This window comes from Carassius auratus, linkage group LG30F (genome assembly GCF_003368295.1).
Source record: "Carassius auratus strain Wakin linkage group LG30F, ASM336829v1, whole genome shotgun sequence".
Taxonomy (NCBI): domain Eukaryota; kingdom Metazoa; phylum Chordata; class Actinopteri; order Cypriniformes; family Cyprinidae; genus Carassius; species Carassius auratus.
The window spans coordinates 4915055-5059233 of record NC_039294.1 but is presented as its reverse complement, the minus strand read 5'-3'; the positions used below and the strand labels follow the sequence as shown (position 1 = coordinate 5059233).

The following is a 144179-nucleotide window of genomic DNA, read 5'->3' as shown; positions in this document are numbered from 1 at the left end:
ATTGTTTAACACCCACTACATAATTAAAGGAGCTCTCGGTAATGTTTATCTCATTATATGTTTCACACAAGCAATGAATAGTGCTTTAAATAGTAAAAAGTGTGTTTAAAATGATGCCAGCTCACATGAGACATGACTCCAGTCATATCAATGGCCTAGAAAAAAGAACTTATTCTACATGGTGTAGGTGGCCTCATGGGGGCCGACTGAGGAGGTCTATGATACTTGGAGAAAGCATTAGCATTCACATTCATCTCACTGGCAGTTGCTTGGCAGGCGCAGGACCTTTGTTAATGGGAGCAGAATGTTTGAGCCAATCATGTGAGCTATAAATGCCATTCTGAGAAAAAGTTAACCTTAAAATGGGATTAATGTGGGAAAACCTGTACTATGACACAGCAAAATGATTTTATTATTTAATTATATTTTATGGTATTTTATGCATTTTTTTTTTTGTAAAAGCAAAGATATGTTAGTTAAATGCACAACATAAGTGGACACTAAAAAGTCTCTCCATTTACTCAACAATACAGATTTGAGTATTTTGTTAGCAACGCAAATAAGGTTTTGAGTTCATGTCCAAGGGAACACACATACTGGTAAAAAATCTAAATAAAATGCTAGTATGTAGCTAAATGCATATGCATAAATGTAAATAAATGTATGTGTATATGAGTGATATAACTAAAAATACCAAGTTACACTAAAAATCTATTTCTAAAATTAAGATCAATTCATTTAGCGTAACTACTTTCCTGAAACAATACAGTAAAAATAAATAGCTAAACTAATAAACAAAAAAACTATTTCAGTGTATTATGAAATTATATATACTGTTCAAACATTTGGAGTAAGTTTCTTTTCGATTTTGTTCTTCAAGGACACATTAAATTAATAAAATTATGTGACCATAAACACATTTGTAATGTTTAAAAAAAGATTTATATTTCCAATAAATGCTGTTCTTTTGGACTTTGCATCAAAGAATCCTGAAGAAAATATATCAGAGTTGCCATGAAAATGCAACACAACAGTTTTCAAAACTGAGAACTATAAGAGAAGTTACTTGAGCAGCAAATCAGCATAACAAAATGATTTCTGAAAGATCATGTGGCACTGAAGACTGGAGCAATCAAGCTTTGCATCATTGGAATAAGTTAATATTTTAATATATATTAAATTGTATTATTTATTATTTTAGCTATTTTAAATAATATATGTAAAAAAAAAAAAAATAAAAAAAAAAAAAAATAAATCTGTTATTATTCCTGTTTCACTGCATTTTGAACAAAAGGGGGAATATTTTTTATACTGAACCAGTCCAATTGCTAATTAAAACTAGCCCCAAAAAATGCCCAGTCGCATTTTTTCCAACAATGTTTTCCACTTCATTGAAGTTCCCTGAAGCAAAATCACATTACAGAAAAGGGGAGATTGGTTAGACTCCAGAAAGGTGAAAACCCGTAAAAAAAAAAGAAAAAAGAAAGAAACAAACCAACATTCCAAAAGTAGCCATTCCATGGGAAAACTGAGGATTTGGCAACACTGCTGACCCCAAACATGTAAATGCTTGTATAAATGTATATTAATTTTTAACTATACTATCTTGTAATACTAGCTTTTTGTGATAAAGATAAAGTGTTTTCTACTTTAGGTCAACTACTGTCACCACTAATAATGAAGGATTACAAAACTTTACCTCCTAATGATGTGATTATATCATTCAAACCGTTAACACAATCCGTTGTTGACAGCAAATAAAGGCCAATTTCAGTTCTAAATAATAACTTTTACGGCTCTGTAAAGTGCTTCTAAAACTTGCAGCAAATAATCAGGGCGAATATGATGCTTTGCAGAGTTTTCATTAGCAACAACTGGCTATGAATCCGAGTTTTATCCTCATCATAAATCTGTATACAGTCCATCAAGCCATAAACCCGTCATCGAGCCAATGACCAATAATTGAGAGCGAACTCAAGGCTTTGCAGCTCTAATGGGATTCTGATACTAGAGATCAATCTCTCTCTCTTCCCACAGCTCATTAATGCTCATCTTCCCACATTTGGAATGCAGTAAGTGTCAGCTCTCTGCTCTCCTTTCACCTGCAGGCCATTTCCAGCCCTGCCTCTGCATCTATCAGCCCACCGTCAAGATGATATGTGCCGCACGTTTGCCGCGCTCTCACTGCGTAATGATGTAGACAAGCTGTGCGCTTTTAAAAATATATTAACCATCTGCCCTGGGGATCTCACCCCTCCGGCAGGCAACGGCAGAATGACCGTTATGCACGGCAGCTGGCTCACAGGGCTCAGATGGAGAGTCAGGCATTAATAGAATGTGCTTCCATTTAGATACAACAGGGGTAAAGAAAGATCAAGAGCGCGATCTGTGTGTTGGTAAATATAACCTGTGTATCTGCACTCCTGGGCATCGGCAGCATAAAGCTGCACTTTCCAGAATATTAATCGTGCCTCTTTCAAATCAAAGTGGGAGAAAAAAGGACAAGACAGGATGGCTGTGTCATTCACTCATACACCATCACTCTCTCTCCATCTCACTGCATCTCGCTTTCATCCATCCACCCGCTTGGATGTTTTTAGTGCAAGCTTATGACACATCAAATTGGGGAAATTTTGTTTCTTATCCAGGAAAAGTAAAGGCAAGTGGTACACTGAAATAAAAACATAAAAATAAAATAAAAAGTCTTCCAGGCCAAACTTCTCGCTGCCACTGAGTCTGGCCCGGATGTCGCCACACTCAGTGACTCGCGGCCTCTTTCAAAATAGATGCTTCTCGCCCCTTAAAAACATTCCAGAAGTTGCTGGGTCTTATGGCAGCAGCATTGCCGGTGCTGGAGCTCAGGCTGCTACATATGCACCCCTCCAATGTTGGCTGAAACCGTGTGTTCCACCTCATGCGTGGTGTCACGGACGCTTGAATATCAAGGTGAGTCAGGACTGCATTTTGGCCCTGACCCCTTGGAGGAACATGCAATGGATGGTGCCCCGCTTGGTATGGTTTGCAGAAGGAAAGTGATCTCCACAGACGCGTCCAACAAAGGTTGGGGTGCGCTGTGCAAAGGAAAACCCGCTTTTGGCCGATGGTCGAAAGAGGAGAGCAGGCTTCACATCAACTGCCTTGAGATGATTGCAGTTCAACGAGCCTGCCAGAGCTTCTGTCAGACCTAAAGAGCCACCACGTGCTGGTCAGATCAGACAGCATGACAGTTGTCTCTTACATAAATCACCAAGGTGGGCTTGTCATCGACGCATCTCTTCAGACTAACGTCGCGACTGCTGGAATGGACCCAGAGCAACTTGGGGTCTCTGAGAGCAGTGCATCTACCAGGCAAACTGAACAAGGGCACGGATATGCTGTCAAGAAGCAGAGTCTCCTCATAAGAGTGGAGGCTCCACCCGCAGACAGTTCAGAAGATATGGGACGTCTTTGGCAAAGCGGAAATAGACCTCTTCGCCTCAAAAGACAACTCTCATTGCCCAACATATTTTTCCAAGATCGAGGACGCGTTGTCCCAGGACTGGCCCAACCGTCTTCTTTACGCTTTTCCTCCGGTTCCTCTGATTCCCCAAGTAATCAGGCGGGTCATGGACCAGAGATGCAGGGTTCTTCTTGTAGCCCCACTAATTGCCTAGAATTCAGGCCTAATGACTTGAAGGTCGTCCTGAAACCAAGGCATGGCTATTTACCAAAGGTGTTCTCCACACCTTTCAGAGCACAAATGGTCACTCCCTCTGCATTACAAAACACAGAGGACGATCGAGAGCTGAATCTGCTTTGCCCAGTGAGGGCTCTAAAAGTCTACATAGAGTGTTCTGCGCCGATAAGGCGATCAGAACAGCTCTTCATATGCTTGGGAAACCATGCCAGAGGGTTTCCGGTCTCAAAGCAAAGGCTTTCAAAGTGGATTGTGGATGCAATCCAGCTAGCCTACTCTTTTTTGGGCCTGCAAAGCCCAGTTGGAGTAAAAGCCCATTCGATGAGAGGAGTGTCTTCATCGTGGGCATGGTCTAGTGGTGTGACTATCGCAGAAATTTGTGCGGCGGCTGATTGGAACTCGCCGTCCACATTTGCTAGATTTTATAATCTAGACATCCCGGCACTTCATGCTAGAGTACTTTCTGTGTTAAGGTCACCTTTTTGTTCTTCATTTGCATGCTCTTGGCCATTCTTTGCCCAAGACTCAAACTCTGCTCGTATGCACTCGATCCCTTTGGTACTGAGGCGATACGAACACGGGATGGTCAGGCCAGGCCAGACGTAACCTCATTGAGCTTATTCTGCTCCTAGTTGCTATTGTCATATCTTGGTATCACAGATCAAGTATGATTTCGTTGGTTGTCTCCCCTTCTTAGCATGGCATCATTGAACTGGGTTCCCATAAGCGTCTTCGACACAGTATGAGTGAAGTATTGAAAGGGAACATACTCGGTTACTAACATAACCTTGGTTCCCTGAAATACGGGAACGAGTACTGCGTTCCTTGCCATGCTAAAAGCCTGCACGACTCGGTCGTCGCTTCAGTCAAAGTAACCTGAATTCCTGTGGTGAAGCGGCCAATATATAGCAATATTCCCAGCCCATTTTGGCAGGCTTCGCTGCCATAGGTTCATGCAGTACCACTGCTGGCCATGCAGTTTCACTGCGTGATTGAATAAGGCTTCAGTTCAGAAGAGAAAAAATGAGTTTTTCCCATAAGCGTCTTCCACACAGTACTCATTGCTGTATTTCAGGGAACCGAGGTTAAGTTAGTAACCGAGTACATTTTCTAAGATACAATCAATGGCCAAGTGCTCAGAACTGGTTTTCTTGGGAAGGAATGATGGCTCCCATGAAAATATGAATACAATGCAGCTTTGATTTTGAGGACAAAACTCTACAAAACTATTTTCTCATTTTTATCACTTGAGCCTTGCAAAGCAACTTGCATTGATTCAAATCTATTTTCTCCATGTGTTCAGAGGATGAATAGACTTTCTTTCAATCAACACAGTGAGGTTAAAGTCAGTGTGTTCCAGACAAACATCTCTAAAAAGACCAACTCTGTTGCATCACACAAAAGTGCGCTATGATTTTAAAAGGAAATATGTTGTAATGTGAAGTATTGTCAGTGGAGGACAGAAAACTATTGGAAATTCACATCTTTCATTCACTACACCGCATGTTTGGGCTTTCTTTTTCGGGTGGATGGTACAGATTTATTAGAAAGTTATTGAATTATCAAAGACACCAAAAATTATGATTTTTTTTAGCAAAACAGCATATTATACAGGGACAGGTTGTTAGTGCCACACCATTCAGCCAGCAGTACAGCCATACAGCCGTGTGCATGACCCATGCTCTGCATTTAACCCATCCAAAGTGCACAGACACAGCAGTGAACACACACAAACCATGAACACACACCTGGAGCAGTGGGCATCCATTTATGCTGCAGCACCCGGGGAGCAGTTGGCAGTTCAGTGCCTTGCTCAGGGGCACCTAAGTTGTGGTATTGCCGGCCCGAAATTTGAACCCACAACCTTGGGGTTGGGAGTCAAACTCTCTAACCACTAGGCCACGAATTCCCCATATAGAAATGCAGTGACCCACGATAGTGCATTCGTGGGTCTGCATCGTGGAGAGCAGCGGGCTGAGCACACAGCCTTGTGGGGCACCTGTGCTCAGTGTGGTAGTGCTTGAGGTGTTGTGGCCGACACGGACTGACTGAGGTCTACCAGTTAGAAAGTCCAGGATTCAATTAAAGAGGGAATTGTTGAGGCCCAGCAGGTTTAGTTTCTTAATGAGCTGTTGTGGGATTATTGTGTTGAATGCTGAGCTGAAGTCAATGAACAGCATTCTGACATAGGAGTCTGAATATTCTAGGTGGGTAAGAGTCAGGTGGAGTGGGGAGGCTGGTTTTTATGTTGTGCATGACTAACCTCTCAAAGAACCTCATCATGATTGGGGTCAGTGCTATGGGAATGTAGTTGTTTAAACAGGACACAGGTGATTTTTTTTGGTACTGGTATGGTGGTTGTGGATTTGAGATATGTGGGGACGCCTGCCTGGTTAAGCGAATATATCTGTTAGGACATCTGTCAGCTGTGCAGCACAGTCTTTCAGTACACAGCCATGTATGTTGTCAAGACCTGCAGCCTTGCGTGGGTTAGTCCTAGATAGGGTCTTCCTTACAACGGCTGGGGACAGACAGAGCACCTGGTCATTGGGAAGTATGGGCAGTTTTTGTGCAGGTGTGTCATTCTTCAATTCAAAATGTGAATAAAAATGAATGAGTGCATCCGGGAGTGATGTGTCATTAAGTGATGTGCTTTAATGCTAAATTTCTCCAATTCAGTTCTTATATATAAACAAACTCACCTATATCTTAGATGAGACAAGGGTGATTACATTTCCAGTAAATTTTGGGGGGGAAGTAATCCTTTAATCTAGCATTTGCAACCTCGAATAAGTGATAAATAAGAGAATAGTGCATATTTTGAGGACGAAAGAAACAGAACAAAAGTTAATAAAAAATATTGCACATGAAACCAATAATAATTTTTCTTCCTTTTATCTTCTTTCATTAAGTGTAGCTTATGATCAAATTAATTAACATTTCTTCCATTGGCCGCTTAAGAAGGTATCTAGCTATTTTTGATTCAAAACCAGGTGGAACTCTAAAAGATTCTAATTTACTTTGTTCACTTCTTTGTTCAAGTCATAAATTGGTAACTTCTCATTAAAATCTGTACTGACTTGTTCATGGCTCATTTCATGCTTGTTGATTTTGCTTTATTTATATTCCACCATACAAAGAATAGAAATGACTTTACTTTTATTAACCAAATTCCCACCTGGATTTCATTTATAAATAAATTCACCATTAGGCCTTTCTCAGAAAAAGTTTCTCTATGATTGCAACCAGGAATGTCAAGCTGTGTGACAGACAAACAAGCTCAGGTGTCTCATTAAAGCAAGAGGAAGATACTTTGGCCTGTTTTGTTGTTGTTGTTTTTTTCAGCCACAGTAACAATATTTTTTTAGTCTAAAAGTGAACCATTGCAATAACAGCTGCTCTAATAATATTAATGATGTTATTAAATGAGTCAACATTGGGGGAAAACATAGACATTAGTGTTGATGAACCATACAGCTCATGCAAAAATTTTAATTTGCTGAAAATTTACTCACCCTAAGGCCAAGATTTAGATGAGTTTAGTCATCAGGACAGATTTGGACAAATTAAACTTTACAGTAAATGGGTGCTGTCAGAATGAGAGTCCAAACAGCTGATGATCACAATAATCTACAAGTAATCCAGAAGTCAGATCAAAAATTCACATCGTAAGCCACCAGCATTTTTGTTTAGAACTGTTTTCAGTGCTTGTAATCAATGCTTGATCAGTGCATATTTCTCTCTTGATTCAGATTAGAATACATTTTTACCTGGAGAAAGCAATACTATAGAAAGAGGTATTTTAGGGAAGAAACAATGTTTTGGAATTATAAAATATTTATTATTTGTTTATTACAAACACACAGCTTTTCACTTTACTAGAGCATTTACATTACTTGTGGATTATTGTGATGTTTTTATCAGCTGTTTGGACTCTCATTCCAACGGCACCCATTCACAGCAGGGGATCCGTTAGTAAGCAAGTGATGTAATGCTACATTTGCTCAAATCTGTTTCCATGAAACAAACACATCTACATCATGGATGGTGTGAGGGTGAATACATTTTCAGCAAGTTTTAATTATGGGGTGAACTATTACTCTAAAGCAGCTTATAAATGGCATCCATCATTACATTCTATAGCACAGCACTGGTCAGACGGTTTCAGGTTTAGTAGCCACAAGGGTTTTTAGGATATAGCCAGACCATTCAATCACCAGGACACAATGCAATCTAATATCACATCACTCTGCCAATGACTGAGTGTGATGGACTTCTCTTGTGCCACATCCAGACACTCACATCGAAAGAATGTCTGTTCTGACAGAAATGTGTGCTGGTGCTCTTGATGGTGAGTAATAAGTATGAGGTGTACAACAAGTAACTAGCATGGGAAAATACTATCACTATAATACTATCTTCAGGTCAAGATCCATATGGTTTTTGACCTATTTGTCACTACAGGGAGCAAGCGTGAGCTCAAAGTAAGAATTATTGGGGAAAGAAATGCTCTGCGATTGGACATCTGGAATTGCTTTCTATAGTTCTGCGACAAGAATGATTTGGTTTAATTGGATTTGGTTTGAATGGAGCTCATCAGCAGCATCAACAAACAATTTTTTTTTATTTTTTTTATTTCATTTAAAATATTATTTTCAATTTAATTAACTGCCATGAAGTTCTTCTAACGTGGTCTTCTAAAACAGTCAATTTAACCATTAATGTTAAGTTAGCTAGCTCCAAAAAAATTAAATAAGAATAAATAAATACCATATTTAAATGATAGTGCATGATGTAAGGGGAAATATAACTGGAATCAGGTCAGGCACTTAATATTATTCTCCACAAAATAAAAATTAAAAACTCTGCGGCAACTTAATGGGTTAGTTCACCAAAAAAATGAAAAATTAGCCCATGCTCTACTCAGCCCCAAGGCATCCTAGGTGTATTTGATGTTCTTCTTTTAGACAAATCTAAGGCATTAGAATGGCACTGGGCAGGTGGTTGTTTTTTACAGTCCAGAAGTAGTCAGATGAAGCGCATCCATCCAAAAAAAAATGTATTAGAAAAATATTTATATATTTGATAAATATCTGCCCGGAAAGGCTTCCTCATACAACATTTAGTGGAAGTGAGAGAAAGGTTTTTATAACATTTTAAATATGAATGTTTTTCTTACACAAATATATCGATTTGCTACAGGAGGCTACATGGATGTGCTTTATTTGACTACTTTTGGACTGTTTAGAAAAAAAAAAAATCACCTGCCAACTCCCATTTTAAAGCTTGGAAGAGCAAGGATAATTTTTCATATATAAGTCCCATTGGATTCGTCTGAAAGAAGAGAATCATATAGACATAGGATGCTTTAACCCTTGTGGATTGTTCAAATTCACTACCCTTTCGGTATGTTCGGGATGAAAACATCCACTCCATGAAACTACTGTAAAAATGTATAAGATTCATATTTTTGTTTTTTTGTGGCCCAGATTTTTATTTTGCATTAACTGTTAATCAGCTTCAGTCCTGATCAAAACTACCAATGTTTTTTAAAAAAAAATCCAAGATTTTAACTCTTTAATTGCCAAGTTCATAAATGATGTCACTGATTTTGTGTGTGTGTGGGGGGGGGGGGGGGGGGCACAAAATGACTTATTTTCAATATAAATGTAATTGTGGCTGGATTTTTTTGTTTTTTACTTTTTATAACAGTCTTGGGCATGTCAAAGATTAGTAGCAACATTGGCTTTGATGCATTGTTAGTTTTTGTGCAGCATTAGATTTTAATTTTTTTCTCCCTAATTTGTTGTTGGTGGCTGTTTTGCCCCATTGACTTCCATTATAACGGCATTTTTTGATTGCAAAGATGGTGAGTCCCCCTCCTAAACTAATCATCTGTTTAATGATGTCTAGCAACAGGTCACTGGAGGGGGCTTGTTTGGCCAAGCTCAGCGGGAAGACGATAGACTGAAACACTGCTGGACACAAGTGTGCACGCTAGAGGGCAGGGATGTGTGGACAAAACCCCATCCTCTCCCACACTTCATTGTGGAGAACGGCCTGCTCTTTTGGGTTGCCCAGTGGAGGAGGGATGAAAAACGGTTACTGGTGATCCCCCAGTCAAAAACGGAAGTTGTCCTGCAGTTGGCACACACACACCCCCTGGCTGGACACCTGGGGGCAGCAAACACAGCACAGCGCATTCGTGATCGATTTCATTGGACAGGGTTGTATACAGAAGTGAAGCAGTTTTGTCAAGTCTGTCCCGTCTGCCAGAAAACTTCGCCCCCAAACCGCCTCCCTCAACTATGTTAATTCCGCTGCCAATTATAGGGGAGCCCTTCGAGCACATCGGGATGGATCTGGTGGGGCCATTGCCGAAGTCAGCCCGGGGACACAAACACATCCTGGTTATCGTCGACTACGCCACCAGGTACTCGGAAGTCATTCCCCATAGGAAGGCCACCACCAAGAACACCACACATGAGCTATTCCTGTTCTTCAGCCAAGTCAGTATCCCCAGGGAACCCCGTTCATGTCCTGTCTAATGGCCGACCTCAGCCGGGTGCTCTGGGTGATTCAACTTAGGACGTCGGTGTATCATCTCCAGACTGATGGGTTGACACTCAAGCAAATGCTGAGACGTGTGGCCGCAGAAGATAAACAGGACTGGGACGTGATGCTGCCATACATCTTGTTCGGAGTCCAAGAGGTCCCCCAAGCATCCACAGGCTTCACGCCGTTTGAGCTTCTGTTCGGCCAGCAGCCAAGGGGGCTACTGGATGTCGCCAAAGAGGCTTGGGAGCAACAGCAGCCTTCTCCCCAACGTTCATTAATCAAACATGTTACCGAAATGCGGCAGAGGATGGAATGGGTAATGCCATTAGTCTGAGACCATCTGGCCAAAGCGCAATGAGCCCAACAACGTCATTATGACCGCCCAGCCGAGAGAGTTCCAAATGGGAGATCAGGTGATGGTGCTGGTACCCACAGCGGCGTGCAAGTATCTGGCCACCTGGCAGGGGCCCTACACGGTTATAGAAAGAGTGGCTCCGGTGACATATCAGGTGCGCCAACCAGGAAAACGGAACACCATGCAGACATATTATATTAACTTGCTCAAGGGATGGGTAGGAACCTGGGACCAAACCGCCGCCCTCGCCATTGTGGAACCAGTGACCGTGGACACGAACTCCAACCTATCAGCCGGTTAGAAAGTGGAGTTGCAACACCTGATCAATCAGTTTTCGGATGTGTGCCTGCTTTATATCAACCTTGGACCTCTCAAAAGGATATTGGCAGGTGTCACTGATGGAGGATGCCAAGCCCAAGACCGAATTCTCTACGAACAGTCACTGGCAATATTGGACCCTTTTCTTTGGCCTTCACGGGGCTTCAGCGACCTTCCAGAGATGGAGATGTTCTGCTGCAAGCTGCATCAGCAATATGCGGCAGTGTACATCGACGACGTGGTCATCCATTCAGAGCAGTGGGAGGATCATTTGGGCCATCTGCGGAGGGTGCTAAGGGAACTCCGGAGGGCCGGACTAACCGCCAACCCCTCTAATATTGGCTCTATTCAAGGAAGAGTATCTGGGGTTTCATGTGGGCCGGGGCCTGATCAAACCACAAGAAAAGAAAGTTGAAGTTGTGCAGGCGGCCCCCCAGCCCAGCACCAAGACTCAGGTACAAGCTTTTTTGGGGTTGGCGGGGTACTATCGTTGTTTTATCCCCAACTTCTCTTCCATAGCTGCCCCTCCGACAGACCTGACCAGGAAGGGGCAGCCCGAGCGAGTGGTCTGGAGCCGGGAGGCTGATGAGACGTTTAAAGAGATAAAGCAGGCGCTGACATCCAAAACGGATTTCAGCTGCCCCTTCCTGTTACAAACGGATGCATCGGAGACAGGATTGGGAGCCGTCTTATTCCAGCTCCAGGATGGTGAGGAACATTGTGTTTTATTCATTGGCAGAAAGCTGACAGCGGCCAAGAAGAACTATGCTGCGGTGGAGAAGGAAGCGCTCGCCATGAAAATGGGCTATCCTGGGCTATCCTATCTGCTAAGATGAAAGTTCACCCTGTTCACCGATCATGCAGCCATACAATGGATGTCCAGAGCAACCAATGCCACGGTGACCCGGTGGTTCCTCGTGCTCCAGGATTTCCATATCAATGTTCACCACCGCGCTGGCCCCGCCAACGGCAATGCAGATGGACTTTCCCGGATCTGGTCAGCTCTCTCAGGTCTGTCAGGGGTCACTCCCCGACCACCCCCAGTTTCCCCCTTGTTACTGTCACATCTTTCCACCAGGGCCAGGACAACATGGGGGGTGGGGGTGGGGGGGGGCGATGAGCGTCCCGGGAACAGATTAGCATTGCCCTAGAGACGGATGCGATACACCTGCAGAAAGTCATCAGAGGCTAATCGGCCACACCTGAGATTCGTTAGCCTGCGGCCAGATAAGCCGTGCAAGGTCCGGCAACAGGGAGTCTAATGTCTCCAAAGCGGCTGAGAACTAAACTGTGTTTGCTCCTTTTTCTCCTTTTCTTGTTAAACAGTGCAGAATGGAGCTTGTGTATAATTCACCGTCTTAACTTGTGTTCAGTAAGTTTTATAACACTTGCTGGTGTTTGTTTAATCGATGTTCTGTTTATGTTTGCATATGAAGTCCTTTGGGCCCTGACCTCAGCCAGTGATCTATGATGCAGCCAGCTGGAGAGAAGCTGCTGTTCACTGCACAGTCATTCCTGTATGCATCAATCCAGTTTGACATTGCAAAACATATATTGATTAAAGTATATTCGAAACGTTTACCATGCTGTTTTCATCAGATAAATTACAAAACATAAGTTCCAAAGAAATATCAAAAGTCCCCTGTCATACATCCTACTACATTACATATCATTTGTACATCAGCATATTCAAAATGACTTCGGCTTAGGGCTAGATTTATTAACAGCTTGCGTCAGCACAAACCATCTTTTGGTGATAAAAAGCTATTGTCAGGACAGTGAAAAATGAAGTGATAAAAAGGCGTGGACAGTTATTTTTGTGGATTATCTTGATGCATAATCATTTGTAGGCGTTTTCTTTCCTGAAGCAAAATTTATGAGAGGAGAGTATTTGAATAAACTGTGAAACATAATTTATAGTAGTGCATTTACTGGTATTTGTCAAATGCTGTGAACCACTCAAACAATGGCATATTTTAGATGGACTGATGCAACATTTAAAAAACTATGAACGAAACATAAGTACTAATACAGCACCAAGACAATGTTAAAAATGGGTCAACAATGTGCAATAAAGATAAACATGGTTTGTGCCAACAATGATTTTTCTGCTGTGATTTATTGACAGCTGAAATCAATATGATTTTATCAATATTATTTTAACTGTTTTTAGTATGAAAATAATCCAAATTACAGTATTGGTAATCTAAACATTGTATATAATCATTTCAATATGAGTAAATTTTATATATATATATGTATATATATATATACATATATATATATATATATATATATATATATATACATATATATATATATATATATATATATATATATATATATATATATATATATATATATATATATATACATATATATATATATATATATATACATATATATATATATATATATATATATATATATATATATATATATATATATATATATATATATATATTAAAAGCTGTAAATATTTTTTTCATATTTTTTTGGTCAGAATATCAGTGCTGTATTTTGTTCTTGCACTGCATCTCTCCTCTACACCTTTCCAGCAGTGCGGCGGGATGTTTTCAGAAAATGATGCATGTATGTACACCACTTGGTTTGCTCTTCAATCAGTTGCCCATCACACTGGAACACCCTTGAATGGTTGTGGCTGTGCTTTTGGGTGCAGTTTGGCTTGAATTAAGCTCAGTAAAGCATGAAAAGAGAGAGGAAAGACTTGCATTGCTGAAAAAGAGAGAGAGAGGGAAAGAGAGACCCAGAGATGTTATGCGTCAGCCTGTGGCTGCATAGAAATATATCTAAACACACCCTGTTCTCTGCTGGTTGTGGGTATAACAACAATTGTGATGTATAACAATACATTTGTCTGTACACACACACGCGCACACACACACGATCACATTTTGAAAAGCGTGTACATGTTTACACGCACACGCACTTTTGAATTACTTTGAGATGAAGTCTTCCATTTTAAATTTGCCTGAAGTGAAGCACTTAAGTGGAAAACTAATCATAAAATCATTGTGTGTGCAGATTGACATCATTATAAAGAGTTCTCAAACTCAAGTGTGAATTAAAACGTTTCATTTTCTTGTAAGAAAGAGCAAGATGAAGAATTGTAAACATCTGATTTATGCCGGCCCAGACTACTGTATATGCACAAATGAGAATTACTTGTCAGTATAAATATTAAATATAACTGCAATTGCAAGGAATCATATTCTATACCTCAGCAGTTTATTTTCTCCTGAAATCCACCAAAAACAGGATATTTTACATGCTCTCTGTTTTTCCAGCTATACCTTTCTACGGTTCTACATGAAAATGACCATGATTCATAAAATTAATATATATGTATTGAAATATCAAGAAATAAGAGCCATGGAAGTACCATAAAGCAGCCTGTTGAAGCTCCTTCTACATTTCATCAGTACATATTGAATTCAAACTATCAAATACTGTGATCAAATCAAACACTGTAAGATTTTAGATGGACTGATGCAACACACTTGTCCTGAAAAACCATGAACAAAACAAAAAGTACATGAAAACTGCACTAAGACTTAACATTAATTAATTATCTAGTCTATTTCAAGTCGAATCTATATATATACATTATATTAAATTGATTTAATGATAGATAGATAGATAGATAGATAGATAGATATTATTATTATTATTATCATTATTATTAATTGTCACAATCTAATTAAATAATATTGATGCATTAGAGTGTTCAATATAAAGGTTTTAATTAATATTTTTATGATAAATTGACAAATTTTTACATTTTAAAATATATTAGGCATTAAAAAGTAGATGGCTTTAAAAAACTACTTATTAAAACTTTTTTAATTCTGTGGATTACTGAGATTTATATTAAATTATTTATTTAATTATAATTCATTGAATTATATTTTATTTAAAAATGTATATTAAAGATAATAATCTAATAAGATAACTATCAAAATTATTAATAATTAAATAATATTAATACATTTTGTACACAATTTAAGTAAATTATGTGGTTGACATTTTTATGATCTAAGTCGATATGACAAAAATAAAAAGACTGACACATAACTGACACATAAAAGGGAAAAAATAGCATTGTTTTTGTCCTAAGGCTGCTAATTATTTAGATTTTCTTTTCTTTTTTTTTTTTTTATCTTTCTATTTCTATTTATAATTAAATGATATCACTACATTTTAGCATATTAATTCAGGAAATTTTGAATGAGAACTGCTGCACTACTCAAAACATCATCTTCCCGCATACACATCTCTAAAATCACTCCATAACTACATTGCACAGGTGTCTTTCAGTACAGCCAGCTGATGGAGGGAAGAGCCTCATCTGCAGCAAGAGAGTGCTGTGAATGGTGCTAATCTATCAGGAGCTGAGATACGGCAGCGGGGTAGAGATGTACATTAAATGAAGGTAAAACGCAGTCGAGCAGTTGTAAATATGATTTATAGTTATTCCCCAGCAGACGGGAGGAAGACGATGTGGGAGATGATGATCTATGAATGAAAGATTTATGGTAAGTAGAAAGTAACACATCCAAGATTACTTTCCCCTCCTCAAACTACACAAACACATCAGAATGATGACATTTAGGAGATGAATGCACAACAATGTCAAAATTACCAGTGGAAAGCCAGGCGGTTTTATTGAGCCCAGACTTTCTGAATCGAGGGACTGTCAATTAAAGAAAAATAATGCCAGAATCTAAATGTTATTAGTCGTAATTGAGTTGTAATTGTGAATGTTGACTGCACAATGTATGTAGCTGCATTCTGACTACTGTTCATGAAAGCATAAAGCTTGGCAAAATATGAGACGGCAAGCTTATGTGAAAACAAAAATCTATGTGATAGTAAGCTAAAATAAAATAAAATAAAAAACATTAATAAAGCGTCTACTGTGCTTAATTTGTTTTTTATTTTATTGCATTGAAAAAGGTGAAAAGACTAATACAAATATATTCCAATACATCTTATTCACAACAAAAATGACTTAATTATGACTTAGACAGAACCTTCCCAGGAGGAACTGAATTAAGAAACAAGCTGTCACTCACGTCAAGAAGGATAATGATGCATTCCATCCAAAGATGTATGAGGAATATTACTGCTGGATGGTGTTTTATACACAATAACAATCAAAAGTTTGGAGTCAGTAAGGTTTTTTTTTTTTTTTTAAAGAAATGAATCCTTTTATTCAACGATGCATTAAAATGATTACAACTGAGATGTTTTTAATGTTACAAAAGATTTCAATTTGAAATAAACACTGTTCTTCCGAACTTCTGATTTATCAAAAAATCATTAGAAACAAAATGCATCTCAGTTTCCACAAAAATATAGGCAGCATAGCTGCTTTCAACATTGATAATAATAAGAAATGTATCTTGAGCAGCAAATCAGCATATTAGACTGATTTCTGAAGGATCGTGTGACACTGAAGACTGGAGAAATTATGCTGAAAATCAGCTTTGCATCACGAGAATAAATTACATTTTAAAATATATTCAAATATTAAGCTACTCATTATATAAAGTAGTTCAACTTTATTTAGCTGCACTCAAAGACTATGCATTTTAGGAATGCAATTAATCTTTTATTTTATTTTTTTTTGCATAAACGTGTAACTAATTTTAAGATACTAAATCAAGTGCTAAGTATTGAAGCAACGACATTTATGAGAATAAAAAAAAAAAGATAAATGACAGGAAGGGTGTCCAGGATGCACTGCAGCATGAACTTTAATGCACTGCAGGAGAAATTTACAATCTGAAAGTCATAAAAGGAGACAAAACTCAGACTAACTTTTGATGGAAATGTATCTGTGTGTGTGTGTGTGTGTGTTGAAATAGTGAAGTAACTGTGTGTGAAGGGTACCCAGGTATCACAGGACTGCAGCAATCTGCAGATCCTGCCATCAGCACCGCCATCCTCCCCTCCCTTCTCCTTTCTCCAGCTTGGTGCTATCTCATAAATTCATTGATTAATAAGAGCTGTGATCTTGCTGGTTCTCACTATAATCTATTGAACAGAAATGTCTGCCTTTTTTTGACCCCGCAAAGTTTTTAGACTCGGATCCATTCTGAGCCTTCAGGGAGGACAGAGCCAGAAAAAAAACACAATGTTCCATCTCCAGGATCTTGGGTTTGATTTGATGCGATACCAGGCTCAGGTCAGGCGTCCTCAGAAGTACAGCTGGCCATGTTTCAGGCTGGATGAGCAAATTGCAGGAAGCCTTCTCTTGAGCCGCTGGAGGTCCTAGGGGGGTGCAGATAGTTTACAGGGGGAAATGCTTTCAGGAGAATTACCAAACATTGCTTATGTCTGTATGGAATACATGGATAGAGGAATACGGCTGATTTCAAAAGCTTTGGAGGTTGCGTGAGCATCTTTGACTTTGATTTAACCTTCATATTACTGCAATGTTTGGAAATACAACTTTTAAAGCTCAGTCAAAAAACAACAGTTAAACTCAGATAAATTTATATCATCCTGATATGGGATCCGAGCTGGAATACCATGGCAGATTAGTTGTTAGATGAATGTACAGTAAATGCAATACACATACGTCACAAAAACAACACATACCTGGGTTGTGCAGTATTGAATGATGCATATAAAATTACATTTGTACTGAGTTAGCAAACAGGATGCAGAGTCACAATTAAAATTTAAATGGATAAAAGTTAAAATGGAATTGAAATACTATGGATTTGAAATATACCGTAATTCCTCAAATAAAAGCCGGGGACTTTATTTACCTGAACTGCAGAAGGTAACAGGCTTTTATTTGAAGCAGGATTTTATTAGAGGCAGGCCTTTATTTCTAATTCCATCTGTTTGATAAGTAATTATTTTAAATAACCCGGTGGCAGTATCGTGCCTTAACTCTGACACCTGTCACACAAGAAGAAGACGCAGCACTCGCAGCTACTCTGCAGGGGGCAAGGAACTCAACCGGAAGTTGAAGTCGGGTGGGGGCTGCCATCTTTTAGCAGAACTTCACTTGCGTTAGCATTCCCGTTGACTCCCATTCATTTTGGCGTTACTTTGACAGCGAATAACTTTACATCTGAGGCGTTTAAAGACTCCGTTTGTCCATTATTTATTTCTAAAGATACACGACAATGTATAAAGGGCTCCATTACCTTCTATGTTACATTATGGCCCCGTATAAACAGTTTTTGTAAAAAATAGGCTAACGATTGCGTCATAACCACTCGGCTCTCTGTCGCATTACCGTACAGACAGGAGGAGAAGCTCGCAGGCAATTAACTTAATATGGCGTACTGGCGTTACATTTTAAAATACTATACAAAATAATTAATCAGAATACTTACTCCTGCTCACTCACGACAAAGAACTCCCCGCTCAAGCTCGCCGTCTCTGCAAGATTAACGATGGCAGTTTGCACGCACAGCCACGTAGAAGATTTACATCTGTCAGACAGGTTGCTGACGTCGTCAAGCTTCGTTTGAGTCTGCGCGTCAGAAACGGAAGTGCTAAAAAACGCTAAAAATGGGCTTCACTTGTCTCAACTGAGTTCCAATGGGGTCGCTGTGTCCATTTCTTTTACTGTCTATGCTACTCTGAGGAGAGCTGTGTTCATCAGAGTAAGTTGTTATTATTTTGATAGTCATAGACTGGGAAATATTATATAACCTATTAACAGCAGTTTTCTGTGTTCATATACTTAAGTAAAGGGTGATTATTTTAATAAGTACCGCGTTTTCTTTACTCATCTTATTTTTGTATTTGCAAACAATACGGCCTGTGCGTAGTAACACTTTATTTCTTTCTTTGTTCAAATCTATGAACAGTTACACGATTAAAACGGATCTTGAAAAACTGAGCGACCACATTGCTACATTAAACTCTGTAAAATGTTAAGTTGTATTTGTAAACATTAATGTACTATGAACATTGAATAACTTGATTTTTATTAACATTAACAAAGATTAATAAATTGTGTAATAAATATATTGTTCATTGTTCATTCATGTTCGTTAATACATTAATGTTAACAAATGGCATCTTATTGTAAACTGTTACCATTAATATTTATTCATCATACTGTTGAACTTGACAGTATTTTCTCTCTTGTTATTTCATAAGAGCTTCAAAGAAGACGGAGAAAGCAAGAGTCTTGTGCCCTGCGTTTATCAGTATCAATATTATGCTCGTTGGGTGAAAAAGAAAAGCTCAATAAACAAAGTAAAAAATAATTTGACTGATATCTTCCCCACCCCAAGGTTTCTATAGATATCACGATATATCGACATCGTGAATTCTTATGGCCACGATAACCGTGATATGAAAAATCTAATATCGTGACAACCCTAATATATATATATATAATTTTTATTTTATTTTTTACATTTAAATAAATCGCAAATAAAATACAATTGTCCAAGCTTTCTTTAAATCCCCATCTTTGGCTGATTTCAATGCTCTCTGGTGTTTATCTGCTCTGTTGATCTCTGTGATGGATGGAAGAGACAGACACTCCGAGTTGCTCAGTCTCTGATGGAGGAGCGGGGTTAAGTTATCCTTGTAGTCCGAGCCTTATCTTGTCTTCTTTGCTTCAGCCAAGCAGATAAGAGGAAGACAGTTGAGCCGATAGGATCAAGGTACAGTAACTACATGATGGACACTTTCAGGCCCCATCTGATGAAGGTGTTAATGTGTTTAGGTCTGCTAATCTGGGAAATAATTGCTGCATTTTATAATGCCATCACTCTATTCCAGAGGGGTTTCTGCAATAACAACCGATTCCCACTACCTCTTTGATATAATGAACAATTAAACAGCCATCAGTAATATGAATGATATTGTGAAAATGGCAATCAACGGACTAAATGTAGTTTAATTTTAATGTGTTTTGGTACTCCCCCTGTAAGAATATTTGTTCTTCTTGCTATATACTGAATATTTCACTCAGATTCTGTCATTGTTATCATGTTATTCCTGTTCAATTTCCAGTCGCTCAATTAAATTATGAGTGAATTTCTTGTGTGTGTGTGTGTGTGTGTGTGTGTGTTAATTTACAGAAAGTAATCAAATAATGTTTACAGTAATTTACACCTTAGAAAAAAATCATGTACTATTTAAAAAAAATAATACTAAAATGACAGAAGCATATAAACTTTTGAAATATAAAAAGCACAGACATGTTAAATACTTTAAGAAAATATGAACACTTGAAAAATAAAAGCTTATTCAATATATAAGAAATACTTTCATAGTGTACAAATAAAACTAAAATAATAGTGCTGCAGAGTATCATATTTTTTTACAAAAAAAATCAACAAGATGGCATAGGTTTGTATACTAAAAGTTTTTCTAGTGATTAGGAATAAATCTAAAAAAAATAATAATAATTCAAAATAATTAGCAACATGGCCACAGGCTGTCAATCTGTAAAAAGGCCCAAACAAGGCATAAACAGCACCAAAATAAAGAACAATCCATATGATTTGTGAGCTAGTCTTCTGAAGTCATTCAATAGCTCTGGGTGATAATTTTTTTGTTTTCCGCATGAAAAACAACAGCACAGGGATTTGGAATGAGATGAGGGTAAATAATGGCAGTCTTTTTTGTTTTGGGTGAACTCTCCCTTTACTCTGTGTGTATCAGCAACACAAACAGCAATACAATAACCCATACAAATAAATGTGTTGAAGTGTGATAAATGCGTATTTAAGCCTGAGGAACTTTTTGAAAGCTGACAATGTGTTGTGGATTAGTGTCATGTTGGGTGTTATATTCTGTTTTTGTATTATGTTACATCTCCTTTTTGGCTTCTAAATAAATAACCCAAGGGATGGATAATGCAGTAAAATCCTGACAACTGACAGGCATCTCCTGTCTGACAAAAGTCACTGCCTCTGGCTGAGAGCCACAGATTCAAGAGCCGTCTTATTCTCAGTAGTGCCCTTGGTAGTGAGCCAAACGGAGCTGCATTCCATCTCACTAACTTATTTACTGCTCAGAATTCCAGCTGACCTCATAAACGATCCGTTAATAAACCTCCGAAGTTCAAGGCAGGCACGGTATTTTGTTTAATGATAGTAATGATGCAGTAATGGTCTTATGAGCTTTCAATATTTAATGATCCGTACAGGCAGGAATCACAATTCCACTTTCCTGCTGGATTTTTAATATTATTAGTCATTTACTGTTGATTTCAAAGCATGTAAAAACATCATCATGCTTCTAGAAGGCTCAGTTAAGTATATTATGGCTATTTTTTTTTTTTTTTTCGATACAGACATTATTGTTACACAAGTATGTCTGCACATTTTCAGTCTAAAATGTCTGCAACAGTCAATTTTTGTAGGTCAGTAAATATATGAATGAAAACAAGGGGTTTGAAAACAAGTAAACATTTGTTTTAATCCAAACCTTAATATGTAAATTAATAATCACATCTAAAACTGATACATAGATAAATTTTATTACATTTTAAAATGTTGAATGTAAAGCAAATTTACATTTACATATGTATTTTATCATTATTATTATTATTATTATTATTATTATTATTATTGGTATTTGACCAATTTCAGAATTTGACAAATACTTTTCTTTATTAATCAATCCAATGCGTAAATTGTTCAACTCAATTAGCAAATACAGAAAAGTATTTTTATTTTAAAGACTTTTTAGCATTAAATAAAACAACAAACAATAAAAAAATAATAAAACAAAATAAGATATAGATAAATGTTTTTTTTTTACTATTTTTATTATATATGCATTATCTTATTGTTACATTAAACTACATGTAGCAAGTCTACTTTGTAGAATTAAATTAATTTATTTAAATAAAATTAACTTTTTATTTATTTATTTATAAATTATTTATTTGTCAACATCAAAAGCAATTTGCTTATTTATTTACAATATTACTTATGAATTGATAAATTGAAAATTAATACTAATGAATTAATAGGAAAACAAAATCATAATAAATAAGCGACAGATCACTTCTCAATATAATACAAGTGAAAAGGGGAAGTAACAGGTGAAGGTTGTCTTGGCATCAAAAATCACATGGCAACAGGGAAATTTCATGAAAGCATACATGAAAAGCTAAAGTAACAATTATAGTTTAGTAACTTCACTCTTTTGGCCTGTCTAAGACATATAACAGAGTATCCTGACATTACACAACCTCTCAATGGCAACAAAATACCACGACCTCTTCAACCACATGAAACTAAAAGCTTTTCAGCGGCTGACAACACTCTGCCCAGTTTCGCTAGGTACAGAAGTCACTGGTTATGGATTTCAGCACTTATATCATCAGATCAGACATCGGCAGAGGCTAGCAGTGGGTCAGAATGGTTGACTGTATATCCATCAAGTCAATTAGCAAGATTTTCTGAGGCTGAAATTAAGAGTGACCCAAAAGATCTGCTTCTTGTAGAGAGTATTCTTATAGTAAATCCACAAAACAACCAAAAAGTAGGTATTGTTCATTTATAAATCTGCTGTAAAACAGAGCAAAAGTAACTATGTGCATGCAAGACACTGCAAACACACTGTGAGACCTCTGGGCACATTGTTATTATCTGGGGTCTGAAGAAGACTGAGTGAAGATACAGTACAATAGTATCTGTGTGGCTTCATCGAGAAAATCAGCACTTATTTACTCCATTGCACTGGATTGCATTCAAATAACGGCATGTATTAAACAGGTAAGTTAATAAATGAGCTATCTGGACTGTTATTAAATCCACATTTATCAGAATTCGAAATCTTTTTAAATTGGTGAAACAGGCTTTGTTTGCGTTCACATTGATCACTGTGTTCTGTCGCTAATGTCAATTGATTGCTTCCATGACACACATTCTAAATCGACTCAAGGTAACCTTTTCGTGTCAGTCTCTAATGGATTTTTTTACTGCTATTGACAAGAGAAATTCAGTTTTGGGGTTTTGTTTGATTTAAGAGTCGTATCACAGTTCCCCTCGGTTTCAGAGCTTGTAGTCTGTTCCAAATCCTAGTGAGCTGCCTACATAGTCTGCATATATGGGCACCATAAACAAATTCCCACTTTGAAGGCTGTTGAAAAAAGGCATATTTTCTACCTCGTTTAAGCGAGATTTTAAAGCAGGATATATTTCACAAATTGACTGTCAATAGGTACATTACATTTATTACAGAAAAATATCAATATCAATGCCGTCTGACCTAATTCAATATTAAGTATTAATCTATAATGATTTGATATAAGGAAATTAATTATTTAATAATTTATTCAGCAAGGTTGCATTAAATAGATCAAATGTGACAGTAAATACTCTTCTGAGGAAGTCGTGGCCTAGTGGTCAGAGAGTTTAACTCCTAACCCTAGGGTTGTGAGTTCGAGTCCCAGGCCGGCAATACCACGACTGAGGTGCCATTGAGCAAGGCATCATCCCCCAACTGCTCCCCGGGCGCCGCAGCATAAATGGCTGCCCACTGCTCCGGGTGTGTGTTTGTGTGTGTGTGTGCACTTCGGATGGGTTAAATGCAGAGCAGAAATTCTGAGTATGGGTCACCATACTTGGCTGAATGAATGTCACTCTATAATGTTACACATTTTTTCTATTTAAAATAAATATATTTCAATATGTTTCCACAAAAAAAAACTTGAAGCAGCACAACAACAATGATAATAATAAGAAATGTATCTTAAGAAGCAAAATCAGAATATTAGAAAGATTTCTGAATGGTGGGGTAATGATGCTGAAAATTCAGCTTTGCATCACAGGAATAAATTACATTTTAAAATATATTTAAAGATGAAAGAGTTATTTTAAATTATAATTATATTTCACAATACTATTCCTTTCTCTCAATTTTTTTTATTTATTTTATCAAATAAATGCTGATGAGCATATGAGACTTTTCAAAAGCATTTTACCAACCCCAAACTTCTGAACGATAGTACACCAAAACTTGTTGAATTATGAAAGCAAAGCCTCATTTTAGACAAAAGTGTCTCTAGATTAATCCTCCCAGCATAATCATAAAGTTACTATAAATGACTCTAAATGTTTAGGTTTATTGCTGCACACATTTGCTAATGGAACAATGAACATTTAAAGGAAAAACTCTCATCTCGTTTTTGCTGATGTCTTAGCAGTTTAACGCCCACTGTGTGATCCTGTCAAAGGTAAAAAGCTCTGGAGAGTTTGTCATTACACCCACAAAGAAATTTACTGGTACTCAAATCCTCATATACTGAGTGACTGTAGATTTGTAGATATCATTTGCAATGGTGTCATTTCTCCAGAACAAATTGCCAACGAATAATCTGAACAACCTCAATCTGTGTTACACAACACTCTAAGAAAGAGAAAAGCGCTAAACCTCCTGCTGGAACTGACAGTTCAGGCAAAAATTTGACATGGTTATTTGCTATGCTCCACTCTCTTTACTCTCACTAACTCAGACCAGATTAAAAGCACATTCCCAAGCAAATGCCATTTCAGTCTTTTTACTTAAAGTACCACTATTATGGGTCATAAAATGTTCATATTTTGGTTTTGGTCCCCAACAACAGGTTGACATGCATGCAAGGTCAAAAAACCAAAAGCGAAGCAAATATGACCATTGCGTCCCTTGCCCAAGATTACTCGCAGGATGTTTTTTGTGAAAACATGGTTTTATAACCATGGTGAGGATAAATACGATCGCTGCTTTGTACCTCTTGTGGAAGTCCCAATAATACCGGAAAGCCAAACACAGATGTGTATGGGTTCACAGCACCATACAGAGGCACACAACTCTATGAAATGGCATTTTAGATGTCGCGGTGCCCGCAAACAGCTACAATAATATGCTCCTCCAGTTTCTGATTCAACCTGATGTGGCAATAAGCTCTTCACTGATTGGCTTGCGCAAGAATGAGTCAGGTGAATTTTCCGCTCGAGTTGAAATTTTTTAACTTGTGTGGAATACCTGATTGAGGCGAATATCTCACGTTCACGACAAACGCCACACATTTTGCGCTATTTGCGTTGTCTGCCACGAATGTGTCTCTATTTGCATCTTTGCATAAAATTAGCCTGAATGGCTAAATCTGGCACATTTTCATACTTGTTTACTCATGTTAAATAATTTGTATTGTCCCTTGAAAAATATTATAATGAAAAAAAAAAATGACCTGTATAAATGAATGCAAATCAAATAATGTTGAGCTAGTGTCAGTTATTATTCCTGAAGCAAATGTTACAGATTCATAAGGAAACGATGGTGACGTAATTCAGTACTACTAGCTATGAGAACAATAACTACAGAGCCTGTTTCGTTTCTTTAATTACACTCAAGTCAGGGAGGTCAGAACATTCTGTGTTTTGTATTCCATCATTGTCCAAAGAGACATTAGTATGACAAACACTTCAACAGTTTCCCTATCTTGAAGTCTCTAGGAAGTCTTGAAACTTTCAGGGATACTTTTTTCCCCTCATTCTTGATTTCCGGGGGGAAAGAATGGCAAGAATGCAAAATCATCCATCTAAAAAAGCTAAAGAAGATAGAAGAGAGAGCCAGAGACAGAACAAAAGTGTAGTGTTAATTTGTAAAGGTGTCAGAGAGAATTGTAAAGGGAGAAAAGCGCAGAAAAATAAACCATCAACGAAGAACCTTTGACTTGCCATTCTCTCTCGCAGACACACAAAAACTTGAGTATTTTTTCAGTGTCCTAGTCCAGATAACTGAAAGCTGAATCTGCTGTCTGCAACAAAACATACTCTTAGAAATCTAAAAATGACATGTGGCTTGTCATAACGGTGCTTATTTTCTTTAGCAATATATTGTATGCTAGTTTCAGATGCCTAGATCAAGACTGTAGTAATTAAGATCATTTTGATAAGAACACAATAGCCTAGAATGTCAAGCACAGAAAGAAACACATTGAAATATTAAATAAAGTAAGAAATATTGGAGTAAGAAGTATAACAACATAAACACTGCTATTAGTGCTCACCAAGGCTGCATTTATTTGATCAAAAAGTCTACCCCGGTCTTCAGTGTCATGTAATCCAGTGTCACATAATTAGCTGTTCAAGTAATATTTCTTATTATTGTCAATGTTTAAAACAGTTGAATAAATAGAAAAGACAGTTCAAAAGAACAGCATATTTTGTAACGTATACGTTTTTACTGCATTTTTATTAATGCATTCTTGTTAAAGAGCATTTATTTTTCAAAAAAAGAAAGAAAAAAAAAATCACACTTTTGAACAGTATGTGTATATAAATGGCTTTTTAAACCAGACTTTCTCATAAAATTGTCAAAGGCTGATTGTTCCACTAAGGATTTCTGCACATTCTCTTGAAATCTCATCTGTTTGAATGCTCCAGTATCCAAATATCCTCAAGTATGTTTAACCAGCAGCAGGAGAAGGAGTCCAATTGGATTTGAATTAAAAAAAAAAAAAAAAAAAAAAAAACGATTTCTCTTCATAAAACGGCAATGAATTACCATTTAATTACGACTACATGAAGAGCGGATCTGTCTCACTCTTTTCAAAGGAGCATCCCTGATTCCCTGAGAAAGAAAATGTAAAAGAGAGACAATATATGTGGCAGCCAGTGTGTGTGTGAGAGAGATGTGAGAGGCTCTTTTTCTTTAAAACATGGTGCTTACTGTGATTAATCAGTGATCTAAATGAGTGCGTCTCTGTGTGGATGCATTGACACGTGCAGTTCCTCATCTTTAAGGTGCACGTGTGAAAACCTGAGAATGTGCTGAAGACTCCAGAGACTCGTTGAAGCTGTTCAGATCAGGACACTGATGTTCACAGAACAGTGTGACTTGTCTAGAGGAAACAAAGGTGTTTGTTAGATAAAGTAGCATTCAGTTTTGGCTATTTCAACAATTAAGCACAACTGAAATGTATCAATGTCACCTCATTAGATAACAAAATATCAAGGGGAAGGTTTTTTTTTTTTTTTTTTGGAAAATAATATTTCCATTCAGTAAGGATGGATTAAACTGAGCAGACGTGATAGTAAATATGTTTGAAATAATAATAAAAAAGTTTCAAAAGAATGTCATTCTTCTGAATATTCTAAAACAGTGCCTCACTGTTTCCACAAAAATATTAAGCAGCACAGATGCTTTTGAAATATGAAATGTTAAATCAAATTATCAGAATGATTTCTGAAGGATCATGTGACACTGAAGACTGCAACAATGATGCTGAACTAAAGCTTCAAAAAGTGCACAAAGCACCTTAAAATATATTAAAAGCAGTCCGATATTTAAAGTCTGTTTAAGCCACAAAGCTTTGTGTGCTACTCTGTATGGCAGAGCAGTGCTTTGGAGACTTTATGATGATTTTAATTTATTGCAGTTGCTTGGAAAAGAGGTTGGAAAGGAGAAACATTCTTCATAATTTCCGCTTTGGTTCCAGGTATGAAATAAAGTAACAGTTTTGGAACAGCATGCGAGTGAATAAATGACAGATTTTGTATTATTCGGTGAACTATCCTTTTAAGTGTGTCTTAAGCATCCAGATATATCTGGGGCCACTATGGTTCATGCTACAGGACAAAAGACACAAGCATCTTATTTTCTCTGAAGTGAATGTCACAACTTGTTTTCACCACAGTGCAAACGGCCTTCATAACCTTCACTTTCCATCTAAAATCAATAGCTTATAGACACACAGAACAGCTCGACTGTATTTAATCTGGGAACTGTACCTGTGGATCCTGCATTTGATCGTCTATCTATAGACCAAAGCTCAAAACTGCCATGCTATTTCATAATCCTATAGTGCTGTAATGAGGAGATATGAAATATAAATGGTGCGATTCGCATTCTGGCATGACCAGTAATCAGCTCCGCCTTTTTTCTTCTTTAAGCAACAGAGAATACTAATGCATCAACCTGGATTCCTCATTAGGAGAGTGTCTTTATCCTATCCGGAGCACAGCTGGAATATAAAGAGACTTCATTCAGTCTCAAACCACCTGCTTAACCCTTCACTAGATAGACTCATCAAACAGGATGCTGTAAAGGCGGTATGGGGGTGTCACAAAATCCCACCTGTCCAGGTGTAGTCAGATCTGTTATCTTTAAAATGCCTGATACAAAGCTGCAATACTAAGCCAATAAAAACTGCATCTGTATTAATAACCCGATGGCAACAGATGCTGCAAAGGAGGAGGCACAGTGCCAACGCGGGCATTGGATTGGGCATCGCCAGGTGAGACGGGTTAAATGACAGACGCCGCTAATGAGACTTCGCAGTGTCACTCCTGATGAGAGCCGTGTAGGGGTGATGTGGTGACGCCCCCAGCAGGTGCTGCACATGCTCATTAACAGCTGCTCACATTCACTATGTGGCGCTTATGCCCAGGACAGAGAGGCATAATTAAAATACTGTACAGACACTTAGGCCAGGCTGCTTTAAAAAGGTCATAAAAGAGAAAAAAGAAATGATTGCACTTGCCATTTCAGAAAATAAGGGACATAAACAGTCCATTCAGACTAATTATGGAAATTAAACTGGGAAAATGGGTAATAAAAATTTTATTTTTCTAAAAGCTTTTTAATTTTGTCATTTATTTGAAGTGATGGTGTCGAAACACTAATTTGGGTGCTCAAAAGATCGTTTTAGTGGACAGTTCTTGAAAAACATAAACAAAAGAAGAAAAAAAAACATCTAAAGAATCTTGATGGTTCTTCATGGACTCATCTGTGGCACAAAAAATAAATAAATAAACATGTATGAATTTTCTTTTTTTTACTTAACTTTTATTTTAACTTGATAAAGTTTATTTTGAAAAGTGTGAGGTCAAAGAAATGTAACTATTCTAATGATGGTCCTTTTATGGTTTCATAAATAAACAGTGTAGTTATTTTATTTATTTATTTATTTTTATTTATTTATTTATTTATTTTTATTTTTTATTTATTTTTTGAGGAAAAAAATGTAATCCCAGTGCCGAATAATGATATATATATATATATATATATATGTTCTTCACATTCAATTTGAAAATTGGCCTTAAAGGGACAGTTCATAGAAAAATTAAAGTTCGGTCATCATTTGGTCACCCTCGTGTCATTCCAAAACTTGAAGTACACAATTTTTTGTCTTTTGTGTTCCATGAAAATCATACACATTTTTAGTGACATTAAGGAGTGAGTAAATGATGAACAAGTTAGATTTTTGGGGAACTGGGGAACTCAGAAAGAACTGACTCAAAAGACTCATTTGTTCAAGACTACACTAGTAACAATATTGTTTTGATTCACTCAAAAGAACCAGCTCTATTTGGCGCTGTTAGCCTTGTGGGCAGCGTGCTTACACACAGCACCACTGCCCTATGAGTGTCCCGAATTCCTGATCCAGCCCCTATATCTCTCCCACTTTTCTTACTGTGTGCTCTGATCTGTCCTATCATAATAATAATAATAAAAAAAGAACCATCCCTTGAGACCAACTTGTTCAGGAATCAGCTAAATTGTACTGGTCATGCTGTTTGGGTCTGATTCACTAAACTAAACTGACTCACTACCTGACTTGTTATAAAGAATTAACTCATTTTTAGTTCTTACAATTAAACAGCTGGTTTTCTTAGAAATGAAATGATCATGCAATTTTAAAATAACAAGAAACTATGACTAATATTGTAAGTTTACTTCAGTTTTGGAAAGGATTCAAAAATACTAAAATATGACCCATTAAAAAGGACGTCATTAAATGAAGGTTCAAAGAGACCTGGAGTACACAATAAAAATAAAAGGGCAAAAATCATGATTCATCAGTGTGTCAGAGAGAATCAACGTGTAAATCTATTTTAGATAGAGAGAGAGGACAATGAGAGCTGCAATTTAAAAATTGTCACTGAAGAAATTGTGCCTGTCATTGGCTTCAAATCAGAGTGTTTCACTAAAGCAATTTACTGCCGAGATCACGCCACACACCACCGATGCATGCTCAGCTTGTTTTGAAGACCACAACCATGTATTCAGTCTCATATTCAGTCTTATTCTAAAAGCTTCGAATCACAGCAGTCCTGCCACAAGGATTCATTCTATAAAAGTTCTGAAATTCAATTTAAAGCAAAGTCAAAGCCATATTCCGCCATGGAGACTCCAGGGAATGTGATTTGAATAGTAATATTTTTGAAGTCAACCCTGCAAAATCCACCCACCGAATCGCTTTGACAGTCTGCACTGCTGTAGCACCGAGACAATTTAGCCACCGTCACGTTTAATGTGGTCCAGGGCTTCCGAGCACATCGTTTGGGACAGTCAGAACCATGCGCTTCAGGAGAGCAGAGAAGAATCACTAGAGATCTCACTGAAGAGTCATATGACATACTGAAGAACTGCACCCATGGCGTCTCCCAAGGGCGAATGGACCGTTTGGGAAGAAATGTGCAAAACATGAGAGAGACCTCCATTAACCTTCAGAATGTCTTGTAAAATATTAAATCAGTCCTTATTATATTTCTGACTTCTATCATTTCTTCCCAGACGCTTGAGGGAAAATCCACCTGTCGTAATTTATTCAATCAATCACGTTTCTTATTTTTTTCTTTTTTTAATTGAGAATATTACTAAACGTGAAACAGACAAAAGAGTGGAGATCTTTATATTGATGCCATCTGATACCTATTATCTTAGAATGTTTGGCTGCATTTATTTGATCACAAATACAGTAAAATTGTGAAATATTATTGAAATTCAATTTCAATGTTTTCTATTGCAGTATATTTTAAAATGTAAATTATTCCTTTGATGCAAAGCTGAATTTTCTGTAGCATTACTACAGAATATTATTGTCAATGTGAGAAAGAAGTTGTGCTGCTTGATATTTTTTGTGGAAAAAAATAAGGTTTTAGCATTCAGGAAGTTCAACAGAATATAATATACATACACTCACACACAGGTTATAGATATGCATCATCATATTACCCATTCATAGAGGGAAACAAATAGTTTTTAAGCGTCCTATTAAGCAGACATTTACAAAAGACAAAGATTTTACAATTTTATTATTATTGGGGTTTTTTTAAAGGTCCTTCCTTGTTGACTGAAGAAAAATAAAACTTTCACTAAAATAGATTTGAGACTTGACTTGGATTCGTAGGAGAAGGTTTAAACTGCTGTCACATAAGGCTTTGAGCATGCAAAATCACTTCAGACCACACAACACTGCAAAGCATGCAGCCTTCTGGTTCCCCGTGTCAGCACGATGAGTGAGAACCAGTGTGAAGTGTGGCCATGGCTCAAGACTTGGGCTCTTAGTCTCCACACCAGAAACCTGTCATGCATTAATCACTTCAATCACATCTATGCCCAAAGTCTTTATCTGGTTGCCCTTAGGCTTCAAAAAACCCTTCCATTTAACATCTATATTAATAACGTGATTTCCCAAACTAACAGTGTTCATTTGCATATAACATTTATGAACGAGTAGTTCAGCAAACCCGTACCAGCGAAGCCCACCGATTACGTGATACGCCAGCAGATCTTGCGCGGTTCCTAATTAAGATTCAGTGAGTGTCCCTTTAGCGGTGCTGCTGCAGATCTCATCTTTAACCTGGTGTTTAATTGCCAGAAACAGCCAGGGCCTAATGTTTATTTAGTTGTCCAGTGTCTGTCACGTCTCAGGTTTATCGTATTTATTTTCATCTACCAGTTTCAAATATTTTGACATGACAGAAATGCTTGTCAAATTCATTTCTAACTTTTCACTCCTCTGTTAGAAATCTTGATAGGAGCACCTACTCGTGGCTGGTTTATGGTGAAATTATGTTCTTTCCAATTCTGGATTATGATCCCAATCAGTATAGACATATAGGAGTGACATGCTTCTGTAACCAATGTCATCAGTATATTTTGCAACAATAATGTTTCAAAGGTCTTGAGAAAGCTCTTTGCTTTTACCCATCATGAAATATTTCTTGTGTGACACATTGGTCATGAGACCATCAATTAATAGACCATCAGTTGGGACTGAACCAACTAACATTAATTTCCACTGACAAGGGGCAGGATTGCTTTCTAATTACTGATTGGCTTACCATGCCTTTTTGTACCTCCATTTCTTCATTTGTTCAATATTTTTCCCTGTTTTATTCCACTTTATTACACAGAACTCAATTTCTGCACTTATTTGCATCGTTTTCTTTGGCTTTCTTTATGGCATAAATTTTGACTTTGACTTTTGACTTTGACTTTTTGAGATGTTTGCCATTGAGTTGTATTTTATGAATCACCAAGGTCCACAGCTCCATCTAAAAAAAACTTTTTTTTTTTACTGTTTTGCTAAAGAAAAAGTAATCTACATCTTGGATGGCCTGAGGGTATGTAAATTAGCAAATTTTCATTTTTTGGTGAACTATCCCTTTAACTAGCAATCCATTTGCAAACATAAATACAGTGACATACTGTACAATTAATATTTCAACACTTACAATGGCTGCCATTTCATGGCGTGAAAGGCCTTTGAATGACCAATGTAATTCAATCTGTAAATAAATTCCCCTTCTGGGTTTATGTACTACACAATATTCCTGTCAATCAACGACTTGAAAATCAGCATTCCAAGTTGTTTATTCTCCGCGAAGGTGTTTAATCCGAACCGTTATCTCCTCCTGAGTGAGCATGTTTGTGTTCGTTTTGTATTCATTCGCATACCTCTGTCGTTTAGGCTCGAATGATTTTGTGTCTCTCCCGTATGCCGTTTACGAGGAGCTCCCCTGGTTGTAATATCTGCGTGTGTGTTTGTTTGCTTGTTTGTTTGTGTATTCGCTCTCCTGTCAAGCAGCTCTCTCAGGGGTTGGGTGGAAAATCCCTGCAACGGAGCTGCTGTTCCATTAACATTCTCCACCACAGGCAGCCTAAGCCTTCACACACTGCCGCAGCAGAAGCATTTCTTTATCGCTATCGCTATCCTTCTCAATCGCATTGTCCAACTTCTTATGCCTTTTCAGTCTCTCTCCATCTCTGTAACCCTCTCCTCCTGTCTCACTTTCTCAATCTTTGTTCATTGTCCTGTCGATTTACCTCAGAGAGGCGGCTGAAACCTGCAGCGGCAGGCGCATTTAACAGTCCTCACTGCTTGACCGTTCTGCCAGGGGCAAGATTAAATCACCTCAATCTGACATCAAGAAATGAGGTGTGATCCCTGCAATGCTACACACATGCACTAATAAAGTGGCTTAAAGGTGTCATTTCAAACATCTTTTTACTTTTTAAAAAATTTCACCAAGTCTCTTTTTCTGTGGAACACAAATCTTAAATTTTTGGTGGGTAGCCTATACATACAGTTAAGGGGAACTTTATTAACTCTTAAAGATTCCTAAATGCATCTGCTTTTGGAAGGCCAAATAAAGTGCTTTTGCTTTCACCTAGATACACACAGCATCTCCCTGACATGACTGCTTTAACACCAACTGCGGTTACTGAAACCACGAATTCTTTCTTTGCGTGAACATTTGGGCGGCATTGCGCAAATATTTCCAAATAGTGACGTAGACATGTGGGGGGGGGGGGTGTTAGAACGAGCCGTTTATTTAACCAAAGTCATTGGTTTTTATATATCTTGGTTGATGTGATGTGGCACACATGGGTCAAATGAAAACACCATAGACATGTTTGGCAAGATATTTATTTTGTTTGTTTTACTTAGAAACAGTAACATGGAAGGTGCACATTCCATGGTGACTGCTGGTAATGTGAAACATTCAATATAGTGTTAAAGTCAAGAAATGTGTGAATCGTAACATGTGTTTCGTTTCTGTGTCTTACCGGTTCCTGGAAAGCCCAAAAGAGCGGCCCGTGAACAGGAAACCAGTTTATGGCATTCTGAAGGGGAGGAGTTACACAATTAAGGATGTGTGGATTAAAATGTCTTGTATATGTATACTTTGATGAATTATTAGGGAGGGAAGCCTTTGGTTAAAGGAGAACTTCATTATGGGTGTGACTTGTGAGGCTGAAAGTCTATGTGAAGTGTGAAATGTACCGTTTAACAAATGGAGTGTTATGATTGGTCCGTTTGAATACTAGGGGAGGGGGCCAAGGGTATAAAAGAGTAGTGGAAATGTTTGAAAAGGGGGACAGGTGTTTGTTGGAACAGTAGCCAACTATTTAGGTTTTTTCTTTAGTTTTCTGTCATGTCCTGAGTTGTACTTTAAATAAGTTTTCTTTTGTTTTGTTTTTTTTCCTGGGTTCAACTTGCCCATTTATTTGATAGTTTGCTTTGGTTTTTGCTATGTTTGTTTGAAACTTGTGGATCCCAAGAATAAAAAAAGGACTTCCATGGACTTTTCCTGGAGTTTTGCCACTTCTTTTGCTGTCAGTTAGCCATTGCATCGACCATCTTACCACAGTTGATCACATCATATCAGCAGGTTTGAAACAAAATGCATTGTCTTTATTTTTTCATTAACCCTTTTGCGTTGTTGGGGACGTTTTCGTCCACTGGGGTAAAGTTGAGTCTTATTTTGGCCACAACTTTCTCTGTGTTTGAGCTAATGGAATCATTGAAAATTTTTCAAAAACTCAACGGTACACTCTGGGCAAATTCACTACCTTTTCGTTATGTTCGTGGATGAAAACATCCACTAAATTAAACTGCTGTAAAAATGTATCAGATAAATATTTTTTTCAATTTTTTTTGCATAAATCTATTAATCAACCTCAGTCCTGATCAAAACTACCAAATGTTTAAAAAAAAATCCAAGATTTTAACTCTTTAATTACCAAGTCCATAAATGATGTCACTGATTTGGGGGGGGGGGGGGGACACACAAAAATACATATTTTCAATATAAAAAGTGATTATGGACTGGATATTTTTTTACCTTTTATCACAGTCTTGGGCATGTCAAAGATTAGTAACAAGATTGGCTTTGATGCATTGTTAGTTTTTGTGCAGCATTAGATTTAATTTTTTTCGCCCTCATTTGTTGTTGGTGGCTGTTGTTGTAACGACATTGTTTGATTGCAAAGCCATGACACCATATAAACATGCATTCTTGATTGTTTGTGGTTTTCCCTTTTGGGAAGAGGTACAAAAATATATTTTTACACTGATCACTAGGTGGGACCATTAACCCTTTAGATAGGCCTGTGCAAAAAAAAGGGTTAGTTTCTTGCTTGTATATGGAGTTATATGGAGTATAACAGCAAATTATAGTGTTTGTGTGTGTGTGAGATTCTTGATTGTTGGTGGTTTTCCCTGTTGGGAAGAGGTAACATTTGTTATGTTTTACAGTTGATCACTAGGTGGGACCATTAACCCTTTAGATAGGCCTGTGCAAAAAAAAGGCTTAAACTAAAAATGCATCAAATCCAATGTTGCTACTAATCTTTGACATGTCCAAGACTGTTATTAAAAAATCAGGACTGAAGTTGATTAACAGATTTATGCAAAAAAAAAAAATTGAAAAGAAAAAAATATGAATCTGATACATTTTTACAGCAGTTTAATTGAGTGGATGTTGTCATCCCGAACATACCGAAAGGGTAGTGAATTTGAACAATCCACAAGGGTTAAATTAATCTAATCAAAAACTGGTGCCATGCAGGTGGAGATTAAAATAGTTTATGGTGTTATTTTAGTATTATTTATACACTTTTTAAAAATATACTATTATAAACCTACTAGATTATTTCATTATTTCCAGCTGAATACTGTATTTCACTAGAAAATATTGCACTGGGTTTGCAAAGTGCCAGATGATTTCTACATAGTATTATACTGAAGTAAAAATGTGCAAAAAGTATTTTAATATCCAGCCTTATGCATAATATCCATCAATTATAAAAACCCACGCTTACTCTTTAAACACATTAAACTGCATCCTAAAGGAGTCTGCTTTGATCATTCCTCTGTTGGGAAATACACTTCGGCCTGCCACAGACTAAGCTCAAGCGAAGAGAGCCCAATGGAAACTATTTACCACAGGAGCCTATCTAATAACTTTCTATGATGGTAATTTTGATACATGTGGCTCTAGAGGATATTTACGCTCTATCTGAAGAATACAAACTGAATCTAAAGTGCACCAAAGCATCAAAAACTGTGATACTCAGCTAATAAACCGAAGGCGAAAGCACGCTGAACACAAAATATTAAAAATATATATATTTCAGGCTAGTTTTCTTCAACATTCTTGATAACACTTATTTTATAAAACGTACATAATACTACATAATAATAAATGGCACGATGCATAAAATAATGCATTTAAAATAAACAAAAACTACAATGCAATAAAGTAACATTTTGTATAATAATACTTTGTATTTCTGTGATTTAAATAATGTTTACCATAATGTTTATAATACTTTAAATCTATAATAAATGCAAAAAATTAAATAAAAATTGGTATTTCCTTATGATTTTTCCCTTCATGATACCACACTGGGTTTGTTTATTTAAAAAAGATAGATAGATAGATAGATAGATAGATAGATAGATAAAGAACATTTTATTGAACAAAATGTGCTGAAACTCCCATCCTGCTGGACTTGCCACAAAGAAAGGGAGATATGCTTCTATATTGATATAGTTTTTTTTCTTTCTTTTCCTTCCCATTATGTTTCCCAAAGAAAAAAGCAGCCTGATTTTACATGGTTGACCTTTACAGAGATGACACGGTTTCCTGCATTGTGTGCCGCAATTTATTTATGTTTATACAGACGTAGGAGGAAGCCGAAGGGAACGTGACACAAAGAGAGAGAGAGAAAGCACATTATAACATGCAATTCCTAAACACTGACAGATGCACTTCGGCGGAGAACAGTAATGCATCAATGTGACCCGAACGCCACAGACAGGGATTTCCTCATGATGTGCTTCGCTTCCACATCTCAGTCAATAACATCCTCTGAGAAAACCCATCACAACAGCCCCACCACCTTCCCGCTGCAACTTAACCAGACAAGATGACATTTTAGATGTCATAAGTCACAATTCACACCGGTTTGCAGGCTCTTTCCTTGACCCTGAACACCACTGACCAAAATCACTTCCTGACTGTGCCTGAAAACAATGCTCATTACCTGCATTGGGGTTACGACGGCAGCAGCATGAAATCACACATAAGAGGTCACCAGCGTTAAGAGCACTCGAGAAGAGCCGGAAGATAAATAAAGCCACTTACGTGGACTTCATTACATTCCCGCTCGTGTGGGATGCATCAGGTCTCTTGCTGATGGATCAGTGAGAGGTTAATGCAGTTCAGACCCACTGTGTTCGAGAGGCAAGCAGGTAGAGATTGGCTCAGATGTTTGGGCTTCGGATCACCCACGTCACATTATGCAGATAGACATCATTTGACATTAAGTGGCAATTAACCCCTCTTTGCAAATTCTGAACTACTACAAACACAGGTTTGGGTATGTGTCCAATCCGGCTTATGTAATATACTATAACAACCATTATAGCCCACTTGGTTTTGTGGCTTCAGCAATGCAGGGTAAATATGTACTAGGCAAATGTTGAAAACGGCAGTTATCACTTTGATTGCAGTTCTGGAAGTAATTGGCCTTTCTGTTCTGTTCTGTCTCATTTTAAAACATTACTAAATTAGCTTACATTCAGAGTATGATTGTTAGATTTTCAGATCCATATTTAAATTTACATGACCTGCTGATCTGCCAAAATAAAATACTGAAATATTGCAGAAGTAGTCAGACCCTTTTGGTAGCAATCACAGCCTCAAGTATTTTTGGTTATGATGCAATAATGTTTTGCACACCTGTATTGGGGGATTTTCTGCCATTCTTCTTTGCAAATTCTCTCAAGCTTGGTCAGGTTGGAGCGGGATCAACAGTGGTCAGCCATTTTCAGGTATCTCCAAAGATAGGGTTCAAGTCAGGCCACTCCCCTGTTGCCTTGGCTGTGTGCTTACGGTCATTTTAATGCTCTAAGGTCCTGAGCGCTGGTTTCCTTCAAACATGATACTTAGAACTGAGGTTCATCAGACCAGATAATCTTGTTTTTCAGAGTCTGAGGGTCCTTTAGGTGCTGTTTTGCAAATTCCAAATGTGTTTTCATGTGTCTTCACTGAGGTGGCCACACCACCATAAAGCCCAGATCGGTGGAGTGTTGCAGTGATGTTTGTCCTTTTAGGTATCTCTCATCTGCATATATGATCATGGAGCTTAACTAGAGTGACCATAACGGTCTTGGTCACCAGTATAGACAAGGCCCTTCTACATAAACTGCTCAGTTTGGCTGGGCGACCAGCTCTTGGAAGAGTCCTGGTTGTGCCAAACGTCTTCCATTTGAGAATCATGAAAGCCACTGTGCTGTAGGGAACCTTCAGTGCAGCAGAAAAAATGTGTAGCCTTCCCCAGATCTGTGCCTCAATACAATCCCATCTCTGAGCTCTACAGGCAGTTCCTTTGACCACATGGGTTCTGATATGCATTGTCAGCTCTGAGTCCTTTAATAGAGAGGTGTGTGCCTTTCTAAATCATGTCCAGTAAATTTAATTTACCACAGGTGGACTCCAAAAATGGGAGGCACCTGAGCTGAATTCCAAGTGCTATTGCGAAGGGTCTAAATATTTATGTAAATGTGATTTCAGTTTTTTTTTTTTTTTTTCATAAATTAACAGACATTTCTAAAATTCAGTTTTTACTATGTCATCATGAGGTAGAGTGTGGATTAATGAAAAAAAAATAATAATTTAAGAAACCATAGTATCAGGCTGCAACATAAAATTGAAAAAAGTGAAGGGGGTCTGAATACTTTCTGTAAACACTATGTTGCAAAAATTGTTTTGTTTTGTTTCGGGTGCATAAAAAGCTAATAATATAAGTAATGTGAAAATAAAATGTAATATATACACTACTAGTAAAAAGTATTTTTTTTTTTTTTAAGAATTCTCTTCTGCTCATCAAGCCTGCATTTGATCCATCAATAATAAAAAAAATACAGCAAAAGCAATAATATATATATGATTTTAACATTAAAAGACTGTAAAAATGCTACAGTAAAAACAGGTTAATTGTTTATCAGTTTCCATACTATATACAGTGAATAACTGTGATTACATATAATGTAATTTTACAGTGAAGTTATGTTAAAATCACGGTTTTAGGAAGTGAAAAAGAAAAAGTAATTATATAATTTACAGTGAAAATATGTAAATTGACACTCCCAGAATTCCCTGCACGACACTTCATATTTTATGTTTTTCATTGAAATAATAATTAGTTTGTTTCTTTATCAGTTGTGTGCAATAGGGTTTTATCTAACATCTAAAATTGTTAAGTTAATGTTTATTGCATTATTTCAGAATCATGCGTGTTGCCATGATGGTGTTTAGTATTTCTGTGAATAACACTGTGCACACACACACATGGTGTTTAGTGTTTCTGTGCGCGCGCACACACACACACACACACACACACACACACACACATATACACCTTCTCAGCTTGTGGAAGAGCTGCTTTTGATGAGCTTTGATTCATCATGTGACTTTCATCACCACCACCTGTTTTTGGTGGTTATTAGTATTATAGTAGTTCAAAACAGATAGTACTTTAATATGCTGGTTTATTAACATTACACCAGTTAATTAAATACGTTTTTTTTTTTTTTTTTATTGTGGATTTATATTAAGTCTGTAAAACCTAAAATGTTGCTACCTTATTTTGAACGGTGAAGTTCTGGCAACCACAGCTGCCGGTATTTTACTGTAAATGTCACAGATTTTTTTTTACAGTGTAGGTGTATGCATTGTATAGCCTACATGCAACGTTATATGTATACAAGTAAACACAGTATAGAATGTATATAGTACATGTATCTATAGTAGTGCATGATTAGATACAGTGTATGCTGTAATATTCAATAAGTCATAAAAAAAAAAAAAAAAAAAAAAACTGCAATCGCAAGGTCTTTATCGCTAGCATAATAGAGAAGGAAGCAATCTTACTTCAATGCCTCTAGATGTATCTATGGCCTGTTTTGGAATAAAAATAAAAAGTGAATCAGGAAATAGAGTATGCTTTATAGCAAAAAAAAAACCTTCGGTCCAGTTACGGTCATTTAAATGGCAATGTGAGGACCTCTCCAAAAGCTCCCCAATACATTACGAGTAATATATTCCAATTAGTATGGGAAGATGTTCAACTAGGCTACATTTGCATTTGATTTTGCGCCTACATTTGTGGATAAGAGTATGTGTGTGTGGGTACAGAGAGAGCTCACGTAATTCTTCAAACAAGAAAAAAAGCAACCGAAACTGCAGATAAGAACATAAATTAGAGTGTAGCGCTTTGAATTACTCTTAAAATGTTTCATTGAAGAACAATATAAAGACACAACATATTTAAATAAGAATAGTGTTTTTCCAAATCAAATATTAGATTTGGACAGCTGAACATACAAGTCTGAATGAAGCCAAGAGCAAAAGATTCTCAAAGGATAGTACAGTCCATTCGGCAAACCATGAATATCTTTCCGATTTTTGAGAAGCAGTCATACAATATCAATGTCAAAGCATGAGCTATCACTCTCTCACTTGCTTTGAAAGACTGCAGAAGGCTGCAAGTGTCTCAAATGCAATATTTCTCAGTGCTCAGTTACATTATTTGATCTAATACATAGGCAAAAATTCAAAAACAGGCTTTTCATACCCTGTGTTGGGCTATTTTTCTTGGAGGACAAGCTCCAATAATTCAAGAGAGTTGAGCTCTAGTGGTACTATGTTGCGTAATTCACAATCACAGCGATTTGATTGCAGGTTTAGAGCACAAACTCTATTGCTACATTCTGCAGCAGGTGATTAAGTGTCAATTGAATTACAGCCGTAATTGCAAACCACACTGAAGTTTTACCTGGCAGGCTAGAAGCTAGAGAGCATGAAATGCGTTTTTCCACAGCCCATATCGACCGTCTCTCACATAGTTTAACAAAACATTGCAAAACTTTTCTTTTATTTGAAAGGCAATGAAAGTAATTCCAATGGCCTAAGAGAAGAAATCAGCAGGAGTTTTGAACCTAATTCAGGCTGGTGCTTTCTTTGAAATAAACTACATTTTGTATTTTAGTTTAACACATTTCCCCAAAATATAAGTATGCTGTATCTTAAACTAATATGCTCAATTACTTAAAGAGAGCAAACACTCATAGACAGACCTCCAGTTGAGGATGCTTCACTACAATGTTCATGTTAATCTTCATTAAAATGAGAAGGACTTAAGGTAGAGGTCATGTCTTCAGTTGATATTGAAAGAAATTATGAGAGAGACAGTCTCATATAACAGTCTTTTCAATGAGTAATACTGTTGTGTGCTTTGGTGCTAATTTTTTTAACAAATAAATATTTAAAATATTTCTAGATATTTCCCTTTTATTAAGAAATTTTTTAAAAATATACTCCAGTAAACATGGATTACAAGTCAAGTCAAGTCTGCTTTATTGTCAATTGAAATTGCATTACTCTCAGACCCTCAGTGCATAAAGATAACACTAACAGTAGAGCATAAAAATCTAGATCAAATATAAAATACAACTATACAATACACTAAACAATAAGGGCTTGTAAAAAAAAATACAAATCAAAATAAAGTTAAATAAAGCATGACATGGCAGCGCGAGACATGGCAGATAGAGTGCAAACCAGTGAAGTGAACAAAAAGTGCAGATAAAAAGAAAAAATATTGTAGTGCAAAAAGAAAATAGCTCTGTGGTGCCTGGGGCAGAAAAGAGAAGGAGGGGACAAATTTGGGAGTGAGTTCAGCTTCCTGACAGCCTGATGGATGAAGCTGTCCTTCAGTCTGTTGGTCCTGGCCTGGAGACTCCACAGTCTCCTCCCTGATGGCAGCAGACTGAAAGCTGTGTGTCGGGTGTGTGGGATCACCTGCAATGCAGAGGGTTCCATAAATGTCCTGGAGAAAGGGGAGAGAGATACCAATGATCTTCTCAGCTGCTCTCACTATGAATTTTAGAATCTTCCGGCAGGACGCATTGCAGGCGCCATACTACACAGTGATGCAGCTCATCAGAACGTTCTTGATGCTCCCTCTGTAGAAGGTGTACATGATAGGGGCGGGGCTCTGGCTCTTCTCAGTTTGCAGAGGAAGTAGAGATGTTGTTGTGATTTATTGGCCAGTGCTGCAGTGTTGTCAGTCCAGGAGAGGTCCCAGGAACTTGGTGCTGCTCACTGTCTCCACAGTCGCACTGTTGATGGTCAGAGGAGCATGCTGAGTGTGCACTCTCCTGAAGTCAACAACAATCTCCTTCATTATCTCCACGTTCAGAGAGAGATTGTTGTCACTGCACCACCCAGCCAGGCGGCTCACCTTGCTCCTGTAGTTTGTCTCATCTCTGTTGCTAATGAGACCCACCACAGTCATGTCATCCACAAACTTAATAAAGAGGTTAGAGTTGTATGACGGTGTGCAGTCGTGGGTCAGCAGAGTGAAGAGGAGGGGGCTCAGCACACATCCATGGGGGGCCCCAGTGTTCAGTATGATGGTGCTGGATGTGTTGCTGCCGACCCATACTGCCTGAGGTCTTCCAGTCAGAAAGTCTAACAGCCAGTTGCACAGCGAAGTGTTGATCCCCAGCTGAACCAGTTTGTAAATGAGCTGTTGAGGGATGATGGTGTTGAATGCTGAACTGAAGTCTATGAAAAGCATTCTGACGTATGAGTCCTTTTCTATGAACATTAGGCGTGACCAATGAAATACGAAAGTATAAAGTATTGTACTTGTATATCTCACAGCATTGTTTTTATATGCACAAATTTAGATATGGAATTTATTCTTCATAGATTAAATGACAGAAGGGTAAAAGTATAGAACGACAGATGAGTAGAAGGGTAGAAAATGGATGAACAGACTTAATGATGGACTGATGGACAGAAGGATGAATATAATGATCAATATAGAGAACAGAAGAACAACAAAAATAGATAGATGAGGTCTGATCAAAGTTTTGGTGGTGCGCCGGCAGAGAGACACTGCCTTACAAGAGCGTGTTAATCATGCCGGTGTGAAGCTCAGCCTGACTAGTCTTGCCACTGATAGGCCCTGATGAAATGCCGTTATAATTAAAACCACTCATGTGTTCAAAATAAATGTCGGCCCATGTCCCTCGCCAGTACACCAACACCACTGGGAGATGCTGGCAATTACAGTCAATATTTCTCATTTCCACTAAGCTGTAGTGGAGGAATAGTCTTTTCTATGGCTCCCAGTGGACTGTTGGCAAAATGAAATTCAAACAATGTTTTTGGCAATGTATTGACTAACCGTTATGACATTTAATGTTTAATATAAAAGATAAAATGCATCACAGAATTCCAAGGAGTTCGATACCAGCTGAGAAACAGCCAATGAGATCAATGTAAATGCTAACGAACAGCTTTCTTCAGGTAGACTTCTTTGGCCTATCACCAGCTCAGCTAATCAAAATTCATGAGCCAAACTTATACATTATACAATGCTTCCTGCCCACACAGCTAGGAAAGGCTGCATTGATGGGTTCATAAACATGCTTTCTCTTTAAAATCCAGATAAACAAGACGCTGAATCAGGGCAGACATAATAATCCCCCGCGGCACGCGTTGACTCTGTGATCGTCTAATTAGGCCTTAATACATGATGAGGAGAGGTGCTAATAACAGTACTCTTATGCATATTTTGCGCTTTGGCTCACCATCCTTGGCCTCGGGAGTCTCTGCGGAGGATGTTCTGTGAGGACAGAGGGAATGTAGGTGAATTATGAAATTCTTTGCCTTTCATGTGTTTATTTAAAATTAATTGCTGAGGTTTTTATTCATTTTCTCAATGGATACGGCACAGTTAATAAAACAAGAGTCCAGAGAGACACAGACACAATGAGGAAAGAGAGAGAGAGACTCTATCTAATGATTCTCTGAGTCGTGAAAGGCTGGCGGATGGCTCTTGTAAAGAATCCAGGTCAAAGCTGCAGAGTTCCCTGACTGGCACATGGAAAAGTGGGGCAAACTCAAACTTTCCCTCCTTTTTTTCCAGTGATTAAGCAGTATGACACACTCCCTCATAGAAAACATCACCAACGATCATACCCAAACCAGACTGAGGGAGGGAAGAGAAGATTTAAGAGAGAAATAAACAGGAAAAAGACGCTAATGAGGGAAGGAAGAAAAGCAGGGAAGGAAGGAATACATGATGAAACTGAGGAATGAAAACTAGAGAAACCAAAAAGAGAATACATGCAGAACTAGAACTAGAATGAAAAAAATTGTGTTAAACATTAATAAACAGATAGAACAAAAAATGGTAGATCAATAAACCCAATAAATAAACCAATAAATGGAGTCATGAATAGAACAATCGATAGAATGGTATTACACAAAGAATGACAGAATGATAGAACAATGGAAAGACTGAACGATAGATTGATAGTGATAGTATACAATAATAGAAAAGAACAACAGAGTAGTAACATGAAAGAACAATATGATGGATGGATAGATAGAATGATAGATAGAATGATATATAGAACGATGGATAGATAGATGGATGGATGGATGGATGGATGGACGGACGAATGGATGGATGGATAGATTCTGAATGAAGGGATCAGGGTTTAATTGCAGCATGTACAATAACAGTATGTTGTATTTGTCGAGCCAAACATAATGACATGACTGCCACAACACAGTATGAAGGAAGTCATGGAGTCATGCTCAACACAGACAGACAAAAGAAGGGTGGAAGAAGAGAGGGGGAACACAAGGGATGAAAGGTAGACAGTGTGACAGAAAAGCAAGTTAGCTGAGGTTGAAAGAATGTGAGTATGAGAAGAGGAGGACTGAGCGAGGGCTGGGTGGGGGTTTGAAGAAAACAAGGCCGTCAAAAAAAGCAAGAGAGGCTCTCAGTGGTTTTTAGATGTCATTCGTTTCTCTAAAAATAGAGAGGTGAAAATACTGACAAGCAGTGACACCGTGAGCGCTGTTTCCTGCATTGATGAGACAAGTGCATATGTGGCGAGAAAACCACTGTGTTGAGGGGTTAAAAAGACAGAAAGAGAACTGAGCAGTTTTTAGGAAGACGCAAAATGCTTGCGATTCTGATTACCTATCTCCTCTCTGTGCTATTGATCACAGCTGTGACAGAGCATGCGGATGAGTTCTGAAGTCAAAAAGATGTCAATAAACTGACAGAAAATCAAACACAAGTCTTTCGATGCCCTCAAAAATGTTTAGGAAAAATCATAAAAACACCAAATTAAAACAGTAAAATCGATAATATTGTGAATTATCATTTAAACTTAAAATAATTGTTTTCCATCATAATATATTTCAAAATGTGATTTATTTCTGTGATGCAAAGCTGAATTTTCAGCATCATTACTCCAGTCTTCAGTGTCGCATGATCCTTCAGAAATCATTCTAATATGCTGATTTACTGCTTAAGAAACATTTCTTATTATTATTAATGTTGACAACTGCTGCTGACGGACAGATTGAGCATCTGTCTTTAAAATCAGCTCTGTGGATACATTCAAGTTCACCTTAGCAGTGATCCATTACCCAGTGCAGTAGTTTGCTCGGTTTCAGATTTGGATGGGTTATGAGGATACTAAGGTATTTTTGAGCACACAGTCTTCCACCGAGAAGGGTTCATGGTTAAATTTAATTACTGAAACTCATGTTATAATGAGAAGCGTGTAATAATGATGCAGACTTCTCTGTTCATTTAGTGGCAGCTAATGGCAGAAAGGATAATACATTTATCTTAGGCCTGCACACACACACATTACTGAATGGTGGGTGTTAATACATTAATCAACACCTAGCAGGACCGGAGCAGTAAAAAACCGCTCCAGAATTCCAAAATTAAATATTAGAGAACTCTTACAAAAATGTAATGTAAAAACACATTTGTGGCAGCTTGGTATTAACCACCACTGTCATGAAAAATGCAGTAAATGAAAGAAGCTTTGGAATGCTGGCTTAACATAGCACTGTCTGAAAGTTAAAAAAATACCGTAAGTTATAGATTGATATTACAGTGTTACGTTTACCAGAACTACAGATGGACTGATCAAACAAGCATGGAAAGAGAGATCAAATAAACGACAGACAGCTAACTGAACAGAGACAGATCAGTCAGATGGTAATACTGTATTAATTAAACGTCATAACAATAAAGCTATTTGAATAGAAAACTGAACTGAATTAATCTGCCTTACCTATATGTATTATTACATCAATAGCTTTAGAAATATAAAAGATTTACACTTCATATTATAGATATATTTATATAGCTAATTATTGTACTCAAATAATATGAAAAAATAAATGACCAAACTAAATGAAACAACAGAATTTATTGTTATCAACAATTATTGTTATTAATTTTAACATTACCTTATTATATTTTTTTAAACAAGTCAAAAATGTCACCAAAATATCAGACTAATCTGAATGCAATAATCTATTAATTCCATCATTTTAGAACTCGATGAATTTAAAAGAATGTGTACATCACTGTTCATATGCAAAATTCTCAGTTTATTTGAATTTATCTTATATATAAAAAAAAAAAAAAAAAAAAAGTAAAACGTAAAAAATAGGGTTTCTTGTTAAAAACATGAAGTCCTTTGAATTTGAACTAATCTGAATTCTACTTTCTTGTAGACCACTGCAACCTAAAAAGCATTTTTGAATCAATTCTGATGTGACACATACAGTAACCATTAGTCAAACTAAAATATGGTGAGATTGAGTCTATTACATGAAGGGCAATACTAGAATTAACTATTAAGAAAAAAAATTAAAAGTGCATTAATGGACCTGGAAATAATTGAGATGATTTAAAATACTGAAATTCAGAAAAACTTCTCTGCTAATTGCAGTTTATATAAATAATTTTAATCTTACTCTGCTAAAAACTGGGCTGCATAATAAATCTGATTTGCCTCATGAAAATCTCATGAATCAATTATCCCTGCTGATAAATTGACAGATCAACATAAGTTACTGTTGGATTTATTGGGTTTTTCTAATGCGCGACTGTTCAGAGCTTAGGAAAATCATCTGCGTGGACCGCGTCGGTTTTTGATTGATGGGCTGAAATGCAAAACGGCGGACTAAAAATAGACTGATTGGCCACCCTGCCGTGATTGGACAGCCTAATGAGCGCAGAGAGATTTCTCTCAGGTAATACTTCCCCTGGTCCACCACCCATCGGCGGACAGACACCGTACTAGACGGGCAAGACGTGAGGATGGGGAAGATAATGGAACAAAGAGACAGTGATAAAGCGCTCTGCTTGAGTCAGCGCTTAAATGATTTGATGCTGTCATAGTTTCAAACACTCTCCAATTCATTTTCAAACTCATTTAAACACACAGTTAAATATGGCTGTCACTCCTCATCTGAGTACTTAAAAACCAGGAGCCTCATTTATAAAGATGTGCACACAAAGATCCTAAATGTGGACATTTAACATGGTACATCATTTCCAAAATCCATTTTTGCCAAATTTTTAAATAATAATATATAACGGCAGTTTAACTATTAAAACTTGGGTAGTTCTCACTACGCTTCCTAGTTCAGTATTTAAGTGTTAGTTCACCCAAAGTCATTAATTACTCACCCTTATGTCATTCTTAACCTGTAAGACCTCTGTTCATCTTCGGAACACAAATTATGATTTTTTTTATGTATTCCAAAAGATCTCTCACTGTCCCATAGACAGCAAGGATCCTACCATGATTAAGGTCCAGAAACGTAGTAAGGACATCATTAAAATAATCCATGTGACATCTGGGGTTCAGCATTCATTTTATGAAGCTACGACAATACTTTTTTTATATGCAAAAAACACACAAAAATAACGACTTTATTCAACAATTTTTCTCCTCCAAATCACCCTAGCGCCATTTTGGAGAGTATCCACTGAATGTAAACAGCACATGCTGTTCTGTGTCAGCTGCGTCATGCAGAAAATGTTGTTTTGGCTTTGATTTGAACGAAAACAACATATCCACTTGACGCTGCTGATACAGAACAGCATACACAAATTACTCTCCAAAATGGCGCGGGGGTGACGCGGAGAAGACAAATTGTTGAATAAAGTCGTTTTTTTTTCATTGCTTACCAAAAGTATTATCATATAGCTTTGTAAAATTACTGATTAAAATATCCTGATGTCACGGATTATTTTACCGATCTACTTGCGTTTCTGGACCTTGATAGTGTTAATACCATTGCTGTGTATGGGAGAGTCAGAGAGCTCTCAGAATGCATCAAACATATCTTAATTTGTGTACGTAGATAAACGAAGGTCTTACAGCATTTGAACGACATGAGAGAGTAATTAAATGACAGAATTTTCTTTTTTTGGTGAACTATCCCTTTAAGCACACTGCCCTGAGAGACTCACCAGACTGTCTCCGTGTGAAAATTGGTTGAGTGAAATGAATCATACACTTCCCAGAATGCACATTAAAACCAGTGTGCATCACTTCCCAAGTAGATATTTTTAGTCACTAGCTGCTCAAAACTTCAGGGTTGGTTAACTTTATTATTCTTATACTTATTATTCTTATTCTTATTATTCTTGTTTCACAGGCTCTCCAAGACTGAGTTTGTTTGATCAAAAAAAAAAAAAAAAAAAATATATATATATATATATATATATAAACAGAAAACAGTAAAAACAGTATATTTATATGTATATATATATATATATATATATATATATATATATATATATATATATATATATATATATATAAACAGAAAACAGTAATATTTTGAAACATTTTAAAATATTTTTAAATGTAATTTATTCCTGACCAAAAAAAAAAGCTGAATATTCAGCATCATTGCTCCAGTCTTTAGTGTTACATGATGCTTCTGAAATCATTCTAATATGATAATTTGTTGCTCAATATTATTAAATATTTATTATTATTGAAAACAGTTGTACTGCTTAATATTTTTGTGGAAACTGTGATACTTTTTTTCAGGATTCTTTGATAGAAAGTTCTGATAAACTTAATGTGTTTTATAATTTCTTAAAAATAAAAAAAATCTGACCCAAACTTTTGAATATTAGTGCATATGCTAATATACGTAGGCTACATAATATTTCTTACAATGATGTATTTGATAGCATTGTATACTATTAATTGATTATTTAATAAACTATATATGTAAACGTTATACACAATAGCATACCAGCTAGTAGCTACCATAAAGATGCACGACACAACGAATGATATAAGAAGGATAATCAGTTACAGTGTGTTATATAACTGTGTTTTTGATAAATACTTGACAAATAATTAATCCATACTCTTAATACTAAGTGAATCAAGTGAGTGGAATGACACGCATCCATCACTACGATTATCACTCCACACACACACACACACACTTCTGCAAGTAAATACAGTACGAGTGTCAATCCTAAACCTTGCTAGTGTGTATGTGACCAATGCATGATCAAGTCTCAGATCATCAGATACGGATCACATATCAGATCATGATGTCTTCACACTGAAGAAACAAGGGGACAACCAATATATGTAAAGACATCGACTGACAACAGAATGTTCAAACACTGAAAATTGTGTCACACTTCAAAAGTGCATTAATTTAAAATAACTCACAGGTTCAGTATTTCCGATTCAGTCATTTTTCAGGATTCAGTAATTCTGCTTATATTACAGTTTCCACATTCCACAGGTCATATTACTCATTTTGAAATATATTTAATGTCCCTAAAATCACCTTCTTAAGACACAGACAAAATGTCCTGTTTAAAAACAGTTTTACAGTTAGACACTTCCAAGGTTTACAGAAGTGGAAGTCATCATAGTTGGGTGTGTAGTGAATAATAGTGTAGTTTATTGGTTCATTACCATACTGGTAAAAAATGTATAGCCTGGATGCACTGTAAGTCGGTTTGGACAAAAGCGTCTGCTAAATGCATAAATGTAAATGTTTAGTAGTTGAATTGAGTAGTTTTTAGTGAAAATACAACAAATGTATTTTTGTGTTCTCAGTAAATATAGCATTACACAGAACATTTCAGAACACTAATCAAGACCCTGGAATGTCTGTCAGCCAATCAGAATAAAGCATCCAACCACAGTTTGGTATAATGGTTCAATAAACCCAAAGCAAGCGAGAACAAAAGAACTAAACTGATTATACACCCCCTGACATTTCAACACACGCCACATTCAAACATATTCTGTCGCATGGTTATGATTTGCATGAATTTATGGAGCGTGTGAGTGTGCGCGCTCAGGCTTGATGCTCCCCATTGATCATCATCTCAAAGGCTGGTAGTGATTTTTTGCAGGAGGTCCTTTGAGATATGTCCTATTGTTATTTCCATTGACACAAATACAAAACAAAGCAGGCGTTGCATGGACGTGAGGACAAAGCATAATTACTCAATGCTTTCACTCTATCCTGTTAAGGGGTATTTGTAAGTCACCTGAAGCCTATTAAAACAATTTAAGCAGAGAAATGAATCACTGAACTCAATGTCATTCATTAGCATCTCAGGTAACATTGGAGAACCCGTTGTGTGAAAAACAAGTGCTGACATCTAATAAGAAATCCAGTCAGCCTACAGTACTACAGTATCTCATTGACGAAGGGTGAAGTATATTTTATATAATGTTTTATGAAGATTAAAGGTGAAGTGTGTAATTTCTGCAGCAGCACCAGAAAGAATTACTAGAAAGGTGAATTTGGAGTGCTGGCTTGTCAAAGCCTTTCGTGAAAGTTTAAAAAAGTTTCGAGATTTAGTTTCAAGGTTATACAAGCCTAAAGAAATTAGAATACAGTAATATATGCCTATGTGGCTGTTAATAAGATGTGGTTAGTAGCTGCCAAGTGGTTATTGCAGCTGAAAGAGCAAGTTCAAGGTAAGCTGAAACAAAACAACCAAATTTTGTGGCATAATATTGATTACCACAAAAAAAAAAAAAAAAAAAAAGAGAAGAATATGTGGGATACAGTGAAAAAGGCCAACTCATAAATCTTAAAATATGGTACAGCCAGAAAATATATGTTTGGTAACATTATGTGTGTGTTCTTGATTGAACGTGAACAACTTTACAGCACAAATATTTCACAATTTTCAACAGTATAATTCCTGCAAGTGATTAAAAAAAAAAAAAAAAAGTATATATAAGCAGTGTTGTTATTTAAACTGTTAAAATAGTTTCTTGGTAACTGAAATACAGCTAGAATAAAAATACAAATACTGAAATCTATGATTTGATATATGAATAAACATCAATAAAACAAAACTATTGACGAGTATGTTTTACAAGAAAATTCTATTTCATTATTTCTACTTCAAAATTAAATTAAAATAAAATTTCAATTTATGCATTTAGAAGACGCTTTTATCCAAAGCGACTTACAGTGCATTCAGGCTATCAATTTTTACCTATCAGGTTGTTCCCGGGGAATCGAACTTCCAACCTTGATAAGGCAATGCTCTACCAATTGAGCTACAGGAATAAAATATCAAAATATCACACTTTTATCAACATTTGCCATTTCTCTGTAATTATTGTGAAATATACTAGCCATTACTGAGTGAACATTGTTTCTACAAATTGAATAACTCCTAAAATGTGGAGGGGTGGGGGGGGGACTAAAAAGAAATACAAAAAAGTTAGTTAAAGTTAATCAAAGATTAAAACAGAAAATATTTAAAAATCAAAAGCTAATTCAAAACAATAAATACTACAATAGTATAACATTACTATAACATTAAATTAAGACTGATAATAACCTTTACATTTACTGGCCCCATTCTCTCCATTGCTGTCAATTTAGCTTAGCTTGTATTAAACTGAGACTATACCTTTAAGATCTAGTCAAAGGAGGTGGAAAATGCCAATAAAGCAACAGAAGATGAAGTAGGAAACTACAATAATGGATGTACCTGGAGGTCAGAAGATATTTACTTTTGCACTCATCCAGGCGTTGTCCTCTGCAGGACAGGTAGAATCGAAGTGCGTGTAGATTGAGCATGTACCTGCAAGCTCATGTTAAAAACACAAGTCAACGAACAAATGCCTCATTGAGGTCTCTGCACATAAAACTGGTAAAGAAAGCATTTATAAAAATAAAATAAAAAATAAAAACACATTTCACCTTTAAAGTCAGGGTATCTTGTGATCAGAAACCAAGCTTGCCCTTAGAGAACAGTCTGGGCAATCAAACTGCATGTTGTGTAATCCAAGTAAGCTGCAATCAAAAAACTATAATAAATCCCCAAGGCAAAACGCCACCATTGATTATCACTGCCTCGGATTTTCTCACCCTCAGTAAAGTTGCTATTCTTCTTTTCACCTTGGTACCACCTACAGATGCAGTTTTATCTTCCAAGGCCCCCATCTGCTGCCCCAAGGACTGATGGGACGCATGGTGACACGGTAACCTCCTAAGGCACATCCCTCTCTCGACCGCGACAGCCTGTCGATATGCCTCGAACCAGCTGTCACTCGTCCAGACATCCAGACATTGTATAGAGGAAGGCCAGAAACTGATGAATGCTGGGGAGTTTGTGTCTCAGGCTGTGATAATGATAATGAGGATTATGGGAAATATGATACATGAAGCAAACAGCTTAGACATCTGCCCAGCTAAATTAAAGTCATTGTCTTGACTGGTAACAAATAATACATATACAGCCATTAGGAAAAAAAAAAAAAACTACAAGAGTTTAAAATACATAAACTGTTCCTATTTCCACAATATTTAGTGCTTTGAGTTTAATGAGCTATTAAACTAATGAATTACTTGTCATACTGAATTCTAATTTACTGACTAATCCTTCATGCTTTAATTGAGATAGTTGCAGCTTTTATGTAACAAATACAAATTGTTAATTTTCAGGCTGATTATATTGATCGTAGCATTCCCTAAGAAGAAGAAAATCCAACCACAATAGATTTCTGTCCTTTCAAACATCCACACACAAAACAATCACATAACACACACACACAAAATAAAAAAAACATCCCAAAAGTTGAACATCCCCACAGTGAAGCTTAACAGTTGGGTTCTGGGAGTAAACGTTTCATTCACTTTCTCCATACAGAAATAGATTTTTAACAATGACACAAAAACCTTTTAAGAAAGATGTACAATGATCTCTGAAGTTAAGTAATAATGTATGCATTTCTAGAAGTCACATAATATTTCAATATTAGTTTTAAAACAGTGGAATTTCTAAAGTTGTTAACATAGAAATGACAACCATCCAGCAAACACCCACTCCCACGAACCTCAGCAAAACCAACATATCTTTCATAATAATGCCCTATACTGTTCGTTCCAAAAGAAAAGGCCTTTAACTATGGTCCTTTTGTCTTTTTCTTAGATTTTGTTTGTGCCCATTTTAATTTACTTTAATTTAATACGGAATATTTTTTTCCAAAAAGATCAAATTAATGCGAAAACCTTTCTGGAACCAAGACTGATGATAAAGTAAGCAGTCGATGTCGTGCTTAATCCTGCATCTTGCTTGTGGCCATAATGCAGGGCTTTTTTTGCCCATTTTATCACCCACCAGGTGAAAAATGTAAATCTGATCACTGAAAAATAGTCACATGATTTGAAATATTAATCATGTTTGTGGCACAGTTGGTGTGGGTAGGGTTGCACACTTTGGGCCCTATTTTATCAATCCAAGCACATGGTCTAAAGTGCTCGGTGCAGGTGCACTCAGGAGATGCCCGAATCCACTCTTGCTAGTTTAATGGCAGGAAAATGGTCAGCACACCTGGGCACATGGTCTAAACGAGTTGTCCCTATTCTCTTAATAAATAATGGGTGTTTTTGGGGCATAACGTTCAATAAACCAATCAGAGTCTCATCTCCCATCTTCTTTAAAAGCCAGTTGCGCTCGTTCCATGGCAGGTTCGCTATTTACATGGCAGAATATCATTTTTTAAAATGTTGGTGTGCTGCTGCATGTCCCTGTGTCTGTAGTAAGCAAACTGTACGTGCATTGTGCACCTGCCTTGAGGCGCATATTACTAAAGGGCTCTTTAAATAAAGAAATAATAATGCTCAAAAATTTAGACCAGGTTTGACTTGGTCTATGGCGCATTCTATTTTTCAGTTCCTCAAAATAGCAATGCGCCAACAATGCACAATGCACTATTTAAACAATGCGGCGGAGGACGGGAAAATGAAAACACAGTCGGGCTGAAACTAGTAAAAACACTTGAACTGTGCCTTGCACCGGATGTATGATAGGGCCCTTAAATGCAATACTAGAGAGATGTTCAAAGAGCTAGGAAGATGTTCAAAGCAAAGTGTGAACTTCAGTAATCCATCCAAAAAAACAAACAAAAATAAAAAACAGGTCCGCCAAAGATTATTTTAGATCATTTCCATTCTTTTATTCCTCAGCACAACATTTTCTAAAATACATTCAAATGTATTAAAACATTGTAAAACATTTCAAACAGAGCAAACAGTTTAAAAAATATATTTCATATGTAATAGTCTTCAAAATAGTGTGATCCCAAATGGTTTTCTTGCCCTAAAATATCCTGTGCTAAACTATCCTCAGAGGAAGTAAACTCTTTTATACTGCAGCAGTTAGGTTTAATACAACCTATATGAATGACCAGACAGCTCCATATTGGACCCCAAAAAATAAACTCCAGAACTAATACGACAGAAGGGTGCAATACCACTGCTTTAGCCAATTATTCTGACACATATTGATCGAGAGAGACAGAGATTTCTGCTGTGCAACTGGAGAGATGAATTTAGGATGCAGTGCAGAGATATACAGTATTGTTCAAAATAATAGCAGTACAATGTGACTAACCAGAATAATCAAGGTTTTTCGTATATTTTTTATTGCTACGTGGCAAACAAGTTACCAGTAGGTTCAGTAGATTCTCAGAAAACAAATGAGACCCAGCATTCATGATATGCACGCTCTTAAGGCTGTGCAATTGGGCAATTAGTTGAATTAGTTGGAAGGGGTGTGTTCAAAAAAATAGCAGTGTGGCATTCAATCACTGAGGTCATCAATTTTGTGAAGAAACAGGTGTGAATCAGGTGGCCCCTATTTAAGGATGAAGCCAACACTTGTTGAACATGCATTTGAAAGCTGAGGAAAATGGGTCGTTCAAGACATTGTTCAGAAGAACAGCGTACTTTGATTAAAAAGTTGATTAGAGAGGGGAAAACCTATAAAGAGGTGCAAAAAATGATAGGCTGTTCAGCTAAAATGATCTCCAATGCCTTAAAATGGAGAGCAAAACCAGAGAGACGTGGAAGAAAACGGAAGACAACCATCAAAATGGATAGAAGAATAACCAGAATGGCAAAGGCTCAGCCAATGATCACCTCCAGGATGATCAAAGACAGTCTGGAGTTACCTGTAAGTACTGTGACAGTTAGAAGACGTCTGTGTGAAGCTAATCTATTTTCAAGAATCCCCCGCAAAGTCCCTCTGTTAAAAAAAAGGCATGTGCAGAAGAGGTTACAATTTGCCAAAGAACACATCAACTGGCCTAAAGAGAAATGGAGGAACATTTTGTGGACTGATGAGAGTAAAATTGTTCTTTTTGGGTCCAAGGGCCACAGGCAGTTTGTGAGACGACCCCCAAACTCTGAATTCAAGCCACAGTACACAGTGAAGACAGTGAAGCATGGAGGTGCAAGCATCATGATATGGGCATGTTTCTCCTACTATGGTGTTGGGCCTATTTATCGCATACCAGGGATCATGGATCAGTTTGCATATGTTAAAATACTTGAAGAGGTCATGTTGCCCTATGCTGAAGAGGACATGCCCTTGAAATGGTTGTTTCAACAAGACAATGACCCAAAACACACTAGTAAACGGGCAAAGTCTTGGTTCCAAACCAACAAAATTAATGTTATGGAGTGGCCAGCCCAATCTCCAGACCTTAATCCAATTGAGAACTTGTGGGGTGATATCAAAAATGCTGTTTCTGAAGCAAAACCAAGAAATGTGAATGAATTGTGGAATGTTGTTAAAGAATCATGGAGTGGAATAACAGCTGAGAGGTGCCACAAGTTGGTTGACTCCATGCCACACAGATGTCAAGCAGTTTTAAAAAACTGTGGTCATACAACTAAATATTAGTTTAGTGATTCACAGGAGTGATCCCAGAAAAAAAAAAATGTTTGTACAAAATAGTTTTGAGTTTGTACAGTCAAAGGTAGACACTGCTATTTTTTTGAACACACCCCTTTCAACTAATTGCCCAATTGCACAGCCTTAAGAGCGTGCATATCATGAATGCTGGGTCTTGTTTGTTTTCTGACAATCTACTGAACCTACTGGTAACTTGTTTGCCACGTAGCAATAAAAAATATACTAAAAACCTTGATTATTCTGGTTAGTCACATTGTACTGCTATTATTTTGAACAATACTGTATGTAGTCAGTGTGTGTACACTGCTTAACCGTAGTGTCTTCATAATTGGATTCTGACCTCCCACTGACAAAAGGATATTGGGACTAAACAACATGTAGTGCATTTCTGTATGTGAATGAGTTTATGTTAGTGTGTGTGCGGTGGTTTAAAAAGCTCTTTTCCCAGTGTAGTTCTGTTTACATGAGGGTTTGGTCCTCTTAATGTAATGTAAACTTTAGCCACATGTACATTCTTCATCCCTAGAATGTGTTAAGATCATACAGGAATGGGTCACAGCCTGTCAGGAATGTGAAAAAAAAACACACACATTCAAACACTAGTCCAGTGTGTCTGGATGGCTATAGTTCCTGGAAGAAGGCCACTCTGGATTTGGTGCTCTGAAGAGTGAGCTGTGGAGACAGATTGAAGATTGAGAGGTATAAACAACTGTGCTCAGCTCCAAACTGATGATTTCATTTATATCAAGTGACAATTGCAGTAACTAAAATACACATATTGCCATTTACATTTTTTGGGGTCAGTAACATAAAAAAAAAAAAAAAAAAAAAAAACATCATTAATTTTATTCAGCAAGAATCAATTAAATTGACGAAAAAAGTGACAGCAAAGACATATGTTACAAACTTAATATACTTCAAAGAAATCCTAATTTATTACAATTTCCCAAAACATAGTATGCAGCACAACTGCTTTAGTGTTGCCAAAAGATTCAAATAAGCATAATAAACATTGCAGATGATTTAAATGTCGAAATTAGCAACAACGCTTAACAATAAAAATGCTTTTAATGACACATTAACATTAAAACACTAAACAATCCATTAATTTTGATTAATATACATTTCTACTTGTACTGATCTTTCAATATTTACATTTAAAATAAAAAAATTCAGAATTAATTTAATCATTGATGAAATGATTATATATATATATATATATATATATATATATATATATATATATATATATATATATATATATATATATATATATATATATATATATATATATATATATATATATACACATACACACACACACACACACACACACACACAATGAACAAATATGTGTTAACCATTAATATTAGTGCATGTATTAATAAATAAACATTGATTATCATATTTTAAAAATAACAAATAATTGTTGTACATTGTTATTTGCCTGATACATTAACTGGCCTTAATGTGAGGAATAAGATATGAAGAAGTTAAATACAGAATAAATTCTACAGGCACCTATAGTTTTTAAATATTTATGCTCATGCCATGAGAAGCACTGGACATGTATGACGGGCAATACCTGGGAGTCATGCAGTATTCATAACGAGAGAGAGAGAGTGAAATAGAGAGAGAGGAGAGGGAGCGTGTGTGTCTCTGATCAACTGTCACTAGTCTGTGTGAACTCACTGACAGTGATGTTAAATGACACTTTAAGACAGAATCCCTCATGAAAAACTGGTGTAAACAAACAAGAAGAGACAGAAGAGAGAAACAGAGATGGGAAAATGATGAAATTAATGCTATATGAAGATGGTACATTTCTGCTTTATTAAAGAATCATTCTGCAAGGATTTAAGGCATGAGGACTCTCACCTTGAAATACCCTGGAATACCAATGTTGTTGTAGTTGACTCTTCAAAAAACCACTATGATATTTTTGATATTATTATGAAAAATAATTATACAATTATTATTATACAAATCTTTACTAAACAGCTGTAATTTTTGATAAAGTCTTAAAGGATCTTTGCTGAAAAGTATTTATTTCTTAATTATTAATTAGTATTAAAACGGTACTGTATTAGTATTGAACGGAAGTGTATACTATGTGAATTTTTTTTAATCCCTCTCCCAAATCCAGTAGCTTCCTAAAAAAACACTTTAAAGGACAGAAAAATACATCAATTTGTTGGGGGTCTCTGCAGGTTAATTGACTTTTAACTTCTACTTATCCATAATTCAGTGCAATTAACAAAGGAGCGCTTGGACACTTGCGTGCTGCCGCTTCGCTGGGGATTTTGATAGATTACCACATACACAACTGAGGGAACAGGTGAGCCTGTCAGTGCATTAAGACATTCTCACTACATCTCTTTCCCTCAGGATATAGCTAGCAGCGGGACGAGCAAGACTATGGAGAAAACACAGCCACAGCCATTAATCATTCCACCAGTATGACCTGGAAAGCCAGTGACCCTTGTCACTTTGCTCCAAGGTCCAGTGCTCAAACTACCTGACCAATGGTGATTTACAACGAGTCGGAGAGTGTCCCTAATGCTTCTAATGCAGGCTCAACATCGGCTAAGAAAACAACAGCTGTCAAAGGGTGTAAAACCACGCTGGATTTCTAGCTGCTGTTAGTGCGAGAGCTGTAACGCCATTCCCTCCCAAGTGTCCGGCTGGATTTGCTCAAGCTCCGCTTCAATTAGACGATCACATCAAGGCAGACTGACTGAACACATGGAGGGCACTCCATCCATCCAAACAACCGATCACAACACAGGAATCAATTAGCGTGCCTCTAATGAGACAATTTCACACGCTGCAGGAAAAGATTCTATGGCTAAAATGGAGCCTTTAATCTACCGTTCCATAAGACTTGATGAAAACGTAGCTGAACCTTTCAGAAAGAAGATGAATAAATTATTTTGGGATTACTGGTACTCAGTAGCATGACTAACCGTATGATTAAGATCATATTCATAGGACCTAGCCCTTCTGAGAAATGGTGCTACAAAACGAAGGCTGCTAAAGAGTTTAGTGAACCTGTACGTCAAATTACAAAATTATACCCATCTCAAACACAACAGACAAATTCAAATCTTACAGGTGCTTCTCAATAAATTACAATGTTGTGGAAAATAATTTCAGTAATTGAACTCAAATTGTGAAACTTGTGTATTAAATAAATTCAATGCACACAGACTGAAGTCTTTGGTTCTTTTAATTGTGATGATTTTGGCTCACATTTAACAAAAACCCCATCATCAAAGAAATTAGAATACTTCATAAGTACACAAGATTTTAAGTGAATTGCTGGCCTTCTGGAAAGTATGTTCATTTACTGTAGATTTACTCAATACCTGGTAGGGGCTCCTTTTACTTTAATTACTGCCTCAGTTCAGCAGGGAGTGGAGGGGATCAGTTTGTGACTCTGCTGAGGTGGTATGGAAGCCCAGGTTTCTTTGACAGTGGCCTTCAGCTCATCTGTATTGTTTGGTCTCTTGTTTCTCATTTTCTTCTTGATAATACCATCAATACTTGACAATTCAGGTCTGGTGAGTTTGCTGGCCAGCCAAGCACACCAACACCATGGTTATTTAACCAACTTTTGGTGATTTTGGCAGTGTGGGTAGGTGCCAAATTCTGCTGGAAAGTGAAATTAGCATCTTCAAAAAGCTGGTCATCGTGCATCAACTTGGGCAATGAGTTTCTCCACCCTTCCTCCAGACTCTAGGAACTTGGTTTCCAAATGAAATACAAAACTTGCTCTCATCTGAAAAGAGGAATTTGGACCACTGGGCAACAGCCCAGTTTTTCTCCTTAGCCCAGGTAAGATGCCTCAGGAGTGGCTTAACAAGAGGAATGAGACAGCTGTAGCCAAATTCCTTGACACGCCTGTGTGTGGTGGCTCTTGATGTCTTGAACACAGCCTCAGTCCATTCCTTGTGAAGTTCACTCAAATTCTTAAATCGATTTTGCTTGACAATCCTCATAAGGTTGCAGTTCTCTCAGTTGGATGTGCATCTTTTTCTTCCACACTTTTTCCTTCCACTCAACTTTCTGTTAACATGCTTTGATACAGCAGTCTGTGAATAGCCTATAAACATCGGCAATTAATGTAATTAATGTTTGTGGCTTACACTCCTTGTGAAGGGTGTCAATAGCCGCTTTTCCACTGTCGGGCCAGTGTGAGCCAGGGCTTACAAAGGGCCGGGCAGGGCTAATAGCCTTGGGCCAGTAGCACCGAGGCCAGAATAGCGCTGCATTTCCACAGTCGAGCCTGAAGCTCTGCTGCTCTTCACTAAAACCCTCCCTTTGCACGCCTCTCAGGAACAACTTCATATAACCCAGACGAGGCACGATCAATCCCCATAAGTGACCGTGGAAATGCGACTGGCCCTGGCACGCACTAGCACACCCACTTTTAGCCCGACAGAGGAAACGCCGCTAATGATTCTGGACAACTGTCAGATCAGCAGTCTTCCTCATGATTGTGTAGCCTAGTGAACCAAACTGAGAGATCATTTTGAAGGCTCAGGAAACCTTTGCAGGTGTTTTGAGTTGATTAGCTGAGTGGCATGTCACCATAATCTAATTTGTTGAAATAGTGAATTGGTGGGTTGTTGTAAAATGTGAGCCAAAACCATCACAATTAAAATAACCAAAGACTTAAACTAAGTCAGTCTGTGTGCAATGAATTTATTTAATACACAAGTTTCACAATTTGAGTTGAATTACTGAAGTAAATGAACTTTTCCACAACATTCTAATTCATTGAGAAGCACCTGTATGTAAGGAATTATTCAAACATTGTAGAGCAACCTGTTGAAATAAGGACAGTCATGTATGTTGTAAGCAGCGAAAACTTAAAAGGGAGGTCTAATGCTATTTCATGCATTCAGAGTTATCTACACTGTTAAAGAGTTGGATCATCATGCTAAACATGACTTTAGTATGAATTTTAATGATCTAAAACCATGTACCATGTCTGGCTTTGTGTAAAATGCATTTAACCCACCTTTTTAAAGTTGCTCTGCTTGCTGGTGCCTTTCTCAGTGTTCTCATTATGTAGAATGTCTAGAGGCGTTTCTCTCTCCTTTAGCTTTAATGACTCAATCTCGGTCTTCAGTTCATTTAGCTGCTCCTGAAGGTGTTTGCTCTTCTCCATATACTCGACCCTGCCAAACAGGACAGACGCATTGTGTATCAAAGCTGCTCTCTTGGTCTCCATCCGTTTTAAGGCATATTCACACCATTTTTGTCCTTTTGTCACTTCCTTGTTTAGGTGTGAACAGGCATTTGTTGGAAACTAAAACTACTGTTCAAAAGTTGGGTGTCGGCAAGCTAAATGTTAGTCTCTTGCTCATCAAAACCCAGTTAAAACCATCACTCCAATTCAAAACAACTTGGATAATATATTGTCAAATGTAATATATTCCTGTGATATTTCCTTAATATAATTTGAATTCCTGATTCCTGTGGCAAAGCTGAATTTTCAGCATCATTACTCCAGTCTTCAGTGTCACATGATCCTTCAGAAATCATTCTAATATGCCGATTTGCTGCTCAAGAAACATTTCTTATTATCAGTGTTGAGACTTAATATTTCTGTGGAAACAGACACATTCATTGTTGAACAGAAAGTTCAAAAGTAAAGCATTTGTTTGAAATATAAAGCTTTTGTAACACTGTGCATGTCTTTATTGCCATTTTCAATCAATTTAATGCAACCTTGCTTACTCAAACTTCCCCAAACTTTTGAACAGTAATGCATTTTGTACACTGAAAATGGGCATAGATTTTTAGCAAAAAGATCTTTAGGATTATGATCAATTGGACACTCATTCAATCAATATAATTTAAGAACCACAGCATCACTGTCATCACTCTCATAAATCATCTTCATATTGTGTTTTTTTAGCTTTTTAAAACAGTATTTGGCCTAACTAAACGAGTCATTATTGTGGAACTGTCTAAACAAACAAGGTGTCAGGGAGTTTAAGGACTTAAAAACAAAACCCGTCACACAGGTGAGTATCAGCAGAGAGGACAGACTCCGGCTCAGTTGATGTAACTGGATCAAAAGGTGTGGACAGTGTGATCAGGATGGACTGATGCCTGAAACAGGCTGCACTCACTTCTCCTTTTCGATCTCCATGGACAGACGTTTCATGTCCGTGTCTTTGAAGTCAAAACTCAGGTTCTCCATGCTGAAGTTGAAGTTCGGGCCATCAGGAGGAAGAGCGTTGGCAGACAACGGCACAGGCTGTGCATTGAAAGAAAGAAAGAGGAAGAGAAGGAAAGCTGAGCTAAATAAAGATCAATGAACAAAACTATTTAAGCAATATCACAAAAGCAAGAGTACATCCCAGTATTAAAATTTGTGCTGTTAATTAATTGCAATAAATCACATCGCATTGTTTACATAATATATGTGTGCACCTTGCAATTAAGTCAAAATATTTTATGTTTATATATTTATAATACAAATTATATGAATATATGCATGTAAATACATGTACATATTTTCAAAATCTACACTACTTGTGTATACATAAATATACACAGTACACACATATATCATGTAAACAAACTTATTTTGGATGCGATTAATCGCGATTAATCATTTGACAACAGCACTAATTAAAATACTAAATATTAAAACTTCATGCATTGTCATCTTTCTAGTAAAATTTAATTCAACTGAACCAGCTTCGTCAAATCATAATGTTCAAAATCGAATTGGATCACCAGATCCGTTATATTGCAATAATGCCATTATAATATGTTAATTAGACTCTTCTTACATTTCTAAAGGAAATAAAGATACTTAGAAGGTTCTATATTTAACCACGTCTGAAGAAAATGACTATACGGAGGAAAAAACAAATTACTTTAAACTCAACATGACATTTTACTTCTGTTACATAGCAGATGTTCAAGCGAAAGTTTTTTTTAAATTATTATTATTATTATATAAGAAGTTCACGAACTAGAAGAATTGGACAAAGAACATGTATTAAAGTAAAAGAGGTGACCCCAATTTTGATTTCATTTTATCCTAACATGTTAAGTCGACTTTATTTCAATGGCAATTTATTCAATAGAGATCAGGTTCACAGAATTAAACATTAAACTAAAAGAATCAATAATACAAACTTCAACAATGAGGCAGAACCCAAAACAGCTGTAAAAAAGACATTTAACTGCTGCATTTGACCGGTCAACCTGATGATCTTTATAACGACTAAGAATTCAAGCACCTAGTATGAGCTTCAGAAAAACTGCCTTGATTTGCCTCAGGCAGGATGACATATCTAAACAAAGTCAAGCCCCGTTTTGCTTTAGCCACCCTTAGTTGGATTTTGTCAAAAGACCAAAGGAAGCTTCAGGGTATATATATATATATATATATATATATTAAAAACACTTAAAAATTCTTGGTAAGACATCAATACCTGCAGACAGAGGCAACGCTTTGAAATGCCTCCTGGATTTTTAAGTGGTCGAACAGATCTAACATTAGCCAGACATAGAGAGAGCTAATGTCTGAAATGATATTCTGACCTCCAGTCACCCCTAACACACCGTGCATGTAAAATGAGTGTTGGATTTTCAAGAGTATCCACAAAGCTTTAAAAGAGCGGAAGAGCTCAGCTCCCAAGTGCTTAGGCTAATGATAAGGGAGTTCATTGTAATAGCACTGAAATGTGGTTTCCAGGTAGAAAATTTTACTCTCTGGGAACATTTATGTAGGAAAAAAATAATAATAATTCTGATCTCAATTATATCTATTATCTATACGAGGCTTAGGACAATCCCTTAATAGTCGTCCATTTGAATCAGACATGAAGTACACTCAGTCATCATGTGTATTCAAACCTGGCGGATATTCACAATGCATTTAATGGAGGTATTCAAGTTAACTGCGGTCTCTCACTAGCAGTTTCTGAACCCATTAGTAATCCAATTCCGAAAAGCATTACAACCATGCCATGCAATTCCTGGGACCCTAGAGGGCTACCTAACCATTTTTTAAGTTGGACAGCTTAATATGAATATAAATATTACTTCTAGATTGCATTAAGGTGGTTATTGTGAGGCTAAAACACTCTCGAAGGTTTCTCTGGACGAGAGGGGAATGTTTTCTTGCGAGTAGTGGAATGGCTGTCTGATGCAACTTTTGTTTAAATAAATTATCGAGACATTGACAAATGGCCAAGAGGCTAAATCAGACTAGCGTAAAAACCCATAACTGTGCAGGGTTTAAAACCTTTTTCTCTCTAAAACTGGACTGGAATTGGACACCAGCCTAATTGAGAATGACAAGCATTGATGTAACGTCATCTGGGGGAGCGTTTTGGTAAGTGACGGGTGGTTACCGAATACGCTGATTTGCTGGTGATTTCAAGTAGTTTGTTTTTGGCTTTGCGCTCCGATTCCCTTGCCTCCTGCAGGTCCTGTTTCAGCTGGTCGGCCTCATTCGCCCTGAGGAGAATAGATACATGGGTTACTCACTCAAGGTTTGAACCCTTTGAAGTGGACACAGTGCTGGGATCTCCAAAGCACAAATTCAGCTGGAAATGGAAAAATGGATGCTCAGATCTTCAGAAAATTGACTTTCACAGGCACCAAATCAAACAGCTATCCCAGCATGCATGCCAACAGAGTGCCAAATACCAAGTAAAGGCCCAGCAGATGGGTTTGAGGAGGGCCACCAGCATATCTCCAGCTGTGAGAGGAAAATCTGGGATGTCTTTTATGATGCATGTTCACATACTGAGGTTTAAATAATACATTATAGATGTTGCTTGTTTTAATCTGATGCTTTTAATCCAAACTGATTTTTAATAAAAAGTAATACAAAATGTATTTAAAAATAATCTAAATAAATAATGTTTAAACAATGAATGAGTGATTGGTGATAAAAAATGTTGCTGTACTGCCATGTCATTGTTAAAGTCTTCTAGGTGGTCGCTTGTGTTAGGCCAGATTATTAGTATTATTTGTATAATATTATAGTATTTAGAATTAGTTTTCCCTTGAATTTAATTTTTTTTATTACGTTTAAATGTGTTATGTGCTTTTATCATTTGTATTAGTTTTTATATTTCCATTTGGCTTTTATTTACTTTTAATAAAAGTTATTTTAGTGTTTCATCTTTTTTCAGTAACATTTTGAATTTTCATTTCAGGTTTTTTAATAATTCGTTTTTACATTTTTCACACACACACACGCACACACACACACACACACACACACACACACACACACATAAAGAGAGAAATGCAAAAACAGCCTTATTTCATTTTTTTTATATATATATATATACTTTTAAAATTGAAAAGTATGATTTTATGTTGTTTTTTTTACATAGAATTTTATATTTCCAGGAAAGAATGAAAAATAGCGCCCACTTGGCTAATCAAAAAATGACAATCAAAGAACTTTTCAAACACAACTAAATGATCTTTTTTAATTTAACCATTGGTACACAACAAAATATTATTATTTAAACACTAAATATGTCATCTAACATTATCACCTTGTCAAGCAGCCATCTGATGAAAGAAAATAGATCGAAATAGGCAGAGTGTGTTTGTGTGTGTCAGAGATGTTACCTCCTTTCAGACTCTTCTGCCATCTTGAGTGCAAGCATCTCAGCCTCTAGCATCTTCTGTTCCATTAGTCTCTTCTCCTCCTCAGTGCGAATGGCTGTCACCTTAATAAAGAGTAATTCAGAGCATGATGTGTCCTCAATGCTCCAAAAGGATCCTCTATGAGCAGCTGGTGTGGGCAAATGCTCACTAACCTTAATACGATGCATCTCCTGTTCAGCTTCGGCTGCTTTCTGAGCCAACAACTTGGCCTCTTCCTCAGCGATTTGTGCCTTCTCCGCCAACAGATCTGCAGTCTCCTCCGAGCGTAACTGAGAACAGAGACCACACGCTTTGGATAGATGCACATCGGCTATTTGCTTCATTTGATGCCTATGTTGATTAACAGCATTAGATGGCAAACGTTCAGCATACTACGCCACTGCAGCATTATTAAAAATGTAAGCAATCTGAATTATTCTATATAGATTTAGCTTTTGCTGTTTTACTCGATTCCACATCATTTGTAACACCTCACCAAAAAAAAAAAAGTTACATAAAGCTCAGTCTAACACATTTACGTCATTTGCATCACAGAAATCGTGTCACTAGGTCAGTCTTTTCTTCCCGAATATATCTCTCAAAACATATTTTCTTTTGGGAAGGAAAGTGAAAAAACCTCATAAATATTTAAGAGAGCGAGAGAAAGAGAACAAAGGACTGGCAAGGACGTGAAACTCTCTTATTAAAAATAATAAGACCTCTGCTAGTCAGAGCTCTGCCAGAAGATTATTTGAATTAGTGTTATGCTGAACACAGAGGGTGAACTATAAGGAGAACTACATATATCTGTTGTACTTACACTTATATCAGTTTAAAAGCCAAATTCCTTTTGTTTGCAAGAGCCACAACACCCTAATAATGTGCACTAAATACTGAGTCTTTAAATGTCATTTGAAAGTGAAGAGATAAAACAAAAATACAGCCTTAGAAATATCTTTATATGCAATGATATAGTACATTTAGTAATATTTAGGTCGACTGGATTGCAATAAATTTGAATTAGACCTTAAAGAGATTCTTTTTATTTTTTGCTGATCATTAGGATTTATTTAAAATACTTTTATTTGCTCTTATTATCATCATTATACTAGTACTTTTGACATTTCTAGATGCTGTGGCAGGTTAATTATGATTGGTTGATCAGTGATAAATAAAATATGTTACTACTAAGACAAGTATAGATACCTTTGTGCTCTAGCAAGCACTGAAGCAATTAGGGTAAGTATATTTAGTGTGGGTGACCATTTAGTTTCTCACCAGTGCTTCATTGGCCATGTGAGCTTCGTCCTGCAACTGAATCAGTCTCCTCTCCAGATTATCACGAACTCTTTCTGCCTCCTCACGCAACTGTTTCTCCCTCTCCAGCCTCTGCCGTTCCATCTACAGAGAGGTGCAAAAATCTCATTCATATTTCACCGCTGTTAAATGGGTTTACTGGATCACAAATCCAGCACCTGGTTAAAGGTGCCTGGAGGTGCAACAGGAAAATCAATGCATGTGGTGACCACACCAAGTCTTAAGATTTACTAGAGAGGGAGGGAGGATTTCCCTGACACTTCTCAAGCTCTCCAAAGAGAAATTATAGTTTCTCAAACCTGCAGTCATTTATTGGAATATATCTATATACATAAACTACTGTTCAAAGGTTTAGGATCCATAAGATTCTTTCTTTTCAACTTTGTTTGGGTTTCATTTCTTTTGATCCTGTAAGGCAAGATCTAAGTGAAAAACAGAGCCCAGAAACGGTTTGTTTTCATTTTTTTATTGGTTTAGCATAAACAATAATCTCTCTGATGCTATTAATCCGAAATCATTCCTAACCTGTTTGCGAGCTTTCTCTTCTCTAGCCTGCATCTTCATCTGCTGGACCTCCAGCGAATCAATTCTGCGTCTCCTCATGAAGAGATCATGGTTCCCGATGCACAGCTGAAGAATCTTCAAACACATCAAAACTGCTTTATCAAAAACTTATTTGCCCCTCACAAAAAAAAAAAAAAAAAAACATGAAAATTTAGTCAATCATTCATCCTCATGTTGTTCAATACCTAAATGACTTTTTAATGCCTGAAATTTCAGTCCGCTTCTCACAAATGCCATGACATATATATTAGTTATAGGTTGAAGGGAACATTTTATGATGGATTTATGTGGCCAGTCTTGGGAAAAGGGCACTCTAGACAATCAGCTAAATTTCTATTTTTGTTTTTCACAGCATAAATGAAATCATACTGGTCTGGATCAACATGAGGGTGAGTAAATGATGACAATTTTTATTTCTGGGTACCTTTAACTAACAAATGACAGCATCTCTTGATTAATGGCATATAGATTTCTTAAACCTACAATCTTCTGGCAAACAGCCCAGATCTTAAACCACAGCGGGTTTGTGAAGAGCAGTTTGAAATTGATCACTGCATTACATCACATCATGAAATACTCACCAGTTTATTGACTCGGAGTTTTGATGAGTTGAATTTGAAGACATCGGCCCTCTTATCCAAGGGTTTAATGGAAAACTGAAGACACAGTGACAGGAATTAGTGCACCAGCAACATTACTGAATATGAATTGTTCACAAAATGAGTACCTCTTTATCACTGTACGAGATGTTTCTGATCTCATTCCAGGGAAAAGAGATTTTGGGCGTCAGTTTATTACTCGGGTCATAAATGTGGAGGCCCAAAGCGTCAACACCCAGCAGTAAGCTGGTTCCCTTTTTATTCTTGAAAAATAAAAACATTAACCTGTTAACTGTCACTCACGTTTTTGAAGATAGACATGAATGTGCATGATACAAACATAAATTTGTATAATTCATGACTGAAAACATTTTGTAACATGATTTTGATGTACCATTTACATGGTAATGCAATGTCTGATTTTAAAATGGGTTTTGAAGGATGAATTTTGAGATTTTATGTTTTCAAGTGATATTTAACTTCTGATGATTTCTAAAATGTGAAAGAGAAAAAGGCAACGAGGAAGTCTTATTTTTAAACAAAGGTCAAAACTCCTTTTGTAATCTAGATTTCTGAGGGTGCACTCTTGTCATAAATTCATCTATTACTTTTCCTACATAATTTTTAACAAATAATATTGGTAAAATATATATTTGGGAGTCTTAGACCTTTCCAACGATATATAGTTTGTCAAGATTAGATTAGATTTGATTGTAATATAGTATAGTCAACGTAGGCGTCCCGTATACGGGACGGGGTGACATTTAACAGGTTAAAAAGACCAATTTATTTAACTAGAATGATCACACTGCAATGGCTATTCAGACTGAAAAATAAAGTCACACCCCTGGCAAAAGTAATATTGCAAACAAAAAGGCAGAAATAATGAAGTTTCAAGCAGGGTGGACACCAAAGGAAATGTGAGATGATTTAGGCTAAAGGTGACTAGGTCACCAATAACAAAATGTTTGATTATTATGCAAAATATTAATAATATTAACATTAATAAAATGCATTTTGCTGTCCCTAGATCAAGCTTAAATTGTTACTTCCATACAGCAGCGGAGGCATTTCTTACCCTAATGGAAAAGTAATTGATCCCATACATCTCCAGATCCTGAGCTATTTTTAAATACTCCATCTCAGCTTCATCTCTGCAGCACACAATAACAAACACAAACGTGGGAGGGAGGAAAGGAGGGAGACAGAAGGGGAGAAAGAGAGAGAGAATAAATTAAGACACAAAATAAAATCTATTCCACCGCAGGGCTTTAATGAGACTTGACTAACTTTGAGTGCAGAAACTAGAGGTCACACTGTATGTCTTACAGTACCTGATTGTGTCAGAACACAAACACACACATACTCATCAAACTCACCAATTAAAAATATCATGCTAAAAACATCTAGACTTTTAGTACCATCTCATGTTCTTGTGAGTCTGCTTGCAACTTGCCTTGTCAAACTGTGCTTACAGAACCAGCTAGTATTTCAAAGCAGACGTTTAAATAAGCCATCTAAAAACCAGCCAAATACATCAGTCTCAATCTATACATCTATCAACAACCAAATGATTAAACAAGTAAAATATCAAATAAATACTGTAGAAAAAAAAATGAAAAAAACTTTTTTTTATATTAAAATAAATGAATTTAAACGATGAATAAATGTAAAATAAACAAACAAACAGATGAACATGTTCTGTGTGAAGGGTCCCGTTAGACCACTTTTGAAATTAGAAAAATATCAAAACAATTAAAAAAATAAGAATAATAAATGTAAAATAAAAATACAGTAAAATAGCTCAAATTAAATAAAAACAAATAAATGGAAAAAATTTTACAAATATATATTACAACAGCTTTAGGACAAAAAACCTTGACAAGCACTGGACTTCAAGGAGAAAAATAATTAAGCTGGGTGTATGTATGAAAGAGAGAGATAAAGATGTGCAGACTGTGTACTTGTGAGTGTGTTTTATGAAGTGCTGTCAAATGTTAGGAGAAGGTGTGGAATAAGAAACTGCATCTAAATAAGCTCTGAAGCAATGCTGGAAGTCTGTTTCATCATCACAGTAGACCAATTTATGCTTTTTTGAGCAAGGTTATGCCCGGTTCTGGATAAAGAAACATTTTGTGAGTGTCTTGACTTTCAAAAGTGCAGATAACACATAGTGAAGCCACATCGGTGCAACACTGCGCATTTATAGCATCACAGAACCAGATTGGTCTGGTCAAATTTGCAGCCGATTCTGACCAACATGCAAAGCATCCAGCACAGCTTGTTTGTGGCACTTGATTAAAGCTGTGATTTTAGAAGGCGTTTGCCTTTTCTGTGAGCAACAAGAGTTACATGAAAAATAAGGTGGGCAAGCATTCTGGGACTGAGACTAGAGGGTACAATACCTGGTTCTGCCCCTGTGCTCAGCGTAGCAGACCGTGATTCTCTCCTCCCACATCTCTGCAGTCATCTGGTACAGATTAATAACCTGCACAAGAGAAACACACATGAAGATCAGTCAACAACCTGAATAAAGTCTATAACCGTCTCATCTGGGCGTTTTCATAACAGAGCTCTTTGTGCGCATCAGACTCTGTTTGATATCAATATACTTTTTTTTTTGCTGGAATGAAAGCTACTTTCCATAAAAAAGGATGTGAACAAATGTTGATAACATACACTACCAATTCAAAAGACTTTTTGGAAAAGATGACATTTCTAATATAACAATTGTTTAAAAAATATCATTAAAAAATATTATTGTAAATTACAATGATTAATAAATTATATTCTGAAGGATCATGTGATATTAAAGACTGGAGTAAAAAATCAGCTTTGCCATCACAAGTATAAATTATTATTTAAAATCTATTAAACTGGAAATAGTGAAATAGTTATTTTAAATTGTAATAATATTTTACAGAATTCCAGTTTTTACTGTATTTTTGATCAAATATATTCCACATGCCATATAATTACAATGCATTTCTTTTAGTGAATGGTCCCCACAGATATTACCTTTAAAAACAATTGCAACATTTGTGGGCTACATAGAGTTAAATTGAGTTCTGGACTGGTGGTGAAAGTTTTTCTTCTCCTGAGACACTTTAGTTAAGGTGCTAATGCTAGTATTTATTTTGGCAAACACTGATTTCACAAATAGTTAGAGCAAAATAAACATGTATATCATGGGTGGAAAATAAATCAGTTTCAGAGCTATCAAACAAACCAAGAGTTAAACAGAGTAAAAAACAGAGTAAAAACAACACAATGGCAAACAGAGCAGAAGGACATTTCCTAATTAAGTGGGACTATTTAAATCCTTCAGACGATTTTGAATGTCAGTGGAGTAAACAAACGCTCTTTCGCAGTACTTACTGACATGCGAGCGAATGCTTCCAGCAGAGAGCTTTCACTACATCTAACGCCCTACGGGAAGCCCGCCGAAGCCTTACAGGCTCGTTACAGAGCTCTGCGAACATAATCAGCATAATTATCATGGAGCGATGCCCATCTCAACATCACACTCACTCTCTTTGGTAGCAGCTCCTCTTGGGACAGGAAGCCCGGCTTGTGGACATTAGGGTCATAATCACCATACTGCAGAAACAAGATGAGAAATCAAAATGAGCTCAATTATGAATACTAAGAGAGGGGGGAAAATGGACTCACACAGTCAGAAAGAAACAGCCATTATATTCACCTGCTCTCACTTAAAGTGAATCAAGTAATACACGGTTGCGTAAAACATAAAAGCACTTACAAATCAAAATAAGATGAAATACAGCTGTGAGTTTTTATGAGAGGCATTATGGGTAGGATAAGTAGAGTAAAAAAGGTGCTGCTGAAAGAGATAATTGCACGATCACATTTTACACAGATGTTGCAACAGCAAAATGGTTGGTTTGTAAATTAACTATGGGACTTGATGCAGAATGCCTCAGAGAAATTAGATATAAAAAAAATTAGACTACCACTCAAATGTTTGGGGTTGGTAAAATGTTTAATGTTTTTGAAAGAAATGTATTACGATCACTAATGCTGCATTAATTTGATCAAAAATACAGTAAAAATAATAATATTATGAAATATTACCATTTAAAAATGTAAAACATTTTAATTCAAATTTATACAATATATTAATTAATAAAACGTTATTATCAGTCATTACTCCAGTCTCTCATTAATCCTCTGAAATTGTTCTAATATGCTGATTTGTTTAAATATTTGTTATCAATATGTTTGTGGAAACTGAAGATCAAAAGAAAAGCATTTGAAATAGAAATGTTTTTATGCATCGATCCGTTTTATGCATGATTGTGTAAAAAAAGTATTCATTTCATTACAAATATATCTCCCTCAAAATGTTGTTTACATCCATGTCCCAGAGTTGAGAGAGTGGCTATAACACACATCAAACCAGTCTTACGCAAACACATTAATGTTATGGTTATACTTTTGAAACGGTCCGAAACTGACGTTAATGTATTTACTGTCTATATGTTTGTTTCTAAACACTGAGGAAACTGTCTGTGGTAATCAATACCATGCCACAAATGCAGCACATAAAAATAGCTGAGAATACTCCTGTGAGACGAGGCATATGAATGTCACGATTCCAAAATAAAGCTCATTACAGATATTGGACTGCTTGCAGGAGAACAAGCTTATATGCAGAATCAGAAATGCAAGACAATAATACTCCATCAGTGTCACGCTGGCTTGTCATTTTGAGCTCTACGGACAGATTCATGCTGCTCGTGCATGTGAAAGCATCCCCATTTAAAAGAGTCTGTGTGAATGGTTTTGTTTTCACAGTAAGGGAGGAACTCAACTTCTCTTTATTTCTTACTTGTCTGCCTATGCTGATATAATGTTTTTAAAATAGTATCTTATGTTCGCTAAGGCTGCATTTGTTTAAAATACAATAAAACAGTAATGTTGTGGAATATAACAATTACAAATAATTCTATTTTAATTTATCTTAAAATTTAATTTATATTTGCGATGCAAAGCTGAATTGTCAGCATCATTACTCCAGTCTTCAGTGTCACATAATCCTTCAGAAATTATGCTAATATGCCGATTTGCTGCTTAATATACTTTTCTTATGAACAATGTTGAAAACCTTTGCTGCTTAATATTTTTGTGGCATAGAACAGCATTTAATTGAAATAGAAATCCTTTGTGACATATCAGTCAAAGATGTAATAAATGATTTTTTTTTGTGTTTTGATATATTTTATAATAGCAAAAGAAAAAATAGATCAGTTATGCACAAATCATATACATGACAACTTTGAAATCAAAATGGCGGGTTTCCCAAAGCTGCTGTAAAAAGCCTTGAGAAGCCATCAAAAGACTTTAGCACACCAGCACAAGACTCAAACAAACTGCCTTGCCATGTGAAGCATATAAATTTAACAAAGCAAACAAAAGCTTGAGCTTACTCCCATCCAGTTTTTAGAGCCATCTAGTGTTGCTCCGTGTCTGACGCGAGTCAGAGAGAAACAGAGTACGATTCCTAAATTGGCACAAGGTGAGCTGTGTGCAGTTATCCCTGGCTTTTGGATAAATCACGTTCTTGTGGCCCCTGAGCTGTCAATCAAACTGACACCTGCTTAATAAAATGGGCTTCCTCCAGTGGGAAGAGTGTAATGGGATAAATGCCGCCCTTGAAGAACATCCATCGGAGGTTAAGGTTTAGCTCGGACACCTTTCTGTGTGTCTATCAAAGAAATAAGGGTTTAAAAAAAAACGGGTGTGTTGGAGCACTGACCTTAGCGTGGACGGCATAAGAGGCTAACAGCACCGAAGCCTCGGGTGGACAGTATATCTCCTCCTCTAAAATACTCTTCTTCACCTGCAGGATATCAGACGAGAGGAGAGCAAGATTAACAGTAGTTCATTATTATTACTGCTACTTATTTAGGGGAATGTGTTACCAAGAATTTTATGCAATCCCATCATGATAATAATATAGTGATATGTGCCTGGATCTTGCTAAAGGGCACATTGATGGTAGGATCATCCCTTCACAGTGTTTGAATCTGGATTATTTTGGTTACTTGCCCAGATTTAGAAGTACTATTAACTACTAGCAAAAGATAATATTAGAGACGGCATGTTAAAACACTCTTTATGTCATTTATTCCTATGATGGCAAAACTGATTATTCCAGTCTTCAGCGTCATATGAACCTTCAGAAATCATTCTAACAAACATTGCATTGATCACAGCTGTAATGCTTCATATTTTTTGTGGAAACTATGATACTGTGTTGTTGTTTTTTTCAGGATTTTTGTATGAATAAAAAGTTTAAAATAAAATAGTTTATTTGAAATAGAAATCCATTGTAAAACTAAAAATGCATTTGTCCTTTTTTAATCTGTTTCATCATTTAAAAGTATTAATTTCTTAAAAAAAAAAAAACAGCAAACCACAGGTTATTTCCAACTTCTGCATCCAAGCATAAATGTCAATTTACAATAATACTAATAAATTGGTCAATTTAGCTAGATTCTAAATATTACATGGAAACAGAAAGAGCATAAGACCAAGCAGTCTTTGATATCAAAATAAAAATGATGATGTGCTTCTTACTGTAGTTTTAGTATGCAAACCACAATTTAAGAAACAGATCTCTAACTAGATAAACTTCTATAGTCAGGTTGGGTCTACAGAACTTTAAAGCTTTATAAAGATATAGATATTTTATTAGGTATTTTCTGAAAAGACAGAACAAACAACACTGTGTTTTTGTTTTGTTTTCTTAGCTATCCTAGTCACGACTATCCATTAGTAAGCCGGCAGAGGCCGTCTCCTTACGGCTCTATGGACTGCGAAGACCAGACGTCATTTATGGCTTCAAATACAAAGAAAAAGCAGAATATTTCAGGGTCAGTTTTAAGAACTCTAGAAGCAGCAGATGGCTCACAGGTTACACATTCACTGCTGCAGGGCTGTTGAGCTGAATTCCAAGTGGGGCTGTAGGGAGAAAACAGTCGCCTTGGCAAAAGGACTGCTCCTAGTGCAGACTCCTAAGCCTGGCACAAATCACTGCATATCTGTTTGTAACAATGTCATTTGTTTGTCCATCATCTAGATTTGAACGCATGCATGAATAAATAAATCTATGGATGCAACCTTGTTAATAAAATCATAAAAATATAAAATGTAGACATTAAAAAAGCCACATTCAAGGCAGTATTATCTACAAAATGTTTGAACGGAGTTTGCACGTTAAGCAGTCAAGCTGAACTAATTCCAGAAACCTGTGGAAAAGAAAAGGAAAAAAGAATTTCAATGCAGCTGCCTTGCAAGCACTGTAACGACTAAGTGATAGACTTATGAATGAATCAAAGAATCAAATTAATTCCTGACTTCACGCTTCATCAGAAGAGAAAATTAATAAAGGATGGAGGAATCGACCCCTGACCTTTATGAATAAATGAAGTGGTAAACAAAACGCATAAATGTGTGTTCACACTGAAAGGTAAGTATTTTATTGTCAACAATGAACCAGTGCCAAATTATGAGTAAAATATCGCTGCCTTGCCAAATGAGCTGTTGCTAAAAGCACAACCACACGGGAGACGGCTGGTCACTGTGCCGACCATTAGCTGCTTGGCAAAAAGAAAAAGGATCTAATTTTATGATAACGAGAACATAGAAGCCAAAAAGAGTTTAATGAAAAGGCTACAGTTAGCACAAGGTCAAACTTATTAAAAACAATTAACAAAGCAGCCAAATACTCATCAATAAATGAATAGTTTGCTCAAAAATTACATTTTAAGTCTGCATGACTTTCTTCAATCATTACAATAATAAACAGCTTACAGTTTAAACTTGAGATCATACAGATTTGTTTTTTTTTTAAGAAATCCACACACTATTATTCAGCAAGGATGCGTTAAATGTAGGGCTGTAGTACTCGAGTCCGGTCTTGGACTCGAGTCCGGACTCGAGACATTTTTCTGCCGTCTCGGACTTGTCTCGGACTCTTTGCATTTGCACTCGGACTTGTCTCGGACTTGGCCATTGGACTCGCCAAGTCTTCTAGTTGGTCTCGACCGAGTCCAGCAAAAAAAAAAAATTCTCCTTCAAAACAAAAACACATTTGCATGATTTCGCGACTGAAAACGTGTGGAAAACGCTAGGCGCGCCGTTCTCCTTATTTCCAAATGACTCTGTAATCTGCGCACGCGCTCCAATGCTGTTGCTGGGCAACCATGACTCGCTCTTCATGATGACGCAGAAGTTTCAGCAAAGAATAAATGGATTTCCAGCACTAAACATCCCTTGTAGTAACTCTGCTAATATATTCATTTACAAAATGGCTATCCTTGTACAGCTATGATCATCTATTTCTCCATCTTAGCTTTCAGTATTGTTCCGGGAAAGGATGTGCATGACCAGCGGTGCACTTACTGCGACCTGACAAGTTTAGATGTTTCTAATTTAATTTCTACCTGTTAGATTGCCTTAAACGTACCCTTTACAATAATGAAATACTAATTATTGTTGTAGAGTATAGGGGTTGCAAGACTACTGATTTCTGCTAGTAGATTTTTTAAAGAAAAAAATGCTCGAGTTACTCGACTACTCGTGGTTCATGCTATTGTAAATGAAAACACATTCAATAGTTATTTTACATATATATATAGTTAATTACATATGTAAATTTTAAAAACTTTATAATTATGACATTACATATTAAATTTTCATGTAACAGCCAGTATTTGTATCTGTTACAATCACAACACTTTTCGTATCTGCATTCGGATACAACATCATACAGTTACTTGATAAGACCCTTATGACTTTCTATATTTTTTTTCGTTGTTATCACTGAACAAGTATGTCGTGTTAAACTAAAATAATTATTAATTTTTAAAATAATATGTATCATGCAAGCAGAGAGATGTCATGACAAACGTTAAGTGATCATTTGAACACGACTGGATCCATTCAATGCGCACATTTTCATTACGCAGAACAGAACACTTCAGCGAGTCTTTATGTTAATGAACTTCACTTAACAGATGTGTGTGCCGCGCAAACCAGCAAAGGGTAAAGATGCAAACATGTAGGACAAGTAGACAATGTATCCGTATCGAAGCTGATTATTAGCCGACTCTTGAACTGAATGGTTTTTGAGAGACTGAGACGCGCAACGCTGCTGTTTGATTGGTGAGCGCGCTGTGCTTATTCATTCGTTTCACATCGTAGCCTAAGCTTTAAATCATTGCCTTTTAAATATATACAAATAATATAACGTGTATGATGTATTGTTATAGGTAAAATTACTCTTGCAACGCTCTGATTTCTGAAAGATGCACAGAGAGGCGACAACAGCGTGTTTGATTTGCGCTCTTTTCACTCATAAAGTTTACATTCATTCACTTCTGGCGCTGATGCCCTGGCTCACCTGTTATCTAGCAAACACCAGAGTGTGTCAGCTTCAGCGAGTATTCAGGCAGAATTATTCCTTGTCCGTTTTTCGTTTTTCAAGCCATTAACCTTGCCATTCCGAATAATGCATTCGGCTTCAGGCACAACCCTAATTATTACATATTTTATTTTTTACATGCAACATAGATAAGGTCATATAGTAACAGCTCCACGCAATATTGTAATTCTAAAATTCACATCGTACTTGCCAACACTTTGTATGCATTATGGTTAATGCATGCTGGAGTAGTCGATTGTTTCCGACAGAGCTCGACTAGTCTATGCAAACACTAGTATAGTATGACAAAAACGTCGCTGTATTTATGTGCGCATGCCCAGTAGAGCCAAACGCCTTACCTCGCCTAGCTTTGCAGCGCACATTTGTCATATCCCGAGCTTTGCGTGTGTCTGTGCACTGTGCCAAGGCATCAGTCATATACATCTTTGACCACAGACATAATGTCAGCAAAAGCAGCATTAAGTAAATAAAATGAAAATAAAGTACATACAAATTATTTGACCTTACAGCTCCAAACTTTGTTCTAGAGGGCCAGTGTCCTTTATGAATCTGAAATATATTTTATTTTACCTGGATATTTTCATGGGTGGGGGTCATGGGGGCCCATCAGGACTGCCTATGCATAGGGCACGGGATCTTGTGAAACGCCCCTGTTAGCTTTAACTCTAATTATACACACTTGAACCATCTAATCAAGCTCTTAATAGACACACTAATCTTCCAGGTATGTTAAGGCCAGTTGGACCTAAACTTTTCAGGACATTGGCCATCCAGGATGTAGTTTGGAGACCCCTGTCATACAGAGTTTTTACTTTGCACATGCTTTTTGATCATTACAAATAATAATGTAAATGTATTTTCTTAGAATAGGAGATATGCTGTCTCTCGCATCACAAACATTATCAGTAGTTAAGTGTGTGGTCTTGAAGAGGACCCTTTTTTCTCTCATTTGGACTCGGTCTTGGACTTGGACTCGAAAATTTTGGACTTGGACTTGACTTGGACTCGAACCTCTTTGGACTCGGTCTTGACTCGGTCTCGACTAGTCCTGGACTTGGACTTGACTTGGACTCGACAAAGCTGGACTTGACTACAGCTCTAGTTAAATGTATCCAAAGTGAGAGGAAAGATACTTATAATCTTACACTTTCTATTACAAATGAATGTTGTTCTTTTGAACTCTCTTTTAATCAAAGACTGCTGAAAAAAATTGAAATAAAAGCGTATTAGAATGATTACATTTAAAATGTGTTATAAAATAAAAGTTATTGGGTACAATATAGTTACTTTTAAATTTAACATATATTTAACAATACAACACATTTTACTGTATTTTGACCAAATAAATGCAGTCTTTAGCATCAGAGAATTCTTAAAAATAAAAAATATTTGTAAAAAAAAACGTACTGACCCCTAAAATGTGCACACAACCCATTAATCGCGATAAAGGCTTACATTCTATGCTGTTTTGTTCTATTATACTTTTTTCATTTTGTATTTTCACACTCCCCGTTCACCTTTGTTATATTTTTAAAGAGTCAGGATATTCTTAAAAAAAATTCTTCTTTTGTGTTCCATGAATGCAAGAAAGTGGAACAACACGTGCTGTTTCCAGGTAAACCACCCCTGTTAAGACTTGCTTCCCAACCATCCCTTTCAAATATAAAAAAAATCCTCATGCTTGCTCTTTTATCCATCAACCGACTACCAGTCTGAAACCAGTCACAAAAGTAGCATGCAATGTGTCAATAACTGCTCAAAAAGGTTCTGGCTATTAAGGTCGTCTTTTCAATCTGCTTTACAAATGTGACATCACATTTGCGCACAGTCTGGGAAGAGTGGCCGTTTCTGATAAGAGCTCATCCAGGCAAGGGTTTTAAACAGAATCTGCACATCCAAACATGTGGATCTATCACAAGCCTACATACGAGCAGAGGGCAGAGGCTAAAAGAGAACAGATTCACCGTTCTCCAATCTCTTCCCAGAACTCATTAGCATTTTTCGAGAATTCATTACATTCGTTTTCAGAGTGCATTGCCATTCTGAAGCGGCGTAGGTCTACCTCCCATTACGAGGTGGAGATAAGCTACTTACGCTCTCTCTGAGAATGTTCATAGCATCATCATGTGCCCTTTACAATGCATTAATCTACCAGATTGCTACAAGCACTGTAAAGTGAAGGGCAAATTGCCACAACATTAGATACAAATGTTGTCGCAACACTGTTGGGTAAAACTGTAGTGAAAATCAATGCATGCAAAACAGGTGCTTATTTACCTCCCATGCCGAGCAACCAGCTCGCTCAATGAGATGATTGATAATGTGCTCATAATCAAGGTGTTATTGGTTAATGGTTTCTGATCGCTCCAAACGAATCTTGGCAGGAAGCCGTATTACTGTGGGAGGTGTTCCCCAGGGCTCATAGAATCAGAGACAGGAGCCCTGATGTGAAGCACACCGATTCCACATGGCTGAACACAATCACACCAAACAATGAAAGAGTGTGCTGAACCCACAGACAGCACAGCCCTCAACCCTCTCTTTCACACAGAACTGCACCGAGAAACCAAAGACAGGAGCTCAGTTCTGCTGCCAAGCCTATTGAAATGAAATGGCTTCCCAGTTTGGGTCAGTGACACATCATCACCTGCTCTTGTGTACAAACAATACTTACAGCCCAGCTAGATTAATTACGTACAACACTATGCAGATATCACAACAATTTTCTGTGCATCGATTTTCATGCTTTTGGAGCATGAAGGGGTTAGGAGTTAAGCTTGCAACACAAAGTTAGCAGAATTAATCACAAACAGGTTTTTATTGTTAAGGAAAACCCCCCAAATTCTGTTTAATCATAAATGGAAAAAAACAGAATCTAAACTAAAATACTTAGTATGACTCTAAAACCTAAAATACAAATAATTTTTTATTTTTCAATATATAGCGCATTATAAAACATGACACCTATAGAAAACTATGTACAACATATGCATATTAAACCTATAAATAGCACTGGATTATTAAACATGAAATATTAATAAATTAACAAATCAAACTAAATAGCAATGTGAAAACTAAAATGTAATTCAATTAAATTTTAAATAAAATAAACATAAAAACTAAATTCAATATTCTGGGTCAGATGCACACTGAAGGTTTTGGGAGTGACAATTGAATTTAAATCTTTGCTTACGAAGGCAGGTACGAATGCAACAAAAGCATTCGAATCTGCTCCATAAACAATCAAGACTGAGAAGATTTTATGACCCTTCTGCAATAAGGTGCATTATAATATCCCTGACGCAGACTGACTTTCATCTAAACTGATACACACATTCATCACACACACTGATAAATAACAAAGAAAGTCACGATAAGCCAGCTGAGCTGACATCCATCATGAAATTCAGAGAAGTCACCAAGTTAAATCCCAGGACATAAACAGTATGATTTTGGTTATGAAAAACTGCTCTGGGGGGTTTGATTAAGAATACATGTTAATGCGAGGAAATTTGCTGAAGCCATGCACACGTGTGTTTGAATCACCTCTGTCCATCATTTCCTGTCCTCTCTCTATCCTCTTATCAATAAAAGTGGCAACACGCCAAACACGCCCAATTAATTTGAGCTGTAGTCCAGCTACACCCACCTGAGCCAATGACTCACCTGCAGGAAGAAGAGGTGCTGTGTTATGTCTTGCACCAGCTCTTCTTCAGCATTCTCTGGGTAAAACTTGGCCAGGAAATGAAACACGATGGGCTCTTCTTTGGGCATATCATGATCCAAAACCTATTACATAGATAAGTCATGACAAATGTTGTGCTGTTTGTACACTTTATATACCACTGGAAAAAAAAAAAAACACATACCAAGAGACTGCCACATTGTTGGACATGATAAAAATTATAATATCATTTCCTAAAGTAGTACTATAGCATTCCTTGAAGTATCATGAAAAGAGCATGGTACATGAATAAGTGCAAGCCTTCAATATCACCATATTGCCATGGTAGTACCACAGTAGTTTTTTGGACTTGTTTTTTTGGTTTGGTTTTCAAGACAGTCTGTTTGTTTTTATACTACCTTTCAAGGGTTTGGACATATTGAGATGTTTTAATGTTTTTAAAAGAAGACTTTTATGCTCACTAAGGATGCATTTATTTGATCAAAATACAACAGTAAAACAGTAATATTGTGAAATATAAATACAATTTAATATAACTGTTTTAATACATTTTAAAATGCAATTTAGTCTGTGATGGCAAAGCTATATTTTCAGCTTCAGTCTCACATGATTCTTCAGAAATCATTCTAATATTCTGATTTGGTGCTCAATAAACATTTGTTATTAAAGTTGAAAACAGCTGGGCTGCTTAATATTTTTTGTTTCTGGAAACTGTGGTAATTTTTTTTCTCCCAAAATTCTTGATACAGAGTTGAAAACAGCATTTATTTGAAACTGAAACTTAGATTTTTTTCATGCAAAATATTGTATTATCCCTTGATCAACCTTGTTTAAAGAGCCAGTAAGATGAAAATTCTAAGCTTCCTATCACTGTTTATAAGTCCTGTGAAACAGGTTTAAATCCATCCAAGGTTAAAAAACATTGTCATTTTGTCAAAATATCATTTTAAAATTACCTCAATTCTCAGAGATCCCCAAACGGTTCGCGCAAAGCTGTTCAAAAGATTCAGTTTCCTTAAACCCCACCTTTCGGTAGCATACTGTGTTCTGATTGGTCAACTAACATAGTCAGTTTTGATTGGTTGTTCCGCACACAACTTCACGGTAAACAATGCGTTAGCATCTGTTTGGGGTGAATTATGTCTTATTCCTCTCACCGCGAAGCAAACAGTAAAACTTGAACAATCTCGCTGCTTTTTCTTCTGTGTGGGTGTATTCAAGCCGCTCGCTTCAGTTTGAATCTGAATAGAGCGTTCAGCGCGGGGGCGTGGTCACATCAGAAGGGAGACATGAAAAACAGACATCGCGTTGTTTTCATATGGATTACTTTATCACAGAATATCTGTTTTCAGCAGCACTGGTTTAGTTTTAAAGCAGACATGTCAAGCTTTCTATAGATATCTCTCTCATGTCTCTTCGTTGAGTTACACTTCATTTTAATGACGTGTTTGTAAATGAAGATCAGCGCAGACAGCACACATACTGATAAGACGCTCGGGAGAAAACAAACACATAACTTCATAATCATACTTCGCGTTGTGATTCGGAGATGCTCGTTGTTCTAAATAAAGTTGGTAATGAACCATATTTTATGGCCAAACGCTTTGAAAATCCCGCTGTACTCACCGAGATTAGAAAAGCAGTCATCAGTGAAATGTTGTGAACACAACAAAAGGGATTTGTTGTACTGCTCTGTTATTGTGGTAAAAATGAATTTTAGCCATTGGTTCTTCTGATCTTCATTCTTTAGCAGTGAAAAAAACAAACTTGCCTTTACAATTAAAAACACACTGTCTCCTCGACATGATGCTCTCACACCAAACAGAGCGTCTGTGTGGGGGGTGGGGCAGGTCAGAGTTCCGTTTCTCCCAAGACTGTAGGCGGAGATTATTATGCAAAGTGTTCCTAGTGACATGCATAGAGATGGGCAAAAGATTTGAAATCTATAACGACTCGTTTCAGCGATTCAGAGTCGACTCCTTACTTTAGAAGCCAATAACTTTATAAATCGTGTACTTTTTGGTTTAATTACTTTGCACATTGTTTACACTGATGGACAGCTACATCATACACTGTAATACAGGTAATTTTTGATTTCCCATCTGTGTGGCTCTTTAATAAAAGTATTAAAAATCTTCTTACTGACCTATTTTTTTTTATTTTTTTTTTAAAGGTAATGCATATCATTACACAATACAATTTAATATGATCTATCAAAAATATTTTTAAAAGCTTATTTAAAAGCCTAAATTAAGTAAATTAGAACATCATGATATACTGATTGATTATAAATGATAAAAGAATAATGTTTCCCAATTGTTTCCTCAAGAATTTATCAGACTGACATTTTTTTGAAAGCACAAGAAAGTTTAAGATGAGCATTTTACCTTCTTGTCCATTTTCAGCCATGCCACAGTGTCTTTGACGTCATACCGCAGACCAAAAAACCAGGTCTCCCTGAGTCCCAGTGTCCGGCACACAAGTTCAAACAGATCCTTTCCTTTCCACTTCAGCTGCATAAACAAGATTACAGAAAAGGTTAGTAACATAAAGCTTTAAAGGTGCTTTCTGCACCATAGGATGAATTTGAAACTATTTTTTTTTTTGGTCTGTGTCATAGTTCCTTTTGAAACAAAAAGTTGGGGCCAGGACATATAGACAGACATGGACTGAACACAATAAAACCCCACTTTTCATTTCAAGAAGCCCTTATAGGAAACAACCTAAAAACTCTCTAGGGACTGCGGCAGATTAATCAAATTCAGACTGACCACGAATCTGAACAACTCTAGTATAATGAACATCGACATTCCCTGAATAACCTCATTTCCACAGACCATGTAGACACAAGGCAGAGAAATGAGTCCAAGCGTTATTACAAAGTCACTGCTGTCAGCAAGCATATTCACTCGTTTTCAGATGTATCAGTTCATGTTTTATCAGAAGGACTACTGTCAGGAGGCCAGGAGAAAATAAAATACAATATTCAATTGGAGAAGAACTGTGGACGCACATAAATTTCATATTTCTCATTAAAACGACTTTAATTGTCATGTGCGTACTGCATATTTGAACAGAATCAATAAAGCACCAAAAAAACATTCATTACCACTACCAAAAGCACCTGCATTAGGATGCATCTTTATCATTTCATTTTATTGGTTTCTGAATTCACCAGAAAACAAGTCAAACAGCACTGAGAAGACTACTTACAAACTGTAATCCGTTACAGATTGCAAATCACATGAGATTATATCTTTCTCAATTAGATTATTCTGACATTTTTAAAAGACTTTTGACCTAACTCGTTTATCACATAGTTTAACAATTTTCAACAACATTAAGTGCATTAAATGTTTCTCGCACTAGGGTTTGTGAAGGAACTGAACAGAAAATGTGTGCTAAATACTAAAATGTGTGAATGTGTAGTTCAGTTATTCAAATACCAACTTACAATCTCAGGGGGACTTCATGGAGATATTTTAAGACAAAATGATGCGTGTATATGTAACCCATAAAGTAACTGTAATCTGAATATAAGCATTTTAAAACTAAATGTACTTACAACTACAAGCACTTAATATTTTTTTCTGATTACGTAATTCGGATTAAATGTAATTAGTTACTGTTTCCCAATATTGGAAGAGTCAATTTAATAACATAAAAAAAACAGAATTTGCAATCTGCAGGAGTATATAAGCAGCAGAATACCAATTAGAAAAACTCATGTTGCGAGTATAATTCTCTTGTGTAGACATCTGTGCTCGATTAGCCTTGTCATTAGTAGGATTCAAGTGTACTAGGTATCATCTTCTGGACCCAGCTGAGCTAGATGCTACTATCTGGTGAGCTATATACTTGCCACATATGTCACCTTGAAGTTTATGACACAGAGGACAAAACCTTGCTGTTATAAGTACTGACAACTTCCAGAGAGTAATGCAAACATCATCAACACTGCAAACTTTATTAGCATAGCATAACGGGGACAGGTGCTTTTCAAGGTGCAGTTTCATCTTGCCTAATGTTTATGTATGAGAACATATGACAATATGCTGCCATCCACAGTCCAACCAATTAAATATGCTGATGCTTACCGTCTAGAAAGCTGACGGGCGGCTGCCTTCAAGGACGACCGTCAGAAGGTAAAAACATTTACAGAGAAATGAAGTGTGTCTGTGTAGAAGAGCGTTCACTCACTGTCCTAAATATTCAGCGGAGAAGTTATGTGGCTTTTTAGTTAAAAAACAAAAAGAAGTCCTGAAAACTTGACAGCATAACAGCACAAGAAAGAAAAAGTACAAAAGCAGTAACCTCAAAGTCAAATTCCTGTCTTTATCCACTTTTGAACCCCAGGCTATTACCCCAAATCAGATTATATTGACTGAGCTACACCAAGACTGTCTTTCTCATTACACAGCACAGAATTAGATGAGGTCAATACTATGTGCAATACCTTTAGCACACAGAGATGACTTACACTAAATTTTAGCCTATAGCGCTAATATTGTAATATTAATATTGAATAGAAAATATGCACTGTACTTCCAATAATTTGCACCTGACAATGCTTAAACTGAAGCACAAGAAAATATGAAACACTTTAAGTGACGAGCTGTATAGAATCTGTGCATTGTAACAACCATCTTCAGAGGTCCATTTTCACTTTAATAGCATGCCAAGAAAACATTCAGGATAAATAAATAAAACTGGCTTTATGGTTTTTCCTCTAGTTTCAGAATCTTGGTGATGTTATTCAGAACTGTTTCAGAACTGTTTAGGGACCATTTTCTGTCATTGTGAAATAATATCTATCACTATACCCCCAAGCCTTCTGAAAATAACATGAATTGTGGTTTTAGCAAGCCTTGTAGATGACTTTGGTGTTGGGCTTATTAGCTTTCAATGGTATGCAATAAAATCATAGCGACTGCAGAGGGAGAAATGGGATGTGTTTTACAAATCCATGCTGCCACCAAGTGGTGTTGTTTAGGAAATATGAAGATGCACCAAAATATAATCTCAGTAATGCTAAAATACAATGGTTTAAACCTGTCCAGATACAAACATATATCTGGGTTAAATATTAAAGTTTAAGCTCTGCATCTCATACATACATGCTGTAAATTACCACAAAAAAAAAAAAAAACTGACCCCTTAGTTTTTAAAACTTGTAATACAATGCACTAAAATAACATTTTTGCTCAAAAGAATACGTTTGAAACAAAGTTAAAACTGCATATTTCTGCTTTTAAAACTATCCGAACACCACAGACTCCCATTGCAAGTGTATTACTTGAAACAATTGATGTTAAAATGATTTTTACAAACTGAAAGTAAATCAGAAATAAAGTTTATGGTAATCGACATTACGTCACAGATGCTGTTGAAAAAGCTTGAACCTGGAATATTGCCTTAATATTGATTGGAGATAAAGAACAATAAAAATATAAAATAATAATAATAAATCAGAAAAATGCCAACAATAACAGCTACAACTTGCTCCCTCAATTCTAAATATACATTTAGTCTTGTATCCAAAACCACTTTGAAGTACATGACACCTTATTGGTATATTATACAACAACAGAACCATGATCCATGATCCCTCAGAACCTCATTACTACCACAGGAAATACTGGTAATGAGTGAGAAAGATCAAAACAGAATGAGAGACAGGCAGGCACAGAGCAGTACACAGAGTCTTGTGGAGTGGGACCGCTTTGCCTCATGGGACATTAACTCATGGTCCCCATCTGTCACACGGTTCTCTTACCACCATCTGTTTTCCCTTAATTCAAAAGCACTCCCTGAGTTGGTTTCTGTGTAAAAATAGGGCATCTTCCTTCAAGAAACTGAGTGCAAAAGAAGTGAATGCCTGCAGAACTCCCACCGGATACACAGTGTGTACAAAACACCTTTATACGTGTGAATGATGATTACTGCCATACAGGATGCTGCTTGCTTTGTAGATTTGTATTAGTTTTCCCTGCAAGCACTCATGAGCGTTTTTTTTTTTTACTTTATGGGATTATTTTTTAAGAAAATGTTTCTTCAATATTTTATATTATATTATATTTATATATATATATATCTATATCTATATATATATATATATATATATATATATATATATATATATATATATATATATAGATATAGATATAGATATATATAGATATAGATATATATATATAGATAGATAGATAGATAGATGTTAGGCAGAATGTCAAAGCTTCTGTTTTCTACACAAAAAAAAGTGAATGGTCATTTATACTGCCAAGCTACAAAAAAAGGACAAAATAAAACAGTCCATATAACTATATTTCTTATCCTTCTGAAGTCATGCGATAGCTTTGTTTGAGAAACAGAACCAAATTAAGTTGTTGTTTATTGTTGATATTAACCTGGAAGCACTCCAACTGTCTATTTCTATTATATGCCTTATTTCATCTGGTTGATGGTTTATATTCTTCTACCAAGTAAATGGCCTTTTAGTATAATAATAATATAAAAAACACACTGTTTTAGGTTGTGACTTAAGTGTTTGTTGCAAAATGCTTTTTATAAAGAAGACATAATTGTTAGTAATATTTCAAGATGAACACTTGCTGGAATGAAATATTTTAGGTTTAGGTATATTTTGTTTTGTAAGAAAATCTTAAATTGTAACTATCAAATACTGCTTGATAAATCATACTTTGCTATGTGGAATGTTTATTTGTTCATCTCTCAATCATCATTGTATTGCACTGCACTTCAAGCTTTGATGATCTTACTAAGACATGTTATTGGGAGAGACTGACTTACAACTGATCTGCTCTACTCTCACCTTGTCATGAGCCATAAAATATGGCAAGCAAAAAACAATTGAGACTTTTTTCAAATATTTCTGACTATCATTTCATGGTTAACAAGGTTAACTTTTTTTATTTTATTTTATTGAAATATTGCTTTGTCAGACAACTTAGAATACAGTGCACAACAAGTCACACGGACCACTTTTTTAGGGCTTTTCTAATAGCTTGGTAACATAAATAATCATCCACTTTCGCTGCATGCAAGCTGTAGCTTGTACTCATTTTGTTAAACTGTGAAAAAAGAACAAAAAAGACAAGTAATACAGGATTGGAATGACATGAAGGGAATAAGCAATGACACTATTTCCAAATTTTGGAAGATCTATTCCTTAAGGCCACTGAGGTGCCTCTGTTCAAACATTAAAGCAGCTTGAGGAGACAGCTCCCCTGGAGAAACAGGTCAGGCTGAGTGACTTGCTCAAGGGCACAACAACACTGAGTGGGGACGTTAAAATGTCGACTGTCTGGTGCCTTCCCCAAGTTAAGTGTATATGCCCTCTGGTTACTGATAAGAAGCATTGATCACTGCCAGCCCAGGTTTGGTTGTAGGCTACAACAAGGTTTACTCCCGTAAAATAATGTGAAGGTGATATGTACACAGTTTAAGTTAATTCAGCACATAGAAACAAAACACTTACTCACCTCGCAGCTGAACTCCAAGTCTGCATCCATTGTAACAACTGTGACATTGAAGGTTTTGGCTTGTTTCTTCCGAAGTGAGCTGAGACCCATTTTTGATGCAAGGACACTTGCCATAATAGCTGCTGATGGGAAACCTTCCTCCTCGAAACAACATAAACCTGTCTACTAACTCTCTATCTGAAGCATAGCTTATGATGAAATACAATAGAGTTGAACTCTGGTTAAAAGCTACAATTTAGCATTACTGGCCAATGTAACAAAAATTGGATTAAAGTGCATCTCTAAAGGCAGGACGTTGTCAAACCACCTGCGTTCGCTGGTAAATAAGTAGTTGGACACATATTATCCCTATTTACTTTCTCTAAAGCTTCATTAAGCCTGTAAGAAGATCAAGAAAAGACAAGAGAACAAGTTTACTAGCTAGTAAATGAGGACATTTTACGTTACTACAACAATAGACAAAAGAAGCTAACGTGCTTTTAAGCTACTGTAGGCGTAAATACATATTAAGTGACAACAAAACAAACATTAACCTATTACGTAACACTCAAGTATACATTCCTGTAGCAAAATACAAACTTTTACACGCCTTATCAACATTTTAGGTGCTCATATACGCTTGTTTAGGCTAGCCTAAGGTTTCATGCCTCATTGTTTTTTGTTGTGAGGTATTATTGACGAAATTGGCCTGACAACTTGTAAACTGGTTGCTAACTCACCTGTTGAGCTGTAAAAACAGCTGATTTCCCGCAGTGTGTGTGATTCACGCCCGCTTAAACACCTGACACACAAACAGATCAGCTGGTTTGACTCTTTCGGGCCAACAAACAAAAATGCAGCTGAAACTTCGCGTGCGCGTGCACGAGGAGGCGGGAGGACATGCGCAATAGCGCGCGTCATTCAAGCCCGTTTTATTTTTTAAGTGATAATACAAAATAAATAAATAAAAATTACACACATACACACATACATCCAATAAAATAATCAACTACACCGTCCAATCAACTATTTCAGAAAATATTTCCGAAATGTAAAGCTAAGAAGCAGCATATTACTGTTTTATTACATTTTACTATAAGTACGACTGAACATTCTGCAAATGTAAAAAAATAAAAAGGGTTGGCTACATCACTTGTACGTTTGTTTTATGTTTCATAAAACGATTATTACTTTTTAAAAAGTTTGAGTATTTATTACTTTTAATTGTTGTTTAAATAATTGTTATTAATTACAAATTATGGGGTTAAATGTAATTTATTTAGACTATCAGACTCCTTGTGCAAGCAAGATTCTCACTGGATTATTACAATTAATGGCAATAATAATGTTTAGAAACGTAAACTGATATTTACTACTGACACACTATATTTAATTTTTATTTTAAAATTGGTATTGAATATATATTCTTTATAGTACATGTTCAATATATTTAAATAAATATGTGTATTTTCGGATCTTTTCAAGCTCAAAGTTCAGCCCTTTGCACCAGAAAGGGGCGTGTTTTCGCGGACAACTGGGTGGGGCTTAGATGATGTCATCTGAGTAAACAGAAAAGATGGCGACGCCATACACGGGAGATCCGGTTTTAGGGACAAACGGTGTTATTTCAGAGAGTTTCGCCAAACAGTTTACCGATTTACCAGCGGAATTATTAGAGCATATATTGTGCTTCCCCGTTCTAAACCATATCGACATCTGCAATGTTTCCTGCACGTGCAAGAGGCTGCATGACGTATGCCATGGCAGAGGAAAGGTCTGGGCGCATCAGTACAAACTCAGGTGGCATAAATTAAAAACATTTCTAAAACTTGATACCTCCATCAACTTCCAGTTTATCAAACCATAAGAAATGTGTTTGACCGTGCATTCAGTGTGTGAGTTGAGAGCGGTCAGATCGTGCTCTCATTTTGCTGATGCACCAAATTTGTCCTGCGTGCAAATGCAGAGATGCATAATATGTGATATTTCATTTTAATCGGCTCAACTCCTTGGTGGTGGGGGGTGGGTGAGGGGGGACTAAATGCAATTATAATTGTTGATAATGTAAAGTGACCTTGAACATAGAAATGCATAATATTCTAATGTGCTCTTAATAAATCATATAAATTAAACAAACATAAGAAAACATGAGCGTCTTTAAATAGGAGTATGGTTTTAAGATTATTACATTTTGAGTTATTACAATAACAAAACTACTTACTATTGTGTCTTAGCAGATACCTGTAAATTACATCCTTTTTTAGTAGATTTTGCATAACACTGAATTGACAAAATGTACCCTCTACTAAAAGTATTTGTTTATTAATTTTTACTTCAGGAGACATATTAGCACAAATATTATATTAAATAAGACACAAACCATGACACTATCCCCTTTTAAGGAATAGGTTTGCTTATGTCTGCCTATTTATTGCCTCAACATTATTGTTGTGTCGTGAATATTTTAGGTGGCCCAGGCTGCAGAGATTTTATCAACAAAATGAGTCATACGATTGGCTGAAAGAATTCAAAACCCGGCACATGGTTGGTCAACAGATAAGAAGAACAGTAGAGTCTATTTCCAAGAGGTTCTTCACAGAAGTTGTGAGTGGCTTTAAAATAGACTAAATTACAAAGCAGTTGATCATTTTCTCAAAAATTGTAATCTTTTTGGTATGGTCATTAAGCTACGGTTGGACAGGTATATTTATATGGTAAGTCGGATTGAATAATTTGCTTTAGTCACTAACCCAGAGACCTGTAACTCAGCCTTGCGTTGGTCAGGTTCTTGGAGACAGCTTTGCGGAAATCGAGTCTCTTGGTGCTCCAGAACACTTCTGTGAGGATGAGCTGCTTGGCATTTTGAACTCGGACAAAAGGTTAGAAAGGAGCTCATAATTATGTGATTTTATTTTCCTCTGAACACTTAATGGTTTAACTGAATTAATGCATTTCCTTCTTTCCCAGGAAATGTTTGACACTTAAGTACTATGCAAAGAAAATCCTCTACTTCCTCCGGCAGCAGAACATTCTGAGGAATTTGAGGGGTTTCCTTGAGAGACCACCAGAACAACAATCAGCCCTTGAAGGTAAGCTGAGGTCTCACAAAAGAAGAAATGTTATCATTATATCACTTGCTCAGCAGTGAATGGGTGCCGTCAGAATGAGAGTCCAAACAGCTGATAAAAACATCACAATAATCCACAGTGACTCTTGTGAAGTGGAAAGCTGGATTTTAGTAAGAAACATTTTTTGGGTGAACTATTCCTTTAATGGAAAAATCTAAAGAATGACTTTGTAATGCTTTATTTTACCAGTGACAAGGCCAAATGATAATGTCTGTTGTGCTGTAACTATTATCATATACAATAATCATAGCTCAAAGACGTGCATGATGAATTTGAAATATGTATGCTGCATACTGAGCTTCACAATATTTGCAATGAAAGGTCGACTCAACACTATATTATTATGGATGAATGAGGTTCAACAGTGTTTAGATCAGTGATTTAGCTCCAATTCCAGGTGCTGTTTTGGTCGATCGGTGTTGCAACCCTCTGGCTGATATCACTCTTGAGAGCATATCTGCACAGATAGAAGAACTCACTGACAAGGTGAAGAAGTATCTGCGAGTAAAAAATGCCACACACCCAAGTCTACGAGCCAGTCAAGGTCAGTCTGGAAAAATTCAATTTACTATTCACATGAAGTCTATTAGTCAGACCTGTGTAGCCAGGCTTGTGTTCTTTCCGGTGTCCAATAAAAGCTTTCAGCTTGATGTCGTTAAAATAAATGTCTTTAATTTTCAAAAAAAAAAAATGTATCTGCTTTGGATTGCGTTAGGCAACCACAAGGGCATTGTTGTTCTTAAAGCTGTAGCATCCAGTATGTGTCTTCACTGGAATGTTTTTCCAGGTGACTGCTTTGTTCTGGAAAACCTGGAGTTTGAAAGGCAAGTCATATGTGCTCTGAATGCTGTGCTGTATGACCAGCTGCAGTACAAGGGCAATGAGCGGGACTACTACAATCCACTCAACTCATACATACATCAGGTTAGGCATGTCTGGATAACCAGTGTCAGGGACAATGCATTATATAATTATGTAACATGCATTACATAAGTAACATGTATTTCTTCTTCTTATTTTTGTAAAATAAGTAAAAAAAAAAATTGATGAATGGTAAGTTAATGGTAAAACATTGTTTATTTAATATAAATTGTACGTCTTTACTATCGCTTTTGATCAATTTAGTGTGTATGTGCAAAATAACAGTATTAATTCTACTGACCATTGAATGGGTGCTAAAAACTTATTTAAAGGAAAAGAAAAAATATTTTATATGTATAAGAAAAAACACTTTTGATACAAAAACAAATCCACAAAACACTAAAGTAATTTAACATGTTACTTTTTTCTTGTGTTCATATAACTGTGCTAGAAGTAAAAAAATAATAATAATAAGTTTTAACATTTTGACAGAAATGTACTTTATTTCTCACAATGTGCCCCCTTGTGGTCAGGTTCTGCTCCGTCGGACGGGCATTCCCATCAGCCTCTCTGTGCTTTACATGACTCTGGCCAGGAAGTTAGGAGTTCCTCTGGAGCCTGTCAACTTCCCCAACCATTTCCTGCTCCGCTGGTGCCAAAATCAAAGGAGGTGGGCATTTAACACATTCTATTGCAGTCGGTCAGAATGAAATTAAACTGCAAACCACAGTCTGTTTCAAGTCAAACTTATTGTTATAGCTCTGTTTACAATACACATTGTTACAAAAATCATGATGTTAATGTTTATGACATCTTAATATTGTCACATTTCGAGCTGTGAGATCATGAAATTTACATTTTGCAGTGAGATTTGCTTTATAGTAGCCTATACATTGCCCTGTGTGTGTATAATGTGGTTAAAGTTGGACATATATTTCCAGCTTTATATAAAGTGCTGGATGACAATATAATTTTTTATTTAGCATCCAAGATTTGCTACATAGTATATGTGAACATTCTGTTCTATATAACCAACAGTAATATCGTTTACATTTTCTATCAGTATAGCTGCAATCTCAAACAATAGTGCTGTGCTTGCATTGAACCTAAAACAACAATCTAAGTTGACTTTTGAGTTGTTTTGCAGGAGCGAGGACATCTATGACTATGTATACATCGACACGTTTGGGAAAGGAAAGCAGCTGGCTGCTAAAGAGTGTGAGAATCTGATCCGGCACCAGGTGGGAGCAGATTATTACAGCGCTATAAGCACCAGCGAGCTGCTGCTGCGGATGGTGGGAAACCTGCTGAACATTGGCAAAAGAGGGTGAGAATCACACATGCATTTTGATTACTTTGAGATGAGTCAGTGTGTGTTGTGAAATGTTGTTTATGTTCATATTGTTGTACTGTTGTCTAAGGAGCGTTTCCTTAAATCTCTGCACTTAAATTTGACTGAGAATGAAGGAGGTGTTTAAAAAACCTCTATGCTCATTAGTAAGCAAGTCAGGGAATTCTGCAGTTGTAGGACAGTGTTTTATGTAAATGAAATCCATTTTCTTGGCTGTCAGCTGAAGTTGTCAGACCAACGTTTGTTATGAAATATGCTTGCATTTGCGTTCTGTCTAGGGAAGGTAATGAGAAATCATATCAGCTCCTGCGGGACTCGCTGGATCTCTACCTCACTATCAACCCTGATAATGTGCAGTATCTTCTGCTACAGGCCCGTCTCTACTTCCACCTGGGCATCTGGCCTGAGAAAGTGAGTTCAATCACACAGATGAGACTCGAATGTCAGTAACAGTATTTTTTTTTCTTTTTTTTTTTTATTAAAGAATAGTCAAAAAGATCAAATCTCTCTGGCACATATCCACTCTCATAAGGATGCTAGATTGAATTCTTCCAATGTTATTTTAGTAACACTTTAGTTATTTTAATAATCAAGTAAAATTAGCTCCAACTAGCTGAAGAATTTTTTTCTTTTTTCCTATCACTATCCATTCTGCTATTCCATGAAAAAGGCCTTTAAATATAAAGGTGGTGACGACTTACACTAGTTACACAAGTATAAAAGAAGATAATTGCTATTTTGAAAGTAAATACTATTTGCTCCATGTACGACTGGTACTAAATAGCACCCTGGTTACACTGCAGATAGTAATTGGTGATATTCACAAAGAGTGCAAACAAAAGTAATATGCTGTTTTTACTGTATTACACCACCCTGCATCATATTTGCTGAATGATATCCGCTGCTTGTTTTTTTTTTTTTTTACAAACTTTGGGATGCTGATTCCAAAAAAAGTGCCTTTTTAGCTCTAGCATGTCACACTTTTTTACAAAATGACTATGTAAACAAAATAAAAAGGACAAGGCGAATATTAAACATGGGGTCTCAGTGGGTTTTAAACTTTTTGTTTGACACATAACAGCAACAGACTCATAAGGGAGTGTATATGTTGCATTTGCATTGAAAATCTGGTGAATATTGCAGTTAAACCACCAAATACGAACTGCATAATCAAGGCTAATGGGAGAAAAGTATAACAGCTGTGTATATTTGATTTCTCTCTGTCTGTATCTCAGGTGTTGGATATTCTGCAGCATATCCAGGCTCTGGACCCATCTCAGCATGGAGCGGTCGGGTATCTGGTGCAGCACACGCTTGAGCACATCCAGCATAAGAGGCATCCCGTAGAGCCGGAGGTGAAGAGGCGCAGCGTGCCGGAGCACAGGGACGTACTGTACTCTGTAGGCCTCATCATGAAACATAAGAGGTGGGTTCCTGTTTGTGTAAGTGGAAAAAAATTATACCTACATGGAATATGAAACTCAGTTTAATCTCATATTTGAGAACAGCAAGGGAAACATCTATAAAAAGAAGTGATGCTAATTTGTAACTAATAATAATAAACATCTGTCATTACTACATTTCTCCATGTATGATGCAAACATACTAGAGTTCTTGGCCAAATAATACAAAGTAAAATCAGGCTTTTATTGGCACAGGATGTCAGAAACCAAAAGGCTTAATGCTTTGCATACCTTTAGGTAGACTGTGTATGAACCATGCATTTATATTTAATATTTGTGACCCTGGACCACCAAACCAGTCATGAAGGTCAACTTTATGAAATTGAGATTTATACATAGTATGGGTAAATAAGCCTTCCATAAAATATGGAATCTTCGGGTGCAAAAAAAAAAAAAAATCACAATACTGAGAAAATCGGCTTTAAAGTTGATCAAATTAAGTTCTTAGCAATTCCTATTAGTAATCAAAAATAACGTTTTAATATATTTATGGTAGGAAATTTACAAAATATCTTCATGGAACATGATCTTTACTTAATATCTTAATGATTTTTGGTGCAATACAAATCTATAATTTTGACCCATATAATGTATTGTCGGCTATTGCTACAAATATGCCCCAGCGACTTAAGACTGGGTTTGTGGTCCAAGGTCACATTTAATATTCACAAACTGATGTTTCTCATAGGTCAGGCTACAACTGCGTTATCTACGGTTGGGACCCTAAATGCACCATGAGTCAGGAGTGGATTAACACTATGAGGGTCCATCAGCTGTCTAAGGGGGCCGATCAGCCATTCTACAACGTCTTAGTGCAGGATGGGACATGTAGATATGCTGCGCAAGGTCAGTTTTTCAATTGATCCGAGATTTAAGCAATGGAAATTACTTGATTTTTAATTTCCTTTTAATATAACATAGTTTTAGGTTGTGCATGTTCTTTTGCAGACTCGTTTATTATCACTTTCTGGTATCTGAAAACTAGGTCTTTGTCCTAATTGCGCTCAATTTCATCAGCATCAGTGAATCATTTCTTTTGGGGCAAGTGGATGAGGTCGAGGCAATTGCAGTCTTAAAATAAAAAAAGAAACCCTCCGTTCTCTTTTCATTTGCAGAGAATCTTGAACCTCACTCGGCCCCGCTGGAGATCGCTCACCCTGAGGTCGGCCGCTACTTCACCGAGTTCTCTGACACACATTACATCGCTAATGAAGAGCTCCAGGCGCATTACCCAGAGGACATGTGCAAGACCCACAGGACTGTAGAGGAGCTCTACCACGGTCTCAACCCAAACTCAGGGCAGCCCCCGGAGCCCACCGCCAACTTCCAGGACCATGATTTGTTAGATCCGTAGAGGAGAATGCCACCCCACTATAGATGCGTAATGCCATTCACTTTCTCCTGAACTGTTACAGCTGTTAAGGGACTGGATTTGAAGTTTGAAGAACTACTGTACTTAAAGGAATAGTTCACCCAAAAATGAAAATTTGCTGAACATTTACTCAATTGCCTTCCAAGATGTAGATGAGTTTGTTTCTTCATTAGAACAGATTTGGAGTAATGTAGCATTACATCTCTTGCTCACTAATAGATCCTCTGCAGTGAATGGGTGCCGTTAGAACAAGAGTCCAAACAATCCATCAATGAATGTCTTGTGAATTGAAAAGCTGCATGTTTGTAACAGACTGGAGATGTGTGAATTACTTTTATCAGCTGTTTGGACTCTCATTCTGACGGCACCCATTCACTGCAGAGGATCCGTTGGTTATCAAGTGATTCAATGCTACTGTACATTTCTCCAAATCTTTTCTGATGAAGAAACAAACTCGTATACATTTTGGATGGCCTGATGATGAGTACATAAAAATTTTTGGGTGAACAATTCTTTTAAGACAACTTCCTGGTCCTAGATTAGTTTTAGGCGCAACTTTGACCCAGAGCTGAAAATGAAGTCTAAGTTGAAAGAAACGTGTTGTATTTGAGTGGTTGAGTATAAATTATGTGGTTGAGTTACAGTATTTGTGCAGATACAAAATATACTCTAGATAGTATGTATAGATTATGTGAATTTACACTACAGAGGGTCTGAATATCTGTGTATGTGTTGATATTCAGCTTCAGGCCCGTTCCTTATGCCATCAGTCATATCACATCTCACTGCACTAATGTCACATTTGTTAATATATTAACTAACATCCACTTGACAAGAGGTCAAATGTCTAAAGCTGTCACCTTAAAATATTTTGTAATGTTTATTTCAAAGTTATATAAAAAAAAAAGAAAAAAAAACCTAGAGAACAAGGGCTCATGAAATGATTGGCTCATAGTGGTTGTAAATACAAAAGTATTGAGAATATAAGCGAATGAATCACAATAAAAAATAAGCTGTACTTCGTTGGTCTGGTTATTTATTTATCATTGTATTTTAATAACTTATCTACTTGTTTTGTAAGTGTAGAGATTTTATATAAGTGAATATTTAAATGTATACATCTAACCATGATTCCCTTCCGGATTAATTTGGTATATCAGCAAACATTTGAGAGCGTCTGGCAAATTTGTGACATTGACCATGTAAAATACTTTTGTACAATAGTCAGGTTTCCTATCTTGAAGCACAAGTTGCTCTTTGCGATATTCTTCAGTCATTCTGTAGAACATGGTTTTCTTTTTTGTTCATGTCAGCTTGAGATACAATTCAAAAATTAAAAAGTGCTGGAATTTCATTTGCCAGTGAAACATTTTACTTTAATTCCTTTGCTGATTTAATTATGCAGAATATTATTAGAAAATAATGTTCTTAATAAGGTTCCTTTTCCATTTCCTTCTTATTTTTTTGTTTTTTAATTTTTTTTTTATAACGTGCACCAAACACCTTAAAGAGAAAGTTGGATAATGAATGGCAAACAAGTCAGGGTGGTGTCCCTCTTGTATCCAAAGTGTGTTTGCATTAACTTTAATACTCATCCGAAGTCAAACAACCTTAAATATTTATAATGCAAATATAAGCATCTACAACAGTATACCTTAATCATAGCAAAGACTGGGTGAATACTACGATAACATTATTTGAACTGTGATATTACTTTTAATGTATACTATAGAAAAAAAATATATATTCAAGATACTTTGATCATACAGATTATTTTAAAATATTTTAATATTCATATAAAATAAATTGTATTTTATTTATTTAATATATTAATTTATTGTATTTAAAATAGTATTTTAATTCATTAATATACATTTTATATATTTATATTAAAAGAAGTATTAGCCTATTCCATTTATTTACGAATTATCTTTTTGACAGTATTATGTTAAGACAAGAAAACGAAGATGTCTTCTTTTATACCTAACACAAATGTCCATTTCTGGGTTCGCAAAAGAATGTTCAGACCCCCCCACCCCATGAAAACAAAAACGGACGAGAGACTCAGGTGTGTCAATGACGCGTTTTGCATATTTAATAGGCGGGCGGAGCTTTGCTATCAAAGTCTGAGGGCACGTTGTGAAAGTTCTGACCATTCTTCACATAACTTTCTTTCTTATCTCTTCCGGACTTTAACATGGGAGCTTCTCAGTCTGGACGACTGCATATGTTCCAAGATCTGGCTGATAAAACTGGCTGTGAGTATCCATAAAACTTTTCAATGTGTAGACAGCGACATTGTTTTTATTATTATAATTTTTTTATTCTTTCAGGTGCTTAGAATATGTTTCTAAGTGAACATTGTACTGTGATTATATCAGAAGTTTGTATCATGGTACCGCGTGGTACCATGGTAGTACTTAGTAACAAAAAAACATGGGCCATAATAAAACATTTTACCAATTTCAAGTTGTCCAAAAGTTGCAGTAATATATATGGCTAGCATACAGTTTACAGAAATTAATGTGTTTTGTGTGAATTTAAGCTATGTGGTGAAAACTTTTTTTTTATTTTTTTATTTCATAAAACAAGAAAAATTATACAACAGAATATTAGATCATTAATTTTCATTCAAGTAAAACGTACATTTTTTTATGGTTACATAGCTAAATGTCTATGACCTGTTAAGCGTTATATGTCTATAGCATAAAAGCTATTATTAAGTCCCAACTGAAATAAACAAATATATATATATATATATATATATATATATATATATATATATATATATATATATATATATATATATATATATTTAAATGCATGATATTAAAATTTTACATTTCTTATATAGGCTACAGTGTGTTGTACATAGGCTCTAAAGCAGGGGCGTAAATTTAATCTAACAGTTGTGGGGAACAATAAACATAACATTTCTCAATAGCAATTTTTGAAGGGGATACAAATAATACAGCTCAAATTATTATTGTAAGGATATGTATACTACTGTTAGTGCAGCAGGGAGACCGTGCCAACTTCAAGCTGTTGTGGTCGCGCCGTGACAGCGCTCGTGTCCGCTGTAGACTTTGCGCTGTCACGGCGCGACCACAACAGCTTCAAGCGGTGTTGCCAGGTCCGCGGGTTCCCGTGGAATTGGGCTACTTTTTTATCAGGGTTGTTTTTCATGTCCGCAGGTTGAAGCGACACCAATAACGTTTATTTTAATCCCGGGACGAGATTTTTACTGGGGGACCCCCTCGAAACGCAAATAGTTTGGGTTAGTTTTGGCTACTTTTGAGTAGCAATTGGGCGGGTTTTGAAAACCTGGCAACCTTGACTCTTAATCAGGTAACGTTATTATTGCTAATATCGGACTCATCGAAAAATACATTGGCCTAATCTGTATTAAAGAGAAAATAATCACTTCGTCCGATGTTTATGTGAATAAAATAGATTTGACAGCCTTACTTGGCTTTGGACGGATTTGTGCATGTAGGTGATGTGTAACCATAGACAGTAAAGCAGGCATTTGGACCAAAGCACTGTGAGGAAAGGCAGGGGGAGACTCAAAATGTTTCTAAACTTAAAATGCATTTTTGCCCCGTTTGTGTTGTTTTACTACTTATTTCAAGTATAAATAATTGTTACTTACAATGCACAGTGTGGTTTTTAATCATATTTTTAGGGAGGTCCTGTCACGTGATGCATTCCTTGCATTAGTTTATTCATAATTAGCTCATCTTGGCTTCACCCACACACTCATATTCTGTCTCCATCACTCCTTCAGAACAGCTGTGAGTGACTGTGAAGTTCTTTGAAATTTTCCTGAATTTGCTGTCTTTTTCTCACTTTAGTTTCCATAGAGCAGATAAATAACCTCCATATCAGGTTTATGTACCTGACTCAAGGTGAAGACACTTTAAGGTAGGTCTACTGTACAAAGGACTTGATGACGATTCTAAAATACTGTCATAACCAGTCATCTGCAACATTCATTTTCTATATGTATTTTAACTTCTGATTTTATATAAAGTTCTACATTATATGACACATAGTATATTATTGGATTGTGTGTGTTTTGAAAAGGATGTCAGATAATATTCATTTTCCATTATAATGAAATAGGTGTAATGCACAGTATAAACATTTCTTTTAATTTCAGACGTGAACACCTTGAGAATATTAGCAATTTGGCTCTCAACCCAATCCGAAGACAGATCGTTGAGGCTTTCTTTGATAAAAGGTGCATTCAGAAAATAAAAATAAAAATTCATATGGGTCCATATTTGTTTTGAAAGAAAAATCGAATGTTTTTTTTTTTTTAAGTTACATGAGTTTTGTGTTTTATAGTTATTTTTTCACCATTTTGCTGAAAAGCAAATAAGTGTCATATAATTAATAAAAAAAAATAATTCTGTTAAGGAAGATGGCATATTAAGTTATTTATCTTTTATTATTTAAATGCATTTAAAAGAATTAAAAATGTATTTTGATTTTATATTTCACATTAAGGTATTCTTCTCAAACATTTTGTGTTTGTTTTACTGTTAGGTTTAGCTGAAAAGCAATTGCGTCCACACAGATAATGTCTGTATGCTTTCATTTAGGAACTTGGGTGAAAAAGAGAAGGGCTGTCTGCAGGAGATTGGTTTTGAGGAATTTGTTACAGTCCTGTCCTTTTTCAGACCACCCAAACCACGCATTGCTGACGAAGAGATGAAAAACATCAAGAAGGAGAAATTACGCTGTGAGAATACAGATAGTCTTTGTATAGCAGCTTTCTTTTAAAAGATATCAGTGTTATATATTAGTATCATTGATATATTATTATGATTTTTGTTCAAATTTGAACTGAATTCAATGAATTTAATTGAATTTAATTGAAATTAAATTTCCTGTCTTCATTTTATTTTTAATTAATTTTTTGTTATACTTTTTTACATATAATTTTTGTGAAAGTGAAAGTGATGTGACATTCAGCCAAGTATGGTGACCCATACTCAGAATTTGTGCTCTTTATTTAACCCATGGGATGAGGGTTCGATGCCTTGCTCAAGGGCACCTAAGTCGTGGTATTGAAGGTGGAGAGAGAACTGTACATGCACTCCCCCCACCCACAATTCCTGCCTGACTCAAACTCACAACCTTTCGATTGGGAGTCCAACTGTCTAACCATTAGGCCACGACTTCCTCTCAACCTTTTTTACATATTTTACATTTTTGTGAAATTGTGGTGTTTAAATATATGGACCACCAAAATATACTTCCATCAAAATAAAAGGTTTAAAATAAGATTTCCATAAATATTAGAATTTTTATTTTACAGTTGTAATTTGAATTTTAAACAAATCTAAAATGCTTTATAAATATATATATAATATCTACGTAGTATTTATTCAGATGTGTGTACTTTACTATCAGCTTGCGCCAGCGCAAACCCTCATTTATGAAGGTAATACAGTAACAAAACTCGAGAGCTTGTTGATCTGAAAGTGAGAAACTTGTCATATTAACATTCGTATTTGTAAGTAGAAATTTACACTCACAGCTCTGATGTAAATAGCTGAATCTCATCATAGGGGCAGTCGTGGCCTAAAGTTAGAGTGTTGGACTTGCATCCAAGGGTTGCAAGTTCGAGCCTCGGGCTGGCAGGAATTCTAGGTGGGGGTAGTGAATGTACAGCGCTCTCTCCACCTTCAATACCACGACTGAGGTGCCCTTGAGCCAGGGCTATCAACTGCTCCCCAGGCGCCGCAGCATAAATGGCTGCCCATGTGTGTGTTCATTGCTGTGTGTGTGTGTGTGTGTGCATGCACTTTGGATTAAAGCAGAGCACAAATTCCGAGTATGGGTCACCATATACTTGGCTGTATGTCACGTCACATCTACATGCAGATGTCAGAGAGTCGAGCCGGTGGCGGGGCTTTGGTGCAAATGAAGACATCAGGTCGATGCCTGACCAATGAACAACGCCAGCCATCGCGAATTGCCAAGAAAGAAATATGGCTGGCATTGTTCATTGGTCGTGCATCAAACCAGTAAAATGTCTGTTTTATGCATATGTATCAGTTATTAGTAAAACACTGCTTTTACAGGATTTTAAGACACTGCATTTATCTTGTCGTTTAGGTATTATCTGATAGAAAAAAAAATAGTTTGCAGTGTTTTACAAATAACTGATACATATGCATAAAAACACAAAATTTATTTTTTGGCAAGTCGCAATGGCTGGCGTTGTTCATTGGTTGGGCATTGACCAATAAAAACGTCTTCATTCGCACCAAAGCCCCGCCCCGGCTCTGCTCTATCACATCTGCATATACAAGTGCACAAGTGAGTTTTGCAACAAGAACACCACAAAAGGTGTAGCAAAAGTCAGAGCGCTAGAATTTGAACTTGTACTGCCAGATCTGAGAGATTACTCTACAACTTCCAATTAAAAACATGGGTGTTCTGATCATTGTCTGTGTATGCAAATTGAAAGATTCAGCATTTCACATCAGAGCTGTGAATGTAAATTTTAACTTACAAATACAAATATTAATATAACATTTTCTCACATTCAGATTTTCAACCTCTCGAGTTTAGCTACTGATTTGCCTCCATACTTATTACACATGGGCACAGTTATTTTTGAGACTCACCTTACTGAATATGCATTTGTAGGCGTTTAATTTATGAGAGGAGTGTTTTTAAATGAATTACGCAACGTGATTTTCCAAGATTTGCGCTCATCAATTCACTGGTATTTGCAGCATTATTTAAGGGCCAAAAAATTATGTCTTAAAGCTAGCGGTAATTTGCGCTGCTCTTGTTAGATTGTGCTTGTCTTTGTGGGAAATGATCTAGTTGCACGCGTGTGGCCGTGAGATAGCGTTGAGTTGTCAGTAAATCACACAGAATTTTTTTTCCTCCCATCAGCACTTTTATGGAATTGCTTTTTTTTGGATAATATATGTGTGTGTTCTGTCTATATTTATTATGTATATATGAATACACACACATGCAGTTTATATATTAAAAATATATACATCGATTTGCATTATATTATAAATAAATATAATGTATAAACAATTCTGAAATATAAACATGCATGTGTGTGTATTTATATATACATAATTAACATACACAGTGCACATACCTAAAACTTTGGATGCGATTAATCGTTTGACAATACAAATTTCTAAACCGAATGAAGCCTCACTGTGTCGCTTTTAACATTTATACTTGAGAAAGTCTATTTTTTGGCAACTTCTTTCAGCATTAATATGCTTTTACCGAGATTTTTATCCAAATAAAAATATAAACCTCAAAACTATATCTTCTTCTCTGTAGTTCTATTCAACATGCATGACACTGATAATGATGGCGTCATCACGCTGGATGAATACAGACATGTAAGATTCATTTCTTATTTTATATAAAACTACAAACACATTTGTGGCATGTTTGACTGCAGTGTGACTGATTGTAGGTGGTGGAGGAGCTGCTGTCCAGCTATGAAACTATAGGAGCAGAAACCGCCAAAGCCATTTCAGATGCTGCCATGCTGGAGGTGGCAAGTGTCACAGTGGGTCAGATGGTACGCTGGCAATCCATGATGGGCTTTCTGATGTGATTTTCTTATTGAAACCTGTTGATCTGGTACTTTTTGTTTTGTTTTAGGGTCCTGATGAATTTTACGAGGGAATCACCTTTGAACAGTTCATGCAGGTTTGCACTTTTATAATATGAATTATAATTAAATATAATGCATGCTGCTCATACCTCGGCCTCGAACGTCTCTCCCACAGATATTGAAAAATGTAGAGATCGAGACCAAGATGAATATTCATTTCAGGAAAATGGACAAAAGAACGATGCAATGTGGGAAATGAGAGTCACTTCAACTTCACAGCAGCACTTTATTTTCAACACAGTCTTTATTTTAGACATAAACATGTCAAATTTGTCTCATGGATTCAACTCTTAGTATTGAGTTCTTTCTCTAAAATATCTTAAATGCTCAAGTTATGAGCAAAGTGCTTTTTTTATAATGGAGGAAATCTTGGAAATCAACGGTCTAACCAGTGCTTAAACAGTCCAAAGTTAACCAGTGCTTAAACACTCCACACCCAAAGTTAATGAATCCACACATCTTATAATTTACCTCAAAAACAACAGGAAGTGATTGTTTTGTTGCCCTTGTGCCTTTGCCCTCTTATTACTTTTTATATATTATATATCTGGCTCCCTTCTACCAAAGTTACATATTAATATTTATCACAGGGGTGTGTATAGTTCTTATAGCAACAGCATTTACTGATAGTAAAGTATGATCCTTTTGTATTTTATTGTTAATTGAAACTCTTGGCACTAACAGTAATCTTTCTTTATATTGTAATTAATAAAAATCATAGTTTTCATAGTTTCAAAGCATTTTTTTGTTGTTGTTGTTTTTTGTGAAACCGGTCTGTCAGAAATCATGAATCTATGCAAGGTTATTAAACACATTTCATTCCATATTTAGTCAAAGGTTGTGGGTTCAGTCGAACTCTGTGGTATTTTGGTGCAAATTCATCTTTTACTTGGTTGATGCCAAATTAGATCAATGCCAATGTCCTCATACTCGAAAAAAGCCAGTAGACCCTCACTGCAGATCAGGGACGTTGGCTGTCACCAGGGTGCTGGTGTTGAACCGGGTGTCTGTTCATACACACAGAGGGATTCAGATGTTGTCAGGATGGTCTTAACCCTGTGATGCCTGAAATGCTGTGTCTTTCTGATGACAGAATTGTCTCTCATTCAATTTTTAAAAACGTTATTAAAAGAAACATTCTCACCTGTTGTGCATTTCCCAGAGTTTGGCTCATATCCTGATCTCCCTCACACTGACCAATCGCTCGCCACCGCTGCTCACGATCTTCCAATCATCTGTCTGGCCGTTAGTCACGCATATGTGATGGGCAAATAAAGAGACGACTGACGAGCTTGTATGCAAATCAAACACTCTGACTCTGAAATAGAGAAGCAACTCAGTGTTATTATCTCTACACCACTGAAACAGACCGTCTAATTGGGCTGCATGATTAATCGAAATAAAACCAAAATCACAAGATGGCTTAGTCCAATTATCAAATTGAAATTGTGGTGTTTAAATATGTGGACCACCAAAATAAACTTCAATCAAAATAAAAGGTTTAAAATAAGATTTCCATAAATATTAGAATTGTTATTTTAGAGTTGTAATTTGAATTTTTAAAAAAAATCTAAAATGCTTATATATATATATATATATATATATATATATATATATATATATATATATATATATATATATAAGCATTTTAGATTTTTTTTTACGTTTTATTTTAAGTGAAATGTTACATTTTTAGAAACAAAATGTTTTATGTATTTTTTTATATATTTTTATTTACTCTTACTAATACTGATTATTACTTCATATTTTTTAGCCACATTGATATATAATCATAAAATTGTGCAGCTACAAAATATTTGCGGAATTTCGTTTAATCACATTTTGAACATATTAAAATACAAAAGTATTGTAATGATGATTATTATAGTTAAGATAACTAAAACTAGAGCCATGAAATAAATGTTCATTACTGTAAATAAAAATATTATAGCTGAAATATATTAAAATATAAAATGTAATTTCAGCAAGCTGCTAGGGCAACATTTCAAATTTTCATTTTGTTTATTTTGATATACTAAAATAACTTACATTTAATTAAACATTAATCAAAACATTACAAAACAACAACAAATAGAAAATGATAAAATATAAAAATAATTTCAAATATTAATAAAAACTAGTATTAGTAAACTAGTAGCCTAATAGTATCTCAATAATTCTAAAAGAACACCGACTGCAACCAATTTCAAATATATTGGCCCCTATAAGCCCAAAATGAACTGTGGTTGGTCAGTCTCTAAATGATCAAATCCTGGCCACAAGAAAGTGTCAAGTGGACCATACTTTAGTCAAAACTCAGACTACACAAGACTAATATGTTATGGAAACTGCAGTATGACAGCTTTCCCCTCTGTGGGATGACATTAGTATAAAGCTGGTATAAAGAAATTACTTTTACAGGCCCAAAGGAGCTCAATTCCATCTGTCCTCTTTAATGGTACCAGAGGCAGCCAAAGGATGACTCTATGATTGTGCTGGACAAAAGATAATCGACAAAATTAAATTTAGCTTGGACCAAAAAAAAAAAAAAAAAAAAAAAAACCCAAAAGATATTAGTCAGAATGAATCGTTAATGCATAGCCAAGCAGGATTTAATGCTGCAAGTAATTATGTGGATGTGCCTATCTATCGTCCTGTTTTAATTTCATCGAAGCATTTATTCTTGTAAGAGGCTGTAATATATTTACTGGCAGGTTGCAGTGGTCATAAATCTAATGCTAAAACAAGATCTAGTTTCACTGAGCTGTCAGCAGACAGGCTTCCTTTAATTAATCAAGAATATTGTTCACAGTGCAACCAACCGTGAGCAAAACCACCACAGGATACACACAGCCATGAAAAACACATCATCAGCATCATCATAACTACCTTTACCACCTTTACAAGCAGTGACACTAAAAACTTGTGTATCTTTAATGGTAATTAAAAATAAAATGAAAAAAATGACTTTTATTATATATGTTTTTCTTTTCAACACATTTGTAAAACCTGTTAATGTATTTAATGTTATCTACGTTATATTTAATCTCCCACAACATTGTGAACTTTTATAAAATTAAAAAGTTGGTCCCACTTTATATTAGGTGGCCTTAACTACTATGTACTTACATAAAAAAAATAAGTACAATGTACTTATTGTGTTCATATTGTATTGTAAAACACTTTTGCTGCAATTGAGGTGGGATAGGGGTAAGGTTAGGGAGAGGGTTGGAGGTATGGGTAAGTTTAAGGGTGGGTTAAGGTGTAAAGTATGGGTCAACAGTGTAATTATAAATGTAATTACAGAAATGAAATAGAGATGTAAATACATGTAGTTTTTTTAAAAAATGTAAGTACATTGTAAAAACATTTATTTACACAATAAGTACATTGTACTACATTATTAATTAAAATGTAAGTACATAGTAGTTAAGGCCACTTAATATAAAATGGGTCCAAAAAGTTTTATAAAATTAAATGAAAGCACATATGGAGGATGTAACTGTAACAAGATTTTAGAAAGGTCTGTTTAAAAAAAATAAATAATAAAAACTATAGAAAACATAAACATATACAAAGTAGCATATCCCCAATCTTTTCTACTTTTCTGCTACAAACTACAAAGATATGTCATTTGTCTTTACAAAGAGCATACTTTTAGAATGTAGTCCAAGTAGATGAATAGACATTATAAACTTTATAACTTTAAATGAATAGTTTAGTATTTCTTTCACAACACATCATGTGATTGTAGTTATAGTCTTGTACCTGTGCCTTTTTGTCTGGTTACATATACTTTATTTTTTATTTTTTTGCTTTTTGCTTCAAATGAACGTTTTTTCATGTTGTGATCCACCTCATAGATGGTTGGTTTGTTTCATGGCTTATAACTCTTTTGAGAAAAAATAAATAAACCTCTAAACCCAGCTTAAACATGGCTGTTTTAAGCTAGTCTTCCAGCTTGGTCATAGCTGGTTTGCAGGCTAGTTTTAACCACTTTTTAACATGTCAAGATGGGGAAACTAGCTGACCAACCAGCTGGGAGACCAGCTAAAACCAGCTACTTCCACCTTAGCTTGGTTTTAGCTGTTTTTAGCTGGGAGGGTTCTTAAATGACTAGTACAATCAGAAGACAGAAGCTTTCTCTAGTGATGTTGGTGACACTCATAAATGTCGCAAAAGCATTCCTTGTTCCATTCTCAATTATAAACCCAGGAGCTGAACATACCAATCACTTATGGCTCCTTCTCATTTCTGGCAGATCCAATCAGTCACAACAACACAAACACAGATTCCACTCTCTCCACAGCAAAAGAGCCTGAACAAATTTGAGAGCAGAAGTCCTGGCCTTGCATTAAGTCCTGGCCTTTGGCCACGCTAACAAGGGGCAAGACCCGGGCCCTCATTTCCTCTGGGCTGCTTGGTATTTTGCCCACAGAAAAATCAGATGGGGTCAAATCTTTACAGCCAAAATAACACTCCAAGGAGTGTTTCGCTTCATTCATTCATCAAAGATCAACAAAAGGTGAGGGAATTCCTGTGGCTCAGTTGTAGAGCATTTCATTAGCAGCGCAAAAGGTTGTGGGTTCAATTCCCAGGGAACAAACATACTGGTAAAAAAAAAAATGTATAGCCTGAATGCACTGTAAGTCTCTTTGGATAAAAGTGTCTGCTAAATGTGTAAATGTAATGAATTTGCTTTGTCTGAAACGTGGAAAGACGAACAAAGAAAGAGGGATGTTTTAAAAGAGAGGGCAGCTGGCCCGAGCGAAGATGCAGTTGGAATTTATTTACAAAGACCTGCCAAGCATCTCTTCACCTGCCAAAATAGTGCTCCCGCTGTCACAAGTGTCAATGAAATGGCTCTTTATTTGGCAAAGACTAATTGAGACGCAAGCATCAGATGTGGACCGCACTCAGGATTCTGTATAGAGAGACTGCCTCTCTCCTCGCCTCTAACATCTCTTTGTCCACTAAATCAATAACCCTCAGTGATGCACCGCTGATAATAACACCATCCTTTCAAACCGAGAGCTTTCATTAGTCCCATTCCCACTTTTATAAGTGCATGAGCTTTTCAGATGTTTTCTGTCAAATGATTTTCAAGGTAAGCCAAAAATAGTCAAGAGCAAGCCCTTGCACTTTAAAAGGACCACAGCTGTGAAAATAATAATAATAATAATAATTCTGCTTTGGACATAATTAGGTGTGTTTTATTCAAAGTGCTTTAATCTTGGATATCTAATGCAAATCTATAACATTCTGTACAACACTGCTTAGTAGCCAATAGAAAATGAACCACCAAGTCATGGCCTAATGGTTAGATAGTTTGTCTCCTAACTCTAAGGTTGTGGGGTCGAGTCTTGGGCCGGCAATACCACGATTGAGGTGCCTTTGAGCAAGGCACCAAACTCCCAACTGCTCCCCTGGAGCCCACTGCTCCGGGTGTGTGTTCACAGTTTATATGTGTGTGTTCAATGCTGTGTGTGTGTGTGTGCACTTTGGGTGGGTTAAATGCAGAGCATGAATTCTGAGTATGGGTCAACATACTTCTCTGTATGTCACGTCACTGTCAATTCCTCAAAAACTTCTGTTCTCAGAGCTGTGGTTTAGCAGATATTGAGCAGTGAAAGTTCAAATTCCAAAAATGTTGGGACAGGTAGCAATAAGAGGCTGGAAAAGTTAAATGTACATATAAGGAACAGCTGGAGGACCAATTTGCAACCTATTAGTTCAATTGGCAACATGACTGGGTATAAAAAGAGCCTCTCAGAGTGGCAGTGTCCCTCAGAAGTCAAGACGGGCAGAGGATCACCAATTCCCCCAAAGCTGCGGCGAAAAATAGTGGAACAATATTAGAAAGGAGTTTCTCAGAAAAATTGCGAAGAGTTTGAAGTTATCATCATCTACAGTGCATAATATCATCCAAAGATTCAGAAAATCTGGAACAATCTCTCCAACATGACAATGCCAGACCACATACTGCATCTATCACAACATCATGGCTGCATAGAATAAGGATCCAGGTACTGAAATGGCCAGCCTGCAGTCCAGATCTTTCACCCATAGAAAACATTTGGTGCATCATAAAGAGGAAGATGTAACAAAGAAGACCTAAGGCAGTTGAGCAACTAGAAGCCTGTATTAGACAAGAATGGGACAACATTCCTATTCCTAAACTCGAGCAACTTGTCTCCTCAGTCCCCAGATGTTTGCAAACTGTTATAAAAAGAAGAGGGGATGCCACACAGTGGTAAACATGGCCTTATCCCAACTTTTTTGAGATGTGTTGATGCCATGAAATATAAAATCAACTTATTTCTGCCCTAAAATAATACATTTTCTCAGTTTAAATTTGATATGTCATTTATGTTGTATTCTGAATAAAATGTTGAAATTTGAAACTTCCACATCATTGCATTCAGTCTTTTAATGCAAAATAATTAGAATATTAAGTAAAGATCATGTTCCATGAAAATATTTTGTTGATTTCCAACCGTAAATATATTAAAACTTAATTTTTAAATAGTAATATATATTGCTAAGAACTTCATTTGGAAAACTTTAAAGGTGATTTTCTCAATATTGTGATTTTTGATCAGATTCCAGATTTTCAAATAGTTGTATCTCGGCCAAATATATCCTATCCTAACAAATATCAATGGAAAGATTACTTATTCAGCTTTCAGAAGATAAATCTAAGTTTCGGAAAATATACCCTTAGGACTGGTTTTGTGGTCTGGGGTTACATACTGTATATGCAAATTTGATCAAATAAATGCAGCCTTAGGAAGCGTAACCCCTTAAACTGTCACCCACGTTTTTGAACAAAGACTTTATAGTGCACGATCCAAACTTAAATTTGTATCATTCATGAATGAAAACATTTTATAACATGATATTGATGTACCATTTACATGGTAATGCAATGTCTGATTTTAAAATGGGTTTTAAAGGATGAATTTTGAGATTTTAAGTTATCATTCGATATATAATTTCTGATGATTTCTAAAATGTGATAGAGAAAAAGGCAACAAAGAAGTAAAAAAAAAAAAAAAAAAACAAAGGTCAAAACTCCTGTTATAATGTAGATTTTTGAGGGTGCACTCTTGTCATAAATTAATCGGTTACTTTTCCTACATAATTTTTTATAAAAAACATTGGTAAAATATATATTTGGGAATCTTGGACCTCTCCAACGATATATAGTTTGTCAAGATTAGATTAGATTTAATTGTAATATAGTGAATTAAATGTAGGCGTCCCACAGAGCGGACGGGTGACAGTTAACAGGTTTAACAGACTTTAGTCTTCATAGTAATGTTTGTTGTACTATCACTTTATCTAAGCAAGCATGCTTTGTGAGTTTCACCCACACAAGGATACGAGTAGAAAAGGAGTTGAAGACACAAGGCTCTGTGTGTCTCCAGGCTTCATGAGATACACCCATTCAAAACATTCCCACTAATCCAAAAAAATAAAACTAGCTGCTTGAGAGAACTACTATTCCATCGGAATTCTGCCTTGTTTAAGAAACTCAATTCACAGAAGTGACAGAGCAGACAGAGCGTGTCGTGCTGCCTGTTTTTGTTCCCCCGCACCAGCAGGTGAGGGTGGCTGTCTCTCAGGTTGACACAGGTCAAGTCTCACCGTCAGCTTGCTCTGGCCGTTCTCCAGGCTGTACACCTGAATCTGAGGACAGAGGACGATAGATTGTAAAACTGGCAGGATTGTGCCGTAACACCTGCTATGGTTCAAATATCAGGGCCACAGCTTGCATCCACAGATACCAGATAACACATTTCACAAGTCTTGCATGTCTGCTTATGAACTTCTAACACACTTTTTACATTTCACATACACAATCAGTTTAAAACATCAGAAGCAACCTGTTTAACTGGCTTTTAGCAAGTAAAAGTTGCTCATTATGCAGATGCTTTTATCTAAAGGGATTTGAAGCTCTCCATTAAAGGGACCTCTGAATAGATAAGTGCACAGATAACTGATATGTTTGGGGTCAGTAATATTTTTTATTTTTTATATAAATTAATACTTTTTATTCAACAAATATTTATTAAACTCAGTGATAGTAAATACTTTACGTTTCTATTTCAAATAAATACTATTTTCTTAGACTTTCACTCATCAAAGAACGCTGAAAAGCTATTTTCATAATGGATAATAATAATAAGAAATGTTTCTTTAGCAGCAAATTAGCATATTAAAATTATTTCCGAAGGATCATGTGACACTGAAGACTGACATAATAATGCTGAAAATTCAGCTTTGCATCACAGGAATAAATTGCATTTTAAAATCTATTACAATAGAAAACAGCTTTTAATCAAATAATTGCAGTCTTGGTGAGCATAAAAGACTTTTGAACAGTAATGTACTTCTATCAAGTTGCTATCATATGTTGAACATAAAATATATTTTGAAGAATATTGTTAATCAAACTGGTGGTTGTTCCTGTTGATTTCCATAGTATTTATTTTCCTACGTGTTTTTTTTTTTTTTTTTTTTTATATCTTCTTTTGTGTTCAACATAAGAAAGAAACTCATACAGGTTTGGAATAACATGAGGGTGAATAAATGATGACAGAGTTTAAATTTTTGGGTGAACTATCCCTTTAACTTGATTGGCCAAGTGTTGATGTAAATGACAGCTTTAGCTAAAAATAGAAGTACACTACCACATATATAAATTTGGATGCAAAACATATAAATAGGATATAAAACATGAAAAGCAAAGTGAAAATAGTAGGGCAGTGCTTCATTTAGCATTTTTTCAGTTTTCATTTAGCATAATTTATGTTTTTCCTTAAAGGCAAATGTCACAACAGACACCAAGGCTCAGTTTTAGGTTCGCTTATATTGTAGTATTTTTTTTTTTAAGTCGTTTTTTAAACTTATTTAATTAAATATATTTAATTACATTTCATTTTATAAAAACAAAAGTCTGTGTTTATAATGCTATAATATTATCAAAATTATAATTCTTACAATATTGCATTAATATTTAAGAGCAGTACCTACCTTCTTATAACATTTTATATAACATTGATTTAATTTTCTATAGTTCAGCTCATTAAGAAGCAGGTCTTCTAAACTGCATCTGACACTGACTTCCCCCTCACTTTATCAATCAAACTTTTCTGAAGACACAGAGAAGCTAAGTGTTCAATAATTGATTATGAGCCCATTGTACCCTCAATCCAGGTGCTTTAAAACCTCTGAAGCTCTTGATCAGTTCACTCACATTAAACGCCATCTCTGAGATAATTCAGTCCTAAAAAAAAGATTTGGTTAACTGATTGCATCAGCTGCTATTTAAACAGTGAGCAAAGGAAAGACAACAACATGGGCCAAATTGGAAGTGAATTATTGAGGCAACAGATAGAGATGTTAAACAAAAGAGAGAGAAGAGAGAAGAACTGCATGATGTCAGATTTGAGCCCATGCCAGCTGTTTAGTGCCTTTAGTTTGGGCCAGACACACTTAATTGCGAGCCACATAGCTGCCATGCAGCCAAAATCCTTGAGAGGACCCAAAAATTACAGCCAACCGGAGTTTGTCATCAAGACACGAGAAAAGCTTCCAATATGTAAAGATACAATATGTAAAGACTTGAAGAGGAAAGCTGATTAGAATGAAGCGGCGATGAGTGAATATGTCACTGGAGAGAAGTACTACTGGGATTATGTTTGGGATTTATTCATTATGGGATTCAGGAGGTTATGGAGGTGTTTACACAAGTAAATAATGATTTAGCAGCTTCACTGAGGTTAAGCATTTTTCACAAATCGCATTTCCATACACACATCACCACCTTTAATTGTCTCGAGATGAAAATCTGACATGTGAAAATTCTCAATTTTCACTTCATTAAATGTACATTACCTTTCAAAAATTTGGGGCCAGATTTTATTTTTGGAATGAAATTAATACTTTTCAGCAATGACACATTATATTGATCAAAGGTGAAAGTTTAAGACATTTATAGCGTTACAAAAAAAAAGGAGGTTTACAAATAAATGCTGTTCTTTTGAATTTTCTATTAAGTCCTTCTATCAAATAAACCTGAAAAACAAATGTTTCAAATGTTTTTTAAATTTCATAATAACAAGAAACAACAAAATTAGAAATAAATACATTTGAAAATACATCACACTACAAAACAGTTATTTTAAGTTGCAACAGTAATATTTGTAACAATTAGTGATGTCAAACAATGAATCGCATCCAAAATAAACATTTTTGTTTATATAATATATATTTACATGCATTTACATTTACAAAATATATTCAAAATACAAATATAAAATGTTCTATACTGTAAATATATACATGCACAGAACACACACATATATTGTAACGAGGAGTCAGAGGCGTTCGGATCCATGTGCAGAATTTTATTAAGAGAATGGTCATACAGGCAGAAATCAGGAACGGTGTCAGGTGTGTTAGGGATATCCAGAATCATTAACGGTAACAAGCAGAGATCAGGACAGGCAGCACACTCTAAAAAACGCTGGGTTGTTTTTTTCAACCCAACTGCTGGGTTGAGGCCGTTGGATAGGACTTTGGGATGTTTTAACCCAAGTTTGGGTTGAAAATAACTATCTTTTTTAACCCAGCGGGGGTGGGTTGAGGACGCGGACGTGAAGGAGAGCACGCACGTCACGTCAAAATCGTACGTCTCTCCAGTGCGAGCAGCCGCCATTTTCTCAGCGTGATAGAAGCGAGAAGCGAGTGAAAGACTATGGTAAGTAACGTTAAATATTCAAAATGTAAAGTTATCTTTTATTGTTTACCCGGTTGTATGAAAGGCGGAAGGTTTTATGAAAGGCGGAAACAAAGGAGCTTAACGTTATATAAAAAAAACGGACGCGGTTTTCGCCTCGGACACGGAGGTCTTAACTGCCTCATGTAACGTTACTGAACGGAGGATGTACTTTTAATATAACGTCTGTGAATGTATTTTGTCATATTTACATAAGATTTTACATTATCTGTTCTCTTTGAGGCGTTAACAGACGGTTATGGTCACGGTTAAGCTCATGTGAATTTGTCTTTTTTTTTCGCGGTTAAACTGAATGTATGTTTGTCTCCTAAAGGAAACGGCATTGTGTAGTAAAGACTAGCATAATTATTTTGAGGCTGTTGAAGTGGTAACTGTTAAAAGTATGTTTTACATGTAATGTTTCAGACTTGTCCAGCTCCTGTCTTCATTGTCCTCGCGCTGAGAGTTAAAGACACAGAAGCTGTTTGTGTGAGGAGTCACAGACCTGTGTGAGGATGAGGAGGAGGTGTTCTTCTGAAGAGAGGGACAGACGGTTTAAGGAGAGTAAACTTCAGAATAACATCAAGTTATCTTTATTTTTACTAAGACTAAAATAATGTGTGTGTTTTTTTTAGATGTTGAAATCCAGAGACAAGATAACTTCATTCTTTTGAGACTGATGTAAGTTAAATTATTATTACTTTTTTTTTTTTAGAAAATTTATGTTTCTGTTGTGTCCTGCCTGTTAACTTCACATTTTGATGCAAAAACAGTGTGATTTTATATATGTATGTATGTATATGTTAATATTTCATTGAAACCATTGATGCCCCTCTTTGCAGAACTCAAACTAACTGGAGTTAAGGACACACAAGTCTGCTTGTGTGAGGAGGTGGCTTTCTCAGCTTCTTCTGAAGAGAGGGAAAGATCGTATAAGGCAAGTAAACTTCATAATTTCATGTTATCAGTTGTTGTTTTTTTACTAAGAGTAAAATAATGTTTGTTTTTTGTTTTTGTAGATGTTAAAAGCAAGAGACATGGGAGATCATCATTCCCTTGAGATTTTATGTAAGTTATTTTTAGAAAATAAATTTTTCTGTTGTCTCCTGCCAGTTTACTTCACATTTTGATGCAACAACAGTGTCATTACGTGCTCATTTCATTAAGACCATTGATGTCTGTGTTTTTTATTGCAGAACTCAAACCAACTTTGGAGTTGTCTGATTTGGAGAGTCATTATTCTTGGTCTGCGCTCTTAGAGGTAAAGTTCACACAAAAAATCATTTACTTGCCCTCAAGTCATTCCAAACCTATAAGACTTTTGTCTGTCTTTACAACATAAATTAATATATTTTCAGTTTTCTCATAATATTTGTTAATCCATTTATAGTTTAGATAATCAGTATTTTCAAGCTTCATAAATATAGAGTTATTGTAGAAGTAAATTCTGATATTTATATATGAATACATCTTAAATTATATGATATCAAACACGTATGTTCAAAATAAAATATTGGTCTCCCAGACCAGCAATGGAGGACACAAAAAGAGAATATTAAATATATTCATATGTTTTCCAAAAAATGAACAGAGTTTGTATGAGTCTGGAAAAACATGGGGAGAGTAAATTATGAACATTTTAATTATTTGGTGAACTAACGGTTTGAAGAGCAGCCCTCCATGTACATGAATATTGTGAGGTATGTGAATGTCATGTCTGTTTTAATGTTTCAGTAAAGAAGCTTTCTGAAAGCAATATTTATTCAAACAATATCGCATGTCCTCACACTAATGCTGCCATTATAGACTTCTGGAGCGCTGTGGTGGACTGAGACATTAAACAACCACACAAGTGTTGAAACTTTAAAACCGATTATTTACCTATCCTTACGGATGTGAATACACCTCTACCTGAAAATCGATAGTTTAATTAAATGTTTAATTTTTTTAAATGTGTTTCTCTTAGGCCACTGATGAAGAACAGGCGGTGACTGGATGAATCCTGGTCAGAGAGGAGAATCTTCTTTCCCCTAAACAGCAGTGGTTTTAAAGGAGGACGCTGCCCTGGATGATGTAGATGATGTCAGATGCTGTGCTGATGGGGTTTCTTCATGACTACATCAGTTATGCTAAAGAGATCATGAAAATTGACCGTGATGCATGATCTGTATTCATGGACTATGAAACAAACTGTAAGTGTATAATTTGTTTAAAAAAAAAAGTTAAATGCTTTTTCTGTGTTGTTTAGTAGAAAAGTTTACACTCTGTCATTCATACACCTGCTCACATTCTTTCACACACACACACACACACACACTCGTCTGTTAAATGTTATAATATCAAAGTTAATGTTGTGATTTATTTGTGTACTGTCATGCCAGAATAGTTGGAAAAAAAACTAACTAATTGTAAATTTATTGTATGTGTTTTCGTATATTTTTATACAATATATACAATTGAACAAAGTCCAATTTGATCTTAAGTTATATTCATCAAATGTTCAATGCTTTGTTTATGAACTCTGTAGCTGTTAATGCCATCCTTTTCTGCATTTCTTCTAACATGTTACTTTTTGACTTTTCTCTTGTTTTTAATAAATATTTTCCTTTTGGTAATTATTATTTGTGTGTAAAAGTGATATTTAAAATGAACAACATTTGTAGGTTTAATGCCTAGCTCAATTTGGGTTAATTTTAACGTAGAAATGCATTGTTTCCCCACATGGCTGCACTCTGCGAGTTTATTTTCTGCCAGCAGGAGGCGGTAAGAGCGGGAGAGGTAGGTTTCTCCGGTAACGGCTGCAGAGCGGTGCTGAGCTCACAAACGCTGCCTTATCAAGCACATGCGAAATGATATCGAACATTTTCTAAATACAGTAGTTTTCCTTCTGAAATACAGTGATAAAAAAAACACACGCTCTGTTTTTTTAAACCCTGCAATATAGTCATTTTAAACCATAAAAAAGGCAACCCAGCAGGCTGGGTTAAATATGATAACCCAACTGGTTGGGTTAAAACAACCCAGCGCTGGGTTCGTCCCTTTTTGACCCAGCGCTGGGTTGTCAAAATAACCCAAATTGGGTTGTTTTCAACCCAGCAGTTTTTAGAGTGCAGATAATCATAGTTGGTTTAAACAATCCGAGATAATACGTGGGAAGAACAAACACAAGGGAATTATATGCATGTGTAAATGAGGTGCAGGTGTGGCAAGGAGATTAGCTCATGAATGAGGTGCAGGTGTGGCAAGGTGATAGTGATGCAGAGGCTCATGGGAGATGTAGTTTGGGTGCGGTGCAACAGATGAGAGGTGCTAGTGTTCAAGTGATATGGTGACCTTATATATATATATATATATATATATATATATATATATATATATATATATATAATATTTAAATAAAATTAAAACAATCTAACGAGGAAACACTAATTAAAAAAAATGTGAGAAAAAATAAACAATGCACTTTGTTTAAAAGTGATGAATTATAATAGTTGGCTATACAAAAATAGATGGACATTTTCTGAAATATATGTCAACAGACTGTACAAACCAAAACTCTCAAATACAAATAAAATCATCATTTACTCCTGTAATGAGTCCCTGTATATACTGTATAACTGTAGATTTTCAAGCCCTTATTTCTTGTTTAACAGATTCATCCTGATCTCACGAGACACTGCTCTCTAAGTCTCTGAATTTCAGCACCTGGAGGTGCAACAGTGTGCCACATTTTCACCAGCCTATCTGGCAGTTAAACATGAAAGTGACGCCTCAGGGTTTGCCAGCATGATGTGTGTGTGTGTGTGTGTGTGTCTGGGTCAGTGCTTCAAACACACACTGTGATGCACACATACACAACAGATGCCCAGAGCTTCCAGTCCTCCAACTTAAAAACAAAGACGATGACAACAGAAATCTGAAAAAACACATATAACTCCCCATACTGTACAATAAATAAAGCAGCTATAGAGAAAAACCAACCAGATTAAAAGCGTCTAGACACTAGCCATCTTGGAAAAACTACTGAGATCCCAATCTCATCCTAATTATTGTTTGTAATCACAGATGTGCATTAATAATAGTAATTCAAAGTCTGAATGGTGCTCAAGTTCCAAAATAGACACCAAAGCATGCCATGACTCTGTTACCTCACAGACAGTGAACACTGTTTTTGACAAGTTTTAATGAGGCATATGTCTTCTCATTTAATAACACACCAGCGTTGGTTCTGGCACATCTGACTTCCCTCTCGCAGTTTGAAAATCCTGTCAACATGCGCCGCGGCTGACAGACATGACATCACACAGAGGAAAAGGTGCTAATCAGAAATTGGTAGAATGGAAACTTGTAGAGTAACTCGCAGAGGAGTGACACAACATGAAACAAAGAGTATGATTCCTGCAAAATGTGCTGCAAGATAAAGTGCTAAGATCCAAGAAAGACTATAGAGAGATGCATCAAATCAAAAAGTGAGGTTAACGGTTTCATTTCTAAAGTAAAATGAGGATAAAGATCTGTGGAAAACAACACATAAACAGTGGTTTTCTCCTTAGACGAGGTTTGAAAACAAAGGTACCATGATATTAACATACACTGTTCACAAGCTTGAGGTTGATGAGACTGTGCTAACCAACAGTGCTTGATATAAAAATAAAAAAATTAAATGCAGTAAAACAAGAATATTGTGAAATATTATTTCAACTTAAAATAAACGGTTTCCATTGTAATATATTTGAAATTTATATTACAGATGTTGAAAACAGTTGTGTTGCTTCATTTCTTTTTTTTTTTTTTTGTGATTTTATGGTTCTCTGTTGAACAGAAAATTCAAAGGAAGACCATTCATTGACATTCAAATTATTTTATGAGATTATAAATGTCTGATTAATTATTTATTACTTTAAAAAAATCATACTGACTTTTGAATATAACTTGTTTTTCAATTATATGTAGGAAATTATTCATAGCTCAATGTGCTATGCTGTTATAATTGTAAACAATATAACAATTCAAACAATTGTAACAATTCATGTATCTGATTTCAATCATTGTAAAAAATAATTAAATAAAAATTCTGGTCAAGTGGTCAAGTTGGCTGGTTTTACAGACTAGACCAGTTTAAACCAGTTTAGGCCAGTGCAAACGGTTTTCCCAGCAGGGAGTAAAATCCATATTCTAAAACATTTACGGTATGGTTTTCTACGGTATGGTTATTCTTAACCATTTCTTATATTCTTATAACAACAACTTTCTATTATGTCGATGTATTTTCAAATGCACAGTTTTAACAGACACAGATCTGTAGAAATAGCAATTAACTGCCTCTGTATACAGTACTACTACACTATGTGACACTACTTTGTTAGGGCATGCAAAAATCTTGTTGCATCAGTGCAACAAGATAAGCAACAAGAGATATTCTTGTAACACTGTCCATTAAATAAGAAGTGAAACAAGACAGTCCAGCAGAGCCTGACTTTGACAAACTGTCCTGTCGTTCAAACTCTCGGCTGCCTCTCAACAGCCGCTCCGGTGCCCGTTTGGTTAATGAGAGCGTTTAAATGAGGGTGATGTCAGTGGAGAAGGAGAGCCAAAGCATTGTGTGATACAACAGGACACCATCTGCATCCATCTATCACACACTCATCTGATTACTGTCAGCATCTACGCCTGTCGCTTCACTGAAAACCTCCCAGCCTCCCCTGAGTAAACCCCTCGCTCCCCCTCCAGCGCTGATCTGCCCCCAGACACGAGCGCAGACTATTTAAACGCTTGCATAAACACTCTGGGGACTCACCGTGAAGGCTATTGTGATTTGGAGAGGTTTATTTTAAGGTCTATTTCACATGATAGTTGAACTTTTAATCAGTATGAGTACAAGAATGCACTCAAAGCTAAAATCATAAATGCGTAATTATTTTATAAAATTTATGAACTCTTATTTAGGAATAATTATCATTTATAATCTTATTAAATCACTTACTGTTACTTATTAGTATTATTTTATTACAGCCAGTGCTATTTTAGTAACTTTGAGATACTATTATAGTTTTTGTGAATATATTGATTTTGATTTTATTTTTATATTTCATGTTTTCGTGTTAATTTTTGTTATATTTTTTGTAATTTCTTTTTGTGTTTTTGTCTTTTTATTAGTTTTTTGACAATTTTAAATACATCTTTATATTTTTTATTTCAGTTCTAGTTTTACTTATTTTACATAAAGCTAAACAAAATGGAAATGAGATGTTGCCTTGGAAACTAGCTGAAATAACATTTATTTTAGTTACCATTTCTTCTTATTTCAAGTGATTACGTTTTTTTTTTTTTTTTTTTTTTTTTCGTTAACTATAATAATAATAACCCTATCTGCCAAGGAAACATTTCTCATTTTTGTTTAAAGCACTAAAATAACTCTGTAGATATATATATTTAATATACATATTTTAATCAAATTAAAAACAATTTTGATTCAATTCCCCAGGAACACACGATAGGTAAAAATTGATAGCCTAAATGCACTGTAAGTCGCTTTGGATAAAAGCGTCTGCTAAATGCATTAAAAAAAATAATAATAAAAAAAATTATTTAAATTTTAAAAACAGAAAATATAAAAAAATACTTTTAACTCAAAATATGAACCAAACCTGTAATAGTACATAAAATAACAAGATCTATGGCCTCTTAATGAATCTCTGAGCTTCACATGCCAGACTTAGAAACAAACTAGGGACTCTTAGGAGCCCTGGGACCCCAGGTTGGGTTAATTAAGTAACAGATATATTCCTAAGATAACAGCAACTTTTTATTTATGGTGACTTTGGGAAAAAAGTCACACTGAGCTTCACTGGTGGGCTCAATTTATGTAAACAATAGTGAGCGGCCAAATGAGATCACCAGACCGCACTTGTTGACATCATGTGGTGGTGTGGCTTTAGTGGTTAAAGATCTCCACTGGTAAGCCAAAAAACTCATGAGGGATGAGCCATAAAATATCACATCTGTGTCCTTGAGCAATGCTCTAAAGCTCAGCTTACTCCCCAGTGACCCTTTAATAATGTACTGTCATTCACCTTAGATAAAATCATCTGCTAATACATCATGCAATACAGTTTTGCACAGTTAAAAGATGAGATGTGTCATGTCTGTGCCACCCAAAATGGAATTGTGAAATGTTTGTTTAAGCAGCCAGTCTATAGCAGAATATAACTCAAAGGATGGAGTTTCGGAGGTACCTTACCCAATGAAAAAATGTTTGGAACTTCATAGAAATGTGAAATTAGTCATGATTTCTACTATTCTGTCAGCTTGAAGGTCAAGTACAATCAAAAACAAGTCAACAAAGTGTATATTTCACCACACTATCATTTGCTGAAATGCACCATCTGAAGAGCTTGAAAAGGAAAGCCTCAAAAATGAATTTTATATAAATTCAATATAAAATAATCTAATTAAATGTTGTTTCAGAGATTACTCTAGTAGAAGACTGCTTAAAATATTCAAATCTTGAAAACCCTAATGTCTATTCTGATGCATAGATTGACCAATCAGAATGGATATGTAAATGATACAACACAAAAGGCAGCTGGAAATGGGAAATGCTGTAGTGGTCTCTCAAATCTGTATATGGAAATGCAAGAATTCCTATATAGAGCGTAAGATATTCAACAGAAAAAAATGTATGTCAGTGCTTGATTTAATTTATTAGATTGGATTATGAAAATTGGCCATTGCATGCCCAAATGTTAGTGAAAAATAAGAGTGCTTGGTGATGTCAGACAACAAAGTCATTTTGAAATGATGCACAGTTGAGCACAATAAGACCAGAAACATGTATTTAGAAAGTAAATATGGTCAGTTTTGATGTGAGAGATCTTGTATAGCATTCTTACCAGATAGGGAAATCTATTAATTTGAAGGGAAGAACTCTGGGTTCCTGTTCTTCATTCCATGTGGAGTCCAGGACGTGAACACTCTCATCTGCCCATGCTGTGACCGAAGGTTACCACTGATATCCCATACCTGCAGAACACAGTGTCTATGACCAATGCATGATTGGTTTGTGGCTATGCATTATTCTGCAGGAGTTGTGGATGCAATAAACATCTTTAATCAATGGAATGCCTAGTGGTAAAATCACCCACATGCATTACTCATTCTGTCAACTGTTACTGTGGTTGGCATCTGCTCTGCTCATCTCAGATTAGAATTACAGGCTTTGGTAACTGAAGGAGACACTGTGATCTCCAGTAGCCATGCTCATCTGGGGTGTCCACCCACACATCCAGCCCTGATGCAGAGGCCACAGCCGGACTGTCGGGGCTTAGATCCAGAGCATGAACCCTCTGGAGGTGTTGGTACTGATGAATAGGCTCAAGGTCAGTGTCAGTGCTCCACATACCTATACACAGCCTCAACATACATGTACACATTCTCAGATTAATGCACTATAACTAACATTAAAGGGAAAGTTCACCCAAAAATGAAAATTCTATCATCATTTACTCACCCTATATTGTTCCAAACCTTTAAGACATTAGTTAATCGATCACTTTGTATGATGGACAGAATTAATTTAGACTTTTATGGGATGAAATTAGACTCAAAATGATTAAAAGATGCATGCAAAAATATCAAGGTACTACATCAATTTTACACATGTATCTTGTATCTTACGAACCACAAAAAAATGCCTTTCAATTTGATTTGGGATTAAATGATTGTGCAGCGATTTGTACATATACCGACATGTTTGCAAATAAAAATGTTCTGTTCTGCATTAATATATCATAAATTGCTCAAGCAAAAAGGAATCCATGCATATGTGGATCGGGTGACACGCGTGCATTAATTGACGTCTAGTTCGAGTCAATCTTGTTCGGTTCATTTGGATTTTGAGACTTCATTTTCGCAGTTTTCAGCATTTCACGTCCCACACACACACAACTACTAACGAACAAGGCCCAGTGCAATGCATTAAGGTGTACATGATTTGAAAAATTTGCGAATGTGCATCACTACACTGAAACAAATGCTTTTCAACTGGTGTCTGCAGAGTTAAGAATAACATTAATGTGCAGCATTTTGTTCAAATAGAAACATATTTCTATTGTGCTTGTGTGTGTGTATACGTGTACGTCCGCAGTGCGTATGCGTTGCATATTTTTTTTACGCACCCATGTTAACGGATTCCAGCTTTCACGCGGTTGCGGTCCGTCAATGCGTTTCAGGAGCGGTGCGTATGCAGCAGTGCAGCGATCCTTTACGTACAGAGTAGCGAACTGCAAACGCGTCCTGTGTGAAAGCACAATGAGTATGAGTCTGTGCTGCTTCATCACCACATATGTAATGCACATGGACTGCATACGCACTGCAGACGGATTATGTGTGAAACAGGCGCGCTTCTTGTCGAGGTTTCCATTGGGAAGCTTCTTAAAAAGTAAAAAATTCCCTGAAGCAAACCCGGCGGCTTTAGCTGCATCCATGTTAGCACGTCACGTTTAATGTGGTAATTTCACAGTATAGTAGGCATGCACACAGATTCGAAGACTCATTCACTTTTAAGAAATACTGGATACATATTTATCATCGCACACCTGCAAGGCATTTTTTTCCTTTTTCAAATTTTATTGATATTTAGCACTATTGAGCGTGACATTTGTTTGTGTGTTTTTAGGGTGGCAATACTACACCATATGTATCCTGTATTTCTTAACACAAGTACTCAAATTCAATTTATTTTTCGTGTAAATTTCAAAGTACATACAGTACATAACAATAGGCAGATAAAAGTGCCAGCAACCAAAAATGCGTTGGAAAGAAAAACTTGTGCAAAAAAGTCCGCCTTAACATTCTGATCCCGTTGATTCTGATTCGGATGCCATCAAGCGGTACCTCTGGTCGTAATCAGTCCTTCACTGACCAATCAGCGTTCATTAGCAGAATGCTAGCGTGTTATGGGCAACAACAACTCAACCGGTAAGAAATCGAAAGGACATAAGTACTCGTTCATTCAACTTTCGACCTATAACCCATGTTGAACTTGCAAAACCTACAATCAGATCTGAGATTTCTCATCGGCAATCGGGTGAAAGGGACAAATTTAGCTGTCTAGCCCCATAGACTCCATTTTTGCACTCATGGCGATCGCCCCCAGTGGAACTTTGGTGGAACTGCAACCAAAATTCGGTACAATAGGTCTTAATAGTGAGTGGGAAGGCTCTCCGTAGAGGGGCTCTGGTTTATCAGAAAATCGTATGGACGAGGTGATATACGACATGATTTTATGACCTGCCGATTTCCAGAACCGATCGCACAAAGTTAATATAACTGCTCTCCCGCTCTCATAACTGCATATTAAATATTGATACGAGCCGTGACTGTTTCCTACACATACAGGTTATTTTTCAGCAACAGGAAACCGGGACGTCGGGTCACAATGTGTGTGTGTGTGTGTGTGTGTGTGTTATGGTTTATGGGGACACAAATGTCTATATAGACATGGGTATTTGTTTCAGTGTAGTGACCCACATTCGCAAATTTTTCAAATCGTGTACACGTTAATGAATTTCACTGGGCCTTGTTTGTTTGTTGTGTGTGTGTGGGACGTGAAATGCTGAAAACTGCGAAAATGAAGTCTCAAAATCCAAATGAACCGAACGAGATCGACTCAAACTAGACGTCAATTACTGCACGCGTGTCACCTGATCCACATATGCATGGATTCCTTTTTGCATGAGCAATTTATGATATATTCGCTTGTTAAGTCTGAGGTCACGTAGCAGCGCTTCCATGTCCAAACGCTCCATCAGTTACCATGAGAAAACAAAAAAAAGGTGTTAATATAAACTCAAAATGTGATAGAATACTAGCTAAAAAGTTAAAATCTTAACCTTTAACTCCATACCGAAGTCCCAGATAGCCAGACAATGAAAATATAAATATAAAAAAAATATATAAAAATTATTTGTGTTTGGGACGCTGTGAGCACGGAGACTGTAGTGTATACCGTAAGTCTGAAAGCGTTTAGCTTAAATTATTAATATGAATAAATGGATTCTCATAAACGGCTGCTGCGGTCGTATTCTCAAGTGAAGCGAGTTGAGGCTTGGACCCGGAAACAGCGCTTCTTACATCATCACTTAACAACCAAATAGGGCTTGGGCGTCGTGACGTCATTACTTGGAGTGGCCGCCATGCTGAGAGCCTCCTTTACTGCCACTCGGACTACTGCGCAGTGTTTAGACATACTCCCTCTCATCCGTGTGTCTTAATTTGATTAATTAAAAATCTATTTTAACCATTTTCAACCGTTGCTGTATTGTGGGGTGTAATAGCGCAACACATAATCACCATGGGGAAAATAAAATGTGAATGGATTAACTTTACACCGCTTTCCTGCTTGGAGGCGCGACCACGGAGACCATAACATCTGAATATTCATTTATATAGCTTAAGTCAACATTGAAAATAAGGGAAATTTCTCGAGTTACTCATCCAAAATACGGGAAATTTCAACATTCATCTTTTTGTTGCTATCCCTCTGCTGACAGCAAAAATTCGTACTATAAAACTGCTGCATTAACTAACGTTAAGCGATTTGTGAAGCTAGGTCAACGTGACTTTAGTTACAGATTGGCGTGAAATCGTGCTCTCACAACAACCACGCTATCTTAAAAAGCCCAAAATCACGCTAAGGTTGCTTTCAAGTAAGCAAAACGATGCTTTGAAAACATCTGTTTCGCTGGAAGGGCAAGGGGTAGCAACAACACAGAGACTTGACAGGTCTGATGGAGGGGCTAACGGGATATTTTACAGGAAAATACTAAAACGGGAAGACAGCGGGAAAACAGCTCAAATACGTGAGAACCCCGGAAAAACGGGAGGGTGGACAGCTACTAAACACATTGTTAAAAGTCCATGTGTGAATGATTGTTAGCACTAACGGTTACTAAACTAGCAGCTAGGTAACGTTAGAGCGCACCTTACCGGATTACTGTTCCGTTTCTATGATTTGCAGCTCCTGAACCCATCCATTTGTGAACTGTAACGTTACATGAGACTTGACTTAGCTTCGGAACTATTCTGAAGTGTAGGCGCTCACAAAACAAACAAGGTAGCCGAAGATATCTGTAATGCAAAAGTGCTGCAACAAGTCTCCGTCGGTACTCCACTATTTGTTGGGAATTTCATATGGATCCAAACCGTTAATAGTGCCGATTTTGTCCACATACCGGTCCCTGGCATCCCTATTTAGCGTATCCCTATAAATCTCACAACCTTTTCGCGATTTTGACATCTTTTTTTTCTTTCTCCCAACTCTGCTCTTCTCGTTAAAATTACTGTATGTTTACATTCGCGAAGCTGGCAACATGGCGTCCAAGCCCTATTAATGCAGAATATATATATATATATATATATATATATTTGCGCAAACATGTCTGTATATGCAATTACAAGACCAGCACAGGAACTGACGTCACACAAACTATTCCTAACCACTGATCTATATTATAGATCAGTGTTCCTAACTCATACGGCAGGTGGTGAATAATTCTGTTAATTAAAAAGGCGTAAAAAATATATTATTTTATGCAAGTAAGTATATTTTATTTATAGAACACAAATTCAGCTTATGCTGACTAAGTGCTGTACAAAAAAAAAATGTATACAATAATATATATTTAAAAAAAAATACATAAATGACAGTGATAATAAAGTTAATAGTCAGGAAAGGCTATAGAAGGAGCACTCTAAATGTCAGGTGGCAACTGATTCCATAACCGTGGAGCACCAACTACAAAGGCTCTGCCACCTTTTAATTTAAAATGTGATCATGGGACAGGTAAGAGAGCTTTACTAGGAGACCTAAGGGACTTTGGAGCCGAATTCAAATGAATAAATTTAATGTAAGATGGAGCACAGAAATTAAAAGAAATGTTATATTTCCTAATGATATTACAGAGTGGAAGCATGTACAGATTAAAGAGTAACGGCCCCAAAATAGACCCCTGAGGATGGGAATTAATTTAATACAAATTACTTCTGCATCTCAGAATTTTATATTTTACATTATTTTTGATAAATTTTAATTGTATATATTGTTATACTCATAATAAAGTCAGAAATTAATTGAGCATAAAAATAAACATTAGTCCTATTGCGATCAATTATCCTGTTTAGGAATGATTGTAAAGGGATTCTGGGATTGTAAAGGCATGGCAGGGCCGCGGGAAGTAATTTTGAACAGGGGGTGCTGTGAATTTAAAAATAAATACATTGAGATTGACTACTTTATTGTCATATACACTTCAGTGCACAGCCAGCCAGGGTCTGAAACACACAGACATCAGTTCTCAGATATGCGCAATGCGTTATTAATCTGAAGCAGAAGCAGAATCAGAAATAATAGTTTAATAATCGAAAGAAAACGAAATAATTACTTTCATTACAATTTCAGATAGCCTATACATACATGCAACTTATTTAGATACAACAAATAATATTACAACAAAATATAATATTAATCAAACTTCACAATAACGCTAAAACAATGCAATCGATTTGGTCAGCTGGCTTGAGTCACTGCACGTTTATGTCACACGCAACTCTATTAACTCCAAAATCTTTTTACGCACACCACAAGGAAATAATCTCTGACTATTTAAGCAATTTGTTTATTGAACAGTTCTCCACATCCATTACGCAAAGAACACACGCACAGTATAAAGCTTTCTGTCTCCATCTCCAACCTTTTTACACAAACCACAAGGAAATAATTTCCGACTATTTAAACGTTATTTAACAGTTCTCCACAACCATTACGCAAAGAACACACGAACGAAATAATACTCTCCATCTCCATCCCCACCACCTTACAAAAATACTATAGTGTACTACTTACAATTGCTTGGCTAGTCAAAGCTGATCCCACACTTGTGTTACAAGCGCGGCAGCACCATGCTCTTACCTGAGCTACATGCAGGCGGGGTGCCCTGGTTACAGGTGTCCAACTGTCGAGGTGCGCTGTATTATATAAAGATGGATGTATTCTGCATGGAACGAGCGGGAAACCTCGTTACTCGGCGACCAAACCTGCCTGCCTGACGTTGACAACTTAACTTCCGAACCTGTGTTGATTAGGCCTCAAAATATGAAATTAAAATCCAAAATATACGTAATAGCCTACGTGTGTCAAAATCATTTTCTAAAATATTCATAAGGAATTTATAAATTGTGCAAAATATTTTAATAGGCCTACATTTTTTTTTTAACTCCCTCTCGTCACTAGGGCCAGCACCCCCCCATCCCGCGGCCATGAGGCATGGTGATTAGATTACCTTCCAGTTTGTCTTCACCATGCTCTCAGTGATGCGGCAGTCACTAGTGTGCTCTTCCAGCAGGGGGAGCCAGAGAAACTTGCCGAATTGTGATAACCTTCCTCCAGGCACAATCTATGCTACAGGACCTCATCCTCAGCCAGCACCTTCCAGCAATTAGACACCTGGAAAAATCTAGCTTGTTGACAAGTCAGGTGAAGGTGGGTAAATTATGTAAAAAAAGATGGTCCTAGTATCGTTACAATTTCCAATATAAGCACAATAAAAAAATAAAAAAAAGAGCAATGTTGTTGAAGTTGCAGCAATTTAAATATTAAAATAAATGTAAATGTACTTAATACCTATGAAAACAAAAATAGAGGATCTTTGTAATAAAATGTTTTTAAAATAAATAAATAAATAAATAAAATGTTAATATTTTGAGAAAACTATGTCTAATGTAGTATCTGTTACATTTTTAGAATGTCAGAAAATTTTAAAACTTGCAATTCCCAAATGGTCTTTTAAAATGGTTTTAATTTAAAAAATATACCAAATATGTTATTGTATTTTGTAATAACTAATAACAATAATAATAAATAAATAAATAAATAAACTATGCATAGAAAAGTAAATCCGTTTTAAATTACACCGATATTCATATGTGAGAATCCAAGAATAGAATGCAAAAGATTACAATTTACATTTATGCACTTTTAATGCACATTATATACAATGCTTATGATGTCTAAAATGTCACATGTAGAATAATAATGAAAAGAAAAATGTAAAATAATGAAGTCTTTAAAAATGCATGAGAAATTTATTTTAGAAACATTATTTTAGATTTTTACAACGCATTTATTTTCTTGCTTAATTGTGTTCTAATAATGTGCACCACAAATGCTGCCTAGTTAGGCACCTCAGTAGGGTTTGAGACGCAGCCAATGTTTACAAATGTTTCAAAATCTCATCAACAGAGTGTCAACCAACGCAAGCATTCCTGATCTCAGGAATGTCTGTAAACTGCGCGACCACCCTCTCGTTGCAGGAAAGACGAAGCGCGTGATGCGAGAGAACAGGACAGTGAAGAGTTAACCATTACCGCTGTCTTTGGGGAGATGGTGATGTAAACCTAAACCATGTGACACTTTAATAAATTCATAGCGCCGACAGAAACAAACACACACTGTTCCATCGACAGCCGAACAAAACAGCATTCTCCACATCTAAACAAAGATTGCAGAGGGGAAAGAGTCAAGCGAGAGCGCGCCCAGAGAGCGGAGAGGATGTGCTGTCTGCCGGTCGAGCAGACTTTAGACGCGCTCGGAGATCCCGTTTGCGCGCACCGACTGCGCTGGATCGGAGACCAGCTGGAGAAGAGATGGGCTGCAAACGACAAAAGCGCCGACGGTGGAAGACGAAGCGGCGGGGAAAGCATCATCAAAAGCTTCCACATAGTGTGCACAGTCATTCAAGTAACGCTTCTGGTGTTTTTAGTCAAAAAGCGACACCTGTAGGTGAGACGAGGCTCTGCTGATCTACAGCAGCACCAGCAACAGGTAAGAATGAGCTCAACGAGCACACAAGGTAACGGGACATTTATATTGATATATGTGCAGAAATACTGTGTTTATGCGAAACATATATTACCTTGGCGTAAAACTGATTAAATGGGTTAATAGCAATAATAATAATCTGTATTTTTTCAAGTTGTCAAACTACTTGTAAAAAGCTAGTATACTGTTAAATATGAATATGCTAAAAACTTATATTTCGTTTTCAGAAATGCACATATTGTATCAGTGATACAGACTCCTCTCTTTAATGTAACTATAATAGATTTTGAAAGAAGTAAACCCTTGCAAATGTAAATAAATGAAACAAAAACTGTTTATAAAGCTATCTGGGATGTTTTATATATTGTGGAAAGCACAACATTGCTCAGTCCTTCATAAATCAATTATTTATTAAAAATATACATTAAACTATAAGTTAAACCTTTGCAATAATAAAAATTTGTATTTTAAAATTATAATGCCAACATATTAAATATACACAATAATGTGCATTACATATATTGTTTTATTAATTATAAAATTTTGGTTGATAATTAAAAAAAGTATAATTCAACCCAATACTTTTAGTTTTTTAATATTAAATAAAACTATAATAAAATATAAATATATTTTTAAAATAAAATATAAATATATTATTACGTATAAATAATAACAATATATTTAATATTAAATTACTGGATGTAGTTTACTTTTGCCTGTTTTGGTACATTATGCATTATCCATTATTTGGTACTCAGCTTAATTCCCATTTTTTCCTCTTTTAGATGAATCTTTGGATTCTCCTGGGATGATCCGCTCCAGATTTAGCTGAGAGGAATAGGTGCCGGTCACGTCTGTAGATCACACGTCTGTCTCATCCATGTAGATCACAGCATTTACAGTAGTGTTGTAACGGAAACACCAGATACATCTGTGCTGTACATTCCCAGCGTGCTGATCACTTTTCATAATGACCAATGCTTCATCCTGAAGTCTTTTCGATTACCGAAACACTGCGAGCCGATCTCATTTGGTACACATTTGCTTGGTTAGAAGTCTTGAGGTCAGTGCAGACAAACCCCGCAGTGTCTCCTGGGAAACCTTTCAAAATAAAAGGCTGATGTCATTGTCCCTTGGCGTCTGCAAGGACATTTTTCTACCACTATGACAATAGGAGCCTTGCCTCAACTTCGATCAGCTTACAGTTGAGTTTTAGTCATTGTTGGTAAAAGTTGAGAGGGTGCTTTAGATATGCAAAAGCTGATTAAAACACGATCAATCGAGGTCAGTCTTCAGAGGAGAGCTTCCAAAAACACTGCTACCAAAACCTCTCCTCTGCATGATGCACTGTAAGGTTTAGTTATAAGCTACTGTAAGTGACTATGCCATTCGCTATCTGAGCTGTGACTTTGTTTTGTTTTTGTTGTTTTTAATGAGATATTTATTGTTCTGAACACTGTACTCTTCTCAATGGAAAGCATATTTATACTGTAGAATGATTTGAAGTGTATTTGACCTGGAAGACAAATCATTTTTTAGACTTTTTATAAAGGGCTTCTTGCTTGATTGTTTGTGTCAGTGTTAATACAGAAATGTGACATGAATGAGATTTGACGCGAAATGTGACTCAAAGGGCATGCTACTGATGTTTACATAAGCTACAATCTTTTACTACTGTGTGTTTCAAACATGTTTTACCTCTGCTATTTTGATATTGTGGTTTTTGTCATTTATGGAAATAAAAGGGTTTACATATATACACAGAGAAGTCTTTTAAATGGCATTAGGAAAAAAAGAGCCCAAGAAATGGCATTGAAAAAGAACTTATTCTGTATTATTAATGTCATTATTTATTCACCATCAGATGTTTTGAACATATTACTGCTGTCACAGTTTTTAAAAGCAATAAACCAATGAGAAGATTATAATGGTGATTTTACCACAGTAAACGGGGCTTACTAGTAAATTGGCCGTAGAGTTTGTGTAATCTAGTTGGTTATTTTTGCTTCAATAAACATTAATTTAGACCTTTACAAAAATGTATAAAACTGACTCCAGATTAAAGAAACAGAAAATTTGCTGAAAATGTACTCACCCTCAGGCCATCCAAGATACAGTTGAGTTTGTTTCTTCAGAACAGATTTGGAGAAATGTAGCATTACATCACTTACTCAACAATGGATCCTCTGCAGTGAATGGGTGCCGTCAGAATGAGTCCAAACAGCTGATAAACACATCCCAATACTCCACAAGTAATCCACACCACTCCAGTCCAATAATTAAGAATTTGTCAAGTGAAAAGCTGCATGTTTGTTAGAAACAAATCCATTATTATGTGTTTTTACTTTAAACCATTGCTTCTGGCCTAAGATAAGTCCATGAAAGTAACACTTCCTCCAATTTATATTATATATATATACATATCAAAACATTTTGATGGAATTTGTTTCAACCATTCACCCCATATTAACTCAGGTACTGGAGTCATGTGGATTATTGCGATGTTTATTTCCAGCTGTTTGGACTCTCATTCTGACGGCACCCATTCACTGCACAGGATCCATTGGTGAGCAAGGCATATAATGCTACATTTCTCCAAATCTGTTCTAATGAACTATTTCTTTAAGTTTAATAGCTTGAATAAACAAACAAAAAAGTGTTACAAAACAGTCGATTATCATGCTCAATAAGTTTTACGTGTTGAAAAGCAGGTAGAAGAAGACAAAAAACTCTTATCTCTGTTATCAGACATAATGTTATGGTGCAATTGTACATTACATTACAAACAAGGTAAACAAGTTTCTTCTGATTCTAGTGGACCTGAAAACCTTCAGCATTCAGCTGGGTCTCCATTCAGTAGATCTGAAAGTGTGCCGACGTTGTTCCATCCTTCCAGTTGCGTGGAGTTTCCACCACAGTTGAGCGACACAACGGACATGTCCTCTCCCGGTCAAACCACAGGCATAAACACTCCTCACAGAACACATGCTGCAGAAAGACATTTACACACAGCAACTCCTTTAATAATGTTTAAACGGCATCCAAGGATGCAACTCGTGACGTTGAGAATGGAATTATTCCAAGAATTCCATTAGTGGTATTTAATCGTTTGGTTAGTGGAATCAAATGAACATGTCAGCTAAATGACTACTGTTATCATTTATATCTGGGTCATTGTGGTCTGAGGCTAATGTGCTGAATCACATCCTGTTTTATTTGATAGTTTAAAGGTCTTGTACCTGACAGAGCAGTGCGATTGGCTCTCTGAACTCAGACTGGCAGATCGCACACACATCCCCGGCCTCACTGCACTGCTGAGCACTGGCTCTCGTTCCATAACTCTGTCAAACACGTGCATTCAATTGAGCAAAATGCAGGAAAAACAGAAACATTATTACATTTAAATGTATTTGAAAATGCAAGTTCCATGATGCAAAGCTGAATTTTCAGCATCATCACTCCAGACTTCAGTGTCACATGATCCTTCAGAAATCATTCTAATATGCTGATTTGATGCTCAAGAAACATTTATTACTATTATTAATGTTGAAAACAACTTTTGATGCTTAATTTTTGAAGACATATATATATATATATATATATATATATATATATATATATCATTATATATATATTATATATAACATTTTATTTTTATAGGCTATTATTTAAGTAATATTTTAGAATATTTACTTTAACAATGTCTAGGAGAACACAGCACTCACCTGTGAGCTACAGAGAATGACGAATGCTTTCCGAATGCCAGATATTCTTCCACACAAATCAAATGACTGGAAAATAACAAATACCACACACGCACACACACACACACACACACACACACACACAAGATTACTTAAATAATGAGCTTTGAAAAAGACATTTTGAAAGGCTCTGAAGTGCAGATTTATCTAACTTTTCTTTTAAAGGTGTCAAAAAAAAAAATGCTCAAAAAAAAAAGGATTTAAAAAAAACTACTCATCATTTATGGAAGATATACAATCAGATTGGCTACCTTACAAAGACTGTAGATGATAATCAGTGTTGCCCCGAGGAAGTAGCTACTGGATGGATCTTCGCCCATGATGTACTTGTACCACAGCTGGATGGGGACCAAAGCTCTGAAGAGTTGACTCAGCTCCTCTATGAGCAGATAAAACTTCCCCTGCAAATTTACACACAGATACAGATCTGCATCCAAACCTCTCAACTCAACGGTTGATCAGAGGCTCCAGTCTGATATGAAAGAAATCTTCTGCAGTGGTAGAGCAGCTCAGACATGATGTTCTCCACAAAGGTTAAAAAGATTCAATCAACCAAAGGAGCCATTATCAAGATGAGTGATTCTATAATTGCCATTTCTAAACACTGTGCAGTGATATGCAAAGCACTCTCACTGCAATTTTAACGAGTTTCGAACAATCAGAGCTATCGGAACCAGATCTGTTGAGTAATAATAACTGAAAGAAATATAAATATATATATATATATATATATATATATATATATATATATATATATATATATATATATATATATATATATATATATATATATATATTATAATAATATATGCATTATTATTATTATTACTATTAGTATTATTATCCAAAAAGTTTAGTAAATTATACAGGATTCTTCTTCATACAGAATTTTCAGGATTCTTTTGACTAATAGAAAGATCCAAAGATCAGCATTTATCTGAAATACACAAAAAAGCTTATAAATAAATAAATTGAAATCACAGGAATCAATTACATTTTAAAATATATTCAAATGGAAAACAGTTATTTTAAATAGTATAAATATGTCAAAATTGTACTGTTTTTGCTGTACTTTTGATCAACAATTTTGAAAAAAAAAAACACTTTTTAAAATGTTACTGTTCACAAACCTTTGACTGGTAGTGTATAAATTAAATAATTCTGATTCTAATTCTAATCAGCTGTTTTCAACATAATAATAATGATAAATGTTTTTTGAGCAGCAAATCAGAATATTAGAATGATTTCTGAAGGATCATGTGACTGGGGTAACAATACAAAAAATTCAGCTTCGAAATCACACCTATAATTTTCATTTAGAAAATATATTCAAATAGAAAAGCACTGTAGAGCACTGTATAAATCAGCTAGCATAGTAATATAACAAAAAGAATACTAATTATAATACTCATTATTATTAACTACATGTTTCTAAAATCAAATTGTCTCATTTTACTCTAATGTCTGTAAGACTTCCAGCTATGACAGCCAACTGTTTAACAATATCTTTACAAACTGAGCGATAATCAAGCGCCAGCATGAGATGACAGCACTGAAAAAATCCACACATCCTTCCTGTAGCTGCATTTGAGCAAGATCCAGGTCTCGTCTCATCTGTTCGTTCATTAACTGTGAACATCTTAGCCTCAAGCTTTAAAGATGCTGTGACATGGAGTCGGGGGGGTATGGGGTGTTCTTCTACCGAAATATGGCCTCAGTCCACCGCTCTGCGCTCTCCTGGCAGGTTCAACACATGGCAAACAAAACTGGCAGAAACGTAATACACCTGCTACCCACATAAAATATAACAAGCCCGCCCTTCCCAAATCCTAATCAGAACATTAGAAAAGTAGCAGGATAGCTGTAAAACTCATCTAATTTCAGTGTCAATGAGCAAAACTTGACGCTTTCTCTGCATCTGCATCCATAGAGAACAACACAACAAAACTAGAATGCTTCAGATAGAACCAGCAAAGCTCCATGCTTGAAGCACAAACATAATTTTAAGACATAAACAGGCCCAAAAAATCCACCAGATATTTAAAACACCTCTTTTTTTAACAGTTATCTAAAATGATATAGTATTTCAGAATATTCTATTCTCGGCTTCTTTAGTTGGGGTTGGCTCCTCTGCAGATTCCACGGTGACCTGTAGCTGTCAAATTATGCTTTAGCTGTCTCAGAGTCGAGTGTGGATGAAAGTGTGGCATCAGCAAATATCAACCATTATGAAACTTGAATCATCTCCTGTGATGCTAAACAGTAAAGAGCTGTATAATCCGACAATTATCAAAAAAACTATTCAGGCACAGCATTTGTTGTGTTATCATATTTATAGTTATTTATAAGCAATGGATGTATCATTAAAATTAAATCAACATCTATAAGTGTTTACGTTTATGATTTATTTTGACTAATTAAAAAATATTTTGCTTGGTGAAGATGAAATAAGTGAAGAAGGAAAAACTAAACTGTTGCAGATATATGACATCAACCACCTAGCAACTACTCAGAACACCCTAGCAACCAATGAAAAAACAGGTTGAGGAGGATCTTTTATTTGTTTCACTAGTTCACGCTTACATATAATTAGCTGAGGTATGGTATGCGTATTTGGCGTGCTGTCCGGGGAAGGGCTCCGAGCTCGGGAATGGCCCGAACCTAGAGTACCCCCCCTTCCCCGTCTATTATAAAGTGAACTTGAAGTGAGGAGATGGGGTGGAGGAGGGATGCTGATAAACCGTCAATGGATAGAGGTAAGTCAGCGATATTTATACTATGGGATTGATTACTTGATTATGGTCCACCTGTGTTGATTAGGCTAAGTATCTGACACGCTCCTCCCGAATCTTATTGATAATTACATTTTTTAGAAATACAGATTTTATAGAAGAAACTGTTTAGATCGTTTTTTAACAAAAGATTTATATTTCAAATAAATGATGTTCTTTTTACTTTGTTCAAATTCTGAAAAAAGTATCACTGTTTCCACAAAAATATTAAACAGCACAACTGTTTTCAGCACCGATAATCATAAGAAATCAGTACATCAGAACAAGTTCTGACACTGAAAACACACTTTAAAATATACTGAAATATACAACTGTGATAGCATTTTACAATATTTCAGTCTTTTTGATCAAATCACTGCAGCCTTCAAAAATGCTGAAAAATCTTTCTGACCCCAAACACTTATTAATAATAGCTTGAATGTATTAGTAAGGTTTGTGTATCTCAGTTTGGTCAGTTCTAAATAACTAATCCTGATGAATGTCTCAAGCCGTAATCAGCCACATCAAGTGCTAGTCACAGCACAGGATGCATAATGACTTTTTGGACTCCACCTGACAGCGATTAATCACCCTGCTGGGGAGCTTGCTAGATGACTGACGGAGATCTGTAACCTCCGAACGCAAGCAATTCATCTTAGCAAGAGTCCCTGCAGCCAAACTGGAGCTGGAATCCATCCAACCTCTATAAAGTTGGGCCAACTGCATTTCATTTATCAAAAGCCAACATAAGACGTTTTAAAACTTTTTTTGCATCTGTTTCTCGTATGGGACGCTTGGGTTTGAATCTGATGCTCATTCCCCAACTATTCTCTCCATCAGTTTCAATTCACAAAATAATGCATTCAGGTCATCACGGTAGTATTTATACAGTTTTCTTTCAGTTCAAAAATTTAGAGCATTTCAGAGTGTGTGTGTGTGTGGTTGTGTGTGTGTAATATAATATACAATAAAATATTTATGTATACACACACACACACAAACTAATTTCTTGAATAAACTACAGAAGTAAAGCACCACTTGTTCTTCACTACACTCAAAAAAATAACTCTTTGAACGAACATAAAAAAAATCATGGAAAGGATTTCCACATGATTAATTTGCTTTATTTCAGCATTATGCAATTACGTTACTCCAATTTAATGTACTTACGTTGGGTCAACTTAATTTATTAAGGTTGATTCAACTTATTTACTATGGTTGGGCAAAGCTTAATTTAATAGTGTCAGCCCAACTAATTTGCAATGTTTTGGACAATGTTTTTAATAATTAAGTTCATTTTACAAAATAAGTTTAAGTAAACTTAACAAACCTTAATAGAGTCAACAAACAACAAATGAGATAATTGTACCTGAAAATGTTAGATAAGGATGACATAAAATTTGAATAATGCCATTTTAGGAATGCCACCCCCTTGCATTAGGATCATGAGCAACTGATTAATATAACTCTTCTTTCTGACCTTTCTATAATTTCAGTTTACCAATTATATCACAAACATATTTGAAACACAAAGTAACATTGCAAACTGTTTGTTTGTTTTGTTCTAAAACTTATCAGAACAACTTCATTGCCATAAATTGTATTACTCATCTACCTATCTAATGGTGCTACACTTCTCCAAGAGGGTGACAGAATTAGAGCCCGACCGATATATCGGATATGAGCTAATTGCATTTAAATCGGCATCGGCGTTTATAACGGCCGATGGAACATGAGAAACGGAGTCTCATGCTTCACTCATGTTATGAGTGTTGCATAGTTTGCCCACCAGAGGGCGGTCTGCAACTCCAGAGTTGACAACAGCGCCAGAAATTCACTACAGAAGAAAGCGATCAGCCACCCAGGTGAGTCTGTCGTTCCTCATGTGAAATTATTGTAGATTTAGTTCATACACTGTATATAAAAACGGTGTGGTAGTTCTAGTTAACGGTCCTATCATTATCACTTCTAAATATTCTGCAACATCACTTACAGCCGCTAATGCATTGCTATATTAGATTAGCCACAAAGCTAATACCATGTTTATCAGTGGAAGAGCGCGAAGGTTAATAAGAGGTCAAACTATAACGTTAGCATTTAACTTAGTCTTATTCTATTGCGGTGTGTTTCCCACATAATGACTGCGTAATGGGCCTTTCACACAGGACACGGTATGCACAGCGCTTGGCCGCTGGGTTCAGCGTTGCCCTTCAGATACAACGCGATTTGCGCTGAGCTGCGCTATGGCGTTGGCGGAGTTTTAAAAACTTTTAGCGGGAGCTCTTTCATAGTCTGTTGTTCCTCCTTTCGGTCAGCAGCAAACATGTATCTGTCCCGTTGTAAGAAGCGAGCGATAGCGCTAGTCCTGCTGATGAAAATTAAGAGAGAAGCAAGGAAGAAGAGGCTACCCTCAGGTCCAGAGCACAATTTGGTGAATTCAGGCTGGTTACGTTACTCTAACGCTAATATAGCTTCCTTTTTAGCAGGCCCCTTAAATGCTTGCTATTAACTTGTTTGAAGGTGGTTCTTCTCAAAGTTGACAGCGGTGTGTTCATGACACTAACGTTAACCATTCAACTTCGAATTGATTCCGTAATCTTCCGGTAACATTAGGCTAACTTTACGTTCGCCAGCGCATGACGATGTTTTGATTCAGACTGCACAAAGAGAAGAGGAGAATATATACGGGTCCGTTGTGAATGTGTCTGTGAGAGCAAATATAGTGTAGTTACAGTAACTACAGTAGGTGCGTCAGAAGTGATTAAACCAGAGGGGACATGTAACTAAATGTGAGCTGAACACGCGCTTTTTTTTTTTTTTTTTTTTACATATTGTTTCAAAGCAGCTTTACAGACATAACAGGGAAATGTTGAAATAATATAGTTAAATATAAGTAGGTAATACCTATTGCTTGACAAATAAAAAATATATATATATATATTTCTCATTTTTGCCTATGTAGGAGATCCCTGTTTATAATTATTATAATTCTAATGATGACATGAGTAATGATACATGGTGATATTATTAATACACATGCTTATTCTTTCTCTGTCTCTCTTTCTGCCTACAGATGGCTGAAAAAGGTGAATGCTGTAGCAGCAAAGTGTGGGACTACTTCTGCAAATACTTTAACTTTAGTATTATAATTTATTTACAGTACACACACAGACTGTTAAAACCAGCTTCAACTGGAAGAAAGTAAAAGTGTTAAATGTTTAAAACCAGACTGTTTTTTGATCATTAAAAAATATATACTTTTGATGTGCAATTGTTTAGTCATTGAGACTGTAATCTAAGTCTTTTTTATTTTTTTTTACATAAGTCCCTTCTGGAAAATGGTTTATACAGCTCACATACATAGAACAGGCAGATATTTTGCTATTGAATGTTGTGTAAGTGCAGTTTATAGGAAATGGGTCTAATATCCAGTTTATTTTCAAAATCAAAATATCGGCTTATAAATCGGCTCTTTTCGAGTTAATATCGGCATCGGCCCCCAAAAATCCATATCGGTCGGGCTCTAGACAGAATAACAATTACCCATAATACACTGCAGAAATACTCAGCCAATGAGATGCAAGTCTGTGTTCGTTTCATTAATCTGTTACTTTTACGCAACAATGTTATGTTGGCTGAACAAATAATTTTTAAGTAAAGCTGACAATACACACTTTTTTGTTGAATGAACTAGATTACATCAAGTTCACATTGTTAAATAATTTTTTTTAAGTAATCATAACATGAACGGATTAAGTAAAATTGGCAAAGGTGAAAGTACATTTTTTTGAGTGTAAATGAAAATAAAAATAGAAAAAAACTGAATTTAAAAAAAGGTTACATTTAATTGATTAACACTTAAAAATGTGCTATTATAAGTGAAAAAGTGTGAAAAAAAATATAAAATGGCATCTTGAGCATTTTATAATTATGACTTTAATTTTAATGTTTTAAAAAGAAGTCTCTTTTTCAATTGAAATTGTAATAGTTTTTTTCAGGATTCTTTTAGTTTTTTTTTTTTTTTGTAAAATTATAATTTTCTTGCATCATTCCTGAATAAAAGCATTAATTTATTTCAACAAACTCTTTCAATGGTAATAATATGCAAAATTTCATGCATATCAGATATAAGCATAACATTATTAGAAACAGAATTATAACTCGACTATTTTGCCAACAAGGCAGTTCACTAGTTTTCTCAGTCCTCATATCCGTATGCACTGAAGTGTTGTGGACAGTGTGTGTTCATACCCACATGCACAGGCTTGCTGCTGCGATTATGCAAGAGGTTATAACGACATGTATGGATGCACGTGTATGTGTTTGTGTCTTTGTAGCTGTGGTGATGCTGGACTTGGAAAGTCAGCGGAAAGCCTGACACATTGACCATGACATCAGTGCCTGAAAGTGTTCCACATGGGCATGATACAAGATGTGGAAAGTGTGTATTCACTTTCAGGGGGTGGATATAGAGATGACTGAGGGTAAGTTCCAGGAACAGAGCATCAGAGGAACAGAAACTGTGTGCAAGACAGACTATCCTGGCGGCTGCAGACGCAAAGTGTGCGTTTGAGTCAAACAAATGGTCCGGAGCGGTTGCATACATTTGATTCTTCAATATCACAGAGTGTGATGTGTTTACAGAGTGGCTCCTGCTGTAAAAGACTCATACTGTCACTCCAATGAATGTGTGATTGTGTAAGAACGTGTGTGTGTGTTGCTCAGAGAGGTGACCTCATCCTAGCCCCAGTGGGCCAATGAGCTCACACACTGTCTTACAAGCAGCCAACCACGCAACGCTTGGAGACACAGGACACTTTTTAGTTTTTTTTCCCTTGTTAGGTTGAACAGGTGCCTTGGAACAGACCTGGGATTTCCTCCCTGATCACAATCTCTCATCGAGCCATAAAAGGACTGATATAAAATAATGCATTACAAACATATAGAAGAAGGAAACATTCACCAAACAGAACTGACATGATTAATTTCCACAAAACTAAAGGTTTTTGCAGTAGTCTGTATCTGTAATATCAAATGACTTGTTCTTGTATGTTTTACAAGAAAGTACTATTTCAGTTTTTCTACTTATTTAATTTACTAGCAAATTTTAAGTAGAAATGATTTTACAGAAAATCGTACACCAATTTCTTGGTGTCTAAAAATGATGTATCAGTTGACAAATAAACTGAAGGCCTGTACTTTCTAACATAGAACACTAAAGCAGAAGTAATGTAAAACATGGAGGGTTGTCGTCTTACCCTGGACTTGAAAGCGAGGATCATTTTAGGCAGGAACAGTATGAGACATTTGAGCTCGATGGTGAAATATTTCAGCACAAAATCTGTTATTCCAACAGCCCAGATCAGGTCAAAGAAATCAAAACTGTTGATGTTTGGCTTTGCAAAAATAAGGCTGGGGGGAAAATACACATATTATTTTATTATAGCCATTTACTATACAAATTTTTAAACACAAATTATATACATTTGCAATATACACTTGTAATATTAATTTACGATACATTACTGTTCAAAAGTTTATTTTGAAAGAAATGAATATATATATATATATATATATATATATATATATATATATATTAATCAAGGATACATTGAATTGTTTCCATTTAAAATAAATGCTTCTGTTTAATGAAAAAAAATTAGCACAACTGTTTTCAGTAATTGATCATCACAGGAAATGTTTCCTGAGCAACAAATCAGCATTTTAGAATACATGCAGTCTTGTTGAGCATAAGAAACTTATTTCAAAAACAACTGAAAAGACATCCAACTTCAAACTTTTTAACGGTAGTGTATATGGAATAATAATAATAAATAAAAAAAAATAGAAAATGAAAACCAGTGAATGTTTTAATTCTGGAGATGATTCAAATATGTATAACAAAAAATAATGGGAAACTAAATACTCACAAATGCTGATAAACAAACATGAAATGAGAGATCACTCTGCAAAATGACAACATGGAGTAAATGAAATTTTTCACATGATTATGGCATAAAAACAACACCAACAACAATGTCCATATGATATCCAAGATAACAAAAGCAGAGAGAGGTTTGATACATGTAATCAGTAGTGATGATGAGTCTGAATCTAATGAATGGGACTTTACCTGTTGTGGAGTTCCTCTTCACTGAATGTGTAATACACATACACAATGTTGCCGGCGAGAAAGATCATAATCCAGAGAGTGGTAAACACAGACCTCTCCTCCTGAAAATACATCCATGCACAATGAGACACATCCAGCATCTCACAGACTC

At 36.1% G+C, this 144179-nt stretch overlaps 4 protein-coding genes across 13 annotated transcripts in view; 2 read left to right on the top strand and 2 right to left on the bottom strand.

Moving 5' to 3' along the window:
- Positions 1 to 56362: 56362 nt before the first annotated feature.
- nf2a (NF2, moesin-ezrin-radixin like (MERLIN) tumor suppressor a) lies at positions 56363 to 89742 on the bottom strand. The gene is made up of 18 exons (XM_026240718.1): positions 89585 to 89742; positions 88866 to 89243; positions 83751 to 83876; positions 81345 to 81467; positions 73986 to 74069; positions 71738 to 71806; positions 70612 to 70694; positions 69285 to 69360; positions 68335 to 68469; positions 68189 to 68263; positions 67569 to 67682; positions 67005 to 67127; positions 65900 to 66016; positions 65709 to 65809; positions 64469 to 64574; positions 62225 to 62352; positions 61105 to 61264; positions 56363 to 56750 (listed from the first exon to the last, which is right to left on the bottom strand). The coding sequence occupies exons 2-18, from the start codon at positions 88977 to 88979 to the stop codon at positions 56700 to 56702; spliced, it is 1785 nt and encodes a 594-aa protein (XP_026096503.1). The 5' UTR covers positions 88980 to 89243; positions 89585 to 89742; the 3' UTR covers positions 56363 to 56699.
- A 657-nt stretch (positions 89743 to 90399) lies between these two features.
- LOC113068109 (F-box only protein 21-like) lies at positions 90400 to 97227 on the top strand. 3 transcript variants are annotated; one of them, XM_026240715.1, is made up of 13 exons: positions 90400 to 90644; positions 91313 to 91448; positions 91532 to 91558; positions 91629 to 91723; positions 91812 to 91933; positions 92370 to 92516; positions 92760 to 92896; positions 93367 to 93503; positions 93981 to 94160; positions 94463 to 94595; positions 95420 to 95610; positions 96336 to 96493; positions 96763 to 97227. In XM_026240715.1, exons 1-13 carry the CDS (start codon positions 90421 to 90423, stop codon positions 96999 to 97001), a joined length of 1926 nt encoding a protein of 641 aa, XP_026096500.1. In that variant the 5' UTR covers positions 90400 to 90420; the 3' UTR covers positions 97002 to 97227. The 3 variants fall into 3 exon arrangements, with proteins under 3 accessions (XP_026096500.1, XP_026096502.1, XP_026096501.1); XM_026240717.1 differs by lacking the exon at positions 91532 to 91558 and having other exon boundaries at positions 96763 to 97226; XM_026240716.1 differs by lacking the exon at positions 91532 to 91558 and having other exon boundaries at positions 91614 to 91723; positions 96763 to 97226.
- A 1925-nt stretch (positions 97228 to 99152) lies between these two features.
- Positions 99153 to 105048, top strand: LOC113068108 (calcineurin B homologous protein 3-like). The gene is made up of 8 exons (XM_026240714.1): positions 99153 to 99277; positions 100874 to 100943; positions 101182 to 101262; positions 101627 to 101766; positions 104355 to 104416; positions 104494 to 104601; positions 104685 to 104732; positions 104813 to 105048. Exons 1-8 carry the CDS (start codon positions 99217 to 99219, stop codon positions 104894 to 104896), a joined length of 654 nt encoding a protein of 217 aa, XP_026096499.1. The 5' UTR covers positions 99153 to 99216; the 3' UTR covers positions 104897 to 105048.
- A 28567-nt stretch (positions 105049 to 133615) lies between these two features.
- LOC113068107 (RING finger and transmembrane domain-containing protein 2-like) overlaps positions 133616 to 144179 on the bottom strand; it is a 14633-nt gene continuing 4069 nt past the window's right edge. For 6 of the 8 annotated variants that reach the window (XM_026240705.1, XM_026240706.1, XM_026240709.1 and 3 more), the window contains 7 exons: positions 144029 to 144129; positions 143826 to 143861; positions 143154 to 143307; positions 135376 to 135525; positions 135086 to 135151; positions 134600 to 134701; positions 133616 to 134348 (listed from right to left, as the gene is read on the bottom strand). In XM_026240705.1, coding sequence (XP_026096490.1) covers positions 134214 to 134348; positions 134600 to 134701; positions 135086 to 135151; positions 135376 to 135525; positions 143154 to 143307; positions 143826 to 143861; positions 144029 to 144129 — 744 coding nt within the window. In that variant the 3' untranslated portion in view covers positions 133616 to 134213. The remainder of the gene's footprint in view (positions 134349 to 134599; positions 134702 to 135085; positions 135152 to 135375; positions 135526 to 143153; positions 143308 to 143825; positions 143862 to 144028; positions 144130 to 144179) is intronic. The other 2 variants (XM_026240707.1, XM_026240708.1) reach the window with 1 other exon arrangement.

What these genes read in the sequence shown, in the direction of transcription:
- LOC113068109 (XM_026240715.1), top strand. Translation starts at nt 90,421, where the DNA reads ATGGCGACGCCATACACGGGAGATCCGGTTTTAGGGACAAACGGTGTT. An exon ending in ACAACAATCAGCCCTTGAAG is followed by an intron (nt 91,934 to 92,369) that starts GTAAGCTGAGGT and finishes CTCCAATTCCAG; the next exon opens with GTGCTGTTTTGGTCGATCGG. An exon ending in CTGAACATTGGCAAAAGAGG is followed by an intron (nt 94,161 to 94,462) that starts GTGAGAATCACA and finishes CGTTCTGTCTAG; the next exon opens with GGAAGGTAATGAGAAATCAT.
- nf2a (XM_026240718.1), bottom strand. Translation starts at nt 88,979, where the DNA reads ATGGCAAGTGTCCTTGCATCAAAAATGGGTCTCAGCTCACTTCGGAAG. An exon ending in GGCTGAAAATGGACAAGAAG is followed by an intron (nt 81,468 to 83,750) that starts GTAAAATGCTCA and finishes TCTATGTAATAG; the next exon opens with GTTTTGGATCATGATATGCC. An exon ending in AAGAGAAAGCTCGCAAACAG is followed by an intron (nt 67,128 to 67,568) that starts GTTAGGAATGAT and finishes ACCTCTCTGTAG; the next exon opens with ATGGAACGGCAGAGGCTGGA.
- LOC113068108 (XM_026240714.1), top strand. Translation starts at nt 99,217, where the DNA reads ATGGGAGCTTCTCAGTCTGGACGACTGCATATGTTCCAAGATCTGGCT. An exon ending in GTGTCACAGTGGGTCAGATG is followed by an intron (nt 104,602 to 104,684) that starts GTACGCTGGCAA and finishes GTTTTGTTTTAG; the next exon opens with GGTCCTGATGAATTTTACGA. An exon ending in CCTTTGAACAGTTCATGCAG is followed by an intron (nt 104,733 to 104,812) that starts GTTTGCACTTTT and finishes TCTCTCCCACAG; the next exon opens with ATATTGAAAAATGTAGAGAT.